The sequence below is a fragment of the Erpetoichthys calabaricus genome, chromosome 11, assembly GCF_900747795.2.
Source record: "Erpetoichthys calabaricus chromosome 11, fErpCal1.3, whole genome shotgun sequence".
NCBI classification, from domain to species: domain Eukaryota; kingdom Metazoa; phylum Chordata; class Cladistia; order Polypteriformes; family Polypteridae; genus Erpetoichthys; species Erpetoichthys calabaricus.
The window spans coordinates 41801621-41945799 of record NC_041404.2 but is presented as its reverse complement, the minus strand read 5'-3'; the positions used below and the strand labels follow the sequence as shown (position 1 = coordinate 41945799).

The 144179-nt window shown below is 39.2% G+C and overlaps 1 protein-coding gene across 1 annotated transcript; it reads right to left on the bottom strand.

The window, feature by feature from the left end:
* Window positions 1-55034: 55034 nt before the first annotated feature.
* LOC127529640 (protein diaphanous homolog 1) lies at window positions 55035-112723 on the bottom strand. Its single transcript, XM_051933857.1, has 10 exons — window positions 112565-112723; window positions 109992-110086; window positions 105485-105586; window positions 103000-103239; window positions 98946-99075; window positions 98625-98749; window positions 86033-86197; window positions 83860-83992; window positions 68965-69054; window positions 55035-55847 (listed from the first exon to the last, which is right to left on the bottom strand). The coding sequence occupies exons 1-10, from the start codon at window positions 112701-112703 to the stop codon at window positions 55678-55680; spliced, it is 1389 nt and encodes a 462-aa protein (XP_051789817.1). The 5' UTR covers window positions 112704-112723; the 3' UTR covers window positions 55035-55677.
* Between the last annotated feature and the right edge of the window lie 31456 nt (window positions 112724-144179).

The following is a 144179-nucleotide window of genomic DNA, read 5'->3' as shown; positions in this document are numbered from 1 at the left end:
AGAATCATCAGACCAGACCAGACCAGACATTTTTCCAGTCTTCAACTGCCCAGCTTTAGTGAGCCGCAGTAGTGGACCCCAGCGTGGTCTCCTGTTGTTGTAGCCCATTCATCTCAAGATGTTGTGCATTCTGAGCTGCTTTTCTACTCACCCCAGCTGTACAGAGTGGTTATCTGTCTGAGATACCGTAGCCTTTCTGTCAGTTCAAACCAGTCTGGCCACTCTCGTTGGACCTCTCAAGTCATTTTGGTCTGGAGGACTGACGCTCACTGGATGTTGTTTGCGCCATTCTGAGTGGGCTCTAGAGATGATTGTATGTGAAAATTTCAGGAGATCAGTGGTTACAGAAATCCTCAAACCAGCCCGTCTGGCATCAACAATCAGTCAGTTAGTCAGTCATTATCCAAACCGCAAATTGATGCGCACATTTTAATATTTCAAATATCTGATGCAACTAGTCTTGTTTATTATGTACTTCTACCTTATAAAGTAAATCACTACATTTCTTATGGACACCCTGAGTCAGAGCAGTATATGTTAATTCAGACTTTTTTCTTCCAAAATACTCCAGTTTCAGTCTCACATTCCCATACATGTGTGTTTTCGACTAATCATCCATTTTCCAACCTGCTGAATCCAAACACAGGGTCACGGGGGTCTGCTGGAGACAATCCCAGCCAACACAGGGCACAAGGCAGGAAACAAACCCTGGGCAGGGCGCCAGCCACCGCAGGACACACACACACACACACCCACACTAGGGACAATTTAGAATCGCCAATGCACCTAACCTGCATGTCTTTGGACTGTGGGAGGAAACCGGAGCGCCCGGAGGAAACCCACGCAGACAAAGGGAGAACATGCAATACTCCACGCAGGGAGGACCCAAGAAGCGAACTGGGGTCTCCTTAATGTGAGGCAGCAGTGCTACCACTGCGCCACTATGCCACCTGCACCAACAATCAGGCCACAGTGAAATCACTTTTTTCCATGTAAAGAATTATTATTATTATTATTATAAACATTAACTGAAGTTCCTGACCTCTTTCTGTGTGATTTTATGCACTGCACTCCTGACACGTGATTGGCTGATTAAGTAATTGTATGGATAAGCAGCTGTACAGATGTGCTTAATAATTTACTCAGTGAGTGTACAACCTCTGTGATCTGAAAATCTGAAACCATTGAAGTACGACGGTTTTCAAAATTCTTTTAAACAGATGTAATGACAGCAAGAACAGTGCACTAAACAACTATTCATTGTGCATACAATTCCTATGAAAAGGACATTTTTACATTTTATTATTCTACAATATTGAATCACAGTTGGATTTAATTTGGCTTTTTGACATTGAATAACAGAAAAAGATTTTGTAGTGTGAAAGTGTGTAGGACTAGGGTGTTACATTTTGCCTGAAGAAGGGGCCCAAGTTGCCTCAAAAGCTTGCATATTGTAATCTTTCTAGTTAGCCAATAAAAGATGTCATTTCGCTTGACTTCTCACTAATGTGAAAGTGAAAACAAATCTCTGCAAAGTGGTGTAAATTAATTAGAAATATAAAACATAAAATGATCCATCACATAAATACTCACTCCCTGTAAGTCAGTATTCAGTGGATGCACCTTTGGCAGCCATGACAGCACTGCGTTTCTGTGCACAGGTCTCTCTCTCTGTCAGCTTTGCACATTTCCGTGCTGTCTTGTTTCTCCATTTCTTCTTCTTTGCAAAACTACTCAAGCTCTGTCAGGCCATATGGAGGTGCCGAGTGAACAGCCTGCGTCAAGTCCAGCCACTCATTCTTAGCTGGATTGACATTTAAACTCTGACTCAGCCACTCCAGGACAATCACATTGTTGTTTTTTGGCCGTTCCTGTGTAATTTTGGCTTTATGTTTGGGTTTTTTGTCTTGCTGGAATAGAAATCTTCTCCCAAGGCGTAGGTTCAGTGCAGACTCCATCAGGATTTCAACGTATTTTTCTTCATTCATTTTACCATCACAAGCCTTCCAGAGCCTGCTGCAGAGAAGCATCCCCACAGCCTGATGCTGCCACCATCAAGCTTCATGGCGGGGATGGTGTGATTCTGATAATGTGCGGTGTTTAAACATGGCATGTAGTCTGATGGCCAAAAAAAACACAAATTAGGTCTCATCAGACCATCGAACCTTCCTTCAGATGACTTCAGAGTCTCTTATGTGTGTTCTTGAAAACTCCCGTCAAGATGTCATGTGTGTTTTTTCTCTTTGCAGATGTCTCATAAAGCTGATGAAGAATCCGATCAGCAATCATTATCTGCACAGTCTCTCCAATCTCAATCACTGTAGCTTGCAACTCCTTCCTAGTTCTCATCGGTGGCCTCCCTCACAAATCTTCTTCTTGCAAGATCACTCAGTGTTTGTGGACGGCCCTCTCTAACAGATTTACATCTATATAGAGAGTTGGATATTTCCTTGTCTCCATCCCCTGACTTGTGCTTTTCAATCCTCTTTTCTTGGAGTTGCTCGGAGTGTTCTTTTGGCTTCATTGAGTAGGTCAGGTCATCACAAGTTGGTCCTTCAACATGGAGTCAGGTGTATTTATGCTACAATCAATTGAAATCCCTGACAGGTGACCTCCATTGGACTAATTCTGAAACTTCTCAAGCCAATTGGCTGCTGCAGTGATGATTTAGGTGTGTTATATTAAAGGGTGTGAATACTTAAAAGATACCTTTTTTAAATAAAAAAACCCAACATCTGTCTGTCCATCTATAAGTCTATCTGCTTTTCATGAGAGAACTACTTAACAGATTTAGATCGTGTTTTTTCTATAATTTGCTTGAACATTCCGTTTGATTTGGCGACCTCTATCATTGCACTAAGTATCATAGTTTGTTTGCGGTACCGATTTATTTGTGCGAGTCTGAAAGAGACACAGTGGGCCGTGGGGGATGGGGGCAGGGCCCTCCTCACTTCGGGGCGTATCTTACCTCCGCTTAGCTATCGAACGAGAGAACTACTAAACGGATTTGGATCGAGTTACTTTGTATAATTTGCTTGAACATTCTGGTTGATTTTGTGACTTCTCTCATCAAGCTAAGAAACATAGTTTGCTTGCAGGAGTGATATATTTGCATTAATCCAAAACAGAAGCTGTGGGGAGGTGGAAGTGTGACGTCAGGAGTGGGGAGTTGGATGGGGTCCTCCTCACCCACACGCCAGCCTCCGTTCGAGTCGCTCTACCTCTGCGTTTTGGAGTGTATCTTGCCTCTGCTTAGCTAGCAGTATCTATTTGTTTATTAATTTTTAAAGTTTGTCTTGTTTCAGTATTACGTGGGCGGAGCTGCAGGATTCGGCTAGTATATATATCTTATATATATTCTTCTTCTGGTACATCCTGCTTCCACTTCAAAACCAGTGCCGCCCACACACAGCCGACACGGCATTTCTCAATTCTTATTCGTCGTCTTCCATGTCATGCACTATACTGGCCTGCTGAGCGTAAAACATCCAACAAGTACTCGAGGTGCTGCCACAACGGCAAAGTAGCTTTACCACTTTTGCGGGAGCCACCTGTGTCTTTACAACAGCTTCTTACACAGCAAACATCAGAAGCTAAAAATGATCGTGAACACATTCGAGAATACAACTCTTCTCTAGCGTTTGCTTCCATGGGTGCACAGATAACTCAACCTCCTGGCCACAGACCATACTGTTTTAAAATACACGGGCAAATTTATCACCAAATCTCTCCCCTATACGCTAACACTTCTACCTCTCCAGGATATGGACAGTTGTATGTTTTTGACAGAGTGCAAGCTACTAAAGTACACTTACAAAATAAAGCAAACTCTGCATGCAGCGAAAATGTACTTTTCCAGCTAGATTCCATGCTCAGAACCATCAACCCCTTCGCTAAATCATACAAACACATGCATGAAATCGCTCAGTCCAATCCAACAGCATCTGTACGAATGGTTTTCAAGGAAACCCCTGGGTAGGATTTACGACGATACAATGCCCCGACATGTCACACCGATGTTGCAATGATTTTCGTCAGAGAAGATGGCGAACCGCCTGATGAAAGGGACATTTGCATCTATCCCATAGGCAACTCCTGTAAACAGATTTCTACGCTCAATATGAATTGCGATCCTATGGTTTACCTACTTTTATTCCCTTACGGAGATATTGGCTGGCACAAAGATTTACTACATGTTTCCGATAAAAGAACCGCCAAGCGAATAAGGCGTACTCAACGCAATTTTACGTGTACAGATTAGCGATGAGGAATACATTTAGTATTCTGCACTCCAGCGGCAAACTATTCCAACAATACGTCGTAGATGCGTATGTTAAAACAGAGAGCGCGCGTCTCAACTATCTCAGATTACATCAACAAGATCTGTGCATGGAACTATCAGACGCACTGCAAGCAAACGCTGAAAATAACAACGTTCTTGTAGGCAAAATGATCAAATTACCGTCCACATTTCCAGTAAGTCCAAGATACATGCAAGAAAACTATCAGGATGCCATGGCCGTAGTACGTAAATTCGGAAAGCATTGATTTATTTATCACTTTCACATGTAATCCTGCTTGGCCGGAAATTCTACATGCACACTGCGTCTTTCAAGAAGTATTTATTTCTTTTTGATTTCTGAATTTCTTTCTCACCATTTTCTGTTCCTATTCTTACACCGGCTACGGCGGGCGTCGGCTATATTATATATTGTGGAACATGACATGGACACAGACAGGCAGACACATTTATTTACAGGTTGCATATTTACAGAAAGTGCTCCTCAGTCCCCAAGTCTCCAAAGTTCTGGCCAACACACACAATGTCTTCTCTTTTTCAGGCCACCTCTTTGCCTCCTCCCTGACCTCATTCTTCTTCCACCCGACTCCAGTCCTGAATGAAGGGAGGCAGCCCCTTTTATAATCACCCGGATGTGCTCCAGGTGCTTCCCTGCAATCTTCCACCAGCACTCCCCATTGTGGCAGAAGTGCCAGCTGCGCACCCGGAAGCACTCCGGGTGTCCCTGCTCCTCTTCCTCCCAGCACTTCCGGGTGTGGCGGAAGTGCTGAGGTCCAGGGCTCCCCCTGGCGGTGACCACGGGCCCCTACAGGGTTGAGCTTCAAAGCTCTGTACCCATGGTCCTCATAGGTACCAGGGCGGTCACCCCCACGTGGTCTGGGGAAGGCGTAAGCCATCTTTCGGTCCTCTGGGGTGTCCTGGCCGGGTCGCACCCCCCCCCCCCCCCAGCCACCTGTGACAATATATATATATATATATATATATATATATATATATATATACATATTACAAAAAAAACTTGCGACGAGACGAGACTTTTTCCCAGGGACGAGACGTGATCTTTTGAAGAGAGACAGAGAGACACTTTCACTTCCCGGAGACAGACAAGTCACGTCATACTTATAACCCTCAGATGCAAGTCCCGTGATACGCAGGCAGAGCAGGTTAGAGATAAAGCAAGTAGGAACATTCGAGAGTTTCAAAAAATGAGAGTAAAGATCACAATTAGTGCAAACAAACTGAAAATATTACTCGGGGGAAATAATGGAACAGCGAAAAGAGATCGAATATTCAGGTGCTGTACAGGCTTTTAAATGATCATGTGACACACAGCAGCAGCAAGCCAACAACTCCTCAAGCAAACAGAAGGTGAAAAAAACACTTGTTGTTAGTTGTTTCCCAGTGTATCACCGTTTAAGAGGGGTTTCAGAGGAGCAGGTGCGTCTCCTTGGGGTGCTTTCAGCCCCCGTCTTCACAACGGCGCCTACCGTTGGCGGAGGGGGGGGGGGGAGGGGTAGGCGAGCGAATTGCAGATCACGCGTAAGGGCAGGAGCAGCATGCCAGCAGATGCTGGAGCAAAGAGGAGTTTCGAAAAAAATGTATTGGTTTCCCATTGTATCGCCATGTACTGTAAGTGGGGTTTCGGAGAAGCGGCCGCTGGCAGGGGGCAAAGTCCCCTAGTATATATATATATATATATATATATATATGTAATTAGTTTGGACCACTTTGCAGAGATCTCTTTTCAGTTTGACATTAAAGGGTCTTTTTCAGTTGATCAATGTCAAAAGAGCCAATTTAATCCCACTGTGATTCAATGTTGTATAACAATAAAATGAGAAAACTTCCAAGGGGGATGAATATGCCTTACAGGCTTTGTACGTATAATTGTTTACATGCTAAATGTGACAAAGAGTGGAGCATCACAAGAAAACTAAACTGGAGATGACATACAGTTGTGATACAGAAATGAGAAGCAGAAAACTTTGATGAGAGAAGAAACCCCCTGGCACATCGGCTTCCCATCAGACAGTTGGATTTTGCCACGTTGCGTTTGGGCCGCTCATTCCTGTGCCTGGGACCGGATGGATCCTCAAGGTGTTTCCTTATGTGCAAACAGTGATGAGCGAAATGGACACGTTTGGTGAAACTGCCCGGGATTGGTTCCTGCCTTGTGCTCTGTGTTGGCTGGGATTGGCTCCACCAGACCCCCGTGACCCTGTGTTCGGATTCAGCGGGTTGGAAAATGGATGGATGGATGGATGGTGAAACTGACCCCCAAAGTCTCTTTTCTGGAGATGTCACAATTTCAAAGCATGAACGTCACTCAAGTGAGTTTGTCAGCGGTTATAAAGGTTCTCTGGGGTGGAAAACCAAACCATTCTGCTCCATAAAGCCCCTTTTCTCCCTGACGTGTTTATCTGCATTCTTTTCTGCAGCTGCATAATGCGTGTTACTTGTCAGCCGACAGTAGAATCAATTCTCTTTAGGCCTCTCTGTCACATCACCATGGAAGCGTGTGGTGAATTTTTTTTTTTTTTAAAGGGACACGCTCCATATTTTCCTAATGTGGGACACACCAAGTTGCCCCCATCATCATGCGTGTTATTGGGTTTTCTCCATAGGAAACTCTCACTACATGGGAAGCTGCTGTTCCTTTTAATTCTATTCAGAGTTTTGGGGGGGTTACATGCCAGGGGCACTGAGTACAAGTCAGTGATGAAGCTCTGGACTGCATAGGGCAGTGTGGCCAGGTCCGCGGGTCTCTTGCCCAGTTGGGCTACTTTTGATGGTCGTCTGCTGGAAAAAATGGGCTTCTCTGGTTGTGGTTTTTTGGGCTACTTTTTTTTTTTTTGAAAACAGCACAGTATTTTGGACTATTTTCACCCCCTCTACCCACCATTTTTTTTAAATGCTTTTCATCCATTTGGTACCCCTTTCTCTGCAATTCCCACTTGTATATGTTGTAAAATCTCTGTGGTGGACCCCGAACCTCCCATTGTATGATGGTCTATACTCATTCTATCTCTAAGGAGACTTGGGCTTTGATGGCACGTAACTACCCTCTTGGTTCTGTAACTGCCCCCTGCTTTCCGATGTGTCATGTTTTCTGCCTCGGGCATTGGGCATATCTATTTTTTTTTAGGCTGTACATTTTTTAGGGACCTGGCAATACTGGTATAGGGTTATCAGGCCATCCCAGGGCAAAAGGCCACTGGCAGCAGACCACTTTGGAGTAGTCAGTTGACCTAATCTTCATTGTCTTTGGGATGCAGGAAGAAAATCAGAGCATATGGCAAAAAGAAAGGATGCACAGACATCGAGAACAGGTGTAAAATCCCCACAAATGACAACCTGCACACAATCTGAGCCAGGACTCTGGACTTCTGAGGTCGCCGCATTATCCAACACACCAACACTTAAACATCCACTATCTCAATAGGCCTTGTGAGCACTAGAAAATCCTTGAAATGACTGTGAGTTTTACAACATCACTAATGACCACGTAAGTGACATATTAAGCATCAAATCAGCACAAAGGGCTCGTCATTCAGAATATCAATAGTTTTCAAGAACTACAAACATAAAGTGAATTGAGGAAGTATTCAGACCCCTTCATTTTCTACTATCACAAATGCCTGTTCCTCCCAGGTACAATTGTGGGCCAAAAGGGGGCGCTCTGGGGACCTGGGTTCGCTTCCCGGGTCCTCCCTGTGTGGAGTTTGCATGTTCTCCCCGTGTCTGCGTGGGTTTCCTCCCACAGTCCAAAGACATGCAGGTTAGGTGGATTGGCGATTCTAAATTGGCCCTAGTGTGTGCTTGGTGTGTGGGTTTGTTTGTGTGTGTCCTGCGATGGGTTGGCACCCTGCCCGGGATTGGTTCCTGCCTTGTGCCCTGTGTTGGCTGGGATTGGCTCCGGCAGACCCCCGTGACCCTGTGTTCGGATTCAGCGGGTTGGAAAATGGATGGATGGGTACAGTTACCATTTTTGCCCATCAACCTACATGCAATAACCCATCATGACAAAGTGAAAATATGTTTTCAGAAAAGATTGCAGATTTATTAGAAATTAAAAACTGAAACCTCACATTTCTATAAGGTAAAAAAGACAAATATATAAATTTTAATTTAAATAAATTTAAAATTACATCTACAACACAGGAGGTAAAGGGGTCGGAATACTTTCCATATTCACTGTATGGATTCAGCCTTGCTAACCCATCCTGGAAGCAGTGGGTGCAACGCGGGAAACCACGTCCTTGTTCAGAATTTTGGCTTTTCAGGTTGAAACAAAACTTCTGTGACATCGGTGATCTCAGGCCCCTTTAACCGAGCACGTGGTCAGGGTGAGAAATGCTGCTGTATTGAGAACACCAGGAACCAAACCCGGTGGGCTACCACGTCCAGATATTTCTTCATTACAGCACAAAGTAATGACTCGCAAGGAGGAGATACTTGAAGTTTGGCTCGGAAGGCGAGGCCAGAAACTGCAAAGCTGGGTGGGCCTGGGTAACAGCCTGGTGAGCAAACCGTAATTCTGAGACCAAGAAAATGAATCACCCATTGTCAAACTATCATTAGAGCACATAATCGGTGGGGTGTATCATTACTTGGCGCTTATTATGGAAACACACAACGAGCATTTGTGACTGAATAAACTTAAAGAAAACAGGACAACTGTGACCAAAATGGTTAGCTTTAAACATCTTCACTAACTACAGTCTGCTTCCAGCAAATCAACAGATGCACTTACTGAGCAGACCAGGGTCACACAAGCTGTCACTAGCAGACATGGAAGGGGTCACAATACAGTAAGGCCCATGACGGGAGGGGAATGTCTCACAAATGTCGTCTATTTCCAGAGCAGATAACTCCTAAAAGCAACCGAGACAGTCATACATTTTATTTTGCAGAGACTTTAGGGGTGTAGTAAAAGTGTACGATATGTCAGATGATTCACTATGCCTGGTGAAATTCTGGTATGGATTTTGAGAAGATAGTTACAGCATGTTCATAATGGCCAGGTCTTCCTCTGTGCATCTCTAATGCAGCCCTGTTTGGAAAAAAATGCAATCCACCTAACACTGAAATCGCTCAACTTGGAAAGAGTGAGGCTTCTGATCAAGCTGAAGGACTCCACCGACCCTTTCATACAGAAAGCCAAGCCCTTAGTTCATACAGGGTGCAGATGGAGGGCAGAACAAGCAGTCGACTAGGCTGTCAGTCAGCTGAAAGCACCATGAGATAGTTGGGTGGTCAGAAACAGGCAGGGCAGGGCAGGGCTCAGGTGTCGACCAGCTCCAAAGATGAGGTCTAAAGCCACAAAGAGGGAGAGGAAAGAATTGATGTTGGTTTAGAAGTAAACAAAATAGAGGATGAGAGGTACAAGATCAAAGCTGTAAGCCAATAGCACCAAGAGAGGTGGTCAAATAGAGAAGCCATCACCAACATAACAAGGGCCATGAGCTGATCTGTTTTTAAATAATTGATTGAACAGCCAGCTTGATCTCCATGGGTGTGTGATTGAGACGGAGCACGCCTGCATGTGAGGGTCTGTTCTGTCTTAATTGCCTTTCCGCAGTTTGTGACTGAGGCGCTGCACCCTTTAAAAGGGAGCCGACATGAAGAGAAGGGTGGAAAGAGAACAGAAAGTGAATGAAAGGAAGCGGAGGTTAAAGGACAGAAGAGAAACCAGGCTGGAAGACGGGAGGGAGAGCTGGTGCAGGTGTTGTGGCAGAAACACGCTGCTCAAAGAAGATACATGGAGTCTCAGGAAGGCAGTAGAACCAAGTTTTGTTGTGTTTTGCATACATGGACCCAAATCAGTTGAAATGAGCAATTAGCAAATTCAGCGAGTTTACGTTTATTACAATTCTTTTCTTTTTCTTCTTTCGGCTGCTTCCATTAGGGGTTGCCACAGCAGATCATCTTCTTCCATATCTTTCTGTCCTCGTCATCTTGCTCTGTCACACCCATCACTTGCATGTCCTCTCTTACCACACCCATAAACCTTCTCTTAGGCCTTCCTCTTTTCCTCTTCCTTGGCAGCTCTATCCTTAGCATCCTTCTCCCAATATACTCAGCATCTCTCCTCTGGACATGTCCAATCCATTGCAATCTCGCCTCACTGACTTTGTCTCCCAACTTGAGCTGACCCTCTAATGTCCTCATTTCTAATCCTGTCCTCCACCTTCGTCACACCCAATGCAGATCTTAGCATCTTTAACTCTACCACCTCCAGCTCTGTCTCTTGCTTTCTGGTCAGTGCCACCGTCTCCAACCCATATTTCATTACAATTCTTATCACTTATGCAAAATACTCTCCTCCTTTTGGCTCTTCCCATCATTAACTAATGTTCAAACCCACCATTACCTAATATCTATCACTTGACCGAAACTACCAACATTACTTCATACCCTGTACAGGTGTCCGAAACGTATTTATCAATCGATTCCCACCAGTAAGTCGGAATCAGGCAGACCCACACATACTGTAAGATATTGGACTAGAGGTTCGGATTCAGCCCATAAAACAATAAAACATAAAACAATAATCCTGTTTCTTCTAAACTACATTTTCCTTCGCTTGTCATCACCTGTCCAGGCAGGCAGACAGGGAGGCAGAGGCCCAGCTGCTGCAAGTTGAAGCAAATGGTCCATCTGGTCTTCTCTCATGGCCAAAGCCTTAATGACTTCATTTCTTAAAACAATAGCCTGTATAGCCCTCTCAAAGTACACAGTGTCCTTGACTAAAGTTTCTGAGCTTAGCAACAAGATATTCGTGGTTTGCAGCAGAACAGAGAAAATTAATAAAATATGCAGGCAAGGGCTTGTTATGGTTTAACCCTTATTATACTAGCGTGCATTAGGATATAATACTTATTTTCATATATGCTTATGATTCTCTTTGAAAATGCAAATCATCAACTTTAAGAATATTCTTTTTTTCCATCCATCCATTTTCCAACCCGCTGAATCCGAACACAGGGTCACAGGGGTCTGCTGGAGCCAATCCCAGCCAACACAGGGCACAAGGCAGGAAGCAATCCCAGGCAGGGTGCCAACCCACCGCAGGACACACACAAACACACCCACACACCAAGCACACACTAGGGCCAATTTAGAATCTCCAATCCACCTAACCAGCATGTCTTTGGACTGTGGGAGGAAACCGGAGCACCCGGAGGAAACCCACGCAGACACAGAGAGAACATGCAAACTCCACGCAGGGAGGACCCGGGAAGCGAACCCAGGTCCCCAGGTCTCCCAACTGCGAGGCAGCAGTGCTACCCACTGTGCCACCGTGCCACCCTCCATTCTCCAACCCGCTGAATCCGAACACAGGGCCATGCTGGAGCCAATCCCAGGGCACAAGGCAGGAAGCAATCCCGGGCAGGGTGCCAACCCACCACAGGACACACACAAACTAGGGCCAATTTAGAATCACCAATCCACCTAACCTGCATGTTTTTGGACTGTAGGAGGAAACCCACGCAGACACGGGGAGAACATGCAAACTCCACGCAGGGAGGACCCGGGAAGCGAACCCAAGTCCCCAGGTCTCCTAACTGCGAGGCAGCAGCACTACCACTGCGCCACCGTGTCGCCCTATTCTTTTTTTTTTTAAGTATATTTTAATTTTATTGAATTTTAAAAAATCAAATAACACTCCATACACATAACTCGAATTTTACAAAAAGAAAAAGGTTTCAAACAAATCAACCCCCACCCCTGGGAAAGAGAGCTAGGCCAGCAGTGTAAAACTATATGCTAGGAAAGATAAGTGAATAGATAAAATAATAAATGAATAAAGATAAATGGAGTAAAAGAGGGGAGAGAATCTACTTCCTCAGTGTTTTAAGAGCTTATTCTAAAATGTTATTGATTAGATCCTGCCAGGTTTTGAAAAAGTTCTGCACAGATCCTCTAAGCGTGAATTTGATTTTTTCCAGTTTCAAATAGTATATAACATCGGTTAGCCACTGACTTAGAAAAGGAGAGTTAGAATTCTTCCAGTTGAGCAAGATAAATCTACGTGCTAATAAATAAAGGCAATTCCAGATTGTTTGTCCTTCTCCACTTTAAACCCATCTTGGGGGTCCACCAAACACGGCTGTTACTGGATTAGGAGGGATTGTGACACCAAGGCTGTCTGAAAGGCATTTAAAGATTTTGGTCCAGGATGTTGTTAATTTGGCGCAGGCCCAAAACGTATGGCCCAAGAGGCTGGAACTTGATTGCAACGTTCGCAGGTTGGATCTTGCCCTGGAAACATTTTGGACAATTTTAAGCGATATATAATTTTGAGTTGAATAATTGTATGCTTTGCACATATGGAGCTCGAGTGAATTCTGTGCATTGCTACCTTCCACTCCTTTTCTGAGATGTTGAGTGAGAGATCCTTTTCCCATTGTCCTCTTGGATCTTTGAAAGGGAGGGACTGTAAAATAGCTTTATACATTAGAGAAATGTTGTCCGAGTCCTTAAGACTGAGCAATATTTTTTCCAGTATAAAGGTAGGTGGGAGGTGAGGAACATTGGGCAGGTTCTGTGTAACAACGTTTTGAATTTGAAGGTAGTGAAAGAAATGTGTTGCAGAATATTCTTTTCTATGCAGAAGCGAGTGAGAGAGAAGGCAGAGAGCCCTCTGAGGAGAGTGTGTAGCAGACACTCGGGGCTGCTGAAGTGGATCACTCTGGCTGAGTGTCTCAGGGAGCTGGAGTGATCAGGGGAGCGAGCGACTCTCCACGGAAGTCCAGAAAGACAGTGGGAGTCAGAGAGGCATGGATTGGAAGCCTTACTGTGAGCCATGGAAAGTAAGGACCTGAGCCTGGGTGCGGATGGGAGTCCTGCTGGTGAGCCATGGAGCAGCAGGGACCCGGCCGGGCCTGTTTAAGAAGGTTTTCTGTGCCTGTCGGTTTGGCATCTTCTCTTCCTGCAAGGTCCGGTCAGGATAAGATGCCAGGCTAAAGGAGTTGCACCGGGGTTTGGAGATTTTTTAAAAGGACAGTTTTCTGCGTGAGTGATTTTAACCTCAGTTTAATTCATTACTTGTTGGGATTTTTAATCTGAACTGGACAATGTTTTTATGGATTATTTATTTATTTATGGAAGACTCACTGCATTGTTCTGGGACACTTTGTTTGGATTCTTTTAATAAAAGCACTGTCACCTATGCACCTTCCCCTTTGCTATGTGTGTTTGTCCTCATTTGCTAGGCTCATCCCTCGAGTATATTATGGGCAGTTCAAGTTCTAACCCGCACCATCACTCACCTCAGCTCCTTGCAGTTGCACCCTTCCACCACCTTCCCTCTCATTGCCGCACATGTACTCTGTGTGACTCCTACTGAATCTCATTCAACTTCTACGCAGTGCGTACCTCCAACTCTCCAGGTTCACCACAACCTGCTGTCCACTCTCACTACAGATCACAATGTCATCCATGAACATCACAGTCCACGGAGACTCCCGTCTGACCTCATCTGATCAATGAGCTTGAACGTACCAGTACATCTACCGAAGAATGGTGGAAATGAAAGAAAATGAGGGTTCTGGAATGTTCAGGTTATAGCCCGGACCTGAATCTCATCGAGATGCTGTGGGGGGATTTTGAAACAAGCTTTGTATGCAAGATACCCCTCACATATCACACAGTTTTAGGAAAATACCTACTTGAGCGGGCCAATGCCAGCTCTTAGAGCCAAAGGGGGCACTTACCTGTTCACAGACTGAGATGCCATACTATCTCTGTTCATTTCTCATTGAATAAATTAGTGCAAAGTCAAATTTTCATCATTTTTGTTGTTATCAGTTGCATCACTGCTATCTAAAGATAATGTTTAAATGACGCTCAAATCTTGATATGTCCACATATATTAAAAAAAAAGAAAAACAATTCATGGGGTGTGTTTACTTTTTCACAAAAGGGAAAAATGGAGAATTAATTTAGGTTAATTTGTAAAATGATGTATGTGATATCTGTATTAATAATATTGTAATCTGCTTGTGTGTTTGTTTGCCAGTCACACACAAATGGCTGAAATGGTTTTCACAAAATTTTGAATGTGAATTGCTGTTGGTCCAACTTAAAATACTGGCTACATGGTATATCAGGGGGAGGGGCTAAAATGGAGAGGTCATCCCAAAAAAAAAGTGCAGATACGGGACTACAATTCCCATCAGGCAGCAGGCGCTTCTTCACTTAATGATTATAGGCCTGTGGAACCTACCTCTCACATCATAAACAACTTTGAGAGTTTGGTCCTTTTATGGTAGACCACCTGGACCCACTGCAGTTTGAGTACTGGACAATGACCGGAGTGGAGGATGCAATCATCTATCTGCTCCCCAAGGCTTATACTCATCTGGACAAAGCTGACAGCACGGTGATGATTATTGCCTCAATTCTAAGCATCATATCTGGTGGAAACAGGGCATCACTCATCACCAGCACAATGTCACTCCAACAGTGAAGCATGGTGGTGGCAACATCATGCTGTGGGGTTAGAGACTGGGAGACTAGGCAAAGTTGAGGGAAAGCTAAATGGAGCAAATTACAGAGATGTCCTTAAGGAACACTTGCTCAAGAATGCTCTGGACCTCAGACCGGGCTGAAGGGTCTCCTTCCAACAGGACAATGACACCAAGCACAAAGCTTAGACAGCACAGGAGGGGCTTAGGGGCATCTCTGGGAATGTCCTTGAGTGGCCCAGCCAGATCTCAGACTTGAACCCAAATAAACATCTCTGCAGAGACCTGAAAATAGCCGTCCAGCGATGGTCTCCACTCCACCTGAGAGAGGATCTGCAGAGAAGAATGGCAGAAAATCTCCAAATCCTAGCATCATAGCCAAGAAGCTGGAATCACTGCAGTATTTGCATCAAAGGGATATTTCATTTTTTTTTTATATAAATTTGCAAACATTTCTAAAATCCTGTTCTCACTTTGTCATTCTTGGCTATTGAATGTTTTTTTGATGAAGGAGGAAAAATAATTTTAGCATTTTGATCACAAGGCTGCAACATAAGAAAATGTGAATCTGAACGCACTGAAAGTACAAGACACAGTAATGCAGAGCCACTGCTCATCTTTCTTGGGTGATTCACTTGTTGTGCCCCAGCTTGGGTTGTCTCCTGTCTTGTGTTGAACTTTGAAGGTCCATTTCGTTCACAAAATGGGCCAATTGGTTGAAATTAAAGCACAACAATGTAACACAAGTTAGGGGTCTCCAGTCTCAGTTCTGTACAGCCTCAGAGGTTGCACGTGTTTGCTCCAAACCAGTCTTCACATTGGAGGTCATTTCCTGCTATTAGTGAAACATGTAATTTATTTCTGCACCTCCTTAAGGCTCCTGTTCTTCTGAGGATATCATTAAGATGTTCAGTGGACTGACGTTAAACTAGCACTTCTTGTCCAAGTACTTCAATGAATGAGTCGTGTCATGATAAACACGCAGGTGCAGATGGAACTAACCCGGCTGGTGCGCTGTTGGGTTCTTTACAGTTTGGCAGCAGATTAAGCAAATAGGAAGCAATAAAAACTGTGAATGCATCAGTTTTAGGAGTTAAAAAAGCAATAAAGGCTTATAAACTAATGAAAATTAAGCCCAAAACATCATAGCGTTAGCAGCAGTAATAGGCTTCTAATCAGCAAACTGAATGAAATGGAAAGCATTGGGAGCTTTGGCCATCCAGGAATGAATCTGAGGGGCCTTAATGAGATCCTCTGAAAATCACAGTCTGCAAATTAGAAAAGCTAAATAACACAAGATGAGAGCACTAAAAAGGCATACAGTGAATTCAGAAAGTACTCTGAGCTCTACTTTCTGCACGTTTAATTTTAAATGGAGAAATTTGTCATTTCTGTCCATCAATCTACATGCAATAAGCTATAATGATAAAGTGAAGGTTTGCAAATCTATTAAAAAGCAAAAACTGAAATCTCTCACTCATAGACATTTTTAAATTCTTAATTCAGTGCTTTGTAGAAGTCACTTTGGCAGCAATTACAGCTTTGAGTCTTCTTGGATAAATCTCTTCAAGCTTTCCACACCTGGATTTGGGGATTTTTATCCCATTCTTTCAGGCAGATAATCTCAGGCTCCATGACATTGATGGGAGGTGTCTGTTAAGTGCCATTTTCTCTGGTCTTTCCACAGATGTTCTATGGGGTTTAAGTCTGGGCTTTCACTGGATCACTCCAGGGACTCACAAAGACTTGTTCTGAAGCCCCTCCAGGGTTGACTTAGCTGTATGCTTCAGGTCATTGTCATGCTGAAAGGTGAACCTTCGCCCCAGTCTGAGGTCCTGTGCACTCTGAGCAGGTTTTCTTCAAGGACCTCTCTGTATTTGGCCTCATTCATCCTTCCCTCTGTTCTGACCAGTCCCTCCTGTTCCTGCTGCTGAGGAGCACCCCCATATCACAATGCTGCTGTCACCTCGCTTCACCATAGGGATGGCATTAGGCAGATGATAAGCAGTGCCTGGTCTTCACCAGATATGGTGCTTAAAGTTCTACCCAAAGAGTTCAATTATTTTCTCATCAGACCAGCTGAGAAGCTATAGGGGGGCCTGGGATTAGGGTTACAGCCCAGGAGCTGCACCCTCCCCCAAACACTTTTACCATATGTGATCCATAGAAGTCCAAGACAGACCCCCAGTGCTAAATTTATGAACAATCATCATTCAAGTAAGCTTCTAATTTTCAACGGGGACAGATGACCCGCCGACATTCTTTCATTAATAAATATAGCCACCCAAATTTCCAAGGGACCGGCCCCCCTATACACCCCATAACTCGTCATTGTTTCACGTAAAGTTTCTGATTATAAAAATGGCTTATGGCTTGCCTACACAATTGACATTTAGCCCCCCTCATCCCTCTTTGTAATATCTGCCTTCACCACTGCATCTGACCAGAGAATCTTTAAATGCCATTTGGCCAACCCCATCAGGGCTGCCAGAGTGTTTTCATTTGAGCCACTCTACTGTAAACCCCCGATCGCTGGAGTGCTGCTGAGATGGTCATTCTCCCAACAGGTCCCCAGCAGAAGACTGCTCAAGCTCTGTTAAGGTGACCATTTACCTTTTTTGACCAAGACCATTCTTGCCCAATTTTGGATGAACAGCCAACTTTACAAAGAGCCGTGGTGGTTCCAAATTACTTCTTTTTCACAATTACGGTGGGCACTGTGATCCTGGAAACAATCAGAAGTTAAGGCATGGCTCTGTACCTTTGCCCTGGTCTACATCTCACCATAATTTGGTTGTGGAGGTCCACAAGAAGTTCTTTGGACTTCACGGCTAGCTTTTTGTCCTGAGATGTAGCATGAATTGTTATACCTTCTATACACAGTTGCGTGGGTCTTTGTAAATGATGCTCAGTCAATCCAGTTTTCCACTTACAGGTGGACTTCAATCAACTCCTAGAAACATCTCAAGGAAAATGAAAGCAAAAAGGAAGCACCTGAGCTCAATTTGGTGTGCCACAGCAAAGGGTCTGAATTCCTTTATAAATGGGGGTTGGGTTCCCTTTCTGATTTGTTCAGAAATTTGTAAATCTTTCTGAAGATATGTTTTCACTTTGTCATAATAGGTTACTGAGGGTAGACTGGTAGACAAAAATGGCAAATTTATCCAATAAATATTAAATCTACAACCCAACAAAGTGGAAGAGAGTGAGGGGTCTGAATGCCTTCTGAACTCACTGTAGAATAAAAAGCTGGCTTTATTAAAGGAATACTCCACCCCAAAATAATTTGTTTGGGTTTGTTACTTACCCCATGTAGGGTGGAGTGATGGAGAAGAAACAATTTAATATTTTAATGTAGAATGGAGGTAAAAAAAAAGTCTATGATATAATATGGGTCTATGGTGACCAGTTTGGGTGTCCATTGTATCTGATGATGACGACCACATCTCTTCTTCAAAGGTGTTTTTTTCTGATGGTTTAAACAGTCCTATTCTGGAGTCACATATTTTATTATAGATGGCCTATGTACGGGTTGTAGTTCTGATGGTGGCCTCCACTGGTGTGGTCCTGCTGGATCTCTATTTCTATCTCCTGGCTGTCTTATTCTCGTCCAGTGTTCCAACCACAGTGAGCTGCCACCAGGTACTACAGTCTGCCGCAGCATCTTCCAGGTCATCAGGTCATATTCCACACTTTTTCCAGGAAACCTGTACCTGGTCTTTAAACCATTTCTTCTGCCCACCTGCGGAGCATTGACCCAGATGTGATTGATCGTGCAGGGCTGTTGGTTGTGGGGGATCTGTATTACATGGCCAAACCACCATAACTGATGTTGGATGATTTTGGCATCAGTACTTGTGAAGTTGGCTTTTGCAGCTACGCCAGTATAAAGCACCCAATCACGCCAGGTGAGATTCAAGATGTGCTGCGGGCACCTTATTTGGGAGCTCAAGTAAGTTGATGTGCTGGTTACAGATAACCCATCAGGCTTCACAGCTGCACAGGATGGTGGGAATGCAGACAGCTTGGAGTACAGCAACCTTGGCGTCTAGGTAGATGTTCTTATTTGAAAAGCACATCGCCAAAGTCTCCCGAAGGCAGTCTTCCGTTTCATCTGATTTTGCATTTCATGGACCGTGTTGCAGTCCTCTAAGAGTACGCCACCCGGTCCCTTAAATGACAAAATGATTGGAATTGGATTAAGGTTTATTGCAAAGACTGGGGCTACTGCAAAAACACAGACACGGGCATTCATCTCCATTTTCACCTTTCCTCCACTCTATCCTGCTGTTTGTAATCCCAGAAAATGAAGACTTTTGAAAATGCTCTCCAGAGCCGTAGACTTCTGAAAACGCTTACTAAGCATTGTAATGTGGACGGGTGAAAACGCAGACATGTGAAATCGCAGACTCTTATCATGCTCTGATTCGTCGATGATTATTATGTAGCCATTCCCTGATTGGGTCCTGCTCATTACAATGGCTCATTCCCGGACTAAACCCTCTTCAAAGAAAATAAAAACATTTTCCAACATAGTGGACACAGAGGAGTTTCTTTTCATGCTGCTTATCTATATTGTGTTTTGCACATTTTGAATGCTGTGCATGTGCAAAAAAGGCAAATAATATACCAGTCTCTACAGTAAGTCCTATGGCTGGTGGCATTTCCATCACTTCAAGGAGGTTTCCGCTTATCTACGCATGCCTGGTTTAGGTGAACGTCTACATCACATGTATTTATACTCTGAGAGAACTTTTTGGAACTACAGACTGGGATATCCTGCAGGGATCTCATAATGAGAACATTGAGGAAGTTGTTGACTGCACTACTGACTACATCAACTTCTGTATGGACATTGTAGTTCCAGTAAGAACAGTACGCTGCTATGCTAACAACAAGCCATGGATTACAAGTGACATCAAGGGCTTTTTGAATCAGAAGAAAAGGGCTTTTAAAGACGGTGATCAGCATGAGCTCAAGCGCGTGCAGAAGGAACTCCGAGTCCAACTCAGGGCGGCGAAGGAGCAGTACAGGAGAAAGCTGGAGCAGAAGTTGCAGAATAACAGCATGAAGGAAGTGTGGGATGGGATGAAGATCATCACTGGCTGCAGCTCGAAGCGGGGTACCACCATTGAGAGAGACGTGAAGAGAGCAAACCAAATGAACAACTTTTTTAACAGGTTTGACCACCCTAACCCACTCTCACTCTCACCTCGGAGTACTGCACCCTCCACACATCCTTCTGCTGATACCAGCATAGGAAAAACATCCCCACCCATAATAACAACAGCGCAAGTGAGCAGAGAGCTGAGGAGACTTCGTGCCAGCAAAGCAGCAGGTCCAGATGGAGTATCGCCACGACTGCTGAAGGTCTGTGCATCGGAGCTGGGGGGTCCTCTACAGCACATCTTCAACCTGAGCCTGGAACAGGGGAGAGTCCCGAGGCTTTGGAAAACATCTTGTATCACCCCAGTCCCAAAGGTATCACGTCCTAGTGAGCTGAATGACTTTCGGCCTGTTGCTCTGACATCACATGTGATGAAGACCATGGAGAGGCTGCTGCTTCACCACCTTAGGCCACAGGTTCAACACGCCCTTGACCCTCTGCAGTTTGCATATCAGGAGAAGGTGGGAGCGGAAGATGCCATCATCTATATGCTACACCGATCCCTCTCTCACTTGGACAGAGGCAGTGGTGTTGTAAGAATTATGTTTCTAGACTTCTCTAGCGCCTTCAACACAATCCAACCTCTGCTCCTTAGGGACAAGCTGACAGAGATGGGAGTAGATTCATACCTAGTGGCATGGATCGTGGACTATCTTAAAGACAGACCTCAGTATGTGCGTCTTGGGAACTGCACGTCTGACATTGTGGTCAGCAACACAGGAGCGCCACAAGGGACTGTACTTTCTCCGGTCCTGTTCAGCCTATATACATCGGACTTCCAATACAACTCGGAGTCCTGCCATGTGCAAAAGTTCGCTGATGACACTGCTATCGTGGGCTGTATCAGGAATGGGCTGGAGGAGGAGTATAGGGACCTAATCAATGACTTTGTTAAATGGTGCGACTCAAACCACCTACACCTGAACACCAGCAAAACCAAGGAGCTGGTGGTGGATTTTAGGAGGCCCAGACCCCTCATAGACCCAGTGATCATCAAAGGTGACTGTGTGCAGATGGTGCAGACCTATAAATATCTGGGAGTGCAGCTGGATGATAAATTAGACTGGACTGCCAATACTGATGCGCTGTGCAAGAAAGGACAAAGCCGGTTATACTTCCTTAGAAGGCTGGCTTCCTTCAACATCTGCATTAAGATGCTGCAGATGTTCTATCAAACAGTTGTGGCGAGCGCCCTCTTCTACGCAGTGGTGTGCTGGGGAGGCAGCATTAAGAGGAAAGACGCCTCACGCCTGGACAAACTGGTGAGGAAGGCAGGCTCTATTGTTGGCATGGAGCTGGACAGTTTAACATCTGTGGCAGAGCAAAGGGCACTCAGCAGGCTCCTATCAATTATGGAGAATCCACTGCATCCACTAAATAATGTCATCTCCAGACAGAAGAGCAGCTTCAGTGACAGACTGCTGTCACTGTCCTGCTCCACAGACAGATTGAGGAGATCGTTCCTCCCCCAAACTATGCGACTCTTTAATTCCACCAGGGGGGGTAAACGTTAATATTTAACATTATACATAGTTATTGTCTGTTTTTTTCACCTGTATTATTATCATTCTTTAATTTAATATTATTTATTGTATCAGTATGCTGCTGCTGAAGAATGTGAATTTCCCATTGGGATTAATAAAGTATCTATCTATCTATCTATCTATCTATCTATCTTTACGGTCGTGTTAGTGTGGATGGAAAATGATGTGAAAAGGCCAGGGTGGACAAAGATCATTTTGATTTCTGAGAAATTAATTCATGCATTTATTTCTAGTAGGATTGACTACTGCAATGCAGTTTTCACTGGATGTTCAAAGTGTTCTTTATTCAGCTTCCAGTTAATCCAAAATGCTGCTGCAAGAATTATTACAAGAACAAGAAAGTACGAACACATAACTCCAGTTTTTAAATCCTTACACTGGCTCCTGGTTAAGTTTACGGCAGATTTCAAAATCCTCCTTTTAACATAGAAAGCCTTAAATGGTCAAAGTCTGGCTTACTTGTCTGAACGTACATTAAGATCTCAAGATGCCAGTCTGCTTATAATTCCAAGGATTAATAAAATAACAATGGGAGGTCGAGCTTTCAGTTACAGGGCCCATAAACTGTGGAGTTGGATACTAACCCTCACCTGTTCTGTTTCTCTTCTGGTACTCAAATGTGGCACTTGGTGCCACTGCCCACCTGCCAAGTTATTTCGCCTGCCTAAGGTAAAGTCATCCTTGATGGAGGATCACTGGAATCATTGGATAGAGGGGTCCTTTCATCAGATTGGCTGGCCCAGCACTGAATGGTCAATAGGGGAAGGCAGCTTGATGGCTGAGGTCTCCAGGATTCTGAACAAATTCAAATCCTGTTATTTGATATCATCTCCTGTTGACTTCTGCTCTGTACTTGTATTATTTCTATTGCACTATTATATTGTATTGAGGATTGCTTTGTGTTCTGTTGCGTGTATTGTATTGTATTGATCCCCTTCTTTATGACACCCACTGCATGCCCAGCCTTCCTGGAAAGGGGTCTCTCTTTGAACTGCCATTCCCAAGGTTTCTTCCATTTTTTCCCTACAAAGGTTTTTTTGGGAGTTTTTCCTTGTCTTCTTAGAGAGTCAAGACTGGGGAGCTGTTAAAAGGCAGGGTCTGTTAAAGCCCATTGTGGCACTTCTTCTTCTTGTGGTGTGATTTTGGGCTAAACAAAAATAAATTGTATTGTATTGTATTAAAAAATGAAACAGTAGTAATGTGGACATACCTTGGTAGTGTTCGTGGTGTTCTAGAGCCCCACTGGAAGACCCCCTCTCTCTGTTTTGGTGGTGTTGACAGATGGTGCTGTCCTGCAGTAAGCTTTAACAGCAGCAGCGAGGATGGCCTGAAGGTCTTGGGAAGGGTGAGCCACAAGCGCAAAGTCATCAGCATATCGTAGTTTTAGGACCCGCTGTTCAGCCAACTCGATGACCACCCGTAGCCTCCTGATCTTCAACAGGTTTCCACCTCAATCTTCAATCAAGAGTCTTATCTTTAATTCAAAAACAACAACAACATTTATTTATATAGCATATTTTCAGGCCTTTAATGACATCTTGGGCACGGCCATCAGCAGTGTGTCTGTTTGCGGAGAGAATGTCAACCTTGTCGAGAGCTTTACTTACCTTGGCAGTGACATTCATGTCTCTGGTGACTCTTCCTATGAAGTCAGTAGACAGATTAGAGAGCATGGGGGGATCATGAGGTCGCTGGAAAGGAGTGTGTGGCGCTCCCGATATCTCTGTAAAAGGACGAAGGTCCAAGTCTTTAGAGTCCTGGTGCTCCCTGTCTTGCTATATGGTTGCGAGACATGGACGCTATCCAGTGACCTGAGACGAAGACTGGACTCCTTTGGTACAGTGTCTCTCCGGAAAATCCTTGGGTACCATTGGTTTGACTTTGTGTCAAATGAGTGGTTGCTCATGGAGTCCCGAATGAGGCACGTTACCTGCATTGTGAGGGAGTGTCAGTTATGGCACTACGGCCATGTGGCGCGTTTCCCCGAGGGTGATTCGACTTGTAAGATCCTCATTGTTGGGGACCCAAGTGGCTGGACCAGGCCAAGGGGTTGCCCACTTAACACCTGGCTGTGGCAGATACAGGGTCATTTCTGGAGGGTGGGACTGGACCATGTGGGACTGGCTACCAGTGCATGCTCCCCAACTTGACTTGACATTTTCATACAAATGATGAGGCTCAAAGTGCTTTACAGGATGAAGGAAGAGAAAAAAGACAAAATATATTAGGAATAAACTAATTAAGATAGAGTAAAGTAAGGCCCGACGGCCAGGGAGGACAAAAAAACCCAAAAAAACCACCAGGTGGATGGAGAAAAAAAAAATAAAATCTGCACTGGTTCCGAGTCCAAGAGACCGACCAGCCCCCCTAACATAAATGACCTCAATCAGCCCTCATGGTATTCAGGGTTCACATGGAAGAACTTGATGATGATGGTCATGTGGACTTCTGGCTTTTAATACATCAATGCAGGGACATCGTGGTGCTTTGATCCGGTGGTGGTGGTGCAGATCGCCACCACAGAAAAACAGATAAAGAGCAGCAGAGAAAGTAGGGGTTAGTAAAAAAAAAAAAAAAAAAAAAGGCAAACCCAAGGAGACCTGTAATTCCTAATGTAAAGTAAATAGGCGAAACAGCATAAAGGTTTGGGGCACTAAATGGTGAACCCCAAAAAAGTGTTTGAAAAACAGAAACATAGAAAACGTGGTTAAGAAGCGTTAACATTTGTGCAGACACAAGTCCAGTTGTGACTGCCCCAAGAGGGCAGATCTTCCAGCTGTGCAGGAGGAGTGGGTCTCCAGGTGGATGGGCATCGGAAGTGATGTCACTGGTAGTAAAGCCGTCAATCTCCCAGCCTGTCGAGGGAGGAGGAGAAAAGACATTAATAGATAGCGCCAACTCCTGGAGCAGCAGGGTTTTACCATTACTAGAGCCTTTAAGCTGTTCCCCTAGGTGCACACTTGACACTGTTTATGATGTACACTGATTTTTCTGCGAGAATCTATTTAAAAATATTTTAGCAAAAAATGCATCTGTTCTGAGTATCCGATTGGATAACTGACATGTGGAATATTCCACAGTGACACTAATGACGTGAGATTTCTTTTTTCTTTTTTCCATTCAGTGGATATTTTTCCCATCGTTTGCCATTTTACAGCATTGGTCACCACTGGCCATACAGGGGCGGGCAAAGTTGTTCCTGGAGGGTCACAGTGGCTGCAGGTTTTTGTTCCAACCCAACTGCTTCATAAGAAGCAATTATTGCTTAAGAAACACTTCTGCTTCATTTTATTAAACTCATTCGTTAAGATTTTGAACCCTTATTGTTTATTTTAGTCCTAAACAGCTGTATTCTCAGTTTTTAATGGCCCTTTATTAGCAATAAGATGCAAATGTCAAAAGAAACTGGCATTTCTCCATTTAGCTTGTTTCCACTTACACCTCTGTGTGTATTTATCACGCACTATTGGGTTTAATTAAATACTTGTAAGGAAAGTGAAGAGAAAAAAGTGAAGGACTGAGAATTTCTCATCCGTTTTTGACTTCAAATCATTTGGATGATGTTCTTAGAAAGGAAAAACAAATCTCAGATATGAGAATGACCTGACATGGCATAGTTCAAAGCACAAACAAGCCATGAAATTAAATTATTGGCAAGGATTGTTTTCTAATTAAGCAACTGGGTTGGAACAAAAACCTGCAGCCATTGTGGCCCTCCAGGACTGACTTTTGCCCACCCCGGGTTGCTATAAATTTTTTTAATCTCCATTCTGCGTAACATGTTTGTTCAGCCATCACTATAACATATAGTAAAAACCCCAAGGGTGCAAGAGATGGAGGAATGGATTCATCCACCTCACGGCAGAACGCTGCTGTGGCCCTAAAATGGACCTTTGGCTTTATTAGTGACACCTACACCACACCGCCATGACTTCTGTATCGCTATGCACTCCCAGCAGCCTCATCATCTGTGCCCACACACCCACACTGACCAGTTCCACTTCACTCTGCTCATTCACGGTCAGAGGCAAATGACTGCCACAATCCCTATGTTCCATGAGCTGACCCAAGGCCAGGATCCATGTCCAGGTCTCACCATAAGCCACACACTCAGGCCAATAGTCCTCAGCAATAAAGTGCTTCCTCACAGTGCCATGTCTGCACGCCCCCTCTCATGCTGTTCACAGAGCTGCTTATATTGCCTCTTCCCCTAGGATAGTCCACTGCTTCCCAAACAGCATGACCCTCTCAGGTCTGAACCCAGTGTTGCTACACTGCCGTTCTCACAGAACCCTTGCTGTTGAAGGTAACAGAAACTCCATTTACTGAGACACTCAAGGAATGCAAGGTGACCCTGTCTGCCCATTCTGAAGTGAGCCATTATAAGCTTGCACCAATGTTACTTCTTAACTTATCCTCCATCTCTGTGTCATTATTCAGCTCTATCCCACTTCTCACACCTCTGTAATGATGTGGGTGTTGTGAGAGATAGACGTATGAATTCAGTCACTTTAAGTCAGACTGCTGGTGTGGCCCTAAAAAGAGCCATTAGCATCTTCAGTGATGCCTCCACCACACCGCCCAGGTCTTTTGTGGTGCTACACACTCCAAGCTGCCATTGTCCCCTCGGCCTATACACCCACACTGGCCAGCTGTGCCTCACTCCGCTTACCTGTGTTTTAGAAGCAACTCGACTGACATACTACATACTAGTTCCTTAACTCTTTCAGGGCGGATGTCGACTTTTGTCGAAATTCAGGTGTAGAGGATGGCAATCAGCTGTAAACTGTGACAAAACTTGCTATTATGTTTTAGTTCGACTCTCTTTAAAGTTAGCTTCATTGATTTGACTGAGATTTCCTGCACGTGCATGAGTAGTGAAGAGCAAACAACAACCCCTTCAAATGGCATCGACATCTGCCGAAAGACCAAAGCGAATGCGCAAAGCAAAATACTCCGTGGATGGTGTTTTCCATATCATATCGCTGAGTCAGACTCTGACTTGTTGGATTTTGATGTAAGTGATCTGGAGATTGAAGACGAAAGTGAGGGGCCACTGTCTGCTGATCGTGGTGCTGAACATCTCCACGTAGCTAATGCACCTATGCCAACGTTCACCTGGGAGGACTGTCTCTTACGATGACATGAGGTACAAGCCAGATTGTGTCACACTGCGCCTGCCACTGCTGCCTGAAGACAGCTAGGCAGCCGGCCCATCACGTATTCCTGCCGGTCATTGAGCTGCCCCTATGCAGCCGCTGCTACCAGAGTCACCGAACGGGCAGCCATGGCATGCAGCAGAATATTTTGTATATTGATTTATGTGTGGAACCATTGCTTTGTGTGCTTTTCTGAAAACTGGAAAAAACATTCAGCCCTCAATGAGTTAAACTCACCCATGCCCAGAATCCAGGTCCAAGGCTTGCTCAAAGACCATGCACACTGTCCAATTGGCCTTGGCACCAGTAAGATGTGGAATAAAGTGCCCTGTCTGCACCTCCCTGACTTGCACTGTTCATATGGCCGTTTATGTAGTCATCTTCTCCAGGTTATCTCTGACTCCATTAATACTGTAGTTTGCAGATTCAGGTCTAGTCCCAGGGTCACTGCAATAGAAAGTCGTACCATTTTTGGGTGGAGAATTCCATTATTAGCAGGAACTGGCTTCTAATGTGGAGACCACTTGCCACCAAAGTGGCCCTACAGGACTGTTCTAGGTCACTCAGACCATATCCCCCATCCTCATCTCTAAAACTCGCTCCCGATTCTATGCTGTAAAAGCTCAGGGAATGGACTGGTGCAGGGTCTTGGCATACAAGGAGCAGGCTGGTCACTCTCATGTGTGCCTCTGGTGGCACGGCCTGAAGGTCAACCTCCACCTCCCACCTTGTGGTCAGTGACCCATTTTTGGGTTATCGTTGATTTTCTACAGCTCTGTCTGCGACCGTCTTCTACATTATAATGTAACATGCTAACATGAGAAAAGCAGTGGGCATGAGCTGATTTCACCCCCTGATTTCACCCCCCCCCCCCCCTTCATGCTCTAATGCAGAGGTGGCCACTGGGGTGGTCTGGTGACATCTTTCCTCCATTGAGCCTCACAATTTCAGAGCTCCTGCTAATAGGTTTAGCACAAGGCTTCTCAAGTCTGACCTGCGTATGTGCGCACTCCCTCAGGAGATGTCTGTTTCCAAGGCCACTGTTGCCATAGAAACGTGTGCTCTAACCTACTTTATTTTTTGCCTGAATTACCTCAGAATGCTGCAGAGTGAGGAGATCAGTCGGCTTTCAGTGACACTCGGATGATTGTCTGCAAGTAAATGGCTGTTTACACAGACGAGAACAAATATGATTTATGGTGTTAATGCAGTGATGAAAATAGCCAGCTGTCTGTGGCTGGGGGTCGGCGCATTCTGCTTCAGCACCATGGAGTGTACCCGATAATTGTGATTTTTATATGTCACTGTTTCCCATACCTTAATTCTCAGAGCTACTCATTCAGATTTCCCCTGATGCTCCACTCCACAACCGTAGACGATGCTATAATTAAAACGTAATTACGACTTCATTTCTTTTTAAAGCCTAGATACCCAAAATAGAGCACACACTCTTACAGCCCTGCCAGTGATTCTGCGTGCCTGTCTGCTGCTCGGAATCACCAAGCATTCACCATCTTCAAAGTCACATTTTTTATTTAGGTGGCGCTTGAAATCACTAACCACAAGAACACAACTAGCACAATTATTTGTGTGTATCTAAACTAGACATGACGTGGCTAACTCAGTGAACTGGTGGCATGGACTTTTAGAGGACAATCAGTTAGATGACATAGGTGGCCGTCGAGGGTGCCGCTATCAGAAGGGGTGTCCCCAAGGGTTATTGACTACCCGCTATGGACATCAAGGGGCAGAGTCCATCCCCACCACCTGATGATGCCACCACCACACTTCACGGTGGAGATCTTGCATTTGTGTACACATGCAATGTTCAAACTTGGTATTTAGTCCGATGGCCATAAAACTCAGTTTTGGTCTCTTCAGACCATTGAACCTTCCAGCTGACTTTGGTGTCTCTCATGGATCTTCTGGCAAACTCTGGACAACATATTACATCTGTTTTTTTTTTCTCTCTTTGCCATCTCCCAAGCTGTGACTGCTGAAGTACCTTCTCAATAGTTTCTGAATGTGTTAGTAGTGAACAATGTTGTTTGCCTTCCTCATTAGTCAAGAGAAGATATGCGACGGCGCCATATCCTTCTTCACTGACATCTGCAAAATGGTGCATTTATGGTATCCATCTTACTAACCGAAGGTTGTAAACCGGATATGGACGCAGGGCGCTGGGCACATCGAGGCGCACGCGCACTGCCGCCCGCCACAGAGCAAAAAAAGAAACGAGAGGATTCGAAGGTTGTATTACAGTACAGAAACCCCAGAGGTCCACACTGCGCACTAACACAGGTCCATGCTGTGACAACGCACACGCCTACAACGCGCTTGCGAAAGGAGTCACGGCTCAAACCAAACAAAACACAGAAACGAGACTACGACCTGTGAACTACACCTGGGGTAAAGCGTGCACGCTAGGTTGTACAGCCGCCCGGACACGACCGCCCACACCACCGCATATACCTTCCATGGTATGTCTTCACGCAGCGTCTTCCCACCGAGGTGCATATTGCGCTCGCCCCACAGTCAGACGCAGTGGCTTCCCAGAGTCAGTAGGTGGCCCCCAAACAACACAACCTGTTCAAGCAGTCGGTGTCAGCGAAGGCAACAGACTCACGTCTCCACAAAATGAAACCGCTTTAGTACAGATATGCTTATTGGATTAAATGACATTTCCCCAGACGCACCTGCCCTCCATGATATGTCATCACATCACATATCGGACGGAACAGAAACTGATTGCCATTCTAGGATTTCTGATTCGCTAGCGAATCGCGGGGTTACTTGTAACTTTACGGTTCTAAACCATGCAGGCTTGATGCATCTGCTTACATTGTAGTTTGCTAGCAACTGTAAGTCTTCCATTCATTTTTTATCCATTTCTGAATGTGTTTGAGTTCCATTTCGTCATCCCCTCCATATTTCCCCTTTGTACAAGTCTCTTAAGATAAGATTTACAGGCAGTATATCTGGTGCTAAGAATCCGAGGGGGTCATAAATTAAACTGACAATAGACAGAATACCACGCTGTAGTGTATAGTGAGCTTGTCTTGTATCTTTATCTGAAATTTGAAACTGTCTGTTTTAGTGAATCACTGGACGCCCAAGGCACCCTCTGTTGGGAGAAAACTATGGCTCAGGACTAAAATCCTTTTGTTCAAGAGCTCTGTCTTCTTCAGAAATAGACAATAAGAATGTTCTGCTGTTACTCACCCACTTGGTCAGGTCGAATTCCCCCCTGTAAGGCATACAGCTTGGAGATCTCTTACCAGTTTCATTGCTTGTTCCTCTGTTGCAACTTCCAGGAAGTCATCTGGACAGAAATTATGAAGCACAGGAACTGTTGCATCTTTGGCTCTTCTACGCAAAGCATATAAAGCACAACTGGGTGAAGAAGTAGATGTACTGTCATTTTTTTCAGGTCACCACAAAAAACGAAGATGATCAGTGTCTTTGACTGGAACTATAACTTGGTAGAACATTGATTTGAGGTCTGTCATTAATGCTACTGTGTAGCTTGCCACTCCTTTAGAGTTCACAGAGCTCTGTCACAGTTCAACCAGCATTTTCCTCCTGTCTGAAGTTCACAGTTGTGTTTTGTGTTTGTAATATCTAATTTAATGTCATTTATTTGTATTTATGTTTCTTCAGTTTATTATGTAAATTTTTTGGTGTCCATTTTTAAATAAATGTGGCCTTGGTTATACCCCTTGGGTGAAAGTGGGTGGCACCCCAAGGGGTGGGACCACCTGCCAATCGCCGCCAGGAACATCCTTCCATCCTATTTATGGGAGGGCCTCCCATAGTTCTTGGTGGTTCATTTTCAATGATTTAAGGATTGGAGAGTTTATTGTGAGTATCTGTGCGTTGTTTTGCCTTATAATTTTCTGGAGTTTTGACCACAACTCAGTATTTTGTATTGGATTGACTGTGTTGATTTTTTTTGATCCTCTACTCTGTTTTCAGCCATAATTTTGGATTCTGTATCATAATTTTGCTCACTGTGTATCACCTCACCTTTTCGGGCAATTAATTCCTCATACCCTATGGAGCTTGGTGTTTTGCAGAGCCTTTTGTGGAAATTATACAATAAAAAGGTTTAAGATTTGTTCTCGGCCCTTTGGATTTCTAGTCAGGGTTTTTGGTAGTGCTTTCCCCACACTAGTGGGCTACTTTCCAAAGTGTTTTATGAACTGGTGCTTTCGGGACTTCCTCGGTTTCACGACAGGTCTCTTGGTGGCCTCCCTCACTCATCTTTTTACTCTCGTATGATCACTCAGATTTACAGCTGTGCCACACTCTTTCCATTTCTTAATGATTGATTTAACTGGAAGTTCAGCGACTTGGATATTTTCTTGTCTTTACCCCCTACTTGTACTTTTCAATCACCTTTTCATGGAGTTGTTTGGAGTGTTCTTTTGTCTTTATCGTGCAGGTTAGGCCACCACAATGACTCACCGCATGTTGGACCTTCCATATTCAGGTGTATTTATATGACACTCAATTAAAATTCCAGACAGGTGACCTCCATTGAACTAATTCTGTGACTTCTAAAATCAGTTAGCTGCTTCAGTGGTCATTTAGGGGTGACATATTAAGGGGGGGTTTACACTTATGAGATCAGTTGTTTTGCGTTTGATATTTGTACTTAATTTAGTCCAATTTGCAGTGTTCTGTTTCCATTTTGACATTATCCGTGTCAAAAAGGCCATATTAAACCTACCGTTGTGTAACAGTGAATGGGAAATCTTCCAAGGGGGTGAATACTTTTTATCGATATTGTATTAGCCATTATTACTGTTAATAAATATTTGCAATGAACCCAGTAATGAGCTAATGGGGATGTGTCACCACTCTACCAAGTGCTATTCACAAAGGAGAAGCTAAGCGTCCAGATGAACATCAATGTAAGAATTCAAGATGTTTTTCTAATTAGGTGTCATATTGGCATGGAGCAGCTTCCCATTCCAGGTTGTTTTGCTGCAGGGTTCTTCTCCAGAACCCAAACATACTAAACTGAGTGGAAAATGTGGATGGATCAAGGTCCTCACACCACTCAGCTGTCTACACGTGCCTTGAGTCTGATGGAACTGATGAGATTGCATCTCAGTCCTTCCTCCTCAATAGACTTGATTCACAAGATGCCATTTACTGCATTAACAGTTAAAGTGAGGAGCCCATTTGTCCTAACAGGCTCTGAAGGCTCAACGACATCCTCCATTCAGAAACATGAAGAAGTGACTTGAATGGAAAAGCACTCTATCAGAAATAAACACAGGATGTAAATAAGAATTCAGAATCAGTGGGCCTGTGATCACTTTACTGAGTGTTAACTCAAGACAAATTAATAAAAAGCACAAAAAGAAATGCGAGTGTGAAGACATGTCAGCTTATTCATGTTTCAATTAGTTGCGTACTTTTTATTTTAATCTGCGTTCGTCATCCAGATCAAATCAATACTTGCGTAACAAATTTGGTGTAGGCGTTTCAGATCGCTGTTCTCATTTTAATTAAGAATACTAAATGAGGAAGATGAAGCTGTCAGTGAAGCTGCTTGCATCATAGTGGATGGAGGTTTTGAGACTGTGATGACAGTGCTTCTTATCAATGTGCACACATTTTTTGGCTCAAAAGGTATAATGCAAGACATGACTAATGCAATTTTATTTGAACATTCTAGCAAAGCCTAACATAAGATAATCCTCACAAAACTGCTTCATAAAGCTAAGGGTTACAGGGTGCAAGGCAGGGACCGGGTCTACTTTCACCATTGAAATTGCAAGGCCCCTCACCCATAGTCCTCCAGGTTTATCTGCGTTTTGTCTGTCATTCCACTTATCCTTATCCTTTACTGGAATGACAGACAAAACACTACTAAAACATGGAGGAAACTTCCAAACTCCATGCAGACAATGTCCAGGTGAGGGATCTGAAACTAGCATGCAAGACCTGTGAGGCAGAGATGCTAACCACCACACTACTGAGACAAAAGTCCCAAGTGAAAACTCATCCATCCATCAATTTCCTTTTGATTATCTGGACCTGGGTCTTGGGGTCAATGGTCTAAGCAAAAATGTCCAGACATCCCTTTTTCCCCACCACCTCCTCCAACTCCTCTGGTGGGATACCAAGTAGTTCCCAGTCCCAGCTGGAAGATAAAATCTCTGCAGTGTGTCTTCGGTCTGCCCCAGAGGACTCCAACCGTTTGGACATGTCTGAAACACCTCCGCAGTGTGGTGTCGAAGAAGCATCCAAATCAGATAGCTGAACCACCTCAACTGGCTCCTTTCAATGTAGTGGAGCAGCTGCTCTACTTTGAGCATCTATAGAATGTCTGTACTTCTCACGCTATCATTAAGGCTGAGCCCAGACACCCTGCAAAGGAAGGTAATTTCCACTGTTTTTATCCATGATTTAGTTCTTTTGGTCGCTACACACAGCTCGACCATAGATTAGGGCAGGAACATAGGTCTACAGGTAAATCGAGAGCTTTGCTCTTCGGCTCAGCTCTCTCTTCACATCAACTGACTGATGCAATATCCGCATAACTGCTGCTGCGAACTACCAGTAAATCTCCCAGACCCAACTTCCCTCACTCATGAACAAGACTCACCTCACCTCCACCTTCACCACAACCTGGAGAGAGCACTCCTTCCTTTTTTGGCTGAGAACAATTATCTCAGACTTGGAGTTGCTGATCCACATCACAACCACTTCATGCTCAGCTGAAAACCACCCCAGTTTGCCGCTGAGGTCACCACTTAGAAGAAGCCAAGAGGACACATCATCTGCAGAACACAAAGATGCGATCCTAAGGTCACCGAACTGGACCCCCCTCCACTCTTTGGCTGCACCTAGAAATTCTGTCCAGAAAAATTATAAAGAGTATCAGTGACAAAGAGTTCAACACCAACAGGGAACAAGTCTGACTTACTGCTAGCAATGCGAACCAAGCACTAGCTCTGGTTGTACAGGGACTGGATAGTCCATAAGAGCAGGCCCAATACCCCACAGTCCTGAAACATCCTCCACAGGTCCTGGCCTTTAATATTATCTGCCATTTACCCAGGACAACATCCACCCTTGATGTTGCCAATTTTCAGTAAGCTTTCTAAGACTTTATGCATCCAGATTTTGATATCTAGGTATATTTTATACTATACTTTCTTCTATTGGTATTATTATACTTCAATAAATACTGCGCTGTTTTTAAATTTCTGTTCTTTGTCTTTATACTTGTAGTGATTGATGTAACAAAGTAAACTTTACTGAACATGGTGTAGGAGAGATGGCCATTTGCTTTACTTACAGTGTTATCAGGCTGAGGGGAGACACCCCCAATAGAAAGAACAGTGCGGTAGAAGTAAGACATTGATTGGTTGGTAAGTGAAATATAACCAAATGGTGTGTGATCCTTCATGTGTCTCAAGGACACCCATACGTCGTTAGTGCCTAAGATGGTGAGTCCTTATGTTGAAACTGCAGTGTGACTAGCAGTGAAGGGATCACTCCTACATAGTTACGTGAATAGGATCTGCGTGTGTGAATTTGTGTGCAACAGTAGGCCAATCTAGTAATGAACCTGGTGAGTGTCACTCACCCCACAATAGTACAATTAATAAAGTTATACGCTGAGGCGCAACAGAAAATCACAGAATAACTCTCCAGTGTCGCATAATTTGTGACTGCCACAGACCTATGGTGAAGCAGAACACATAAGCCCTACCCGAGCCTGACTGTTCATTTTATGGAAAATTGGGAATTAAAAAGTGTGTGTTTACAAAGAAGCTACTTTCTGAGAAGATCACACCGGTGAGATTATTTCACAATGCTTTCAAAAGACACTTAAGGTTTGGAATTTAAAAGAAAACAGATGAGCGTGTATCAGCAATGTAAGCGAAACAGTGAGCTTGAATAAATGGATGAGGCTGTAGTTTGTCGGACACCCGTTTCACCTCGCAATTGGTGAGCAGGGTGTGTCACGTTTTACTTGATTACATTTTTAGTTTGAATTTTATTCCATTTTTAATATTGTACCCAACAGTGTATGTAACAATGTCTAAGGCTTCATTAACTGATTACGGTCGGCTTAATGCATGTGTGTGAGAGACAGAGAGGCCGTAAATTGACAGAGGTAAGGCAATACCAAAAAATACCTTTTAAAATGTGAGACTTCTTTGTGTTTGTGTGCAAGAACAATGTTTACAAATAACAAAATATCCATCCATCCATCCATTTTCCAACCCGCTGAATCCGAACACAGGGTCACGGGGGTCTGCTGGAGCCAATCCCAGCCAACACAGGGCACAAGGCAGGAAACAATCCTGGGCAGGGTGCCAACCCACCGCAGGACACACACAAACACACCCACACACCAAGCACACACTAGGGCCAATTTAGAATCGCCAATCCACCTAACCTGCATGTCTTTGGACTGTGGGAGGAAACCGGAGCGCCCGGAGGAAACCCACGCAGACACGGGGAGAACATGCAAACTCCACGCAGGGAGGACCCGGGAATCGAACCCAGGTCCCCAGATCTCCCAACTGCGAGGCAGCAGCGCTACCCACTGCGCCACCGTGCCGCCCTAACAAAATATTTATGTGCTATATAATTAATAAGTCCTTGCTGTGTTGTGTCTGTAGGTGTGTTCTGCTCACAGAAAGGCATGTTGATGTGACAATTAAAAGCACTGTTCATTCGGACACGCTCCTGTCTATAAATGAAACTTATACCATAGTATTTTAGAAAAAATAAAACATCGATACTATCCTGGAGTGGGAAATCTTCAATTTTTGAACTGTTTCTATTCAAATTATTGTTTTACTGAAACAAACCAGGATGAACTGAATTCATAGGACTTTAGTTACAGGCATTGCAAGAGTCATTTCTTGAACGTTTTTCCCGTGTTGTACTTGTCTTTGTTAATTGATGAAGAAAAAAGAAGGCAAGCACATGCCACAGAAGCAGTTTCAATTAAGTTTATAACCTAGGAATGGGTGAACACTGTAGGATTAGGAATTACAGAATTCACTTACAGCGTGAGCAAGGAAGAAGTTTGGAGGAACTTAAAAGATCAAACACTTTGATCAGAGTCAATCGTCATTGGGACAAGATAGCCAATCAAATGTGCAGAGTATCTCACATCTTGAAACCCCACGTGTGCATTTTAACGAAAACATAGCTTGTTCAAGAGATCAAAGAAGAAGACAAGGTCAGAAGGGCGACAACAGATCTGGATGTCGGAGTACGTAATCTAGAAATAACACAATTGCTAAATCAAAAGTGGCCCAGGACGACATCCACCCCTTGACATTTCTGATTTTCAGTAAGCTTTTCTAAGAAGGTGTATATACACACTTTGCTATCTATTTTATTTTCAATTATATTTTCTTCTCTTTGGTATTGTTATACATTGTTGATATTGTTTTAACACTACATTGTTAGATGCTGGTCCTCTTTGCCAACAGTCATACCACCTGTACTTCAGATGAGGTCACCCACCTGAAGCTAACTAAGCAGGTTCAGGCCCGGCCAGTACTGGGATGAAAGACCATCTATGATACGCTTGGATTGCTACTGGAAGAGGTGTTGGTGAGACCAGCAGGGGGAGCTTACTCTGTGGCCTGCGTGTGGATCTCAATGCCCCAGTGCAGTGATGGATACACCGTGCTGTAAAAATGGCGCCATCCTTCAGATAAGACGTGATACCAAGACTCTGACTCTGTGTGGTCATTAATGATCCCTGGGTATCCTTTGCAAAGAATAGGGTGTTTCTCGATGACCAGGCTAAATTGCTGACCTCAGCCTAGTCATTCTGGCCCCCTAATCATTCCCCGTCTCTAATTGGCTAACTAACTCACACCCCTTCACCACCTAACAGCTAATATGTGATGAACATACTGGTGCAAAAATGGCTGCTGTTGCATCATCCCAGTGGATGCTGCTCATTAGTGGCAGTTAAAGGGTCTCCCCACTTACTATGTAAAGCACTTTGAGTAGTGAGAGAAGCACTCTCTCTATATATATATAAAATTCAGTGTCTATCTATCTGTCCGCTTTTTAAGCGATAACTACTTAACGGATTTAGATTGGGTTTTTTTTGTATAGTTTGCTTGAACATTCAGGTTGATTTTGCGATTTCTCTCATCACGCTAAGTATCACAGTTCGCTTGCGGTACCGATTTATTTCCGCTAATCTGAGAGAGACACAGTGGGCTGAGGGGAGGGGGCGGGGCCCTCCTCACTGATGCGCCAGCCTCGGCACGTATCTTACATCCACTTAGCTAGCGAATGGCAGCCCTACTTAACGGATTTAAATCTGTTTTTTTTTCTAGAATTTGCTTGAATTTTCCGGTTGATTTTGTGACTTCTCTCAGTGAGCTAAGAATCATAGTTTGCTTGCAGGAACGATATATTCACGCTAATCTGAGACAGAGGCTTTGGGCCGAGGGGAGGGGGGAAGTGTGACATCAGGAGTGGGGAGTCGTGTACCTCTGAGTTTTGGAGTGCACCTTGCCTCCACTTAGCTAGCAATACCTTTTTGTTTATTGATTTTTAAAGTTTGTCCTGTCTCACTACTACGCGGACAGTGCCACGGGGTATGGCTAATATAAAATAAAGCAAAGAAGTAGGCTATTTCATCAATGTTACTGATTAGGCCTACTGTTGTGGTGTCGCCAGTGAACTTAAAGTAGATCCATCTGTGGGGACACTGCCTCAGCACACAGCCCTGTGGGATACCAGAGTTCAGGGTTAGGGAGAAGAAGGTGTGTTTGTCTAATCTATGAATGAATGAAACGGTGTGGTCTGTTGGTCAGGAAATCCAGAATCCACTTGCAGAGTGAGGTGCTACAGTCAAATTCGCTGAGCTTTGTAACCATCTCAGAAGGGATGAAAGTATGGTGAACTAGTCAATGAAAAGTATCCTTGCGTAGGTACCACTGCTGTCCAGGTTGGTCAGGGCTGTGTGAAGTGTCAAAGAAATAGCATATTCAGATGACCTGTCCGGACAATATGCAAACTGCTGGGGATCCAGGTTAAGGGACATAGGCATGGTTTGAAATGAATGAGGACATACTTCTCAAAGCATTTCATAATGATGATGGTAAGTGCAATTGAGCAAAAGTCACTAAAGCCCACTCCAGTGGATTGCTTAGACACTGGTTCAGTGGTTGTCATCTTGAGGCAAACTGAAACAACAGCCTGGGCCAGGGACAGACTGAACATGTCAGTGAAGACACCTTCCAGCTGCTCCGCACAAGCCACAAGCACTTGGACAAGGACACCATCATGGCCTGCAGCCCTACACACGTTTACACTGCTTAGTGCAGCACACGTCAGTGGTGGAGAGTAATAAATAAATTACATACATGTGCGGGTGACTGGATGGCGTGAGTGTAAGTCTCTGGAGAAACTCCATTATGGTTGCTATCTTATGAATGAATATGGGCAGCACAGCGGTGAATGTTTACTGATGTTGTCACACAGCTCTGTGGGCTCAGCCCTTGATCCGGTCACTGTCTGCATTCAGTTTACACGGTTTCTCCAATGTCCTGCTGTTAAAAGACGTTGATTAAAAAATACAAAATGAGATGTCAACTGGACTGAGGAGATAGACCTTGTGATGGAATGGCATCTCATCCATGTTTGGTCACTGCCCTGTTCTGCAGTACCATCAGGATGAGATTAATAAAATGGGAAGCAAACATGGAGCACATTCAAACTCAGAATAAAAACTACATTTGCACTGACTTGTCTCATCCAGGAGACATTGTGGAACCTTATACCACCCACTGACAGACTCGATCCCGGGGCCGACACGTCTTTTGTTCTGCACCATTGCTAGTGGAGCAGCAGGCCACACCTGTTCGCTTGTAGCGCCTCTGCTGACTCCACTGCGGCTGCTCGACTTGATGGCAGATCAGACCTGAAGGGTCGCCATAGCAACAGACAGAGCGGAGAGACCCTGCATCTGCAGCAAACTAATTAAAGCATCATGGGAGCTTATTTAGACCAAAAAAAAAAAAAAGGAGGCAGTGTGAGGGGGGATTCCATTTCACTGAAGTGTCCCAGTGGTGGCTGAATGGGAGGAAGGGGTTAGCAGTGCATAAAAAAAAAACACAAACATAGCTTTCCCTCCGTTTTAAGCGGCTTTGATTTTGCAGGATTTAGAGGATCTGAGCTCATCTCCCCTCCCTTTCACATCTCCATTAACCCTTACACCGCCATTTTATTTCCTCCATCGTACACACAAAGGGAGCCTGAATCTGGAGACTGTGCATGAGAGCACAAAGGACACCAGCCCCATATAGTGCCTTACCGTCTTCCCTCTTGAAATCACCCTGACACAAAGCCAATGTGATGATCAAATCTTCACATCGCTGCTTATTTTAGACCCACCTCAACATGGGTGCTATGACTCACTGCTTAATATGGCCCTTTGTGCAATCTATTTTTAGATTTATGAAAGGAGGGGCATGGTGGGCATGCGTGTGACTCACATTGATATTCTGCTCATGACAGGTGCCGTGTTATTGGCTCCATCTTGTGGGGACCTTAAGCTCCTTTTTAGTAGAGCCACACTTGAGGCGATGAAAACTTAATATAAGGAGTAATTTAGAAGAATGAATGAAATGGAAAAAGACCTCCACGTGACTAACATGCAGTTTTATATAGGAGACGTGGTATAAAAACAAGGTGATCATGGAGAACATGACTGAAGGAAAAGTGTATTGGTGTGGTCAGTCGCAATCTGGAAGAGGACAGAAACAGGGACAACCTGAATTGTGACCTGGGGTCAGAGACAGATCACAAAGAAGAAGCAGGAAGCAGGTCCAGAGGCAAAAAGCTGGGGGAGGGCGTGGGGCTAAACACAAATTACACTGGGACTTGACCACAGGCAACATGAAAGTGGGGGTGTGGCCAGAGATAACCTGAATTTTTAGGTGTGAGGAGGCGGGGCCAGAGACAGACACACATGCTGCTCTTAGACGCAAATTACAGTTGGGCAAGACCATAGTCCAAATGAAAGAAAGGGTGGGGCTAGTGGCAAACTAAAAGAGGGGTGTGGCCAGAGACAAACCACATCAAGAATCAATCTATTTTCAGGAGGTGGGGCCAGAATCATACTTCTCATGGGAGGTGCATGGAACAGGCAAAATGCTTTTGTGTAGCAAAAAACAATCAGCAAGGGGGTGTGGCCATAGGGAAACTAAAGGCATGGGGTATAACTAAAGACAACCATAATTGTAAAGATGTGACCAGGGACAAACTGCAAAGGAATAAACAGTCTGAATCCAGGAGGCAGAGCAAGAGGCAAAATGCTTTGTTCTAGACCACAGACAAAATGAAAAAAGGAGTGTGGCCCAAGACAACCTGTATTGTGAGGAATGGCCAGAAACAAACTGCATGTAAAAGCAGCATCCATCCAGTAGGCATAGGCAGAGCCAAACTGCACCTGGAGGAGGCGTGGAAAAGTCAAAATGCTTTTGTGTGGTGAGAGGCAATGGGACATGGCAATAGACAAACAAAATACAGACTGAATCCAGAAGGCGGAGCCAGAAGCAAAGTGCTTGTTATGGAAAAGGCAAAATGATTTTGTTTAATGAGAGACAATGAGGCAGAGCCACAAGCAAAGAGAAAGAATGGGTTGTAGCTGAAACTGAAATAATGAGGTGTGTGGCCAGAGACATCCTGAATTAGGAGGTGTGACAAACTGCAAAGAAAGAAACAGACTAATTCAGTAAGGCAGGGTTAGAGGCAAACTGCACAAGTGGGAGGCATGGTAAAGGAAAAATGCTTTTGTGTGGCGAGATTGAATCAGCAAGGGGGCATGGCTGGACACAAATTACACTAGGGTGTGGCCATAGGCAAACAGATAGAATGGAGTCTGACCAGAGACAAACCACACGAAGAAGCAGTTTGCATCAACGATTTGTGGCCGGAAGAAAACTGCATCAGGGCATAGTGATAGGCAAACTGAAACAACAGGGTATGGGCAGGAAGAAGGAGCTTTGCCAAAGGTGAATGACAATAGGGTATAACCATTGGGAAACTAAAAGAAGGGACAAGATCAGAGACATACTACACTGTGCCATGGCCAGGGGCAAATGTAAAGAAGAGAATGTGACAAAAGAGCATTGTGCATACCAAGAGGTTTTTGAAAGAAATTGATACTCTTTAAATCAAGGTACCGTTAAATTAATTTAAAAATTCAGCCAAGACATTACTAATGTTGAAAATTTCTATTACACTATCATTCACTACATTCATTAATCCCTATATGGGATGCCAGAGTATCAACAAGACAAACTCACACTTTATCAAAATGAGACAAAAGTGCATATCTTGTGTGAGGAAACATGTGAATGGGCAGACATTTGAACCCAGCTGGCAGATGGCAGTGCTTACCACTGTTCCACCTCAATCACTGGAATACCGAATACAACTACAGACTGGGACATCAGCTCTTATTGATGCACTTTAAGCGTTTACCATGAAGCCAACTGTTCACATCAGGCAGCTTTAAGTGCAAGCTAGGAACCAACTTAGATGAGGTGCCAGTCAATTACAGGGCACACTTGCATGCTTTTAATTATATATGGTCAATTTAGATTTGCCTTTTAATTTAACTGCATGTTTTTTGAGAATATAGGAAGTTAACCCAACCTGACAATGGGAGAACATGCCAGCTGCACACAGACAACCAGGTGATGAGGTTCAGCTCCTTGAAGACTGAAGTTGTGAGGTAGCAGTGCTAACCACTGAGCCTCCCTACTGTTCTTGCCTCCACCATGTGCTACTCTAATGTATTCACTATGTTCTACAAATTCATTCAACACATACACCTCGGTAATGAGATAGCGGAGTCCTCTCGTTCTCACATGTGTAGTTTTAGTGAGAGTGAAGCTGGCGTGTAAATGAGACGATGTGTGATCTGATGTTATAAGGATTCACTTTCATGGAATTTCCTCCCACACCTCACATATGTGTGTGCGCGCGTGTGCATGTCGGGTTAATTCATGACTGTAATTTGTTTTTGCTTAACCGTGTGTGCCTTGTGAACTGAAGCTGTTTCCAGTCCAGTGCCCAATGCTTCTAGGACAGGCTCTGGCCTCTATATCCCTGTATTGACAAAGTGGTTGAACAAGATGGAAGGATGGATGAATTTTCCTTCAAGTCCAACAGCACAATGCTTCATTCAAAAAGCCAAGAAATTAAGCAGATGAATGATGCCTGGTGTCTTCTCTCCTACCTGGTGAGGCCCATCAACGTCATCAAATGGCAATGACACATCGGGGTGAGGGATTCCAGACACCCAGCTGAATTGCACTTTTGTCATAAGGCCATAGCCAAACCAGCGTCAATTATTTCTTTGAACTCTTTAATGAACATTAAAAGTGCACAAGATGGTAAATGGGTACTTCCAACTTTAACAGAACCGAGACAAATTATCTCAGATCGTAAAGTTAAAATCTGACAGACAGTGGATTGTCTGCTGAGGTGGAGAATGCCCGCCATTGTATTTCCCTTGAAAACGGCCTCCATTATCATCACCATCCTCTTTGTTTGTCAGGCCCAAACAGACGTCAGGCGTCCATATTCATGAATGTCTACTTGGGGGCTGAATACTGGCATGGGGGCCCTTCTTGTCAGGTCTCTGTGACTGTTAAAACTAAACAGGGAAAATGGGCACGTTGAAATTAGAGATGTCAGTTGTGCCATTGCTGGACTTAACTGTAGCTGAACACCGTGGAAGAGGGGCTGCAACTGCAGCATAAATGATATGATGCAAGACAAGAGCGGAGGTGAATGAAACAGATTCACTTCGATTCACTTGCGGTTTCACAAAACAGACACTAAAATCTGTTTTGCAGTTGATTATGAAACTCATTAAAAAGAGTTTTAGGAGATTTTAAGTTTTTTTTTTTTTAGGGTGGAATTCAATGGATATTGCTTAGTAAAGCCTCATTTACACTTTTTTGCAGCTTTGTAATGCAGATAATCTGTTGCACTTGTTGCATTTTCTGAAAATGTCATGTGCTGCATATTTTACAAAGACACCGTAAAACACCCCATTGGGCACATTACTGCAAAATCTCAGTACAGGGCTAACATTGTTACCTAGCAACTGCCCTTCCCTATGACTATGACCAATGCATCTTTAGGATTGCAGTCACCAAGTTTGTCATTGTAATTAGAAAAGTGGGTATCATAACATCAGAACAGAAAATGTCTACACGGGACAGAAAATGAGTCCGGTGATTTTTATTTTTTTCCTACAGTATGCTGCTGCTGGTGTATGTGAATTTCCCCTTGGGGTTAAGGGAGTGAGTGAGTGAGTGAGTGAGTATCTATCTACTAGAGTTCTTTTTTCGTAAATACTAAATGACTGGTAGATGCATGCAGAATTAATGCAAAAAATATCTTCCAGACAGGAACAAACTGCTTTTCTTGTTTTGTTAAAGAAATGAATTTCTCTGAGAGCAAAATGCCACTTGTTTCACCATTTTTTTTTTTTGCAAAACGAAGCACTAAGTCTCCCTGCGAATTCAATTTTGGGAAAATTGTGGTTATCACTTGATAAGAGTTAGGATACTAGTGGACTCATTGGACCATCTGCAGGATGCAATATGCATCACTTTAGTAATTGGACACTGTGCTGAACTTAAGATGACATGTAAATCCAAAGTCCTGGCTCTCTGTGATCATAAAAGATCCCTGAGCACCTCTTGAGAAGAGTAGGGTGTTTCCCAGTGTTCTAACTAAACTGCCCCTCACAGCCTCGTCCATTCTGGCCCCCTAATTTCCTTTCTCACTCACTTCTTCACCACCTAATAGCTCATGTGTAGTGAGTGAACTGGCACAAACTGGCCGCTTTTGAATCATCCAGTTGGATGCTGCACTTTGGTGATGTTGAAGTTCCTCCTCATTATCTATGTAAGTGGTTTAAGTAGCTAGAAAAGTGCTATATAAATTAAATTTTATTATTATTATTTTTTTTACACCAAGGACTACTCAGTCAAGGTCGAAGATATGGTGAATATATATATGGCCAACAGCCACTCATTACGGTAGATTCTGCATTCCAATTATCACATTATTTTTTCTATAGGCACTCAAGGTCACGCGGTCCAGCGGCTGTGGGGCATCTGTCGGTGAAGAAAGATTCACTGATCTTGACTTTGCTGACGATACTGTGATCTTCACTGAGTCAATGGAGGCTCTGATTGGGGCACTCGAGAGACTGAGTGAGGAGTCTGAGTGTCTGGGCTTGCAAGTGTCCTGATAAAAACCAAAGAGCCAGGCCTTTAATGACCTCTTGGGCACAGCCATCAACAGTGTGTCTATCTGAGGAGAGAGTGTTGACCTTGTCGTGAGGTTTACTTACCTTGGCAGTGACATTCATGTCTCTGGTGACTCTTCCAATGAAGTCAGTAGACGGATTAGAGAGCATGGGGGGTCATGATGTTGCTGGAAAGGGGTGAGTGGGTCTCCCGATATCAATGCAAAAGGACAAAGGTCCATGTCTTTAGAGTCCTAGTGCTCCCTGTCTTGCTATGTGGTTTGCGAGACATGGACGCTATCCAGTGACCTGAGACGAAGACTGGAATCCTTTGGTACTGAAGTCAGTAGACGGATTGGAAGAACATGGGGGGTCATGAGGGGCTGTGTGGCGTTCCCGATGTCTATGCAAAAGGACGAAGGTCAAAGTCTTTAGTGTCCTGGTGCTTTCTGTCTTGCTATATGGTTGCAAGACATGGACGCTATCCAGTGACCCGAGATGAAGACTGGACTCCTTTAGTACTGTGTCTCTTTGGAGAATCTTTGGGTACCACTGGTTTGACTATATGTGGAATGAGTGGTTGCTCACGGAGTCCTGAATGAGGCACATTACCTGCATTGCGAGGGAGCGTCAGTTACAGCACAACAGTGGAGCGATTCCCCAAGGGTGATCCAGCTCACAGGATCCTCACTGTTGGGGATGCGAGTGGCTGGACCAGGCCAAGGGGATGCCCATGTAACACCTGGCTGCGGCAGATACAGGGTCATTTCCGGAGGGTGGGACTGGACCGCGTGTCTGCCTGAGGGGTTACAACCTGAGCTGTTTCATTGTGTGGTGGGTGCGGCAACGCACTGTACCAGTGCATGCTCCCCAACCTGACCTGACCAGACTCATAATAAAATAGTGTAAGACCTCAAGGTACAAAGAAGAAAAAATGACACAAAGAATCGGATTGTGAATATGTAGGCTTGACCAGACCTGACCATTGGTAGGCACTTCCTTAATTTGAGGTCCTGCACGGCTCCCACTGCTATGGTGATTTCTATGAACAGTCATTGCATACAAGGGGTATACGTCAAAGTCCTAAATATGACTGCTTTAATAGACCTGCGATTGCTGTGTCCAAACATTATGGTGCCCTGAAGTGAGGGGGCCATGGAGAAAAAGTTTTGTGTGACTGAAATGTATGCAAATACCCTGAAATGAAAGTCTACAGTGTTTTTTAATCATGTTTGAATTGTTTGATTTGTAATATTAAATTGCAGAGTGGAGGAGAAAATCAAGGAAAAATGTGTCTTTGTTCCAATATTATGGAGGGCACTGTAAGCAACAAAGCAATTGCCACGGAGAGCAACTCTGCTATGCCTGCTATGTTGGAATATTGAGTATATCAGCAAAGGCATTATAATGAGCAGGATCCAATCAAAAAAAAGGCTTCATATGCAGCATGAACAAATCAGAGTGTGGTTACAGTCTGTGTTTTCAAGAGTTAAAAATGCCAGGAGTGTGTGAACAACAGGCAAGAAGAGACTAATATCTACATTTTTAAACCAAAACGTAGTCATGTAGACGTAGCCCTAGGTTGGATGGTAAAGACAGACTGCACGATTGAAGAAATGTTGAAAGAGTGAAGGGACAAATCACTGCCACCATATGTGACCAATGCAGAAATAAATGATGTCATCTGCAAGAAGGTCAGAGATGGAGCTCTATGGTCGGTAACTTAGAGTCATTTCATGTGGCGTTATTAGCAAGAAAGAAGACAAGGGCAGCCCACGGACCACCTAGCACACATTCATGGACCACACTTTGAGAGCCACTGGTGCAGAGCAGGGGTTCTCATGTTTAGTCCTGTAGGTCCTCAATGGCAGCACATTTTTATTCCTGGCAGTTCCTCAATCAATTAGTCATTTTAACTGAAAATGATCTCATTGTTTAATAAAATGGCCGTTTTTTTTCTTCTTCTGTTATTCTGCATTTAGAAAAGAGCAGAAACGTGAGAATTAACATTCAAAAGGAATTTAAAATACTCATACATTTCCATAGATTTTGAATCTTTTGTTATTTTTCTTTTAATTCACCCATTCCTGTTGAGTTTGCTCTCTTAATTGCATACTAATAATAAGAAGTGGAGCAGACACGAGGGCAAATGCCTTTTGAGTGTCACACTATTAGGTATACATTATGGTAAAAAAAAAAAAAATATGAAAATCATAATGAGGATGATAATGAAAATCTTAAAAACCAAGATCATATGACGATAAATTACCTCAATGTAGCACACTTAAATGCTTGCCGCATTGCAATCAAATTTATTGAAATTTGCACCCAAGTCCACTCGGCTAATTATTAATTATCCAATTAGGATAATAGATAAGGGAACACACTTCGCAGAAAAAAGCAAACTAAAAGGAAAATGACAAAACAGAATTAAGTATTTGGAAAATGGGAAGATTTCTAAATATCTATCTATCATAAAGTGTCTTTCACATCTGTTTCATAGTGCCATTTACATCTATCTATCTATCTATCATATAGTTCCATTCACATCCATCTATCCATCCATCCATCCATCCATCCATATTTTGGGTTTAGTGTCAGCTCAAGCACTCCGCCCTTGCATTCAGTAATGTTTCTTAAATAAATGGAGCACCCACCTGAGGGTAACGGTCACACTGCATTTATTAATCAGTGTGTATGATGATGGATCAGCACCATTATTTACAGCTGCAGCACTGGCAGGTTCAGCAACTGAGTCAGAGTCAGGAATTGAACCCCCAGCCTTACGGTATGAGGTGCAGTGCTGTAGCCCCTACACAATGCTGAAAAGAGTCTGCATCTAGAAAAGAGGAGGCTGCTTCCCAGACACCACTGCTGCACTATGGTGCCAAAATGGAATAACAGAAACAATCAACATACGCAATAAAAATTGACATTCATTGTGTTCCTGGCAACTATCACATGTATAAACTCTGAGAGGCAAATGTTACAAAATGGAAAATACGGCCTGCAACATGCCGTCCGGTAATGACTGCCCTAATACAGGAAAGGAGTACTACAAACATAAAAATCATCTCCTCCACCAGTATCATAGAATGGCTGTTTTAATGTTCACACTTTTATTAAAATGTTTCCCATTGCAGAGAGTCACTTTTAAGACTTTAGGAACAAACTGAAAGTACAGCGTTAGGACAGGACCCTGAAGTAGATAAGCAGGTTTAAGAAGGTGGATGGAGGCTATGGGATCGTTGTTGGTGTTATTGTTCAGCTGACCATCTCTCGGGAACAGTGCAGTTCAGTTAACAATGCCTTTTGCCACAATTTAAAAATGGATCAATTAGAAACAACCACAGCACACTTTCATACAAAAGTCAACCCTTATTTTTTATAGTGCCATTCATAGACTAAAGTCCATAAATCCATTTTTTAACTCTTTTGTTCAGTTCAGGGGTAATAATAATAACAACAACATTACCTTTACATAGCAGTTTTCATAGACAAGGGGGAGTCACTTTCAACCACCTTCTGTATGCAGTGTCCATGTAAAGAATGTGACGATGGCCAATTATGCGCCAGTATGCTCACCATGCATCAGCTGTTAGTTGGTGAATTGGGTGAGACAGATAGTCAATTAGAGGCAGGGGATGACTAGGGGGCCAGAATGGACAAGATTTGTGGTGGGCAAATTAGTCACGACATCAGGGAACACCCAGCTGTTTTCATAGGATGACCAGGGATCTTTTATGACCACAGAAAGTCAGGACCTCAATTTTACATCTCATCCAAAGGACGGTGCCACATTTACAGCGCATTGCCTCCATCGTTGCACTTGTGATCCACACAAAGACCACAGGGTAAGTTCCCCCCGCTGGCCTCTTCCCGCAGCAGCCCAGGTTTTCCAAGATGGTATTTCCATCGAAGTACTGGCCGGGCCTGAACATGCTTAGCTTCAAATGGATGACCTGAAGCACAGGTGGTATGGCTGCTGGCGTATCAGGAGACTGGTGTCTGTCCTGCTAGTATTTAGGGGAAGGGGGAAACCACCTTGGATGGCTGGCTGGTTACATAAAGTTCTAGCCATAAAGCAGCTTCTCGAATGGCACATACAGTTAAAACTGCCAAGGGTGGGGCTCAGTGCCAGGCAGTTATGTAGACAGCATGAAGGTTTGTTTTTGATACATAAAAGTCTGAATGTTTGGACGGTGACTTGTGTAAAGTGAGGGACAGAGTGATGGCCGAGTCTAAACTTTAATAGTTAACAATGCAGCATAAGAACATAACACATGAATGCAAACAGTCCGTCTGTAATTAGGAATTCAGCCCACCCACACTTCCCTAAAGTAAACATTTATCTGATTACATAAATAATCCAGCAGAATACAATGTCTGTTCTCAAAATTATACCAGCTCGCACTTCAAGGCGAAGAGTGTTTGTAAAAACTGAGCCCTTGAAACACTTTGGAAATAACAAAATGAAACCAAGATCAGACCTGCAGAACTGTGTGAGGGGAACATGGTACCACAGGCTCAGCTGCCCAGCACCACGGGTTCAAACTCCATGCCTGGGCATTATCTCTGTAAAGTATCCACATTCTCACTACATCTGTTGGTTTTATAGCGCCTCACGTGTAGAGCCTTAATGCACAGGAACAGATGCCTCAAGCAACAAGACTTACTAGCTTGGCACAAGCAGATCAAACAGTCGTCTTCAATCCCGAGCTACACCTGTGCCAATGACCAGGCAAAGCATGTCTTCATGTCGTCATTATGGGTTTATGAGTGTAGATTGACAGGCAAAAATGGCAAATCTGTCCATTTAAAATAAAGTCTATAATGCCAATAAAGTGCAGAAAGTAAAGGGGTCAGAATACTTACTGAATCCAGCATAGGCAGATCTGTTAGGTGAGGCACACTTCCATGAGGTGAAAGTCTGAACTGAGACAGTATGGCAACTAATCCTACAAAGGAGAAGCAAAAAAACATTTACTGTTCATTGACATAATAGTAGTAATAAAAATAATAATAATAATGTGATATTGTTAAAAAATACATGCAGGCATGTTTAGAGAGTGTAAATTGAATATAATTACACATATTTGCTCAGTAAATATAATTCATGTTTTTAATAGCATTTTACAATATCATGTAGTGCAAAACTGAGCCTAAATAGGCCTGTAGCTGCTGAAAAAAAGTTTTAGAGACAAGGGCCAACTGACATATAATTTGCATGATATGTCGTTGTTAGTCCTACATCTTAAAACACTAATTTTCTCACATACAATAAATAACCAATGGACAGTTAAAATCTATGTTGAAGTCTAAAGTTAAAAGTATTAACTGCACTGGCCCTTGATGCCGATAAATCACAATGTCAGGGAAACATAGAATAATAGTAATCTGTGGACAATGCAGTTGTGAGATTGTTTTTGGTGTAATATTTATTCACTGTTTGTATAACATGCCACAGAGCCATTCCACCTCCATTCCTTTCTAGTCAAGTAAGTTTTTCACTTCACCGTGATTGCATTTTGTAACTTTTACTGTCACAAACTTCACTGAACTTCAAGCAGAAGAAGAAATGAACTGCTGATGTGACAGCGAGTTCTCACCTTGTGACTCTGCTGCCAATTTGGGAACTTGTACCGAGGATCTGTTTTGCTATCACAAGCAGCTATGAGATGAGAAAGTGAACAGCAAACAAAATACACAAACTGAAATAAGCTTGATCTGGAAATTCTGAAAGACTAAATGAATCAGTTGTTGAGGTCACACTGAATGACAGACATTCTGCTTTAAAACCGATGAAAAGAAGGCTTTTTAGATGACACTTTTTGAATTTTCAATGTCTTGGATTTATTTGAATTAAGATTGAAATTCTCCTGACAAATTTACATAAAGTGGACCAAATTACAACACACTTGCTCAAATGGAACTCAGGTTGCTTCAAGAAGTAACATAGAGGAGATGTTGGGGACAGTAAGAGATTCTTACATTTTTATCTAAGCAAAGTCAACAGAGTAGACTACTGATAATGAATCCATTAGAATCAAACGTCCACTAGTCCTTCATCCTGGATTTTAGGAAAGTAAACAAGTGACCAAAGAGTGCATCGTCAATGCTGGTGCATCATGTACAGTATAACGCAAGATCAATTCTGTGCTGGAGCTATTAGGAGAAACACCAGCAAAACCAATCATGTTTTATTTTTTAACATTATCCCTGTGAAGAATAATTTTTATAATGTTTACAAAGCTTTCCTTTGTTTCCTGTGTAGCTTAGTTAATATCCTCATTGTTAGCATAGTGTGTTCAACAAGATACTGTACCTTCAAATTGAGGAACAGTGGCTAGGTCTGGATTAGATGATGGGTGTGCCATTTCTTTGAATCCACAATTTCTCACAGCAGCGTTTGCAATCCATTGGACATTGTTGTGAATTAGAAGGGGTCAACAGCTTTCCACTGATCAGTTGCAAAGCAAATTGGTGTAATACTAACCTGTTATGTGGGCTTCTTGAGTGTGTGCAATTCTTCAAGTTTCCATTTATCCAATTGCTATGACTTAAGGGTCCATGCAATTCATACCAAGTTATGAAATGATTCATTCATTTCTCCCAGTACAATTCTTTAGCCCGAGATTCTCTACGGAACATTTAATGTGGCGATTCTTCATTTCAAGAGTCAACATTTTGGGCACCCAATGTATCCTGCTCATGTTTAAAAGGCCTCAACTGACCCACAACTTATACCAAAAATGTCTGTTACTCTTCAGTTCCCCATTATAATTAACTTCAGTGACAACAGCTTCTCCTTTAAACCACAGTGTCATCTTCAAGAGACATCCTGCCATGGCAGAATTCTGTAGTCTATCTCTTGACTGCAGAATATGAAGTAGGGTAGTCCTGGTTCACATTAGTCTTGCAGTGCCAGAAGTGATTCTTGATTCTGGGGACAACCCATTAAACACGTTTGTAGTGAATTGCAGCAAAATACTGTACTGCAAGGCTACACCCACAGGGATTCTTCCTGAAACAACTGCCCCTGATTTCTCCAGAGTTTCAGGGAGAGAACAACAGATACTGAACAAAAGACTTGAAGGTAAGAGAAAATACAAAGCTAAAGCTGCGGAAATCAATTCAGGAGCTCAGTAGCACAAGCAAACTGACACTTAGTAATTAATTTGTGTATTTTAATGAATGGTGCACATGCTTGAGAAGTACCTGTGTCTACTATGATAACTTTTGATCATTTTGACTACTGCATCACTGTATCTTCTAACAGCAAACAGTCAAGTTAAGAATTGTGGTCTATCAATACTGTACATGCTAAAACGCTGCAGCTATTTTGGCTAGGCATGTTTGAATAATTAAGACAGTAATATACACTTTAGTTATTCACTTGGAGGTGCAGTTAGAAAGTGTGCTGCCTTGACATTGTTCTGCTGTTATTGTTGGGCATATTAGTGGATTCGGATTTGTTGGGTACTGGAATCTGCATCTCCTGTGGCTCTCCATTATCAGTTCTCTTAACAACAGTCCTTTTGACAGGGTGTGACACACTGTTTACTTCAAATGCATATTTTGCAATTCATATTTTTACAATATCACATTGACTCCAACACTGTGGTCACAACGCTGAACAAAAGAGAGCACACACAGCACACTTGTGATAACACATTGTGCACATTTGATGTTTTTGAATGGTGTGTACAGAAAAGCTTTTCCCTTGCAAGTTTGTTTATCATGCAAAAGTACTTTCTGCACACGCAACACAAAAATGTTTGAGGGGTAACTTTAGGAGACTTTTTGGCTGTATAGAATCTTACTGTCTATTGGATCAGGTTAACAAGAGCACCACTGCTCTTTGCAGTTCAAAATCACCACCACTTCTTTGAGTGCTGCCTTCATGAGGTGTTGGATTGATTTAGAAATGTGGCACTGAGTGAGTTGTCTAATGGTTTCTACCCAGTTTTAAACACAATTCACATATAGTTGTCTCCAGACGTATATAGCATATTTTTGGCTCAGTGGGACTGGTTTCAGATTGACTCTGGAAAAATGAATCTCTGAAGGCGTATTATTTTCTACAATTTGAATTTCAATGATAGCATGTGAGTCAAATTTAGCTATTTCTGGCATTCATTTTGACTTGGTTCTGAAACAAATACTCTATAAAGCAAAAAATATTAGGCCATTCTCATATTTTAGTTTAGCCCCTTACAGAGTTTCAGGCTCAGAACATTTTGATTAAGTTCCACTGTGTGTTCCTTGAGAATGAAAAAATCCAGAGGTTTTACAGTATGGTCCCACACTTCACTAGTAATACTTTAGGATCATGGTGGCAGTGTATGCTCAAATGCAAGAAGGGATTTCACCGTACTCTAGATGTATCAACCTAAAAGAGAAAAAAAGAAGAAATACTGTGAACTGCATGTCAGCAGAGAGCCTCAGCTAAAAAGTGTGAGGTATTTGGGAGCTTATGTCAGTGGCTACACTGTGTTTTTGTACTTAGGGTGCACCAAAGTATTTCAGTGGCTAGTGGTGGTGTAGCTTACATATCTCAGAAACCTCTCATCTGAAGAGGACAGTTTTGAGCATCAATTCAGTGACAGGACTGGAAGAGGCACAGTTCAACCCTAGCATGCAAACACTTAAAAACACAACAAGCTAAGTGCTGCAGTATGACTTTAGGGAACTCACATGCTACCAGTGAGTGCAATGCCACAAAAACCATAGAGCAAAGTTCAGAAGTATGAGCGCCATACTGTCTGTGTTATTCAGTGAAGAGCAGAGTGTGAAATATTTAAAAGGAAATGGAAAATAATCTGCTTGACATAGTAGATACAAGGTTTGACAGCAAGAATGTCTAATGACAAAATGCAGAAATGCTAAAGGCACAAGCAGAAAAAGACACACAGTCCACCAAGAGCTCCTGCTATAAAACTCTTTTTATTAATAAATGGTTGCACAAAGCACACAGTCTATGGAGACAACTTGTTTGGTATTCTGCATATCAAGATCTTTTGTTGTGCTTTGCTCATGAGTGAGTGGAGTTTGCCAGTCCTTCCCATCTACAAGGGTTTTACGAAATATGCAGTTTTTCCTTGTATATCCAAAACTGTTCGACTGAATGTGTGACTCTACAAAACCCATTATTAATGAATGCTGCAATGGCACAGTGCCCTGTCCAGGGTTGGTTTTTGCCTTTCCTCTGCAGCCATGAAATTGGATTATGCGAGTCTGATACAGAACAGATGGATGGACTTTAGGTCCACTATTGCTTTAGTCTGCCTGGGTTGAAAGTGCTGAGATGAATGAGAATTTTTTGTGACTTTGTTGTCAAAATTAAAGAAAAGAGCAGAAAAATACAAACCAGACTGAGTAATAAATAAACCTTCAGCAATAAAACTGGCAATTTAAGTTCCTTAGAGAGATGAAAAAAACCGGACATTAGCCACACACATATAAACCCAGTAGCTCTTTATACTGTATGCACTGATAAATAGAAACATTTTTCCAAGCATTTATGCTTCTCACATATGAAAATTTGTATATTTTTATGTGTGGTGATCAGATAAAAGAGACTCAGTTTAATTAATAAGCACAGGTTGTACAGTACAATCCTGCAAAACAGGATAAACCTTACTATACAGTGGGGGATGTGATTTATTTTTGAATGGCAACAGAATGCGCACACTTGGAACAGACTGCATGTCTGCTCTCTTTAAGGGTAAACAAAATCATGCTTCTCCCTCCTACGTTTAAAAAAAAAAAAAAAACACTTCTCAGCTAGCGAGAAAGAAAAATGAGCACCCCACCTCACCCCTGGGCAGCTCATCATTTCACAGTCTTATGTCGCCCCCTAGCCATATATGCTATGAGTGTACTTGCTAAGCCTCTCTCTGCCATCTGATTCTTAAAGAAAAACAACCAGAAAAAGATTTTTTTTTCTCTTTTTATTAAATAATTCCAAAAAGACCTTCAAGTCAGCTTGGCTCCAGATGTGGGCTATGTGCCCAGACGGCTCCCAAATCAATCTATCGACAGTGAGGCTTACTGAAAGTAAGGCAGCCTGTTTTGGAGAAAAGCCCACTCTGCCAGTGTGCCAAAGTCCCAAAAGGTACCCCAGCTCTTATAAACCATACAACCCTACCTGTGGCCTCTGAAAATGATGCATGTTTTGGTGCCCGGTGAAAGCTGACACTGGGCTTAAATGTATGGCTTATAAATTCTGTAACTCTCTATAGAAAAAAAAACACTGGGAATATCTGCAAAGAGAGGAACTCTATAACAGGCAGCCAAGAGGTTCAACCGAAATTAAAAAGTACAAAAAGAAACAAAACTCTGAAGATAACCGTATCATTTAACTGTGTACAATTCTGCCTCAAGAAGACAGGTCAATGAAATCATGTGACATGAGGGCTTACCTTCCCAATTTCAAGAGAGCAGACTTAAAATAAAAAGACATCACAAACAGATGAAACCTTAAATGACAAGAACCCAATGTATACATCTTCAGGAAAACTGTAGAACTGAGGGATCTGTGAGCTACAAAATGAAGTGTAGAACAAGTCATGCCTAATACCATAAACACTTAATCAAATATCTTTTTGGCAAATACATAGAGAGAACTGTTTCTTGTTCATGACAGTTCTCTATAACGACATTGTAAAAATGGCTGAAATGGCTACAATGACTTTTTACATTTTATTTAAATTTATTGCAGATTTAGTAGTCAAAATGTGCAGTTCACTTAATGAGATGTAGTTTTTCAGACTTAGATATGGTGCTTAAAGAAATATAAGCTGTGGAGAGAATTGTGGAAAACAGGGAGCTGCAAAGCCAGGATATAGTGTAACTGCTAACTCTCTATATATTTACTGTGGACAGGGATAAGAATTAAATGTATTTAAAAAAAACACATATATATGTATACACACACACATATATATATTATATATATAATTATATATATATATATATATATATATATATATATATATATATATATATATATATATATATATATATATATATTATATATAATAATATATACATATATTTTATATATAATATATATATGACTATTTTAGCTGAGCACTGAGCCTTGCGCCAACAGTGAATTACAAGAAAACAAAATAATCTCTATTTTCCCAAAATTACACATCATGGACAACAGGTCTCTAGCAAAAATATTCTAAATTATTTTAAATAAAACACAAAAGTTTAACACATTTCTATGGGTAGCTTTGCCTGTGGAGCCTTGCTTTAATGTGTGCATGTGCTTGGATGCATTGGCACTTCGTGTGACAAACCAAATGCAAAAAACTCAACAAAAATACAGAGGCAGTCGGACAGTAAAATTCAGTAAAAGCCTGTCTTTGACTCAGTGCTAATGTATTTCTATGTTACCAGAAATGTATAATCCACTGAGTTCCACTGAGGATTACCTGTTAAATTCCAATCTCATTCTTACTAAACTCTGTTTTTGTCTTTAGCTGGTAAATTAAATGAAGAGTCGTGACATTAATTCATTGTGGATGCTGCCACTAGGGGGCAGACATCCTAAGTGCAGCTTCATTATTGATTATTCCAGTGACAACAAAACGTGTAAAAGCAGATTCCCAAGAAGCAATTAACCATCAAGAAAAAGTCTGCTGCTTTCCACTAGCCAAGTCCCTTGTGTTGGCGTGTTCATGGCAGAGATGTCAAAGTGACCTATTAGGGCAGCACATTTAACCGTTAGCTTGATCGGGCTGGTATATCTTCCAGGAGATCGTCCAGGGATTCTTGTGCTACGTCAACTCTTTTCTTCTCTTCCTTCTTTTCTTTTTTCGAAGGTACACTGGGCTGATCATCTTGCAACAACTCTTTTGCCAACACTGAAGTCACAGAATTGCCAGCTTTTCGAACTAGGAAGTTAAAAATAAATAGTGTATAATTAGCAGTAAGTACCTTTTAAAATTGACATATAAAAGGTACAATTTATTTATGAAATGAAGATGACAAATAATAACCTGGAAATAAAGTATACACTTCAGTTAACAGCTTTCAGTTAAGATTGCTACCTATTATTGTTGTCAAGAAGCAAAGAAGTCTGTGCACAATTTGAAAACAACCCTGAGCACACACTAACCAAAGCAACACTGTTGTTACACCCTTGTCTTAGCTGACAAAGGTGAGGATTTGCTATGAAGCACACATTTTATTCTGAATGTGATTATGTAAAGTGCTGATTTGTCTATGTCTATGTGCATAGGGCAGTGCTGTTGGGGAATTTTCTAGCATGGCATTAGTTTGACCATGCTACTCAAACATTCCAGAAAGACTGAGAATACCATACAACTAAAAATTACCACCTAGTGACTAGCTTAGTTGTAAGTATGGTGTGTACCATATGGAAATTTTACAATTTATATCACAGAAAACACACCTGATGCTGCATTCTACTTGGGATCGAGTGAAGCTCTGTGCAACAACCTAGCATAAGAACAGTACATAAAAAGTAGAACATCATTTGCAACCCCAGGAAGCTATGGAGGTCAAGAGGAGGAAAAGGGTGTAGACAATAGACAACAATGTGCAGCACCATGTAAATCCTAAGTTAGACATGGTCTGCCATATTTAGAAACATCATTCATGAAAAACTGTTCCACAGCTTTGACTTGTAGTGAATGAAAACACCACTCCCATACCCATAAAAAATAAGACCAAAGCAGGCTCCAACTGTAATACACAATTGAACTAAATAGACGAGGCGACATACAGACCAAATTTAGGCCTTTAAATGTGTCAAGTGTTAACAAAATGAATCCACAAGACTTCTTCAAGATAAATACTTATAACGTACATAAAGAAACCAAACAATATTAAGTAGAACTCTATTTAAAATGCTAAACAAGAAGCATTTCTTTGCATAAGCGGTTCTGGGAGCATGAAAGAACGCTCAAGTGAAAACACTCATGAATTTTAACAAAACAGCTGGATGAAAATATTGGGGCAAAAAAGTCATTAGATAATGAGCTTAATTCTCATTTCTACAATTTCCTCATGCACCTCTTTTCACAATGACATTTCTTTGTTAAGAATCACATAGACAGGAAAACCAATGTGATATTAAAATTTAGACATACACAATATATTAAGTCTCAATTTTATCTCTGTGGAAATGGCAAGCAGCCTATACAAAATAAAGGACATGTGCAGACCTGATTGCAAGTTCAGGTACTTCATTTCTCCATCAGCATCATATCAAATGTACACAAAATTAACAGACAAGTGGTGGCTGAAGCTTCACTGACAATCACATGCCATAAACTTTTCTGTATGTCAATAGTTTTCATGCTCTTAGGATGGCAGTATATGCATGATCATTTTTGATTTCTAAAACTGAGATTTGTACCAGAAATGCAGTTTGCTGCTCTTATAAATATAACACAGTATCTCCTAATGCAGAATTAATGGTGAAGAGTCAGGAAAAATTAGGCTGCCATTTTGCCTAGGTTAACAAATCTTTGTATTCTTGAAATACTAAGGTCTAAGGTCCCCCAGACATTTTAGTTTCTCCAGGTTCTGTGTTAATGGAGTTTTTGTTTTACTCTCCTCTGCTGCCATCCGAGTATACCAATTTTAAAATCTGTAACTAATTATTACTCTGTAATTAATTTTAGAACAAGAAATTTCACATTTTTAAAGTATACTGTGCATAGTTTATTTATTTACTTTACTTTTAATGCTATTATTTTTAATCCTTATTATTCCTATTTCAGTAATGAAACTGTATAGATATTTTACTTTTCCATTAAACACTTTAAGCTGCATGCAATGTGCTCTAGAAATGTATTATTTATTATTATTACTTTAATAATCTTCAGTATATGTGATTGCTTTTTTCAACTGGAATTCTACAGATGAATATGTGGGATTCATTCCTTAAAAAAAAGAAAAAAAGAAAAAAAAAGTGACCCCATGATGGCATGTGTCGGAACAACACATTCTTTGCTTTGCTAGAACACAGGAATCATTAATAAACCTCAGATTAGTGAAACTGTATAGGACAGAGATCTGAACTTTAGTGGGCACACTGATAAAATCTGACATGGTCATAAAGGAAGACGGATATACTGTATAAAGGACTGTATATTAAAGCTGTACAAGATGCACTTAAAAAGAGAGCCATATTCAACATGCTTTTACGGAATACTGCTCAGTGTCAATGACCACATACTGGCCAGGTTAAGGCTTTGCTTAATGTAGGATGAGAAAAGAGGACAATTCCCAGTCTTTCCCATTATTGAGGTCCTCCCTGGCAGCTGTGCTGCAGTCAGGATTGCAATTCTTACTGAGCCATGTGGTCTAAAAGTTACCCAACACAGAGAAGCAACCATGTTAAGGAAAGTCCCCATGTGAAGTGTGTTCTAGCCTGTGTTAGATAGGGTATTATATAAGTGTGCATAGACTGCATACTTCCGAAAAGCAAAGAAACTGAAATTTTCAAATTCAAAATACACAACTTCACATGAATCAAGGTTAGCAAATGGAGGAGGATGGCACATTCACAAACGTGAGCTTATGTCCTTTTAATGGATGGCATGCATTTTCATGTATACTTAATAGATTTTTAATTCACATACTCACAATACAGCCAAGCACTAGCAGAGTGATTTACTTTACAGTAAAACAGCATCAAAAAAGATGTCACACATTCATTCACTCATACAGCATGACCACAGTGAATACAAAAATACACACAGCTGCAGAGGAATAAGAAACACTTGAACAAAGAGTAAAATTCTGAGACACGACAAATACATCATCAGAAAAGCAAACCCATGCGGGAGACACTTGTGTCACAGGGAGCACAAGGGTTTAGTAGTAAAACAGAACACCAAGGTAATAAAATTGAAATAGAGTGGAATTAACAGACCTTATCTGGATAAATGCACACAGCACTCAAGTTCATGTAAGCCAAGTGTAACAGAAACACATACACACAGTGTCAGAACTCAGGCACATGCTAGGACATGACATCACAGCACCAAGAAAGTTACCAGGCTGATGGAACCAGAGATTTCATACAAGGTCAGCATGGAGTCTATGAGGGGAAGAAATGAGCAACATTGCATTTTTAAGATTTGAAATAAATATTCACGTATCATTAAGGATACAAGGGCACCAGGCACATTAATTCAAGGACAACTCAACATTTTACTCCTGTTCCCTTTGGTACAGTCACACTTTTTTGAACCCATGAATCATTATTTGTATAACACATTTCATAGTAAGCAATATCACAGACCTTTTAACAAAATAATAATACATTTTATTTAAATAGCGCCTTTCCCATTCTCAAGGCACTTCAACAGAGAGTAATTCCAATATGTCTAAGGATATCCCCAGTAAACAGAACCATAATAAATAAAATTAATTTTCTTCCTCTGTAAAACATAATGAATTACAAAATCTGTTCCTGGGTGATAATTTAAGTAAACACTAAGTATATCCAGTTTAAAACAGGCAAATCAATAATTTGGCAAAGGAACTGGGAAGTACTATTTCACTTGCTCCTCTCCCAAATACCATACAAATCCCTCTAGTTTAAAGTTTTCCACCAATCCAGTTGAGAAATGTCACAGTGTGTCATTTAGCATCCGTCTGGTTTGTGGACCAGAACACATTGTGGCAGAAATGAGTGCAAAGGACTACATTTTGAAAGGGAACTCTTCAATAGCAGTATACACTAATGCACATACCCCAGCCTGTTCACTGATGCTGATCAAACTAGTTGTATATCTGTGAATCAAGAAAGGTTAATAGTCTAAAAACAAATATGGTAACTCAACACGTAAGACTGTAATTTAAAACTGGGTGTAAGCAATGTCAGGTGGTAAAACAACACCCTCTGTCCCACTATGTTCCCCATTCCTTCACACTGCCAGACATATTTAAGTTTCATTTCAATATCTGGCCTTGATAACTAATTTGGCTTTATATGGCAGTTTTTATGACACAAACTACAAACTTGTTTTCACAAATTTACTATTATTACTTTCTATCCTCTTTTGTAAAAAAACTGTTTAAAACATGGGGTGAAAATATTTCTTTGTGTAAAAACACCTACTAAATAAGTTGCTTTAAACAAGTTTGCATAAAATGTAAAAGGATCTCTTTGTGAACTTTAAAACATAGAAAAAAGAAACGATTTTTAAAGGACCAACTCTACATTCACTCACACTGCAGATTGTGGCTATGCATAGAGTGAAATTGGAAGGAGTGTCAATAAATTAAACATCTCAATGTACTTTCTTGCCTTTCATCTTTTTGACATGGACAGTTTTTCTGTCTCTATGCTTCTAAATGCAAAGTCTCCATACAGAGCCACACAGACAAAATACAGTTTTCACAAAATGTACTCAACCCTCCCATATGTGACTTGCTAATGAAAGATTGCTTTTGACTGGCTTGATGGATACATATAATGATTTTCCCTCATCGTCGTCATACAAATATGCAGTAACCAGGTAATTTTACCAAGTTCCACAATGTACAGTACAGCCTGCCATGCTGAACACTGGATGCCAGCACTGACAACATTTGCCGAAATACAGTTTGGCAGCATGATCAAGTAAAGTCATAACAGAGTCTAATCTCTGACAATTCCATAAATGCACATTATACACCTGTAAGGATTGTGCTAACCATTGGATACACTAAAAGCAGAGACTGTACAATGCATTTGTTTCTCTTTAAATCATAACTAACTGTCAAAAGCAAAACATGCTTCATTATGCAACAAGTGACAAAAGTTAGGTGACTGATGGCTAAGGATCTAATCTATCAACTTGAATGCCTTCCTTATTTATCATAAAAAATATTGACCTACTTAAAGTCAGTTAATGTACTACTGTTACAGGAAATGCATACGACAACAACAGGCAGTGCTTAAAAAATCTATGGTTAGGGAAAGCTGTGCAGCAAAAGAAAGGTCAAGCAGAGACAGGGAATCCTGTGTGCATGCAGGAGAAATGCATTTGAAAACCGCATTTCTCCTGCTTGTGCTTCTTGTGGTGAAGGGACTGGAAAAATAGGAGAATATGCACCACTACACTTTTAAGCATTACAGTTTAAGGATAATCCATCAAAGTCAATGTAGGTTTTCAGGATGCTTCACACACTCTGTGTGCATTAAAACCTGATTTGTTTTTGGATTCACCAGTATTCAAGAGCTCAATGGAGAGAAACATTAGAAATATTCACTTTGTTCATGTCAAATAAACTATCCAAGAATATTCAATACCTCTTTCATACATTTGCCATGAAACCATTAAGCTTATACTTACTTATAAAAGCTTTTGTGGAAACACATGCTGTTGGATGCTGGGCCTCTAAAAGCCTGCTGTAAAGTTATTTACCCAAAGAACAAACCATTGTGATGAGACACAAAGCTGACGTAAAGGCATGTCATCTTAATCTGAGTATGAAACAATGAGCCTGAAGGGACAGCCGTCTTGCAAAAAGACAGGCAGGCGGCCGAGCATGATGTCACGCCTACACTCCAAAGAGTTATAAAGAAAAGCACAACTTGCTTCAGAATGAAGCCATCTGCCGTGGATGCAAATCAAAGTCAAAGTTCAACTTGGAGCAAGCTTCATTGTCACCCCTCTCTGCATTTAAAACAAGAGGTGTAAAATGGCAAGGTTTGCACTACTAAGTTTTGCTCAGGTATATAAATTAAACAAGGTGGAAGATGAGACTTATTAATAGCACAAATAACAACATGGTTTCAGTGGGTTACGGACAAAAACATAATTCTGGAAGATACGAAAATGTGCTCTAGTGCAGACTTAAAAAGCACAAAGTGACAAGAGGCGAAAGGATAAAAAGTAGTGATGCTACAGGATGAAGTAACTGCCACACTTCTCTATCTATTGGTCTATTGCATTGAACCCTGATGACTACATTCCTTTCATTTCACTGATAGGCTCTGTGTTCTGTTTTCCTAGAATGTTATATTGTGTACTGAAAAGCAGCACCTTAAAGTAGACCCATAACCCAGAATAGACTTGTGCTGGGAGATAGTTAACTGTGGGGACACAACCCTTATTTGTGTAAAATCTTACACTAGCATTTTTTTTTTTTTGGAAAGGCCAAATACGAATAATGAATCAGAGCTCCCTGAATTGGTACAATGTAACGAAGCAATATTTAAAATGTTAAGTTAAAAAATGAGCAGGGATATAAAGAATACATAAGAACTACAACACTAAACACTAATACTATTTGGATTAACTAAACAGGATACCAAAGTTATGCCCATGCTGCAGAAGCTTTACAAATCTATGAAAATTAATTTCATTGGATAACATTCCTTCAGGTGATAAATGGGCAACTTTCGCTCTAAGTTAAAGTATTTTTGGCACAACTGCTCTGGAAAAAAAGATGCTGCTCTGTTAGTAACCTCTGGCAAGAATAATAAAAAGGAGTAACATTAAAGATGGAAATTATTTTGAAGCCAAACATAACTTATTCACTATAGTAGTAGCTCAGTTTCAAACCAAATGACAAAAGAGATATATAAAATTTAAAAGAGGCTATTTGATGACACTTCTTCAAAAATGTTGACAAAATGCTCCTCTGTCTTTACAGTCAAAAACACTTGCTTAAATTCTTTCTTTGCAGCCACAAATGTTCTTCAGTTTTTTGGAGGCACTGTAGGCGATGCACTTTTGGTAGAGCACACATTGGCTGTTAACATTTACAGACACGAGAACCTATGCTTATGAACTGGTACTTGTTATGATAAAACTAAATTAGTTTAGAGAGTCAAAGAGTAGTATCACTGAGACACTGGGCAGCCAAACTACACAATTGATAATACAGGGAATGTGCTGTACCTGTCTACAACTCAGTGTAATTTTAAAAAATAATATATGTAAATGAAGGCTACAACTGAAAATTGTTAGAAAAGTCAGGTAGAATGACACTGGCATGTAAAATGAGCAACACTGGGTGTTCTTTGTTTCAAACAATTCCTTGAGAATTTCTTTACTGAAGATCATGTGCCTTTAAATACAAATTAAAGACCCACATTTCCCTGCTATTAATGAGATGACCACTTCTTACTTAAACACCTATAATTTGGCCAAATACATCAACTGTTAAAGCTCCAGTTGGGCTAAAAAATGTAAACTATGTACAATTACTGTTCTGAGATTTTAAACTACCTTAGGCTGTGCTACTGCTAGAGCAATACAATAAGTGTATGGTGTGTATTTTGTGGTTATTTATTAGCAGTTGAATTAGTCCTTGGAGAACACAGGACTCTCAGACATGATGTACAATGGGAATGACACACAAGAGCAGATGGAAACAATTTCTCAGTCACTGGCTGGCGTTAAGAAACTTTAGCCATTTGTGTGGGAGCACACTTCACATCTGCTAACATTTCTACAAGCCTCCAATTCCAAAAGCCCTCTTGGGGTTTACACTGGTTAAAAAAGAGGAAGTTAGGAGTACTTGGAATACAGCATATTGAACTACATTCAGATAAAGGCAGACAGAACAGTTAAATGCTCTAAGTGTTAACTGTTAACAGAAAAGGAAAATCCTGCATTAAAACAAAGTTAAGTTTCATGTAGCACACTTAGCACAGAGCATCTTATGTTGCATGGAATTAGGGGTGAGACCAGTACATACAAAAATAACTAAAAACTAAAATATTGGGGTTAATTTCCAAAAAATAATTAATCTTAAGAGATTAAAGAACAACTAATGTGCTGTGTTGTATTGTTCTTCAGCAACTGTCTAGAAGTTACCTACATGTGTCAACAGTTATACACAAAAGTGCATAAGCATGATCACCCAGTATCAGTCCAACATCGAACTTTCTACATTCATGCCTTCCGACATGCTAATAGATTGGTCCAGATGAAGGTACCATGGTTACTCCATGGTCACGTATCTATAAAAATTCATTACTATTGAAAAAAGCCCATGGTGATTGCAAATCACAAGAATTTTCAATGAAGGATACCTTTATGGCAAGTGTAACTAGGCTTCAAAAGGCTTGGGGTAACAATATCTATCAGTTACAAACCAAACAATGTGATGGTTGGAAAGAATGACAAATGATAAAAAAGACAAATTATTATGACATCACACACACAGCCATGCAATTCCTTTAACAAACTTTGGTAGTACCATCGGTCATACTAAATAGCTCAGTGACATAAATTTGGCATTGTACTAGGATACTACCTTTGACACAAGTCAGTTTGTGAAATTTCTGTTTTGCTAGATCTATCACGGTCACCTGTAAGTGCTATAATTGTGAAGTGTCGAGGAGGAACAACAGCTATGAAGTGGTAGACGATACAAACTCGCAGAGTGGAGCTGAAAAGTGCAGAAGCACAAAGCATATAAAAATGGCCTATTATCACTCACAACAGAGTAACAAACTGCTCCTGGAAGCAACATCAGTGCTAGAATTATATGTCGGTTGCTTCATAAAATAGACTTCCATGGCCAAGCAGCTACACACAAGTCTAAGATCACTACGAGTATTGTCATCTGTCAGGAGTGGTATAAAGCATGCTGCCATTAGACTCTGAATCTAAACACACTTCACTGTCTAATTTCCTTCCAGACTGCATATTATGGACTGTAAAGTTGGGTGGGTGAGGGATAATAATCTGGGGCTGCTTTTTAGGCTTTGGGCTAGGTCCTTTGGTTCCAATGGAGGGTACTGTTAATGCAGACGAGCAGGCAAACACATTTTAGACAATTGTGTGCTTCTAACTTTGGGGAAAGTTTTTTTCTTTTTCAGCATGAGGAGAAACATGAGTGACCTGCACATAACCTTGACTGCACCCCTACTGTGCACCTTTAAAATGAACCGTAATACGGATTGTGAGCCAGGTATTCTTGTCATACATTACTGCCTGACACTCACATGCTCTTTTAGCTGAATGGGCACAAATTCCAACAGAAACACTACAAAATCTTCTGGACAGACTTCCACAAAAGAGTGAAGACTGTTAAAGCTGTTAAGTGGGTGGGTGAACTTACTCCCTACATTTATGCCAATGGTTTTGGAATGGAATGTCAAGCTCATAAATGTGTGACGGTCAAATAGTTACAAACTCCTGGCCATACAGTGTATATCTCTCTCTAAATGTACCAATGTCCATTTCTTGTCCTGCCTTCCTTCCTGTTCATCTTTTTAGCTTTTAAAGAACCTTCAAAGAACACAAATAAGTTTATAAATTTGTAATCTATATATATATAAATATATATATATATTATATAAATATAAAAGTAAACATGTGTATGTATGATGATTCAGGACATAAGTGAAAGGACAGATATATGGATAGCAAATTATACCTGATTAAGACAAGATTATCTGTATTCTTCTATGACAATGATGCTAAATATAAAATTGCCAAAAACATACAGATTGGACATGAATTTCCTTAATGGCTGTAAGAATTTGAAAATGTTTCAAAGTACAGCATTGTAAAATACTTTCATGTTTTAATGTTCAGTATAAATACAATAAATACAAAAATGAGTGAGTGCCTCAATCTGTTCCACAGCTAAATGTGTTTAAGTTATTTGAGGTGCTTTTTAGGACACCAGTGCAACATCTGTCAGCGTTTAACTATTTGTTACTAGCCATTTCACCTCTCATTCTAACTTTGTTACATCAATGTAGTCATCTATAGCTCAACATCAACCTAAGTGTATCAATTTCCTGTACTTTTTCTGGCTGTGTCAAGGTCAAGGGAGAATGTATCTAATTTCTTCTTAAAACAATGCAACTAGGGTCATTTGAAAACAGTTCTACACTATTGTCAGTGTTTAAAACATGTACTGGCAATTATCCAACCAAGATAAACATATTAAAGAAGCTTAGAAAAACAATTTCATTTTGATCAGGAGCAGGGTGCAATTCTTTGTAAAGTCTGCTTCAGGGAGGATATGGTATGCTGCAAAATGCAGAACTTGCATTGGATTAATAATAACTGCACCTCTAAACTGGTATAGAATCAGTGAGTGTGAATGTGCGCAATAGTTTGCCTAGTTATAACAAAGGTGGTTCCTGTCTTGAAGGAAACACTGCTGGGAGAGGCTCAGGTCCCAATAAATCTCAAACGAACTAAACAGGTTCAGACAGTGGAAGAATGGATATAATACTGGAAAAATTATGCATACTGGTAAGGTTATCTACAATAAATCTGAGGATATTCAATATCTGCACACAGAGTACACTAAAATAATACATACCGGCTATGACACAGGTGTTTCCTTTATAGTCAATACATTTTTAAACACACATGTGAAAAATCTAAACACGAAAAGACTGCCTTGCATTAATACTGCCAAAAATGAGAAAGTGTAGTATTAACATCCTGATGAAATATGAATGTACTTTATTGTTTAGCAAGGATATATTCTAGGAAGTTCAATTTCCTCTCACATCCAAAACATATGCATGTAAGGCCTATTAAAACTATAAACTGACTCAGTAACAGTGCATGGAAATGGAGCATCTCCCTGTCCAGGGCTGATTCTGGCTTTGTACCTGATGCAGTTGGGATATATACTGACTTCATGAAACCTGTACTGGAAAAAGCAGGTTTAGGAAGTGGACAGATGAAACACTGCAATATCACCTTTTCTGCCAGCATTAGTCAAAACTGCTGATTGATAGAGACCCCTCAAATTCAGCCTGACAACATTTTCCATTTAAAATAATATGAAAACTAAAAACTGTTTAGAAATCTTCTTCTAAAAGGTAGGTGGTCATTTAAAGAGTGAGAAAGGTGAGCTACATTCAAAATAAATAAATACTCAATATGCAGCTAAAAAGCTGGACTTATTAGAATCAAATTGGAAAAAGTCTGAATTAGCGCAAGTCGCCCTAATTTGGGGCGTTTGTAAGAAATGTAATGATTTACTCAATGAGACAGTAGTACATTATAAACAAGAATAACAAGAACAGATATTTAAAATACTAAAATGTGCACTTCAAGCTAAATTTTTAAAGTCAAATATTATTGGATTTAACAGACATTTATCATTTTTCATCCTCTGGTAGAGGTCCATTGAGGGCCACATCCCTAGTAAATGCTCAAAAATAACAACATATTCTTAATCACTGACACTGAAAAAGTCTAAAACGATACCTATCATACTTATATTTGAATCTGTCATTTTTACACTTCTGGGAGTGGCTCTTAGGTTATAAGACAACAGATAAACAATCAACTATCATAAATACTATCATATTTGAGACAGCAACCTCAAAATACCACAAAAGACAATCCACATGCCTATATTATTGATCCCAATTGTTTTTTTAAATTTTGATCCCTTGTATCCCATTAGTGAGTGAGACCCTAGGGTTGGTTGATGTGGCATGCAGAGCTTCAAGTCCTTCTGATCATTTTTGCTGAAGACACCAAGTGGTTTACTCCTTATCATGAGAGTGTAATTTCCTGCACAAAATATCGTCCACAAATGGCCTAATATCAGGGTTTAACAGGTCTACAGGGTCAAAATTAAGGGATGACCCCAAAAGGCTTGATGTCTTACATAACTAGACAACAAAATAAGTTGAATGGTAAATCGTAAGTTATAGTTTTCTTGTACAGGTGACTCAGGAGGCACTGGACAAAAAACTGCCATGATTCTGAAGCATTCTTAAATAATTTTTACGAATAATGTACTGGTTGTAGAGTATCAGTTAACAGCATTGTTTTAGTTATTCAATCCTTTCATTTTTCAAAGGCCCAAGTTACTAGTTTCTGAAGCCTGAACAGTGTGAAAGATAAATTAATTCATTAAGAAAAATATGTAAAAGTAAACGTAGCACTGCTGATTCCACACCAACAATTTGCCAGAATGATTGATATTCTAAGAAACATATGTGTGTTCTCCTAAAATATATTAATCCTTTGGTGGAAATTAAGTACAGAGGCCATAATGAACTTGTGTGCACACATTCTCATCAAAAAGTAGAAAGAACTGTGAAATATGTTGAAACTGAAACTTTCATTTTTTCAAAAGTATCTGGATGAGATATTAGGATTATTTTGGATTTAGCTTACAGGTTGGATGGACATGAATGGCTTCATCTCATTTAATAAACACCACTTTAATATACAAAAAGCTTACACTAAAGTAAAAAAAAAACATACAGATGCATTAAATGTACTTTTTTTCTTTGGGGAGTTATTACACATCTGATAAAGTCAACCAGCATTCCATGTGCGAGTGTATATACAAGGTTATTGCAGATAAGTTTTGTACAATCTCTTTGTCAAAATCCACGCAGCACTACATGTAGTTTTAATGAAAACCCCAATTCTTCCATTTAGTCCATATGCATATTATATTCTGTCAAACAGTGTTCTGACTTTGATTTTTAGTTATCTGTTAGTGTCATATGAGAACAATTCTGGTAAAACACTAGGTTTCTCTTTCACTTTATCTTCAGTTAGTCTCACCTCTATTACAACTGCACAAAGATTACACATTTGTCTCTGCAGTGCGTCATCATGAATTAATCAAATACTTACTTGAACCGGCATCCCAGAAAGTAACAAAGAAGGGTGTACATTTCCGATGCCACCTAGAGGTAGCACTGTATCAGACACAGAAATAAAAGCATGCTTCATCAACAAGTAACAGGTGGAAAAGTGAAAAGCTGCAACATATGGCAAAGTACAAATACATGCAACTCAGATAACATCCCCCACTCTCCCCATACTCTAATGGGTTGCACAAATAATTTAATAACATCACTGATTACTCTGTAATAGACCTGCATGTCTACTTTGTATTCAATGTGTTTAAATATGCATAAACTGTTTGGTTAGACACTTTGTAAACATTTTAGCAGATATCTGAAGACTTCTAGAAAAAGCTGAAAACTACAATTGATTATAGAAATTTACAACAATCCAACTTTTACTGTTACTTCTGTACAATAATGCCAGCTCATTCACTAAAATAATGGCTTACCCATTTGTCTTGGGGGCCTCTTTCTCCTAAAAGCAGCACCTGACTGCAAGGCTTCCATGAGACCATCCATAATTCCAGTTTCATCACCTTCTGTAGAGACAAAAAAGAACAAATGTGTCAAATATCTTTTAATCAAAAAACGAAAACAAAAAAAGGTGGTTCTCTGCATTTTTTGGATTAAAAATAGACACTTGAAAGCTGAAAACATGTCAGAACTAATGTTTAATACACAAGAAAGTATGACAATTTCTTTAAAGGACTGCTATGGTACATATAATGACTGGAGGATGGATATTATATGAGATTCTTTGGAAAGTAGTGATATCTAGGGAAAGTGATTACAAACCTTTCTAGTGTCCACAACAGTTTCAGATTTAGAAAAGATGAGTATTTTATACAGTGTTGTAGTAACTTATGAAAGAAAAGTGAATTTTGGCAACTCTGACCATTAACAAATGTTATTGTGTTTTGGGACATTTATATTTACTCAAAATCAGCCACAATTAAGACTAAAGTAAAATAGACAATAAAATAAACATTTTTCAAGTATAGTCATATTAAACAAATTATAAAATATCATCAAAAACACAGATTTCAGTGTCTGAATAAGAAATGGCTACAGAATATCAACTATGATAATGACAATTCACTTAAATAAATGGAACACATAAAATAATACAGACTGATTGATGCATCACACAAATATTGTTTATGGTGTTGCTAAATAAACTGGCAAAACTCTGTCTGCAGAGGCTGACTTTTAAAAAAATTAGACTGAAGTTAGCATATGATTTTCTCCATATTTACAACAAGAGTGTAGTACATTGTATGAAGCAGCCAAAATAACATGCAAGATGAAATACCACTTAAGATTATTCTTCACAGTTCTGTTCTATTTATTTAAAAGCATTCCTATTAAAAATATTTCATATTCTTATGTAATTACAATTTTGAAATATTTGGACTTGCATTTTACGGCATAAATTAAACAGTTTATTAAGTGAATTGATTCACCTGTAACTATAAAAATATATATATATATATATTCTATGATTGTTTTGTATTAATTCCTTAACCTATAGTTTGCTTCTTTTAGCATAGTGAAAATTTTCAGGGGGATAAGAGTAGAAACCTTTCATTATCCCATTATGATGATCTTGGGGCTAGTTAAAACTCAAAGTAGTAAATTTTCTTTAAACTAAAAGAAGTAAATGCTGCAAAAGAGGCATCAGGTAGTTTGACAAAGGAATAAAATGTAATCAATATGTCTTTGGTAATCACAGTTTAGCTGTTGTGACTACTGCATTTGAAAATTTCAACTTTAAAAACTCAAACATCAAGCTTTGGAATGAGTTCAGAATTCATAATTTTCTTTTGTGGTTGTGCCAAATTATTTGAACGTCTGAGTAGTGGTTTGGCTGTTGTTGGCATAAGTTTATCAGCTGAATATTTGGAATTCAACCAAAACCTAATCAACTATTAAAATGGAGTACAAGTTGTCTATAAAATTATGTAAGAATCTCTCTATTTGTCCTTACGTTACAATGCCCAGAAAAGTTTTACCACCAACATACAAACACATCGGCACTCATCTTTCCAAAAATATTTAGGAATATCAAACCATATTTTTCTATGGAAAAGTAGAATTTTTTTTCATGAATAAATTTCAATTAAATATAGATACCAAATTACTATTTTTTCTTTAGTTTTAATCATCTGACATCATAATTCCACATTACCAGCACAGGGGACTGCAGATCTAACACTCAACTCATTTCCTTTACTGTAGTTCAAATATTCACTTAATAATTCATAAAAATGTCACACAACAGTTAAAGCACAGTCTAACTCCTAAATAGACATACAGACTAATGCAATCATTGGTACTGTTTCCTTGAACACTTTGCTTTAATCTTGAGGGTCATCCTCAGTGCTAGCTGCACTGTGCTGGACATCAGCTGTACTGGCTGTCATTGTAATGCAGTTTGACAGATTTTCCATTTCCATATGGCTTTAAGTGAAAAAAAGGCCTAAAATGCATTCAGATACTGTAACTGCTATGTGTTTTAAATGTTTTAATAATAATATGGATTTCAGATAATGCTAATAAAAAGACTGCATTGTATAAATTATTGAAAACAGTCAGCAATAAAAAAATGTGACTGTTTACACAGTAAGTGGTACTTTGCCTTGACAGGAAAATGGTGCAGGGCTGTGAAGCATTTGACATCTCATATTAACCTAGATGAGCGATGACCTAGTTTGAAGTAGGATCAGCATCTCTCTCAGCTATAGGCATTTGAAGAAGACAGACACTCAGAATCCCGATTAAACTCATAGCACCGGCTTAGGATTAGATCCACAATAACATGGCTCACCCTTGAGAATGATTTACGGTTAGTGGCTCCCAGGAGCAAGTGAAGTAGAAGGCAGACAGTCGATGAGACATCCAATGAAGAGTGCCTTTTTACACTACACGTGTAGGAGCCAAGTTTATAAGGACTTGCATAAAAGTGAGGTTTGAAAGCATAACAAATATAAAGACAAACAATACAGTAATAGGCTAAAAGCTACTGGAATAAATTTGGAAAATATCAAAGTATGTAATAATCATTGTCTAACACAAAACAACCACCCACCCCCAATAACTCTTTCCGGCCCTGGAGCTAAGCACCCAGGAGAGTAACAAGCTACAAATGGAAGCTCCTGTAATCTGCTTAGCAACAAAATGCATGGTCATTTTGCTAATAAGCACAAGGCAAAATAATCGAAAAAGCTCCCCCCAATCTCCCAAGTCCAGTAACACTAGACAAATATTGATTCACTGCAATTACATTTCAAAAAGCATATCCCTGCTTAAAAAAAAAAAAAAAAAAATTATATATATACACATCTCCATGTAGAATTATCTGACTCTTTTTAAATGAACAATTGGGCATCAATGCAAACAACTTGGGCACAATATAAAGCAATTTTCATAAAGTCACAGCTTTTTTTTTTTTTTATAATCTTCCAGCCTTTTAAAGAGATCAGCTGGCACACACTCAATTGTTCTCCCCATCCCCCTAAAATAAAGACACAATGTAGCAGCTGAGACACAGACACAAAACTGCTGGTGAAATGATAACATGGCTTAAAAGCGCCACACTTTGGCAAAAAAAGGAGACAGCAAGCAACATTTTTCCACTGAAGACTAATACACTGCTGATGTAACAAAAAGGCTTGATGTTGCTATATTATAAAAGCAGTATATATTTTCTGGTTATTTGTTTTGGTGATCAAATTGTTACTAATGGGGAAAAAAGTACAACATCAAAATGAGTGTAAAAACAAATTACTTAAAATATACAGTATATTTAACCAAACACAAAAGTGACAGAAATAACTAAATATTCACTACTGGAATTAAAAATAAGCAGCACCAAAATATAATCAGGGTGGTCTTGAGATAAAACAAAAAAAAATACAGAACAAACAGAACTATAACCAAACAAATGTTTCTCATTCTGTTCCAGTTAAAGAATTTTGTTTGTTTGGATTCTTAAAGGCTGACTACCTTTATAACAGTATATGAAAAATTAAAAAATGACTAGTTTTTTTGTTCAACAATATCAGAAAATCTGTTTTTTTTTTCTCAGCTTATTTATTTGTACTCATTTATCCTAGCAACAGATGAACAAAGACATATCTACTGAAGTCTAAGAGCATTATCATTCTCCCCAGCACAGGAGGAGTTAACCTTATTTTCCACCAAAGCTGTTCACATTCCTGATGCCACAGCAACAAGCCTGAGTGCAAGCAAAATCCATTTAAGTACATTAGAGCATCTGGTGTTGCTTGCTTTGAGTCATTTTATGACAACACTGACATCTTCTGGCTGCAAAGTGAAATTAAATGTGACCCACATTTAAATCTCATTTTTAAATATTGATAAAAGTAAACCTACTTTTTCCACTTAGTTATTTTAATAGCACACCTAAATCTCATTGAAATATTCAGAGCAAACATTTCAGGAAAGAACATTTCTCACTAAATGAAACATGAAACAGTACACGCAGTTTCAGGTTTACTTGTGCTAAAGTCGGCCAGCAAAGTTGGTATGCTTATAAAGAACCATGGGACTGACCACCAAGTAGATATGAGCTTTATGTCCAGGAATGTCTCACTCTTTTCTTCTCACACTGTAAACAGCTAGATTTATTTATTTCCTTAAGGCAATCAGACACAAATGCCTTCTATCCTTTTTACAGCCATTTCTGAATTTATGATTCACAAAGTCAAAGTGGAAATTAATATTTTTACTTAGTAGAATCTCAACAAGTATTTTATAATTCAATTAAAATGATGGTACAGTTCTCTCACATACTACTAATAAATTACATTTTGAACTGCACGTAGTCTGGCCTTCATGCTATGGAATTTGTGCAACAAGCCAGTAAAGTCATTGTTTTGGTTTCACTGTGTGACCCATTAAGTTACTAAACATGCCTCGTTCCAAATGTAACAAAACATACAAAAACAATTTAACTGCAGTTTAGGCACTTCTAAAATGCCTTGTAAAAGTGTTCTTGTTCAAGTATCTTCATGTGATGCATGAGATCTGGCTCTGTGACTATAAATTTGACTGAGATCACAGAAATGCACTCTGCTACTCTTTGTTTGTCCCTATGACCCAATGGTTCATTAAGGAAGTCACAGCTGATTCCCACTACATGTTGCAGCACCCTGTAAGATATTCCAGCAGCAACTAGACAACTTAACCCTTGAATGAATTATCTCTTCGACTTATTATCATTTATATCAACTTTGAAAGCAAATGAAAACCAAAGCACAAAAACAAGATGCTTGCATTTCGAAACCCAAAAGGCATATGACGGATGATGTCTGCATGGAAATACATTTGTGCCACACTTCAGAATGACCTGTACAAAGTGAATATATAGTATAAATATCTTGGAATCAATGTCCTCATGTCAAAAAATAAGATACATTAGAGAAATTTATCTCCAAGAGATTTCAAAAGACCAGTGGGACACAAAATCTTGTTTTATGCCAAGTGATGTACAAAAAGCCTCTTTGGTAACAATATGAAGAACATGCCACGTCCTTGAGGCTGACTTCTGAAGTAGATGAGGAAAGACAAATGCAGAGGAAAATAATTTTGAAAGAGTAACAGCCAAGAGATTTGCTTTACTGTGTACCTTTGACATGTCTCAGAAAGTCTCAACTCCACCTTTAGACACAATTCTTAGGGCAGAATAAAGAGACAGTAAGACTTACTGAGGCTTTTTCAATCAAGGTAAAGGACATTACTAAACAACAGAAACAGCAAGCACAATGTGACAAACGCAGCCTACTGTACAGAAATTTGTGTTTACATAGACAACCATACTGTTTTCAGATGTGGATTCAGCTGATCGACAGACAAGGATAATTTCTGAGTGACTGGCTATGACCGAAGCTACAGCTTAATAATAAATCTCTTCTATTAAAGAGTAGTGACAATAGAACTGCAAAACAGAATAGAAGACAAACTGCTTGAAAAATGAAAGAGGAAAAAAAGAAAACACTGTCTTGCTGAGGCAAATACTACAGGTATCAACAAAGGCTCAGGTTCTGCAGGAAAACAGCCTCCAGGACAATTGCTTTGCACCTCGCCTTGCTGCTCTGTTAAGTTAAAACAAGTACAGTTACAAAAAATAGGCACAACACGAATTACTTGTTAAAAGTGCTGCAGTTATAAACAACTCCACACCCAACAATCAGGAACACCGGATGATACAAGGCTGTGCAAAAGAATACTTGTTATTCTGCTTGGTCTGACTTAACTTTATTTTCCAAAAGCATTTTGATGAAAATCAGCTAGTGTGCTGAAAAGATGTTGTGGTAGAAAGGCTAATAAAAACAAGTTACTAGAAAGTAGACTTCCTGATGTGCAGAAGGAGCCTTACATTTTAACCTCTAAAACAAAACGAGATTGGCATGACTAATTCTATGATAAGGATTTGAGATGTACTTTATTGTCATGTAACACTTACATTTCCTTGGAAGTATGTAGAGGTAATTATACACCGAACAACATGTTGGAGTGTATGAGAAAAACTAAAAACTAAAGAAAGGGTTCTGTTGATGCACTGGTAGGCCTCTATTTGGAAGAGTTTGCATGTTTGGTCCCAAAACAAAAAAGACAAAACATCAGTAGAAGCCTTGGGCATAGAAAGTCAGCCAGCTGCATCACTACACAAAAAGGCACGATCTACTCTATCTTTTCAAGCTTCTGAAAAAAATACCTTAATATAAACTTAATCAATGCCTTTAAAGTCAATGGTAAAATTAATCCATCAGAATTATTCTTTATGAATTCAGGAACACCAATCAAGAGGAAATGTTTCTGTGAAGGAAGCACTTTTTCTACTATTGTGGAAATGTGAAACATTTTACAAAATGATACAACTGAAGTGTTATATCTAGTGTCTTTTAGAAACTGAATAAGATATTAAAACAACTTAGCATTTACCTAAATTAAACTGCAGTGATGGATCGATAATATTATCTTGTTTGCAATTTTATAATGGATTATAATAAAATGTGACATTTACATGATGATGCAACAAGTCTGTGAGATACCCAAAGAATTTACTGTTGAAAGTCATTGTTACTTTAATTCATATTCATAGCAGGAGAACAGAATTTATAAGCACTACAGAAGAGGAGTTGATTATATCGTAAAAGGGAAAACTACAAAGACAGGTGCATCACAGTTTAGAATGACTACTTTTAAACCCAGAAAACTGGACAAATTAGTTATGAATTCTAGAGTTAAATGGAGTAGACAGCACGACCCTTTAACTGAATGAACAACTTGTGTGATTCTGGAAAACGTATTCTTATAAGACACACATTGTATCCTTGTCTCCTGTTCGCTTACTTTATGATATTTAATGGATGAAGAAATGAACTAACTTAAGTTCCTGTCTTAACTTGCCACGACAAAATCAAACTAGCTTGATTATGGATTAAAGTCATAAGGGTGAGTCCTTGCATGTGCGACAGTTAACATCCAACGTGCACTCAAGTAGAAGAACAATGTGTGTAATATGGCCACAAACAAAAATGTAAAATAGGTGTTTTAGACTACACAGACAGAAGAGTTTAGTTGGTCTGATGTCTAGTGTTTGTTGTATGACAACCTAACATGAAAAGACTGGATGAGACTGTGGCTGAATTCGAAATACTACGGAATAATGCGAAAATTGTGTAGTGTGACAATAGCTTAATCTGCCTTTTCCATGAGTACTAGTAGTGCAATCTGACACACTCAATTCAACGAGATCCTCACAATGTTGTGTAGTGTGCTACCAGTCTTAGAACATACTATAGCACTTTTATTATATAAACTACTTATTTGTGGATTTATAGTATGTACTAAATATTGCAATTTATGTACCTTCAAAAGCATTTCTCTACACTCCTAATGCAGTTCCTGTTACTATCACTGAAAGATTGTTGCAGATGTTCAGTTTGAAAATCCTCAAAATAAACAAAGTTTATATGTTAAACAGTGAAATTAAGCATGATGACTAAGCGCGCTTATTACACTTTAGTCAACAAACCATTCAAAAATAGAATAATAAAAGAAACCAAATAAAGAGTAAAAACTGATTAATCCCATTTCAAAATGAGCTTGCACAGTTCACTTTGAAAATCTCTGCAAAGCATTATGGCCCCAGTTGATGAGACAGGAAGCAGGCTGTCAATTTGCTCAGACTCAGGTGGCTTCTATTAGCTTACTGAAAGGTCAGAGGAAATTTGAATAGCAAGTTATAGGATCAGAAGAAATTTATTTCAAGCACCCAATTACTCTATATGTGATATAAAACAAGTGAAACCCCCATGCCCTGATAGCTATGCTTAATGTATGTGATTCTAACTTCCAAAAACAGTCATACTGTATAATCCTAAAGGTTATCAAACTTTTCAGAACAGTTTCTGAAAATAAGGATTTATAAAACAAAATAAGGATTGGCACAGTTTGAACTCTCTCCTCAAAAGATGCAAAACATTTTTTCTGTTTATCATATTTTACGTAAACAGCAAGCACTGACTAAATTTTTGCTTAAAATAAACAATGACAACATGTCGACATATAATCACACTAAGAAAATGCGACACTATGGAACCACAGTTAACCCTTTTCTATCTGTTTTCCAAAAACATCATACAGTTCACTATAATCTAGTGCTCCAGAAATATATACACTACCTCAGAACATCCAAATTAAATGTAATTATTTCAGCTTTAATTTAAGACCAACAGCAACAGAGTCCAACCTTAAAAACAAAGGGAAACAGAAGGCAAAGATATAGAAAAATAGAAAGCTTTATGCCTAATCCATATTTAACATTGGGAGAAAATTCAGTAATACAAATACTGAACAAAACAAATATTCCAGTAAACACAAGTCATACATAGCCATTTTATGCAAAATGTTCTGTACAATATATAAACAATCTAAACATAGCACATCTTTGCTATGTATCAAATTAGCCTTGGCATAAAAAACTAAACCTTGAAACAAATATGCTTTTTATTTTTCAACTAAAAAAAAACTATTTTGTTTTTCCTGTTTTGAGCACTATAAATTCTAATAATGCTGTTATTTAATGGAGATTCAGTTTTTTATCCTATTGTAATTCCTTTCAAAACGGCTAACTTTTGCAGTTTTGCTTTGTACTTCAATAAAAAATTTGATCAACAAAGGAAAACAACTGACAGATTTACAGGTATAAATACAGGTAGTAGATAATTATAAGAAAATAATTACAAGGAAAAAACACAACACATGGTTGTACTATTTTTCTTGTTTGTACTAAGTTTGAGTATAAAAAAATATAAGTTGTTTAAAATTTTTACAAGAACTACATTGGTACTGCATTGCACACCACTTCATTTACAAGAAATACAAGAAGTTTATTGTCATATACACAGTAAAAACACATGTTAAAACCATGTAATGAAATTCTTACTTTGCTTGCTCACCTTCATATACAAAGACAGAAAGACAAAAGTATAAAAACAAATAGCAATTACAATTATAAGATTACAAAATAGGTGCACAGTGTCTGATGACATACTGGAACAGTCAGTACCATTTATGAGGCTATGAGTTGTGGTTTGGATTGACTTTAACTTTTAGCATGGTTGAGGAGTTTGATTGCTTGCAGAAAAAAAACTACGCTTCAGTCTTGTGGTGCATGATTTCACACTCCTGTAGCGCCTCCCTGAGGGAAGCAGTGTGAAAAGCTTGTGTTGAGGATGAGTATTGTCTTTAATTATGTTGTGCGCCCTCCTGATGACCCTACTAGTGTAGATGTCCAGTAGGGAGGAGAAGGTGCTACAGAGATGTGCTGTGCAGTGTTAATTACAAGCTGGAGTGCCTTCTTTTCCTGCAAGGAGCAGTTAGTTACCGTGCCATACAATAACAGAGCAGGTGATAACACTCTCTATTGTACCCCTGTAGAAATTGGTGAGAAATTTGGTTAGCATGCCAGATTTCTTCAACTTCCTCAGAAAGAACAGTCTTTTGTGTGCTCGGTTAATGAGTTGTTGTGTATTGTAAGACCAAGTCAGGGCCTCGCAGATGTGGGTTTCAAGGAATTTGAAGATTTCTACTCTCTCCACCTCAGCCTCACCAATGTAAATGGGAGTGTGCTGCAGCTTCCTCTTCCTTGGGTTGATAATCATCTCCTTGGTTTTATCTGTATTCAGGGAGAGGTTGTTTTCCTGACACCAGGCCATGAGTCCTGCCACCTCTGTCCTATATTCTGCCTCCACCCCCCCAGTAATCAACCCCTATGACTGTAGTGTCATCAGCAAATTTAATTATGCTGGTGTTGTTCTGATAGGCCACACAGTCATAGGTAAACAGGGTGTAGAGCAGCAGACTCAGTACACAGCCTTGGGGGCAGCCGGTGCTGATTGTTCTTATACCTGAGGTTTGGTTTTCCACTCTGACTGACTGGGGTCTATCTGTAAGGAAATTCAGCACCCGCTGCAGAGGGATGATGTCAGTCCAAGGAAGACAAGTTTATTGTACAGTTTCCATGGGACAACTGTATTGAATGCTGAGCTATCTATATTACTAAACGAAGGCTGTATATATGCACGGATGCCAGACGCACCGAAGCGCACTGCGCCTCAGCGCCCCAGAGTCAAACCCAGCGGCTTCCCAGAGTCAGTAATTGGCGCCCAAACAACACAACACAACCTGTAAACTAAACATGAGGTAAAACGTGCACGCCAACAAGTTGCCATGGTGACATATTTAAACATAGACATAGAATAACGACGCCTCATGACCAGCAGAATCGTACGTCAACGTCGCCGCCATATTGTGAGTGGCACTGCTGTGGAGTGAAGTAATGAATAATGTGCTGCTTGGGATTGTACAAAACGCTGTACGCTCCAAACCAGATCCCAGGGATTTAATTTCATAGGTAAGGCTGAACAATTGTTTTGGTTATATTTGGCCATTAGAGAATCCCGTTTTATAATCTTTACTTTAGCTAAGCCAGGCTAAGCTAACAAAGCTATGCATTTATGTGCTCAAGTGAGCCTCCAAACAACGTTTTGGCTAAACGTATTTAGTCACTAACTATGTAGATTGTTGTTAGCCGTTAACATTTCTCAAACGTGATGTTTTTTCTCAAGGAGCACATTGAGGAAACACAGTTTGAAATTGACAACCATCATTTTATGCTCATGTCTTTAGTTGTGTCTGTCTTCCACAAACTAAGACTGCACCATATTGCCAGACTGAATACTCTCAAATTACAGGATCTGAGTGAGCGAGACATAGTTTAAGTCTGTAGGAGATCAGTGAGGTTGTGGAGAGCTTTAAATGATAAGAGCGGTATTTAGTATTGTATTCTGTAGTTAACAGGGAGCCAGTGAAGTTGAGAGAGAATAGGTGTAATATGTTCAGTGGATTTAGAACAGCAGGTTATTATCCTGGCAGCAGAATTTTGAAGAAGTTGTAAGCGATGGATGAGTTTTTGTGGCATGCCAGATAGAATAGCATTACAGTAATCTATACGTGACGTGACTCAGGCATTAACCAATACTTCAGTACTGTGTTGCATAAGAACAGGACAAAGTCTGGAAATGTTTCGAAGATAGAAGAAGGCAGTCCCCGAAATGTTACTTATACGGGAGGAATTATTTAATAATTATAATTATAATTGTTATTTAATAATTGCCATTATTAGTGTATAAATGGATATAAATAATTGCATTTAAACGATTCGCCAAAAAACAGTATGCAAACAATACTGTTTTAAACGTTATTGTTTTTTCATCAGAAAACCCGGTTTCCACGTCTACCTGTATTAGTTTAAATGGCACTTTTGGCACTCGCAATAAGGCTGACGCGCTGACGTATCGTGTTGACTGGGAAACACAGTGAATTCGCCGTCTATCTATATATGTCTATGTATTTAAACTTGAGGTAGTGGTGACTACTGACAGTGCCAGCTGTCAGTTACTCCACAGTGCCAGCGGTCAGTGTTCTCCACTCCACAGTACCAGCAGCTACTCCACTACACAGTGCCACCAGTCAGTGTGCTCGAATCCACTGTGCCAGCACTCAGTGGGTCGCTGTCAGTGTGGCTTATTTGAATCACATTAAGGTAATTCAGTGCTAAAAGTAAGTTCAATTATGATTCCTAACAGCAAACGACTTCTAGCTAACAACATACCCATAGAAAAACAAAAACGAGACTGCATAGATAAAAACAATGAACGAAGGCGCCTACAACGCGCTTCTGAAACACCAGAACCAAAGGAGTCACGGCTCCAAAAAGAAACAGCTTTAGTACAAATATATTTATTAAATTAAATGAAAACTTTCCCAGGATGCTCCCACCCTCCATGATTTTTCATCCCTACAAAGAAAGTAATTGCCATTCTTGGATTTGCGATTCTTTAGAGAATCGGGGGTTTACTGGTAGTCAATAAACACCATTCTTACATACAGTACGTGTCCCTATTCTCCAGGTATGTGAGGATTGTGTGGATGGCAGCATTGACTGCATCATCAGTGAACCGATTTCGGCGGTAAGCATACTGTAGGGGGTCGAGGGTTGCTGGAATTGACTTCTGAATGTGTGCCATGACAAGTCTCTCAAAGCATTTCATCACAATAGGGATGGGACAATGGGACAATAGTTATTTAGACAGCTCACCTGGGATTTCTTTGGAAGGGGCATGATGGTAGTGGTCTTGAAGCAGGAGGGCATGGATGCCTGTACCAGGGTCAGATTGAATATGTCCGTGAGGACCCAACTCCGATGAACAGTCCCTGAGTATATGCCCCGGGATGGAGTCAGGACCTGCTGCCTTACTGGGTTGATTTAAAACAGCAAACTGATTGTCTTTTAACATTTAAGCAAATGAGAGGGGCAAATTTGGGCCAATAAAGTCAAGCTGCAAACTTCCAGAGCTCTGCTCCGTTGAGGACGTTGTCCCTTTGCATTCCACATCAGTGATGTCACATGATATACATGGTTACACTATGGTTAAGACTAGGGTTATGGAAGGGTTATCTTACTCAAGGAAACTAAACCAAGTGACAAAAATTTACAATCCAAATGGCCTGTCCAGAGGAGTTACTGAATTGTGGAGCTGTGAAATTCTGCAGCTGGACCCTCTCTCAGTTTGGGTTTTATGAGCACGTAGTTAGGATGCTCCAATAGCCTCTCTTATTAGAGATGTACCAAGCACAACCCACTAATTGCCCAAATGGCAGACCAAGGACATGCTAGAGCAGTTATATCACTTCATCAACCTCATGTTTTGTCAGACTCTGGGAGAGATGAGAGATTTTTTTAGGCAGGAGCAGAAGTCACAATGTAAAACAAAAAATGGGTAGCAAAAATTACAAACTGGGAATTCAATAGTACTCTACCATCAAACCAAAAATCAAAAATGTATTCAAAACATCAAAAATAGAGAAAAATGTGTCAAAAACACAAACTTAAAAAAAAAAAAGATGTACAAATATTTTAGTTCACTTAAAAAACCTCCAAAGACAAAGATCATTCACAAACTTGTAATCTTCACAGTAGCTGAAGAAAGTTGTTTGGGACAGGATGGAGAGAGGCCTAGTCATCCTGCTCAGCATGCTGCGACCGCAACACTCAAAAGAAAAAGCAGAATTAAGAAAGTCATAGGGATGATGAATAATAATCAACCCCAATTAAAAGTATATTAAGGCACTTTTATCTGAATGTTGCAGCACATTCACATATAAAGAATGCCATTTAAAATGCTTGTGTTTTTCCACATGATTAATATTAAAATGATATTATGTGCCAACACTAAAATCCTAAAGAAGTTTCTCTGTTCAGCATATCAGTTTATAGATGTGGTAGCTGTTTAAGATAGAAAAGTGCCTATTATACTGACAGACCACTATTAGTATGTACAGTAAAAAGACTAGACTGCTGTGAGGTGTCATGCTTGAGTCTTTCACTAAAGGAGAGACAGAACTGACTGATGGATAAGTGAGGAGCCTGAGTCATACTGCAACATTTTTTTCTCTCAATTCTAATTTGAGCCTCCTTTCAGCATCACATGCTGAACACAGCATGACATTAACAAGATGACATATATTTTGGGGCTGTGTTAATTATGTGTGACATTTTCCATTGTCAGTTGTAGGTTTTAAAAATAAAAAGGAGAATATTATTAATTTCATTGTTAAATTTAGCAGGCACTGTGCCCCTCCTAGTGGCTAAGAAGTAGAAATATAAGGAACGAGGTTCAGTCCCCTATATGACTTTCTTACTACTCACCTAAGAGTGTTCTTATTAAATAAATTAGAAAGTATGATATCTGTCTGCAGAGTGCCTTGGGATGGTATTTTCTAAATAAAAGCAAACATAAAACATTCTTCTATTTTTAGGCAAGTATGGAGGGTATTTTCTTCATATTGTATTCATCTTCTTCTTTTTTCGGCTGCTCCCGTTAGGGGTTGCCACAGCGGATCATCTTTTTCCATATGTTCCTGTCTTCTGCATCTTCTTTCTGTTAAACCCATCACCTGCATGTCCCCTCTCACCATATCTATAAACCTTCTGTTAGGCCTTCCTCTTTTCCTTTTGCCTGGCAGCTCTATCTTTAACATCCTTTTCCTAATATACCCAACATCTCTCCTCTGTACATTTCCAAACCAACGCAATCTCGCCTCTCTGACATTGTCTCCAAACTGTCCAACCTGAGCTGACCCTCTAATGAACTAATTTCTAATCTTGTCTATCCTTGTCACACACAATGCAAATCTCCGCATCTTTAACTCTGCCACCTCTAGCTCTGACTCCAGCTTTCTGGTCAGTGCCACGGTCTCCAACCCATATAACTTAGCTGGTCTCACTACTGTCCTGTAGACCTTCCCTTTAACTCTTGTTGATACCCATCTGTCAGAAATTGTACTCATAATATTTTGAAAATGCTGCTTCATAATAGTCTGCAGACAACAAAAGTGTAAGTTCATTGTCCATTACCAACTCTGTTTGTCCCTGAACTACTCATTTCACATGCCAGTGGTCACCATTGTAAGTAACTGATCTGCCTTGTAATGTGCCATGGGATACTGATCACAAGGCAAAATATATAATTTCTTACTCAGTTTAATTTCTTTGCTGTTTTAAGAAAACACTCTTAGTTTAGAATCAGGACAAGCTAAGGTCCATTGTTTTTTTGGCTCATTTAAAATAAAATATTACACTATTATTACATCGTCAACCATACCATAGATGAACCATATATCTAGTGTACCAGCTTTAACTACGCACCTCTGCCATGTCACTCTAGGTAATAAACTGGAAAGAACTTTACCTGCACCAATGCCAATCATCTGACTGTTCTTCTTTTTCTCTTCTTTCTCTTTCTCTGCTTTCTCCTTAGCCAGTTTTGCCCGCCGTAACTTCTCTTCAGCCTCCTTCCTCTTCTGATTTTCTTTAACTGCTTGCTAAATAATGATAAAACATCTTATTACTTCATTGTGTAGATAACGTAGCTGTAAAATGACATGTAGTTCATCACACTGTACACATGTAATTCAAAGATCACTCTCATTTTCACACAAACTGCTCAACATTACAGTCTTGGAGAGTGAATTCTAGAGTAATGCAATACATTTTATGCAGCAAACAGAAAGCCTCTCTTTCTTTGAGTACCTTCATCTCTTTGGTCATCTTAAGACATCCCTTTCAGCCTTTTCAAAAAAACATTTTCACCAATATGATCATGGCAATTGTGAAATATTGCATGGCAAAGAAAGGTGTGAATGAAAAACAAAACATTTTATAAGCCCTTGAAGCGCAGACAAGAATGTGCCAACAAAATGAAAAGTTATCAACTCTAAAAACTACCCTCTTTTGCCTAGCAAGGCTTTATTCATCTAGAATTAGCATGTAGCTGCTTTATATTGTCAAAGCACTGCACCCTATCCAAATCTATCCATGTCTTGAACAGGATTAATCTAATAATAATAATAATACATTTTATTTATTCGTATGTGCCTATCTAAACACTCAAGGACCCTGAACAACAGATAAAACACACATTATAAACAAACCTAAAAATGCAAAAATTTAAATCAGACAGAGCAATTGTAATCAAAGAGAAAAAACTGTCTTAAACAGATGGATTTTAAGTTTAGATTTGAAAAGTGACAATGAATCAATATTTCTAAGCTCGGATGGTAATGAGTTCCAGAGCTGGGGAGCAGAGCAACTGAATCAGCTGTCCGGGTAGAGATACAATGCAGTTACCTGGGGCTGAGACAGGTGGAAGCACAGTCAGAGGAGCTCGGCAGCCGAGGAGGGACCAAAAAACACAAACCAAATAAGTATTCTACCAGTCCACACTGTAGGTGAGAACTCAGACATCTGGAGAACAGAACCAGGTAAGTCTCAAAACAGGTTTAGGCTAAAACTAGTCCATACACAGCTACATTGAAGTGTCAACAAAATCACCACTCGAGCTAGAAATCATCAGTCTAGCTATAAATAACAGAAAAATAATACTTGAAGAATAAGTCTGCCAAGTGAAAACAGTTGCTCAGTCCATTAGATTGTAAGCTAATCATAAAAAAAAAAAGTTTAAAAATTTCCAGCAAGCAGCGGCGACCATTCCCGCCAGAATTCGCTCAACTGGAAGCACCGGAAGGCTCTAATGCAGGAATTTTCAAGTTTAGAACCCCCATTCATTCTATCCAATTTCACAATAGGGGAGACATACTTAAAATTTAAAATATATCCATTTAATGAAGAGATTGCAGTGCTGAACAATGGCAACAAGTGTTCTGAACTGAAAAGTCAAAAATTGAATTTTCTGTCTCAGAGTAGTAGTTTCATCCAGAGAAGAGCTCAAGAGCACTGCAATAATGAATGTCTGCAGCCAACAGTGAAGCATGGGACTGCATTTCTGTAAATGAAATTAATGATCTGGTCAGAATAAATGGAATCATCAATGATATAAAATGAAAGCAGATTCTCAATCATCATGTATTACAATCAGGGAGACATATGATCATTCCCAACTGCATTATGCATAAGGACAATTTAAACTCATGGCCAAGGATATAAAGAATCAAATTCAACAAAAAGAATAATAAGGGGTTCTGCAGCAGATTACGCAGCCTCCAAATAGCCCCGATCTCAATATCACTAAAGTAAGTTCTCCAAGATGCTTGGAACAAACTATCAGATGATTTCTTATAAAACTACAAGACAGAGTACCTAAGAAAACTGATGCAGTTTTAAAATAAGGATAATCATAACCAGTATTGACTTGATTTATTTTTTAACTGCTTACTGTTTTTTAAAATATTTAGTTAGTTTTGAAAGCATATTTGCCTAACAGAATTTTTTTTGTTTACACGAACCAAAGACTTGCACAGTAGCATATAGTACATATATCAATTTACTGCTAAGGGTTAGTGCAGCCTGATGATGCTACATGTGAGTAACATTACCTTTAGCCTAGTGTTATAGTATTCACTTACCTGAAACATGGTTCTGAAATTGTTCAGATCACCAAAAAATTCTTCTATAGATATCTTTTTAGGATCAAAGACAAAGTATGTTCCCAAATCTTCATACTGCTTCTCCATGTTCGTGTGCATAAGAGCCAGCTTATCATACTGTTCTCTTGCCATCTTGGCAAAGCTGTAAGAATGCAACGTCAAGGCAACCAACAGGGTTTTCTGTAACAGGCAACACACATGCCAGCACCGAATGGCATCACCATGAACACTAGTCCAACCAAGCTCTAATGAAAAAGAAATTCTGGTCTGAGACTGCTACTGAATGTAAAACAAGCTCATGACATTTAACACTATGCTTAGAAATCTCATTATTATACATATTTCACACAATCTCTGGTGTTCCACTATCAGGAAATTGATCCATCCTTAGTTTGAAAGTCACATTTTATAATCTGAATACAAATATATGCATCTACTGGATTAAAAGGACCACAGATAAATAAATGTAAACTGAAATGTGATGATCAAAGATGCTCAGCAGTTTTTATTTTCCAAAAGGAGAGCTTCAAAACCAAGCCTACATCTTACATCACACACAAGTCCACTTTCTTCAGCATCACAACACAAATTTCACTTTTTATTTTTTGGATTTCACCTTCAACAGCATCCATCAAGCCCCCCTGTCTCCTCTGCACAATTGTTCCATGACTTCAGCTCCCACCTTCTATAGATTTGCTTGGTAAGATTCTTATGAAGACCAGCATTTTATTGAACTCTGATAAACCCCTGATATTTAATGTTTTATAATACAGAACCACAACCCTGTTACTATACTATTAGTTGTCACACACATGCGCTTGGGAGTCAACCAAAGGGACCAGAAAACGCCAATTTCACCTCAGGGTTGGAGGCGGCTAAGCCTTTCTCTTTTCTCTGCAGACCAAATACGAGAAATCCTGCCTGTCCTGGCCCCAAGAATGTCACTTCCTGCGATCGGACTATAAAAACCCCTCCTACTCCATAGTTGAGCAGTTCTACTTTGGACTCGAATTGTATACACCGTACTAAAACTTAAACCCTTTTGTAGCCAGGGAAACTATATGGGTGGCTGCCCCAAACCTTTGTTGTGAGTCCAATCATTTATTTCACATGGTATTAAGGCAATAACACAAAATGGGATCAGGAAGCAGTAGCTGTGTTTCTTTTTTAGAAATGGTGTTGAAACAAAGTAAGAATATTGAGAGGAAGATCACTATTATCATATTTGAAACATTTTAATACAGTATACTGTACATTTTGTAGATTTTTGACAAAAATGCTGTATAGCATAACATTAACTGATGAGAGTGTGAATTACGTCCTTCTTAAAACATGTTCATTAGTTGCTTCTTTTGGGCACTAACCCTGAATGAGATGCCAGTTATTACCTATTTATCAAACTACAAAAAAAAAGGTTACCTCTGATGATAGATAATATGTAAAAGACAGACTTAAGACCCTAATGCATTTCAAATAAGAAACTACAGTATTTTAAATTATTACATTCAGTAAGTTGATATTTCACCCTTAGAGTTGCTTGGTCCTAGTCAATCCTGTAAACTGGGAAGATTGCTTGCTTTCTGAATGGCTACAGCTGAAGAGTGCTCAGCTGATTCTAAGAGTATATTCAATATATTATACAAAACAATCATTATTTTTATGATTTTTGTAAATTCCCTAACAGTAAATAAGACACTAATCATGTATTGGTACAATCAATAATACTTTGTGCACAATTATATTTTATATCAATTTCAAAACCCATCCAATTTGGAGAGCTATTTGATCAGCAAAGCTAATATGTAATTACTCATAGATACTGATAAATCAAAAAGACCCAACTCCTTCATTTTTGAATTGTATTACATTTTTTCCTGTATTCGGAAGGACTTTTGACTGTTCCTCTTAAAGAGATTTTTTCCTAACTTCAAGTAAAATAAAACATTCTCTTCTAACTGAAGATGAAATGATGAGCAAGCATGTACTGTAAGTTATTACAATGTTTTCTTTTGACAGAATATTGTGCCATACGGATTTGCACCAAACTGAAATATGCTGGTGGAGGATACAGAGTAACTACAATAAGAAAACTGTTGGACAAATTTTCAAACCCATCTTAACTATGATTTTTTTTTTTTAAGCTTTGTATGCTCAACAAAGCTGAGAGAGTTTCTGTGCATCAAAGATGGGATTAAGAGAACATGATTACATAATAAATATTGTCGTACATGGCTGGTTGTCAGACCTGGCCGGGACGCCTGGAAGGACTGAGAGGTGGCACATTTGTCCTCTGGGCCACGAGGGGGCAACCGCCCTGGAGCAGAAGAGGCCCACGGAAGGGAAGCAGGGAGGCTCAAGCCCATTGGGGCCCATATCCTCCGCCAGGGGGCGCCCCGAGCCTCATGGAGCCCGGGACATATTTACTTCCGCCACACTCCTGGAGGACGATCCTTCCAGGGACACCCGGAGTGCTTCCGGGTGCTCTCCTGACGCTTCCGCCACATCAGGAAGTGACGTCAGACAGAGCACCTGGAGCTCATCTGGGTTAAGGATAAAAGGGGCCGCCTCACTCCAATCAGGGAGCTGGAGTCGGGAGTGGGAGCAGGATGAAGCTCCTGTGGAGAGAGGAAAGGCGGCCCAGGGACGTTGAGAGAAAGGCCCGAGGAAAGAGTGATTTGGCAGAGGAGCACAGTGTGTTGTGCGGGACAGTGTTGTGTTGTGTTGGAGAGAAGAAAATAAAGGTGAATTTTGTATAAAGATGTGGTCTTCGACTGGTGTTGTCTGGGCAAGTCTCACAATATGTACTGTGAAAAACAAGGCCACTGCACCATTAAATACTGAATATGTTTAGCTAGTATAAAATATAAAGAGATTTAAAGTGGAGTGTTGCATTAATACAACAGAGTTGTGGACAGTGGAGAGCCACACTCTCACCATTTTCGTGCATAGGTCAGCCATTCTTCAGTTAATCTATGTTGTAAAGAGACTGAACTCAAATCTTATATATGATGCAGTTGTGTTTTTAGTATTTTATCTTGCTGATACTGATTTGGATAGGGGTCTGCAACTCAAAATAAACTTTATTTTTTCTGATATTCACTGCATCAGGGTATTTGGTTTGTCTTAATGGAAGAAGTAAATTCCTGAATATCCAAGAGCTATACGGAAAAAAATATAGATGTGGTAAAGTTGAATCCATATTCAATCCCCATATTCTCTGAATGTACTTTGATTACCCCTTTCCTCCTCAAATGTCACCAGTTTCTTATAATTGTCTGGTTCTAGTGGGTAGTGCCAAATTCTGAGAATAGCATGTAACAATTTAAAGTTAGCTTTATAAGGCATTGATTGAAAGTGAGCAGTGTCATTTAATTTGTGCTTTAAGATACCTGAAAATGTATTACATCAGGAAATTCTGCACCAGCACTCATTACCTGATTTACTACATATATTTAACTGCATTTAATGTATTTCACTGTATTTTCCAATATTAAAATGTCAAGTGGCTGGTACTATATTTAAAAAAGGTATTTGTAATTTAATTATTAAATAGTGTTTTGAAACATGTTATGATAGGCTCAGGTACTTGATAGCAACCATTCGATTAAAGGGTTTTAAAAATGGATGAACTTAGAAGGATGATTAAGCTGTAGAAAAAATGAGTACCTTATCTAATATACATCTGTAGAAACCTGTATATATACTGGTACTGAGATCACAAATGAAAAATTATTGTTTTTGTTGTATACAGAAGCAAAATAAATCAAGATTAAAATTAAAAGTGACAAAAGTACAACAAATTGTTGGACTTTTAGATATTCCAAAGCATATATGGTTTGTACATGGTAAAACTGAGCCCAATTTTGGTATTCTAACACTCAAAAAGTAAAGAATCAATTGAATAAAATGGGGTGTCATAACAGTCAGACATTTCCTGATTCATTGTTTATGTAAACATAAAAGAGGTGTGAATGTTTGAGGTTGGGATTTTGAAAGAAAAGAAAAAAATGAGCCAGAAACAACAGCACAAAAATAACTTAAGACCTACTGCTGGTAGTTCAATCTCAAGCAAGACCGAAAACGCTCTGATCAAGTTGACTAAGGTAAAATATACAGAAAGCTTTTTATTGGCCAAGACACTGCCATGATTTAAATTCAACAACATGTACATTTCACTTACTAAAAGGGGACTGAAGTCAGATGCCCCAAAACAAGTAGCATTTAAACATTACTTCAGCAGAGTTTTTTCAGAATATTTCAAAAGAACAAACCCAAAGATGATTGATGTCAATGGGTCACCAGTTTGATGCGGCTGCAGTGAGCAAATGATTTTCATCTAAACACTTTTTTAATGCTACACTGACTTACCTTAATTTAATAAGTTCTAATACATGAACTCCGCTAAAGCTAAAGCCATTGAAAACTGTGGTATTCTAACACAGAATCCATACTAATGCATGGATTATGTCTATGTAAGAGCTTTTACAGGGATTATGAAGAACAAAAATGTAATTTTTGCATATATAGTATGTGTCTAACTTAAAAATGTGCATGATGCTTGGCTGCTTTGCTAGATCCACTGGAATACTCAATTTGTGGCAGCAACATTTTTGTTAGCAGTGCTATTTAAGGCAGGTACTAACATCTTTGTATGTGTATCCAATTCATGGAGAAAATGGGCAAGATAAAAGATAAGAGCAGTTTTGAAAATGGCATTGCAGTGGGAACCAGAGATGACTGTATACCTAAATGGAGCATTCACACATGATTCTCCAGAGGCCTGAACACGACAGTTTAATGATCAAAGCAGTCAAAAACTGACTTTTGTGAAAATTACAAGATTGGTCATCCAAATAAAAGAAAGAAACACAACACTGTGGAAAGATGTATACTAGAGGGGAGAAATTGTTATACATGGTGGCAGCCAACACTGTCAAAGTGTATCCTTTTAGCAAAAATGAAAGATCTTATTTTCTTGGACTATTAAAATACCGGAATGTGAAGACTTGGATAAATTTTGTTATGCCTTATTCATGCTGTTGAGGAGAGGAGGATACAATAGAAAACCCATTAGAAGATGAATCTACTATTCTGGGTGTTAAGGATACAGGCTAATGGTGATGGCACTGTAATGGTATGTGGTAATAAGAGCAGAAGAACATTTGAATGCTCACACATACTGTAATATTATTGATGACTATGTGTATCCCTTTTGGGCATAAGTGTATCCAGTTGCGAACAGGCCTTTTCAGCAGGTGCAAGATTAGGAATGTCTTTAGGAATATTAATTTGTTTTATTGCAGCAGCTTGAAATTTTTACCAAACATCAATCTGGCATCAAAGAAAACAGATGAAACTAGCTATTTTGAGCACAGATTAACCAAATCCTAATTTGCAACAACCATGAAACACATTACTGTCAAAATGGATCAATATCCCTGTACCAAACTTTGAAAACCTTGCTGGGTTCATGTTCCAATGACTTCAGACTATTGTTAATACAAATGGGTGAACAAACTGAAATTACGTAGCTGGAACTATAAAAGTGGCCACTCAAATTTACATATGTTACTAACTGTGGCATGCTGACAAATATAAATATATATATTATATATAAAATATTTATATATACTGTAAATATATATATATACCAGTAACGGCAGACTGCACGATAACGTGCAGTGAATACACTTGACTTCTAGTTTTCACACTCTTTCTTTCTATGTACATTTAGCATTCGTTTGCTCAGAGGTTGATGTGCTTGCTGCTTCCTGAGAAGCTCTTCTTTTCTCCACCCTATCGGCCGCTTCTTCTGTTTTTCCGTCGCCAGCTTTTCACATTAAAACTGATGAAGTCAGTTTTTGTGTTGCAATTACTTAGTACGTTTTTTGTTTAATTTTTCACTTAAACTGGCACTTAAGTCTTCAATCTGCCTCAAGAATGATTTAAGATATGAAGAGGTAGGGGAAGTGACAGCAAAGGTGGTAGGGAATGAGAATGGCGCTGGTACGCATGCACCTTACTGGCTGCTGCTGAGAGTTGATTCTACAATAAAATAAAATAAAAATAAAAAGAGGAATAACCTTGAAGGTCAATCATCACCCCACAAGTGGATAGTAGATGTCACGTAGTATATGTGAACCAAATATCAAGTCAATAGGTCAAATGGTTTGGGAGCTACAGGTGATTTACAATCCCAGACAGACAAATGAACAGCCACGGTAGCGTATTATATATATATATATATATATATACACACTCTAGGGGGGCTTTGTCCCCTGATCGCTTCGCTCGCCAAACCCCGTGTTTGGTTTTCCGGATAGATACTTTTAAGATTTTTTTTTCCTTGGAATTGTTGCTATTTTATTAGTTTCACTTTTATTTCAGAACATAGGTAAAAACAATATTTGGAATCTTTCGAGTCCTAACATGCTGAATCTTTTAAATGAAGTCCGTGAGACATGTGTTTAATGACTTTGTACCATAATTCAGGATAGGTTTCTCTGTTTGGAATTTCAGCACACGAAAGGATCTACATCATCAGCTGTTAATAATTTTTTTCACAAAGTAACCAATAAATGCATGTGAGGTAAACCCCGTTTTTGAAATTCAATCATGCAAATGTATGCTCGGATATGACCGAACACCATTTCGAGTTCTTCCAATAAAATTAAGACTTTCTGATAAAACAATCTACTTACGAAAGTCGGAATATCCTGAGCCAATGTAGCAGGTGGCACTGTTTTCAAGAATCTCCAGATTTCTGACCACTGTGGATTGCATGTCATTGTAATAAATTAATCTGGCCGACCGACAGTTCTAGATATTGCCATTGCATCATGATATAATTGTTGCAATGCTCTTGGACTACCTTGATATGATGATGGTAATATTACTGCTTTACCTATTTTGAATTTGTCTGAACTATTGATATTTGAATTTTGAACGTGATCAATGAGACCTTGCATATGTTCCTTCTAAGTTTTGCCTGATTCGATTTAATAAAGAAAAGATGATTAGCTTCGACTTTTAGATACGCATTAATAATGTAATGTTGCGTTAGACGTTGACGTGACAGAAGTGGGTTAAATACATTGAAACGTATCGCTAATTTAGCTCCAAAATATTATGATGGTGTTATTTGTTTTTCTGAATTTGTGTGTTTCATACTGCATGACCATCCTGTTTCTCCATCTGGGAAATGCAAAGGAAAGAGTAATGGATCGTAATGTGGTGAATTATTAGACAGAAATGTCGATGCATGTTTTACTTTTGGATAAACATGAATAACTTCTAATACGTCTGATCATTTAACTCTTTCAATTCTATGTTGCATCGCTTCTCCATGATCATAAATATACACCTGACCGAACTGTGGTTTTTTCGAAATTAAACTGTCGTTGCTTTAATTGTTGCTGGACCACAGATTCTCATAGCGTATGGTCCATTCTTGTGTAAATTTACGTTTTGAGCATCGAATGATGCGAAAGCAAAAAGATTATTGTAGACTCGGATATTTGTAGTGTTTGTGGATTTCACTTTCCCCAGACATCAAATCTTAATTCTCTTGGATACGCTTCCTCATAGTCTATAAACAATACTTTTTCCTGATGGCAACACAAATTAGACAATCTACAAGTCTCTGACTTAATATTTTAAGGTTTTGAAGTTTTACATACAACAACAGCATTTATTTATATAGCACATTTTCATACAAAAAAGTAGCTCAAAGAGCTTACTTCTGACATATCACCTATGTCCATATATTCGATCTCTATTTGCCTTTTCTTTATTTCTCTGAGTAATCAATTCTCTTTGTTTTCGCTAATGCAATCTTTAATTTCTTTTTTATGACACTGTTTTTCTGCTTTTATAAACTGCATCTTGCTCTGCATGTGTATCGCGCCTATGTCTTTTTTAAGTCTTTTGAATTCCACTGTTTTCATTATCTCTATATATGTTTGGCCCCCTTGTTTTTTAACTTCTTTATGATGTTTTACTTTGTTTTCTACACTTTGTCTTTTATTTCTGACCTAGCTTTGTCCTGCTTTTTTTTCAATTACACCTGGTCTGTGGTGATTATTTTCCTCTATTATTTTCCTCTTTTTCAAGTAATAATTTCCGTTTGTTTGCGCTACTGCGATCTTTTTGATACTTTCTAATTTTCCTGCTTTCATATTCTTTAACTTTCTCTACATTTGTATCACACCAACGTTTTTTTTGAGCCTTTCGAATTCCACTGCTTTCATAATCTCTAACCTACTCTGCATGTGTATCATGCTAAGGTTTTTGAACGTCTTTATGAAGTTCTACTTTGTCTTTTATTTCTGACCCCGAATGTACCTGCATTTTTTCAATTCCACTTGTTCCGGGCTGATTATTACTTTTCTTATTTTCTGAATTTGCACCTAGATTATTCTTTTTCTTTTTTGCACTTTTTTCTCTCCAACGGTTTTGGGTTTCTTTTCTCCGCACTGCTCTTTCTTCTTCACTTAGTCGTCAACGTTTCATCTATAACGTATTGAGAGAGAGAGAGTTTTGCTTCTTCCACCAGTTTATTTTCTGAACCAATATTTTCAACTGATTTCTTCTTTCTCTAACAAAGCATAACATGGCAATGTAATTCTAGAGTTTTCAACCAATAGCTGTCATCTACATATTTAACAATACACTTTATGTTACACTGACTATTAATGCAACAAGATAACACAAGAATATGTTGTTTACATGTTTGTTATACTGAAGGACAGTCTGGTTAAGTCAGGGGTAGGCAACGTCGGTCCTGGTGAGCCGCAGTATGTGCAGGTTTTTGTTCCAACCCAGTTCCTTAACGAGAACTCAATTACTGCTGATGAAGCACATATTGCTTAAGTGACATTTTGATGCTTCATTTTAGTGGTCTCGCTTGTTAAGGTTCTCCAACCTTAATTGCTTATTTCAATCTTAAACTGCTGCATTCAGTGTTTTAATTGCTCCTTATTAGCAATAAGATGTAAAAGACAAAGCAGCCAGCAGTTCTCCAGCTAGCTTTTTTCCAATTACATCTGTGTGTGTTCATCATGCACTGTTTGATTTAATAAAACACTTAATAGAAAAATGTGACAGACTGAAAATGATCTGTTTTAGGCTTCATATCATTTGGATGATATCCTTGGAAAGGAAAAAAATCTACGATATAAGAGCCTTACATTACACAGACTAACAAGCCATAAAATTAAATAAGGTCTGAGATTGGCAATGATTGGTTTCTAATTAAGCAATTGGGTTGGAATGAAAACCTGTAGCCACTGCGGCTCACCAGGACCGATGTTGCCTACCCCTGGGTTAAGTGAATCACTTAGGGTCATTCCTAAGGGTAACACTTTATATCAGAGATAGTGATATTATCCGTGTATAGACCTCCTAAATTCAACGCGTCTTTCTTTGAGGAATTCTCTGACTTGATGTCAATCTTAATTACGAACTATGACGCACTCTTAATAGTCGGCGACTTTAATTTTCATGTAGATAATCAATGTGACCAAAAAGTAAAAGAATTTATGAACCTCCTGGACTCTTTTGATTTGAGACAGCTCGTTAATCAGCCTACACATAAAGCAGGTCATACGTTAGACTTAGTAATTACTAAAGGACTAAAAGTTGATATAAAGCAGGTCATTGATACGGGTCTTTCAGACCATTTTCTTCTACTTTTTAATATAGAAATAATGATAGAAAACACTCATGAGAAGCATATTGTTAAAAAACGCTTCTTTGACTCATCAGCAACTTTAAAACTTACAAACATTCTAACCAATCAGTCCGTTTATAGTGCCAACTATAATAGCGAGGAGAATGTAAATAGTAAGGTGGAAAGATTTAATACTAAAGTGAGGGCTGCTGTTGACATAGTTGCACCTGAAAAGACAGTTAAAAAATCTTCTAGCATTGTTATACCTTGGAAGACCCAAAGAGTGTCTGATTTAAAGAGAACATGCCGTAGAGCTGAGCGTAAATGGAGGAAGACTAAACTAACTATTGACTATGAGATATTAAAAGTTAAAATAACAGAATACAATAACACAGTCCGTCTTGAGAGGCGCTGCTATTTCTCTAAGATTATAAATAACAATGCTAGTAATCCCAGAGTCTTATTTTCGACAATTGATCATCTGTTAAACCCAGGTAACTCAAAGGAATGCCTCCTAAGTACTTCCAGTAAAACCTGTGAGGCTATCGCTGTATTTTTCAATCAAAAAATTAATGATATTAGAAATAACATAGTATATCTCCCCAACACTAAGGATCCCCCGAAACCCCAGTACTCCATAATAAATAAATTAGAGTCTTTCACTAGGATAGATTTACCTGATTTACATAAAATAATTTCTCAAATGAAACCATCCACCTGTGCCCTTGACCCAATACCAACAAATTTTTTCAAAGAATTATCGGGTGTGCTTATTGATAATGTTCTTGACATAGTAAATTCGTCATTAGATACGGGGGTCTTCCCAGACTGTCTTAAGACTGCGGTAATTAAACCCCTACTTAAGAAAAATAATCTCGACCCCTCTGCTCTTGAAAATTATAGACCCATCTCTAACCTGCCTTTCTTAAGTAAAATTCTAGAGAAGGCAGTCATTATGCAGTTAAATGAGCACCTCAATAAACATGCTATTCTTGATAAATTTCAGTCAGGTTTTAGAACAAATCACAGCACAGAAACTGCACTCGTTAAAGTAGTAAATGACTTGCGGGTAAATGCAGACAGAGGCCATTTATCTGTTCTCATCCTCTTAGATTTGAGTGCCGCATTTGACACTATTGATCATAATATTCTTAAGAATCGCCTTAGTCAATGGGTGGGCCTCTCTGGCAGTGTCTTAAACTGGTTTGAATCCTACCTGGCAGGGAGAAAATTCTTTGTTAGTTGTGGTAATTATAACTCAAAGACACATGATATTCTATATGGTGTTCCACAAGGCTCTATCCTGGGTCCGCTGCTCTTCTCAATCTACATGCTTCCATTAGGTCAGATTATCTCGGGACATAACGTGAGCTACCACAGCTATGCTGATGACACACAGCTGTATTTATCAATAGCACCTGATGACCCCAAATCTCTTGATTCGCTAACACAATGTCTAACCTGTATCTCAGAATGGATGAATAGTAACTTTCTCAAATTAAATAAAGAAAAAACCGAAATCTTAGTGATTGGCAATAATGGATACAATGAGGCTATTAGAAATAAACTGGATGCATTAGGATTAAAAGTCAAATCGGAGGTAAAAAGCTTAGGGGTAACCGTTGATTGTAATCTGAATTTTAAATCGCATATTAATAAAATCACTAGGACAGCATTTTTTCACCTAAGGAACATAGCAAAAGTTAGACCTCTTATATCATCGAAAGATGCAGAGAAATTAGTTCATGCGTTTGTCTTTAGTCGGCTAGATTACTGTAATGCACTCCTCTCAGGACTACCCAAAAAAGACATCAATCGTTTGCAGTTAGTGCAGAATGCAGCTGCTAGAATCCTTACCAGGAAAAGAAAATCCGAACACATTTCTCCAGTTTTGATGTCACTACACTGGTTACCTGTGTCATTCAGAATTGACTTTAAAATTCTGCTTATGGTTTATAAAGCTTTAAATAATCTCGCCCCGTCTTATATATCGGAATGTCTGACACCTTATATTCCAAATCGCAACCTCAGATCCTCAACTGAGTGTCTCCTTAGAATTCCAAGAGCAAAACTTAAAAGAAGTGGTGAGGCGGCCTTCTGCTGTTATGCACCTAAAATCTGGAATAGCCTGCCAGTAGGAATTCGCCAGGCTAATACAGTGGAGCACTTTAAAAAACTACTGAAAACACATTACTTTAACATGGCCTTCTCATAACTTCACTGTAATTTAATCCTGACACTCTGTATATCCAATTCATTATAATAACTATTCATTCAAAATTTGTACTAACCCCTACTCTCTCTTCTGTTTCCTTTTCCGGTGTCCTATTGGTGGTGGCTTGTGCCACCACCATCTACCCAAAGCACCATGATGTTCCAACAATGATGGATGGATTAAAAGCCAGAAGTCTGTATAACCATCAGCATCAAGTGACTCCGTGAGAACCCTAACTACAAAGAGGACTATTTCATTTATGTTAGGTAGAATGCCCAAAGGGGACTGGGCGGTCTCGTGGCCTGGAACCCCTACAGATTTTATTTTTTTCTCCAGCCTTCTGGAGTTTTTTTTTGTTTTTTCTGTCCACCCTGGCCATCGGACCTTACTCCTTTTTATGTTAACTAAGGTTGTCTTATTTTAATTTCTTATTTGTCTTTTATTCTTCTTTTCTTCATTATGTAAAGCACTTTGAGCTACTTTTTGTATGAAAATGTGCTATATAAATAAATGTTGTTGTTGTTGTTGTGATGGAACTGGTTACCTTTTCAGTTAAAGCCCAGTGTCTTAGTCACAAGCTGCACACTGCCTCTCCCTGTCATTTCAAATTCATATTAAAGCCAGAACAAACTGGTTAGTTTGTATCCATGGAGTCAAGTCTGAATATAAAAACACTAAAAGGATATTGTCATTTTCTCCACAAATTTGTCTTTGTCGTCAGATGGAGGGGGGAATGCTTCAAGTTCCTTCTCTAGCCCTGTGATTTGTTTAGACATCTGCTCCAGGTTCTTCTGCAGTGTTTCAGCAGAAACTTATAAAGGACAAAAGAAAAAAAAGGAAAAAAAAAATTAACAGCAGCTTAGGAAAACATTTGAGTTTCACATACTTTAGCTCTTCTGTACATACAATGCTGACACCAAGCTACCTTTACACATTAATATAAGTACAACCAAAAAACAAATTAAAAACAGGGACACTTTGAAATACATTTAAAAAGTTAATCATACCTCGGCTGGCTTTTTCTACATGGATCAGTTCATCAATGAAGCGCATCACTTCCGGGTACTGCTCCATACAAATCTCAGCCAAAAAGTGCAGAAGAGTCATCTTCTGGTCAGAGGACTTTGTATCTCTTAGCTGGAAAAAGATGGGAATACAATATTAACTCTGATACAATCAAAATATTTCATAATACATACATAAGGTATTCAAATTACACATTAAGTATAAAAAGACCCTGATTATTTCATTGTTGCTATTCTGGTTCATATGTTCTCTGGGACTTTGGAACATGTGAAATCAAGATACTTAATTGTTCTTTAACATCCTCTGTTTGATACCATTGAGGATAAATAAGTAAAACATTTCACACTGGCCAAGAAAGGCCTTCACTGCCTGTGGTGTTTGCTTATGGCTCATTGTGTTTTTCTTGCTAAACTGATGACACAGCTTCCAATCATCTTTGTTAAATTTATCCACAAAGCTGAACAAAAGGCTTTCTATTAATACTTACCATGACTTACAACCCAGAGCACACATTAAGATCTCAAGATGCTGGTCTGCTTATGGTTCCAAGGATTAATAAAATAACAATGGGAGGTCGAGCTTTTAGTTACAGGGCCCCTAAACTGTGGAATGGTCTGCCTGCTACTATAATATTTTTATTTTATTAATTTTCATTGTAATCATTCCATACAAACAGATCAATTTATAACCCAACAAATTTGAAGACAAATCAAACCCCACCCCTGAGAAGGAGAGCTTAGCTAAAGGAAAATTGCTTTAAGCTTTTTAATAAGGCAACATTAGACAAAAGAAGGGGAGAAGTAAATATCTATATAAATAAGAGATGGAGAAGGGAGTTAAATGCAATAATAGTTAATTCTCTTATTCTAAAATAATATTGATTAAATCCTGCCATGTTTTGAAAAAATTTTGTACAGATCCTCTAACTGAAAATTTGATTTTTTCCAATTTCAAATAATATAAAACATCGGTTTCCCACTGACTTATAAGAGGAGAATTAGGATTCTTCCAATTTAACAAAATAAGTCTGCGTGCCAAGAGTGTAGTGAATGCAATCACCGTTTGCTTGTCCTTCTCCAATTCCAGTCCATCTGGAAGGACACCAAACACAGCTGTTAGTGGGTTAGGAGGGATTGTGATACTAAGGCTGTCTGAGAGGCACTTAAAAATTTTTGTCCAAAATGATGTTAGTTTGGTGCAGGCCCAGAACATGTGACCCAGTGAGGCAGGAGCTTGGTTGCAGCGCTCGCAGGTTGGATCCTGGCCTGGAAACATTTTGGACAGTTTTAAGCAAGACAGATGAGCTCGAAATATAATTTTTAGTTGAATAATTCTATGCTTTGCGCATATAGAACTCGAGTGAATTCTCTGCTTTGCTACCTTCCACTCCTTTTCTGATATATTGATTAAGAGATCTTCTTCCCAATGTCCTCTTGGATCTTTGAAAGGTAGGGACTCTAATAAGATTTTATATATTAAGGAAATAGTGTTTGTTTCCTCGGAATTGAGCAGTATTTTTTCCAGCATTGTGGAGGGTGCAAGGTGGGGGAAATCGGGCAATTTCTGTTTAACAAAATTTCTAATTTGAAGACAGTAAAAGAAATGTGTAGCTGGGAGGTTAAATTTTGAACGAGGAGGTCGAGCTTTCAGTTACAGGGCCCAAAAACTGTGGAGTGGTCTGTCTGCTACTATAAGAGATGACCCTTCGGTCTCAGCTTTTAAATCCCGGCTGAAGACTCACTACTTCAGTTTAGCATATCCTGACTAGAGCTGCTGATTAACTGTACATACTGCATCTCTGTTGTTAGTCATTAGCACTAAAACATAAGTAACATGATAGTTAGAATTGGATACTAACCCTCACCTATTCTGTTTCTCTTCTCTGTACTCAAATGTAGCACTTGGTGCGACGGCCCACCTGCCAAGTTGTTTTGCCTGCCTAAGGTAAAGTCATCCCTGATGGAGGATCACAGGAATCGTGAGAAAGAGGGGTCCTTTCATCGGACTGGCTGGCCCAACACTGTTTCAGCCGTGGAATGGCCAAATGGGGGAGGCAACTTGATGGATGAGGTCTCCAGGAGTCTAAAATTATCCAAATCTTATTAGGTGATATCATCTACTGTTAAATTCTGCTCCGTACTTCTAAAAAAATTTTTTTTTTTTTATTGAGGATTTGTTCTGTTCTGTGTATTGTATTGTATTGCTCCCCTTCTTTTGACACCCACTGCACGCCCAACCTACCTGGAAAGGGGTCTCTCTTTGAACTGCCTTTCCCAAGGTTTCTTCCATTTTTCCCTACTAGGTTTTTTTGGGAGTTTTTCCTTGTCTTCTTAGAGAGTCAAGGCTGGGGGGGCCGTCAAGAGGCAGGGCCCATTGCGGCACTTCCTGTGTGATTTTGGGCTATACAAAAATAAACTGTATTGTATTGTATTAATGTCAGTATTCTGACATTTTATCCTACATTATTATGTCGTTGTACTGTTAGCAAATGTTAGATAATACTCCAGATTTGATAATGATAAAAAAAATGAAAGATGTAATTCTGTTGTGACAAGATGAAGTTTTATGCCATGAAATTGTGTTAACTGTGCATTTAGTTACTAGTTTTGTTTTATGCCATGAAATTGTGTTAACTGTGCATTTAGTTACTAGTTTTGCACATGTACAGAAATTGAGAGAACACATGCACAGAAGTTGAAAGCAGATCGTTTCGATTAATGGAATGTAATGTTAGAATGTTGGCTAAAAAGTCTTACGCCAACTACATCACTTCTGAGGCTTCCCCCCTTCCCCCCAAAAGACATGGCACATCATGGCAATAGACAGATAGTGCTCAATAAAAAACAAAATGCTGTTCCAGAAAATAAAAAAAAAAAAGATAAAATAAGTCCCAAAACTAAATTAAAGTAAAAAAAAAAACAAAAAAAAAAACAAGTGAAATAATTTTCACATTGTTCACAACCCAAATAATGAAATAAAAGGTCCAAAAGAAAAAATCATCAAGCTCAGAAAAAATAAGCTAGCATTCATAGCATATTGTCTTTTCAAAGAATCTCGGTGCAGCTTAGAGTTTCTGCCATTCTGCTCTCCTCCTGGATGTCTCCTACTTTACTAACAAAACCAATCTACAACAATTTTTATTTTGTAGAATTATAGTTATCATCATGGCTTGAAGCTAACTACAGTATAATTTATGTTTTCTAGCATCCATCCATCCACCCATTTTCCAACCTGCTGAATCCGAACACAGGGTCACGGAGGTCTGCTGGAGCCAATCCCAGCCAACACAGGGCACAAGGCAGGAACCAATCCCGGGCAGGGTGCCAACCCACCGCAGGACACACACAAACACACCCACACACTAGGGCCAATTTAGCATCGCCAATCCACCTAACCTGCATGTCTTTGGACTGTGGGAGGAAACCGGAGCACCCGGAGGAAACCCACGCAGACACGGGGAGAACATATTAGCATATTACGATAAAGACTGCCTTTAATCACACGTATGTACCATGTGCATAATGGAACCACAAACAATTACATATGCTAATATGGATTTATTTTTCCTGTGTCAAGAATACTTTCTTGAAAAATAAATGTGACATTTTATATAAGCATAATTAAAGTAATTAATGTAAATCATAAAATGAGAATAAAAATGATCTACAACTTGGTGTCTCTTCCTGTATTTACTGTCTGTGCTATTAAGGAAAATGTCTCTTTTTAACAATTAAAAGTTACTGGAGGTTTTTCCTTAAGGTTTCAGGTAATGGGAGCACAGAAGCATGAATAAGGAGTACAGTAAATAAGTGGATTTGTGTTTTCTACTAATTAAAATGAAGCTATGTATACTAAATTCTTGTTTATTGTGGTTCTGGAGAGTGGCAATATGTTGTATGCATGCTGGATAGGCAACTTAGTGTTTCACTTTACTTTGTACACACAACACTACTAAAATTACTACTACAAAATAAATAGTATATATGAACTAATGAATGTAATGAGGACGACGCCCCCACTGAAGAGATAGCTCACTTTGCAGAGGTAGCTGATACTGAAGCCAAAGGCAGCACCATTTCTCGATCCAGAGTTCATGTAGTTTCCAACCAGCAGGATTAGTTCTAATAATTTGGAGAAGTTGCTGCTGTTGTGGAGTTCTTCACATGCAGCTGTCACAGAAACAATGTCTGGCTTCACATTATTTACTTGCTCTTCAAACTGCAACTTGAAGAGGATGGAGTTCAGACGTGGACGCAGTTTAGAAACAGTGCTAATCTGTAAACAAGAATTAAACAGAATACACAAAAATATGAGAATGAAAAGTTGCAGAATGAATCCTAGATTTGCTTATAATAAAAAGATTATATAGTTGTATTTACTCAATCAGCATGTTTAAAGAACTAAATAACACCCTCAGAAACAGAAAAACAAATTATAGCCTAGAGGAAAACACAAACCATGGCAACACTGTAGCTTTTCTATAAAGGTCTTCCATTTTGTGTTTGTTGCAGAAATTTTTGGATAAAGTATTAAAAGAGACTTCTGCCATTTATGAACAATTTACTATTTAAACTAGGACAAAAAGCCAATGAAACTATGCCTTGTATTTATTAATGTATAAGTGAGTGTCATTTCTCACATACAAGAAGCCCAGAGACTGTCTGCACAGAACAAGGAGCTTGACAAGGAAGCAAAACCCTGCTTCTTTAAGAAAAAATGTAATTTAGCTGCCAAGTGTCTTATTTGTATAAAAGCAACATAAATATTAAATGCATTAAAAGCCAAATGCCTATCTATTATTTACAAATGTGAAATTATTTCTATACAGGGTACCTTAAGTGTCCTTTGACAGACACCGGATTGCACTGAATAGACTTGTATGCACAACACAGTCTGGATTACTCAGCGTGTTTCATGAATTGTGAGTTTTCAGTGGTGTGCTACAGTATTCTTAGCTTCCTGGCAAACTGTTTTAGCTGTGCACATTCCAATAGACTCCTTAACCAACAAAAATGCTTTAAAATTTAAAGTAAATTTTATCATATGTAGTGTTCTCAAAAGTGTTGGGCTATAGTCAAAAATAATGCAGTATGCATGACTGAGGCAAAAATACAGGATGTCCTATTAAATTCTAGTACATATAGGCATTAACATTTCAGTACAATGATACTTTAATGTTTCATCACCCATTTCCAGAAAAAAAAATAGTAAGAGAAATCAGCTTGAATAATATTAAAGTACCATCAAACTCGATTACATAATTTGCTCTTTTGAAATACTTTAATTTTTAGTTAAGGTTGTGACTTTAGTCTGTTTTTCCACCATGCATGCTCAGCTGGATATAGACTGACTTGGAAAAGACTTTATGCCTCGACCTATCACTTCTGATGAATGTACTTCCTGGCAATCTGTTTTAGCTCATTCTCTTGCTGCATGAAGAATCAAAAGTATGGTTGCAATTTCTTGTACACAGAGAGACAAACTGTTATGGTACAGATCTGAAGTAAATCTGTAGCAACATTCATTAGTTGCATTATAAAGACGAGTTTGCCACTTCCCGAGATAACCAAGCACAAGTAAGTCTTAACATAACCACCTAATGTTTCAAATTAGGTTATATTCTTTAGATCATTTGGACAATTCATAACCTTGATCACTGAAATGCTGTGCTTGATATATTAACTATTGTGTTTAATATAAATGACGGAATGCTGGAAATAACAATATCAGTTTAATTAACATTACATTAGGTTAATTACAGTATCAGTGCTATTTCATGCTTTACAAAAATATTTGAAAACTGTGGAGAACTTGGATGTTCATTCTTATTTCTCTTGAGATGTGTACTTCTATAGACAAGTTTTTAGCTAGCTATTACCAACTAACTCTATAATTAAAATCCACAACTAAAATTAATTACTAACATAATGACAATATAATTTCTCATGTCTAAATTATGCTGTTCCTACTTGTCCCTAGAAAATGGTAAATCTGAAAATGAGATGGTTTCCAGTTAACTGACCTAATATTCCAAGGGTCATTAAAAAACTACCTAATATTCAATGTTAAAATTGCTTTAAAATATAAACATATACAGTGTTTCTAATTTTTGTAAAATGTAAATCACTCTAAAAATCTGCAAAATAAATTTTATTTTATAACTTTCTCAGTAATAGCTAACAAGCCTGTCCAGCTTAGAGTAAAAATAACAATTTACAATAATTTTTTTTTTTTTTTTAGCTTTTTTTTCTAAAATCATTGTTTAATAACTTTAAATTGTAACAATATGGATGAGATGTTTGTGTACAAGCATGCAATTACACAGATTTGTATTTGTACACCATGCAGTGCTGGTTCCTTCCTTGCACCCGTACCTGCCAGGACAGACAGCCAACCCCAGATAAATGAATTAAGTTGCGTTTCAAAATGGTTGTACAGTTTGATTAAGAAGGTATTAACTAGATGTGTGTCCTAATGTGAAGAACACTTAAATTATTCTTGTAATAGAGGCTGAACTTACCACAACTCCAAACTGCTCAGGTTCGGCCAAATCATCATATTCATCTTTTAGTTCACCCAAAACACTCAATTGAGAATCTTCAGGAAGCTGCTTTACCAAATTCTACATAGAGACAAACAAATAAAAATAAAAAAGTCTTAGCATTGAAAACAAATCCCCTTGTCGCAGTGGTCTCACAAATAACTTTATAATTCCTTTGAACATTAATTCACTCATGAATGTCTACATTTTTGCACTCTAATCTGCACAAAAGACCAAAATTCAGTATGTGCACTAAAAAGTGCATTAAATAACTTAAAGTAGCACCACTCCAGAATTAAGACTCCACAAATACATACATAAAATGAGGTGCACTGCTTGCAGTGTGTTTATAGCAATGTAAAATCCATGATAATATTAAGTATCTGACTTTTGCCCTTTATAAATATAAAATTTTACATTTCTGTTTATTACTTTACACTTCACATACTATAATGGTGGTGTAATCACCAAATATAATAATGCAATTGGCCATACAGCCATTTTTAAGAATATGGGAGGGAAGAAAACAAGAAGAAAAAAAAAGGCACTAATTAGTCAAAGAGTCAGATGATCATTGCCATTAAGAGGGTATCTTTTTGAATTTACTAGACTCAAATGTGGTAAACTTTAAGGTTCAAAAGAAATGCCTCAATTAAATAATTTAATTCAATTAAACTACTGGCACAAGCAAGCCAGACGTTACCTCTATAAACAGGATGCTCCCACAGCGCATATTAAACTAAAGACAAGTGTAATGACGTACAGAGTGAAAATGTAGTACAGTTGTTATTACTGCTGCATCATACATTGACTGTCAAAATCATGGCTTGGGTACCTTTCTACGTGCGGTTTACACATTCTCTTTGTATCTGCATGATTTTGTTTTTTTTTCCTATAGGATCTCTATTTTTAACTTCACATACCAAAGATGTACATATGGCCATGCAGAGTATATCTGCTCATTACAGCTATCAAAAGTGCAAATATAACATTACAAGGGGGCTCCGCCCCCTGCTCGCTTCGCTAGCCTACCCCCGGGGTTGGGTAACCTGAAATACATTGATGAATGTATGAGATATATTGGAGTGTAAAGGTGTAGATGACGAACAAAGGAAGTAAAGAACCCATAGCATGGCACATTAGAAGGATCTGAATACTTCTTTATACACAACATTTGTAGTAAAATCGTTGATAGATTGCGTCATCTGGATCTAACACGTAGATCTGTGCATATTTGCGTTCGTGATTTGGCTCAGGTTGCACTGTTCCAATCTGATGTAATATTTGTCCACATACGCGAAAGCAGTATGGGCCATTGCCAGCTGGTAGCCTGATATTTACCCCGGTAGATGTAAAAGCAAATGAACTATTGTAGGATCTAATGCAGTCCATAATGTTTTTACTTTCGGGTACATTGTTAGTTAGAAACATCCATAGATATTCAGGATATTCATCTAAAGGAGGCAGTCTAACCTGACCCCGTTGACAACAATGTGTAAACTCATTAGTTGTATTGCCAGTTGTTTCTTCAGGGAAGTTAAGAGAATGACAATGACAGCAAATGATATTCATTAATCCTAATGAATGTTCATTAATAGTGGATGCACTTAAAACCAAAAAGCCCTCAACCTGGGTGGGACGCTACAATACTTTCGAATTTTACTGCTTTCATATTCTGTACCTTTGTCTGCATGTGTATCGCGCCATCGTTTGTTTGAGCCTTTCGAATTCCACTGCTTTCATAATCTCTTATCTGCCTTTTTTTCTCTCCAATGCCTTTGGATCTCTATTCTCCGTATTATCCTTATACGCTTTCTATGCGCTGAGAGCACATGATTTGTGTGTACTATGTGCTTTTACACGATTGATTTTTTTTCTGATCGGTGTGCTCTTATATATTCCGTACTATCTTTGTGGACCTTTGCGGACCCCATAGTGTCTTAACCCGTCCCTGCTTTGCTTCCGCAGTTTCTGACGCGCGTTGTAGGCGCCTGCGTTCATTGATCTTATCCAGGTGGGCTCGTGTGTGAATCGTTGAGCTGTATTGTGTTTGAATTTGGTGTAAAGCGTTCAGCGGTTTGTACAATCCCAAGCAGCACATTATTCCTAACTTCACTCCGCAGTAGTGCCACTCACAATATGGCGGTTGTTTTATTTGCTATTTCCGCTAGTTGAGCTGTACGCGCCTGCGCAGTACGTCTCATGGTCCCATCGCCGTGTACCTGTGTCCATGCCATCCGGTTTACCATTCTCGGTTAGTAATATGGATACTACTGTTTAAAATATATATAGACAGATGATAAACCAATGCACAGAACAGTATCAACTATCACATTTTCTCACAGGGACGACATACAATTGACATGAGGCTATAATAGTTACCCCTAAAGACTATTAGTTCATTAGTTCAAATGATAAATGGCAGAATAAAAAACTGAAAAGTAAAAACACTGCGGCACCAAAAATGCATACCCTGTATTACAGATTAAATCCCAAACTAAGTCATTTAGAGTCTCTTCATGATAATTATGTAATATTCTAAAATATACCATAACAAATGAAGGAGTACTCGGAGTACTACACCTTCCACCCATCCTTCTGCTGATACCAGCATAGGAAAGACATCCCCACCTACAATTACAGCAGCACAGGTGAGCAAAGAGCTGAGGAGACTTCGTACCAGCAAAGCAGCGGGTCCAGATGGAGTATCGCCACGACTGCTGAAGGCCTGTGCGTTGGAGCTGGGGAGAACTCTACAGCGCATCTTTAACCTGAGCCTGGAACAGGGGAGAGTCCCGAGGCTTTGGAAAACATCTTGTATCAGCCCAGTCCCAAAGGTATCACGTCCTCTACCTATCTATCTAGTGAGCTGAACGACTTCCGGTCTGTTGCTCTGACATCACATGTGATGAAGACCATGGAGTGGCTACTGCTTCACCACCTGAGGCCACAGGTACGCCACACCCTCGACCCTCTGCAGTTCGCATACCAGGAGAAGGTGGGAGCGGAGGATGCCATCATCTATATGCTACACCGATCATTCTCCCACTTGGACAGAGGCAGTGGTGTTGTAAGAATTATGTTTCTAGACTTCTCTAGCGCCTTCAACACCATCCAACCTCTGCTCCTTAGGGACAAGCTGACAGAGATGGGAGTAGATTCATACCTAGTGGCATGGATCGTGGACTATCTTACAAACAGACCTCAGTAAGTGTGTCTCAGGAACTGCAGGTCTGACATTGTAGTCAGCAACACAGGAGCGCCGCAGGGGACTGTACTTTCTCCAGTCCTGTTCAGCCTATATACATCGGACTTCCAATATAACTCTGAGCCCTGCCACATGCAAAAGTTCGCTGACGACACTGCTATCATGGGCTGCATCAGGAGTGGGCAGGAGGAGGAGTATAGGAACCTCATCAAGGACTTTGTTAAATGGTGCGACTCAAACCACTTACACCTGAACAGCAGCAAAACTAAAGAGCTGGTGGTGGATTTTAGGAGGCCCAGGCCCCTCCTGGACCCCATGATCATCAGAGGTACTGTGTGCAGAGGGTACAGACCTATAAATACCTGGGAGTGCAGCTGGATGATAAATTGGACTGGACTGCCAATACTGATTCTCTGTGCAAGACAGGAAAGAGCCGGCTATACTTCCTTAGAAGACTGGCGTCCTTCAACATCTGCAATACGACGGTTGTGGCGAATGCCCTCTTCTACGTAGTGGTGTGCCGGGGAGGCAGCATAAAGAAGAAGGACGCCTCACGCCTGCATAAACTGGTGAGGAAGACAGGCTCTATTGTAGGCATTGAGCTGGACAGTTTGACATCCGTGGCAGAGCGACGGGCGCTCAGCAGGTTCCTATCAATTATGGAGAATCCACTGCATCCACTAAACAGTGTCATCTCCAGACAAAGGAGCAGCTTCAGCGACAGACTGCTGTCACTTTCCTGCTCCACTGACAGACTGATGAGATTGTTCCTCCCCCAAACTATGCGACTCTTCAATTCCACCTGCGGGGGGGTGGGGTGTAAACGTTAACATTATTCAAATTTATTGTCTGTTTTTACCTACATTTTTATTACTCTTTAATTTAATATTGTTTTTTTGTATCAGTATGCTGCTGCTGGAGTATGTGAATTTCCCATTGGGATTAATAAAGTATGTATGTATGTATGTATGTATGTATGTATGAATGAATGAATGAATGAATGAATGAATGAATGAATGAATCTATCTATCTATCTATCTATCTATCTATCTATCTATCTATCTATCTATCTATCTATCTATCTATCTATCTATCTATCTATCTATCTATCTATCTATCTATCAAATCTTAAGTAAAGCCAAAAAAAATAACATAAGCTAGAATGTACAATTCTAAATGATTTACTACCATCTATCTGAAACCTGAGAAAGGTAATGTTATATACTATAAGGATTGACACGACAGTCGTTCATTTAAAAATATAAATAGAAAAAATACCTGTAGCATTGACTCTGTGAGAACACTTTCATTTACTTCAAGGATAACGTTCTTTATTTCTTTGTAAGGTAATCGGAAAGACCCCAGGAAAATAGCTAAATAAGAAGCAAAAAGACAAGGACAAATTTACAATGATTACATTCCATTATGCTTTGCCATTATATGCAAAATGTTATAAAAATTATACAATGAAAATTTGGGTACACTGTAAAAGACAATCACACCCCATACAAAACCCTGCTATCAAAAAAAATTGTTCCAGTTAATATTTATATTAGAGATGTGCTATGTTACTTCACAAACAGAAAAGAACAGAGGAGATTAATATATAACATTTTTTCTAAAAAGTTGAAAATTTAGTGTAAATATAGTTAGGTTCCTCAACAGAAAATACTACTTGTCTGAGGTTTATTCATGGTCTATTTAGAATTAATTGTTGTTGGAACAGTCAGGAGGGCTAAATAATTAAATGACAATGATAGTTACTGAATTTTTGATGGAATCAAAATGATTTTGTGATCGAACAAAACAAGATTTTAATTTAAAGAATAATAATAATAATATCCATGCAGCTTTCTTAGTGTAAAAGTAACACAATGGCAACATTATTACATACAGTGAATGAATAATGGGTGATATTTATGTTGAGACTAGTCAGGCTTTGCACCTGAAAGTGGAAGGAATGGTGATGGAAAACTTAAGTGTTGCTTTGTTAGTTAGTTTGAAAGTGCAAAATGCTGTACCTAAAAATTGCTATAAAAATAAAACTCTTCATGTTATTAAATTAAACACATTTCTCTGGATACACTCTGGTATTGCAATGAATTCACCTGTACCATTTGCTATCTTAGGACTACTTGATATGGTGTACATGTTTAATTTCACTAACAGGAAATTAACAACTAATAAAGCACTTTTACTTTTAACTTTCATTATTAAATATTTTTTTTATTAAATGAGGACATATGCTTTTAGAAACAAGTTTTGTGGTATTCAGAAAGCAATGTATAGTACAGTAAAATTGTTTAATATATAATTTTTGTATTTCATTCATTTTTCTTTGTAAAAAGGGTCATTAAATACTATGTAAAAATGTGTATATAGAGTGAGCATTGGAAAATGAGCTCCATATACATGTGGGTATGCAAGAAGGCCCTGTGATGGACTGCAAAGCTTGATTCCCTCCTTGCAACCAATGCTGCCATCTCTGAAACCCTAACAAATGGAGCTTGATTAAGCAGGTATAGGTATTAAATGCCGTATTTAAAAAAACGCTGTCATATTGTACTCAATAAAAACGAGAAACTAAAATTCAATGTCACATTACATGATTTCTAGTTGTGAGGCATGGCAGATTTGCCAACCGCAGTTGTTGATCTTGTTATTTTAAAATACTTAAAATATCTGTCCATGTCTACTTTGCTGACATTCTAGCATAGACGCGCTTGACCCTTTCTGTCACTTCCAAAAACTTGCTGCCTGATGGAACCTGTAGAAGGATTAACAGGTACAGTGAGTTCAGCTGCTGACTCCCCCGCCCCCCCCATTCTGTTTAATATGTAAAAAACGAGACATCAAAAAGACAGCATTTCTTCTGTTAGTGAGGTTCAAAACATCTGTTCCTTTTTCATAATAATTATATTCAATTCATTGTACTTCTGGATGAGCATCCATTGGTGTCATGCACACAGAGCCCATCCCTATGACTAAAGATCAGAGTGAGTCACAAACTAGATGGAGTTGCAGGGTATACCACATTAGGCGATCAGCTTCATGGCAGTGTGCCACCGACTGCCCCGAGTCATTAAGATTATGTAAATAAAGGCTGCAGCTGAAAATCGCTGGAGATGTTTTGTTTTTTTTTTTAAATATTGTGAAAACCTTACCATGTCATCAAAAAGGAGCCACTCCATTGTGTTTCTCTTTTTCCCCTAAATCTCACTGGTTTACTCTTAGTAACAGTCAGCTAAATGTCTACTCTTCAGTTGGAAAAGAATACGAATCTTATTCAAAACGCTCTACAACAATGTGGAATTAAATAACATGTTGCAGAAAAGAAGTGGAAAAACACATACAGTAACATACCACCAATTACCCACTAAGCTAATCATACTCACAATATCATAGTCCCTTTTAAACATATACAATCTCTAAATGCATATTCTTGTCAAGCTCACTGAATTAAAAAAAAAAAAGATGATTAAGTCAAACTTTTTCCCAGTTGGTCAGAAACAGGTGTGCATTTTAGACCGGTAGTATCTTTCTGGATAGTAACAGATTTTGGAGTCTGATCAGTCTTTTGTTTATATGATTGTTAAATAAATGCTGGCTTCTCATTTCATTGCAAACTAAAGTTCATACTGAAAGTACTGATTATAATTGCTCTTATCATGTGCAGTACACATTCACTTACACACACTTCGAGAAACTCTGTTCCAAATTATTTTTAAACAAAACACACACCTAGTCATATAATAAAAAGTTAACACTGATGCATAGATACAGGCACTCACTCACTCATTTATATACTTACTGTGTATAAGCACAGTATCAAAACAATGACTCAGACTTACAGAGGTTCTGTGCACTCTTTGAATCAAGCACTTTCAGCTCTTTCACTTTTTTCTTTGTCGTTGCTTTCTTGTCATCAGGAGCTTCCTGGTCCTTCTTGGCTGTAAATATAAGTATTTTTATGAGTATAAATACTTGCATGATTTCTGGGTATCAAGAAATGAAACAGAATATTTATTTTTACCCTGTAAGACAACTTGATTTCAAGAATAAAGTAACCCAGTCTATACTTTAATAAAACAAGTCACTAAGATTAATGGCAGATAATTACAAATGAAATGAACAAAGTATAAATTTCTGGTTAGTTAAAACTGTTATCAAGCCATATAGAAAAACAACCAACAAGACAACAGCCTGAGGCTCTCCAAGTATGTGAGGAAGACTTTTTCCTCGACTCAGCATCTGCAAAGCACCCGGCCCAGACGGAGTCTCAGGTTGCGTTTTTAAAACATGTTGCGACCAGCTAGCTGCTGTCTTTATGGATATTTTTAACACATCTCTGAGAGTTTCATCTGTCCCCACCTGCTTCAAGCACACAGCCATCATCCCTGTTCCAAAGAAAGATAAAGTAGACTGCCCTAATGATTACCACCCAGTAGCACTTTCTCCCATAGCCATGAAGTGCTTTGAGAGGCTGGTGCTAGAACACATCAAAGACATCACCACTGACAGTCTGGACCCCCTCCAGTTTGCCTACCGGTGCAATAGGTCCACTGAGGATGCCATCTCCATAACACTTCACACCACCCTGTCTCATCTGGAGAACAAGAACTGTTATGCCAGGCTGCTGTTTGTGGACTACAGCTCTGCATTTAACACCGTTATTCCATCCCAGCTCATCACTAAAGTCCTGGATCTGGGGCTTAGCTCTTCACTGTGCCACTGGGTACTGGACTTCCTCACCGGCAGACCTCAGCAAGTGCGATTTGGTGGAAAAACCTCCTCCATCATCACCATCAACGCTGGCACCCCACAGGAAAGCATGCTGAGCCCCCTGCTTTACTCTCTCTACACCCATGACTGTGTAGCTAAGTACAGCTTTAACACCATCCTCAAGTTTGCTGATGATACCACTGTAATAGGTCTGACCAGCAAGGATAATGAGACGGCCTACAGGGAGGACATGTCAAAATGGTGTCAGGACAACAACCTCACCCTCAACGTTAGCAAAACTAAGGAGATGATTGTGGATTTCCGCAAAAAGGCAACAGAGCACAACCCCATCTACTTCGGAGGTGAGGCTGTGGAGCAGGCCCGCAGTTTTAGGTTCCTCTGAGTCACTCTCACTGAAGAACTTATTGGTCAAGTCACACTGCGGCAGTAGTCAAGAAAGCCCAACAATGCCTCTACTTCCTCAGGAGACTTGAGTAAAGCCCGGATGTCCCCCACAACCCTGTGCAGATTCTACAGGTGTACTGTGGAATCCATCCTGACAGGATGCATCACATCCTGGTAGAGCAACTGCTCAGTTCAGGACTACAGAGCTCTACAGCGTGTGGTGAACACAGCACAGCAGATCACTGGCACACAGCTCCCTGCGATCCATGACATCCACACTCCACGCTGTCTCAGGAAAGTGAACCGTATCAGGCAGGACCCCAGCCACCCTGCACTGTCACTTTTCACCCTTCTCCCATCTGGGAAGCAACTAAAGTCCATTCAGAAGCGCACCTCCAAGTTCAGGAACAGTTTCTACCCAACTGCAATCAGACTCATGAACAATCAGTAACCTTGTGTCACCTTCACTGCTACCTGCACGTATACTTCTGCCACTGTCTCTGTTTATCGCTAGGATTCTGGTTTTATTTAGATACTTATTTATATTCATTTATTTATTGTGTGTTTTTTTTGTCTATGGTCACTGTCTGCAGGGGCACATGCAAGCAAGCATTTCATTGTACATGGTACTTGTACACATGATAATAAAGAATTGAAATAGAAATCAAGTGAGCTGTGCAGTAATCATTAGATGAATAAAAGTAACAAGTATTTGGAATGAAGGCCGACCTTACATAAAAGAATACCAACTGTAGAGCTATTATTCGCCAAATGCAGTTCAGCAAAATACACATCCCACCTGTTGTAAGGGGAAGGTAATGTGTCTTTAGGCCTAAACACCTCACGGCAAAGTAGCACACATCTGCCAAATGGCAATGAGAGCTAGGTTCCCTTTGTGGAACAATTTAGTACGTTATAAATACTACACAACATGTTCTCAGCATGCTAACGGCAATTTGAACTGGGTGTGACCTACAGAATTTGAACCAGGAGTGTGGTATTGGTGGGTACCTCGTAGCCTCTATGAGCATCATATCAGTTCCATCTTCAGCCTATTGCTATATATTGTTTCTCCTTATAGACAGTTTTGCCCATTTTACCATATATAGTCTTGACAGTTATTTGTATCCTCACACAGTGCTGTAAAAGTGGATACAAGACTCACTTTTTTCAGTCTTACATGACTAGTGTCTTTATTGCTGAAACCGTACTTCGAAAGACAGAAGGTGCAACCACATTAAAAAGAAAGTTCCAATAGTGTGTGTATAGAGATTTTTACCATAAAGAAATCAATACACGATAGAGCAAAGCTCATATCAGACAGCTGGTGTTTGCGTGTGCTATGATTGAGGATATATGTACAGTAATAATCCATAATTAATTATCCAAAATCATATTTGGAAACTTCCTGTTTTCATGTGTTTCTATCATTGACATTGAATGTTTTTAAGACTTCAACCAAATTTTAATACTAGATAAAGAGTATCTGGGTGAACATATAACATGTGTTATAGTTCATTTGTCATCTGATGTCAACAAACACTTAGTGAAAAAGTAAGTGCCCCCTACTTAAATCAAACTAAATAAGGGTTAACAGTCAGATGATTGAACATAACCAAATTTGACTACTGCCAGGCTTGCTCTACATAATCTTCACTTACTTTGACACTGCCATCACAAAGAGCTGGTAAATATATAATGTCACAATCAAAGGAAAACCCTGAAGAAATTAGAAGAAAAGTTGTTGATATCTATCAGTCTATAATGGGCTACACAACCATTTGTAAGACTTTGGGAACTCCACTGTACCATAGTGACAGCAATAATGATATTTTTAACAGTGGTGAATATCCCCTTGAGTTCTGGCCTGCTAAAATGACTTAAGAGTGCAGGGAAAAATCACCCCATACCCCCCCCCCCCCCCCAAAAAAACAAAATCCAAAGAACTTTGGTCTTCTTTTGCCTCTGTATATGTCAATGTTCATAAAAAATAACTTCAAAATCAGAAAGACAATTGGCAAGAACTGCTTTTATGAAAAGTAGCATGATTTTCGAGCCTTTTGGAAGAATGTTCTATGGACAAAGGAGACAAAAATGCAACCTTTGAAGCAAACACAGCATTCAAAAAAAAGAACTTCACACCTAAACTTAAACAGGGTGGCTGTAGTGTAATAATTAAAAAAAATTATAAATATGCCCTAGTTTTAGAAAATTCCTAAAGAAGATGTAATCTCTCAGTGACCTGAAGGTTCAGCATAACGGAATCATGCAGCAAGATAATGATCATAAACATAAAAGGAAATCTACAGACCATGATAGGGCCACCACCATGCTTCACTGAGGGCTACAGACAGACATCAGTGTCCCTCTTGCCAACTCTTCTGACAAACCAGTCTTTTTGAACCTAAAATCTCCAATTTAAACTATTTGCACTGTACAACCATATGTACAAGAGTAAAAGTACAAATTAATACAAGTGCAAAACCCAGAACTACATACACACACAATACAGTACTACAGTATAATAATCATTATAAAAAGAAACATTTTCCTTAGGACAATGTGTCTATGATAACTTGCTAGAGTGAAAACAGGCATGATGAAGGCAGCATTACATAAGGTAAAGTGGAGACCCAGTAATGCCTCTTAGCACACAATGGTGGAGTTAGCATGTACTCAGTGGTACTCAAGGACGGCAAGTAATGCAGATAATGAAAAGCACTAGTTAGAATGGACACTTACTTTGCTATTAGTTTTATTATCTGCCACTGTCTCTAGTGAACCCAGGGTAAGTTCTGTAATACAAGTTGGCCTTCTTAATCGGATAACTCAAGTATCTAACATCCCCTGACCTGGTGTTACTCCACAAGAAAACCACAGCATTAGCTGTGCAGTAAGTAGACAGTGAACTGGCAAATAAAATATAATATGTAACAAAACAGCGAATACAAGTGGCTGAAATGAGTTTCCTCCGCAGGGTGTCTGGGCTCTCCCTTAAAGATAGGGTGAGAAGCTCAGTCATCCGGGAGGGGCTCAGAGTAGAGCTGCTGCTCCTCCGCATCGAGAGGAGTCAGATGAGGTGGCTCGGGCATCTGATCAGGATGCCGCCAGGACGCCTCCCTGGAGAGGTGTTCTGGGCATGTCTAACCGGGAGGAGGCCCTGGGGAAGACCCAAGACACGCTGGAGGGACTATGTCTCTCAGCTGGCCTGGGAATGCCTTGGGATTCTACCGGAAGAGCTAGTAGAAGTGGCTGGGGAGAGGGAAGTCTGGGCATCTCTGCTCAAGCTGCTGCCCCCGCGACCCAACCTCGGATAAGCGGAAGAGAATGGATGGATGGATGGACAAAACAGGGGTAAATTTGTCTAAAATAACTAGCCGGAAGAGAAGGCATATTTCACAGTAAGACAAGGTGTGAAATGCTAATTCCAAGTCATGGCAATAAACTTACTAAAAATAAAGAAATTATGAAAAATTTAAATATATCAACACAGCCTTTCTTAAACTAAAAATAATCTTTAGAAAAGCCACTTCCAGTAAATAGACTAATGACTGGCTGTGCTTCTGCTGCTGTCCAGAAGAAATACCAGTTGGGCGTGTGCATTAATCAGTCAGCAGCTTCTGACTGTAAATCAATATGAGAAAGATGAGTAGCAGTTTAATGTTAGTGAAAGTCAGGATGAAAGGACATGGCTTAAGTGAGGAACAAGAGCTTTTCTAAGGGGTAAAAATGGCCACCTGGGCAGCTGTGTTGCTGGGGGTGTAAACCCACAGAGCTGGCAGCACATGCCAGTACTGCTTAGCATACAGATGCAGAGCTTGGGTTCAGTTCACTGTCTTTTGTTCTGTGACTGAATATGAACATGAGCTCCAGATGGCTGTCAGCCGGGTCAAATGAGCAGCTGGTGAGGGGCAACACGTCTCCCTGGTGGATTCAAAGCCTATTTGTTTCAGTGTCATAAAGTAAAGGAGAGGGGCTGCTGGCAAAAAATGGGAGAAAAATAAAAAGTGCAGCTTGCACTAATGACTTAAGTGGCAACAACAATGAGCACTGCAGACATATGGCGATCACGTGGTCGCCCACCTCGTGCGCACCAGCCCAGTGAATCGCGTGTCGGGGAGACAAACATTCGGCTACACGCTCGATTATGCTTTGCTTCAGTGGTAATGGCTACATCTCAGTGGTTAAGGTTACGTTTAATATGGACTTTGGGGCTTGAGGTTAACCCGCCCCGTGCACACGGCTGGCACGGCGTCCTCTTATGTATTGTAGCGTGAGCGCGCGCCAGACTCGTGCACGAGCGCTATTCCTTTCAGCATTTTCCCTTCGCTAGGGTTGCGATGTATCAACGCACAGAACCCGACCGGTATGGGCGATACGTGTGTTCAGGGACGCCGTAACCTTGCAAACATCTTCTCAATGATAACGACAAAATGGGGGACATAAACAGAACAGGCCCGTTCATAATGACAGAAAACTGAGCCGGCGTGTACGGTTCAAGGGCGTATCCGGAACACCGTCATGAATCAGGACACATTCCTCCAGTGTTTGATATCCGACGTAACTCCTGGACGACTTTTAAACACCACTAACGACGGAACACTTGAAAATGTTAAAATACAAGGGTGCTTTATTCATCTTACTTGTGTTATGCGTCCCTAACATCTCTGCCCCATAGTGACGCGAGGTTTTTTTCGTATTCCAGTGGTAAACCCTGCAATCGGGACATCTGGTCACCATAGGTGGAGTTTATCTCCAATAAGAAATGTTTGTTATTTTACCCCTTCAAAGTTTTTAAGGCCACGACTAATGTAAATATATTAATAATCAACGAATACGATAATTTAATTTATAATCCCTATAATGTACAACAGGCATTACGGATTAGTTTACCGCGTAAAATTTAACTTGCGGGAAGTCATGTCTACTTATGTGTTTTGTATTCAGTATTTTCCAATTTTACTTATCATATAGCCGCACCTTTCGGCAAAACAGATCCTCAGCTATTTAAATAACCGCGAAGCGCGTGCGTGTCTCTGTGCCCGCGATCGTGTGGCGTTTTGCGCAAACCTCAACCATTCGTCACACATATTCACTGTCAAAATCTCTTTAATTAAATAAAATACTCAAAACTTTCCATCGAGCCATCCATTTTCTAAACCCACTTATCTGGGGCAGGAATGCGGAGTTGCTGGAACACTTATCAAGTATCAGAGGTAAGGCAGGAACAATCCCTGGACTGGACGCCAGCACATCGTGGAGTGAACGAACACACAGTCGGTGCAAATTGTGCATCAGCAATTTACCCAATATGCATGTCATTCAAAACCATTAACTAAATCCTAGAAAACCTGAATATTACATCATACAACGACTTTCTAACGTGTATGAAAAAAGAAAATGTTTACCATAAGTATAATAAGCCGACAAACGACAACAAAGGGGGAAAAAGTTTTTTTTAAACAAAGGGGAAAAAAGTTTTTTTTAAATCATATTATGAAAAGTTCCGTTAACGATAAAGTTTCAATATATGATGAATGAAATATATGTGGATATAATGTAAATATGTGGGAGTACGGTGGTGACACACAAAAAAACTACAATAATATTTTACCGTTTTCCATCTGTCCCCACCCTAAAACATGAATTTTAGGAACCATTGGAAATTCGTATGCCCGACACAAATATGGTTGTCGGCGGATGTTGGAGTCATAAACTTTACTAGATGGGCAGCTTGTTTAAACCCGGCGCATTGACATTTTTTAGTTATTTATCGGAACGCAAAACCTGAAATTGGAACTGTCCCGGTAAAATCGGGACATCTGGTCACGCTAGCGTGATGCACATTCCGACCATGGGTTGTTAAATACTCATGCTTCCATCTAGCGCCTTTTAACAATCCTGTACACAACCGACCATTCAATTAGTATGCATGAGCTAAACTCGAGCAATAAACAACAAGGTTTATACAGCACGACCGTCCCAAGGCGCTTTATATGCACAAAGACAAGAAGAAGCGCTTGCCACCTTCGCTAGTGTTTTAATTCCCCACACGCTGCCCATCTGTTCGTGGTCGTCAGCTCACACATGCTGCCAATTAAGTAGGGGGTGAACAAGAGCAGTTAATATATTGTGCCTGTTGTTTTCTGACTGGATTTTTTTTCTCTCCAGGGGTTTCTCCGGTGCTGACTAATGGTAGCAACCCCGACCCCCACATCTCTTTCACTGCGGCTCCATCCTTCATGTCACAAGGAGCTGACACACGTCCTGTTTTTTTTTTTCTCTCTCTCTCTCTTACACACACACTCAGGGAGGGAGGAGGGGGTTAGCTGGCAGCTATTTTTAAAATATAGGCTAAGAGGATGACTGGGCGCATTGTCTGTACATATGGCCTAATTCCAGCAAGTCCATTTCCGGTTCAACTGCGCGGCCTGGTGGCCCTTTAAAATCACTACAACTGCGCAGCGACACTTTTTCAGTTATAGCTGTTTTATACATTGCCTTTAGCCAAAATAATAAAATAAAAAAAAAAAATACGCAAGCCCTTTCCCAGGTTTACATCACATGTATCCAAGCTATAGACTGCGGATTAATAAAAAATGCAGAAAAGCATGAATTAATTTTTCTTATGTAAATCCAGTCCAGCGCACACACTTCCTATACTTTACAGGAACTTTACAGATTTTTTTTTTTTTTTTTTTTTACAGACTGTGTTAATTCAGTGTTTTTTTTTCTTTCTTTAACTTTCGTTTCTATCTCATATCTTTTGTAAAACACGTTTATATTTGCGAGATAAATGCGAAGGAAGCAGCTGCATAGCTTCCATGACGCAGAATTCACTGCCTTTGTTTTTCCTCCATTGTGCGGAGAAAATGGAAGCCAAAGAAGCAGCTGTGAGTCAGAAAATGTCCGTCCGGTGCGGCGGCGGAGCCAGATGGCGGCATGGGGAGGGGTAATGGGGGATTTCATATCGGGGAGTGCCAGGAAAGAAAAGATTAGGAAAGAAAACAGGAAAGGTGGGCAGAGCCGGGGGAGTGGCCTCCGAGCTGCTCAACTGCGCACACCTGGTGTCTGTTTGTGGTTACTACAACTCAAATAAAATAAATTATTAAAAAGCAAGCTTTTAGATAAAAAAATAACAAAAAAAAATAGAAAAATCGCAATGAAAACACTATATAAAATTTGTAGAATTTCTGACAAATCACACTGAACTAATTTAATACCCTGAAGCATTCATGAGGAGGAAGGGACCTACAGGACATGTGGAGTGGAATATTTTTCTCCTTTACTCATGCATATACTGTATACTGTATTACGTTGTCAGACTCTTGAATATATGGTATTGTGCAAATAGACTATGAAGTTTATGTTACTTGTTTGCTTTTCATTTGATACAATATTAGTAAGTATGCTCCTCTGAGTATTTTCACATTCAGAATCCTGTGTGTTTCTACATGAAAATGACATAAATTTATTTAATTTACTTAAAGACATACAGCATCATGCACACTGTTGGCATATAAAAGTATAGAAAACAGAAAAGAAAAATAAAAGGAAAGCTATACAGTGCACAAATGATCTGTAAATCACTTTGGATAACAGTCAGCTGTAATGGCAAATGTGAAATAATAACCCCAATTTACATTAGCCATAAATTTAAAAAATAATACCAATCTGGTAAGACTTGTAAGTCAGTAAATGTATATATGGGAATTCAGAACATTTTGGCCTCCAGAAAACCGGTTGAAAATGAAGACAGCAACAGATGGCTTTTATTACTTAAAGCGAGAAATGTGATCCTTTTGTTTTAAACATTCAGATTTCAGCATCTGGAATTCCCGGGATATTATCCAGATTGCTGAAACGTAATACTTAAAGGTCAATGTTTGAAAAACAAATGAAAGCAAATGTTTCCAAATGTTTTCGCCTAAAAAGGAAACAGAGTTCAGGTTCTGCCAAAGCTGCACATTCTGTCTTATGCATTAAAATGATCTATTCACAAACTGAACACCCAAAACACAAAGAAATACAATGTCAAATTCAGATATAGATTGAAACTCTGTATTAACAAAATACAGTATATTAATCAAAAGTAACGCAATTTTACACAAAAACAAAGCAAAAAACACAAAGACAAAAAGATAAAATTAAATCTAAAGCTTGCAATTAAATACACTTCAGCTTTTTCCAAAAGATCAAATTTTGTTTTCTGTACTAAAAAAATATATTCAATAAAACTGCATTAAGTGTACTCAAAAAAAGGAGAGAAAAAAAGAAAAGAAAGCAAGAAGTTGAAATACACAAATAAATCTAAAGCCAGCACATTAATACTAAACACAACTGTCAGGAAAGAAAAAAAGAATCACAGCATTCTCCTACACAAAAAGAAATGATTTTGTGAGTAAAAACAGCCTTCTTATTATTTTTATAATTTTTTGTTAACTAAAGACAATGGCTCCTAGCTTGTTTTGCTAACATTGTTATGCCAATAAAGCTCTAGATTGAATTGCAAGGTGAACCACATAAAACCAAAACATGGACTAATGGCGCCCTCTTTTGGTATAACAGCCAAATAGCCAAGCCTATAACTTAGAAAGCTTTAAATCTAACTTACAGAACCATTAACAACAACGCTTGTGCAAAAAACAAACAAAACAAATACACAAATAAATAAATAAGGAAGAAAAGCATACGGGTGGCTGAATAAAAAAATAATAATAATGCAAGTACGCTACTGTGTATCTATTTTATGCTATTCATATTTATGAAGCAGGCCTCAGATAGTGACATGACTGAACAGTCAGATCATTAAACACACAGGAGAGTAGAGATTACCAGCAACTGAGTATAATGCAACAAAACTCACATAAAATAATAAAAGTTACATCCTTAAAATGGTTAAGGTCATCTAGAAATAGTTTGAGGCAACACGTGGACACTAAAATGGAACATTTGGATTGACTGACAGTATAAGTAAGACCATCCAGCCTTTCCTTAAGAAAGTATATAGTACTTTAAACTATATCAAAAAAAAGAAACAACATTAAAATGATGCATTGTACACGTTAAAATAAGCAGTTAATAACATCACTGATTTATTGCAGAATTGGCCCTGCTCTTCTGCAATTTTTGGACTTGAACCACATATGCTTGAGAAGCAAAACACAGAATTACTAGTGTCCATTAGTTACTGTACTCCGAAAATTATTATTTCTTTTCCTTACAGATACACTTGCATTTTAAAGTATTCATTTGCTTGGCAGTTTACACATTTTAATATGCTGTTTTATATATGTGTATGTACTGTTTATAGGTACAAGGATAGAAGAAAACCCAAACTTTATTAAGAATGTTATATTTCACCCAGTGCCTATGTTATTAATTTACTTCATATGTGGTTTTATTACTTTATGGGTAAACTGTAAATTATTTAACATGCACTACTTAAAATAAAGTGCTGGGGATGCATTTTTTTTTCTGACCAAGAAAAAGGTTTTCCTTAAATGGTCAGTATGAATTTGTACTTTCTTGATGTTGCTATTGTAAAACTGAAGTGGAAGCTACAATATTAATGTGTATGTGACGAGACACCTCCTACTAATTCCCACTTTGGCTGGCACTCCTTGGCTAAAACATGAGGAGGACCTAAACCAACTGAAGACCTGGAGAGTTCAATCTTACCTAAATGATGCACAACTAACCTTTTAAATAACTAAAAAGACCAAATTGGAATGTACATTCAGATACTATGAAATGAGGGGTTTAGATATCAGATACCATGAAAGAATTTTATCAGAATACAAGTATAGAGGTAGGGAGTCTATAGGGAAAAGACAGGACAATTGTGATACTGAAAAGGATAGTATTAAATCATTTTGCCCTTCATGGCAAAACAAAAAGGGACTTTACGCTACCTGGTTGATTTCAGCATCACCTAAACATTGGTGAACATGGACAACTGCACTCAGATGTGACTTGGACAATGAGTCAGAAACAGCAACTTTTTATGGACATGCCTACAGGAAATGGTAGTTTCAGAGGGAGTGATAAGTGTGTGCAGATTATCTGGGGTTTAATTCATGACTTGTAACATTTCAAAATGTCTTCTAACAAGAGAAGACAGGTGACAGGGAGTCGCAACACATCTTTCACAAGACATGGCTGAAACCTGCATGGGATAACAGTCCACAAGTGAGCATACTCATACATATCAAGTATAACATTTAAAAAATGTAATCAGAAAGCACTTCTTTGTGATGTGAATAGTCGCAGGTGGTTTCGACCATAGTATTTGTCTGAAGGTATCCCATGCTGTAAGATTATGTCTGGCCTGGAAGGATCTCTGAATTCCTCAGTAAATGATGCAGACATTTACTCAGGACTTGCCTGATCTGTCCAGCTCAACACTTGTAACAGCAGCCTTTACCACGGAAATGTAAAGCAATTAAGCAAAATTAATTCTATGCCTGCCTCAAATTACAATGCAACTATTCAATCACTGGACACATGTCAGCATTTCAGGTAGTATGCTGCTTTGTATATTGTGGCAAGTAAAAATGCCAACAATTGTAAAGTTTCAAGTTCCTTGCCCTTGCACTATACATGGGAATCAAAATTATTTAAGGATATTTACAGAAACTGAACTGTTAGAATATGTATAAGTTTATAGTCAAATAATGTTTTATGTACCAGTGAATCTTGGCCCTTACTATTAAACACTCAAGTCACTAAAGGACACCACTGTGGTTCAATGCCTTCTGATTAGGCTACTGCTTTCCTATTGCAAATATCGTAAATATGACAGTAGGCAGCCCAATATAATTATATTTTTAAAACACAAAACTAAATAATAAAAAACAAACATACAAAAAAATCAATTTTTATTAGGTTTTAATAAAAATCTTTTCTTGACATGATGTAAGTGTATAATAATGTGTACTTTGAAAACCTTTCTTTTGAAAGGCTAATTTACTATACACATTATAAAATATGATACAAGTTCTCAAATGTGCTCTTATTCCTTATACATTTAACACCTAAAACATTGTCATATGAAATATTATATTGTTAATATTGTACTGCTTCTGCCTCTGTTAGTCATGTATTTCTTAACAATCAAGGGCAGTGTCTCCTGAAAACACAGCTCAACTGCACACCTCTACTGGTAGAAAACTGCACTGCAACATATTCAAACAAAAATTATAAAGCCAAGATATTTATTTATACATATTTATTCATGAGAAACATATCTCCAAAGTGACTTGTAACTCACAAGTGTGGAAAAAAAACAATTTCCATGTTTTTAAAATGTAGCATGGGCAGATTAAATAACTTACAAAGTTCACAGTTGCAGAAACGTGACATTGTGGTTTACTGTCCAACATCTTTACCACAAGGCAACGGCACCACTTATATGAAATTTTTTTTATGACAGTACTGTAATGATTGCCAAAGACTAGGTTCAAATCTTGGCCCAGTCACTGTCTGTGTGGTTTGCAAGTTATCTTCAAGTTCGTATTTTACCACATTATAATGACGTATACGTTAAGCTAATTAGTGACTTATTTTTTCCCTGTAGTGCATGATCCTGCCACTCTCACTCTTTATTGTGAATCCCTGGATATATTGCAAGTGGTAGAGGGCTTGAGAAGGATAAGGAGATTAACCCGTATCCAGTGTTGGGGGTAACATGTCAAAAGTAATTAATGTGCACTATGTAGTTAGATAAGCTTTCAAAGTAATGAGTAACCTAATACAATATCAAGTTAATTAAAGCAAAAATATTTGTGTTACTTGAAAAAAAAAAACAAACAAAAAAAACCAAACAAACACACGTGTAACTCCTTTAATACGTAGTACTAGGGTGTTGTACCATGTTAGCTATTATGGATTAGTGAGAAGTTAAGCAAAATGACACCTTTCATTGGCTAACTAGAAAGATTACAATATGTAAGCTTTTGAGGCAACTCAGGCCTACATCTTACCTGAAGAAGGGGCCTGAGTTGACTCGAAAGCTTGTATATTGTAATCTTTCTAGTTAGCCAATAAAAGGTGTCATTTTGCTTAACTTCTTACCACTCGTTTAATATGGAAACTTATTCCAGACCACCGCATTGCTTCACAGAAACATTGTTTTTTTTTCATAAAGAAGTTGTCTTCTGGGGTTCATTCCCCTGGTAGCAGCTAGTGAAGAAGAAGTTAAGCACATGCATATTGTGCAATTTAGTGATAGGAACTAATCAAAAGTTATGGGTATGTATATTAATTCTGCATGTGATGAGGGGTAAACTTAGGTAGGCAATGTGGTGTAGTGTTCAAGGCTTTGGACTTCAAATCCTTAAGTTGTGGGTTCAAATCCCACTACTGGCACTGTATGATCACAAGCAAGTCACTTCACCTGCCTGTGCTCCAATTGAAAGAAAGAAAGAAAAAAAAAAAAACCAATAAGAAATATAATCAATTGTATCATAAATGTTGTAAGGCGTCAATGTAATCCTTTCAGTTTAGGGTCACAGGTAGCAGCAATGGGTGTAAGGCAAGAAGCAAACATGGTGGATGGTATGCTGGTTGTTTAAATGGGCTCACAGTAGCAGAAAAAAGTGTGCTGCATGCAGTCCAGTAACAAAGTGTCGGTTTAGTTTCCATTCAGCTATTTACTATAGATATGCTGAAACAGTGTGATCTGGTGGCACAGCAGCCAGTGGTTATACTTCAAATCATTGGGGGCGCAGGCTGGGGATGAGAAAAGGGGATGGATGTTATTTGCTTCACAGCACACAGGGACTGAACACATTTTTGAAACACAAGAAAATGATCAAATTCTGTTGGGTTTCTAGTCATTTACATGAAGGTTCATATATGGACAATGGATTTAATAATAAATGCTGGTCTGAAAATTGTCTAGTTTTTAATACAAAAGAAAAAAAAGCACAAAATTAGCATACTGTAACATATTTTAAAATTAGTAACTACAGTGTCCTTCATCATGTTTGGAACAAAGATTAATTTTTCCTTGATCTACTCATCTGCTTCACAGTTTAAAATTACAAATCAAACCGGACTTGATTAAATTGCACATTGTAGATTTTAATTTAGGACTATTTGCATAATTAATACTTGGGACAACTGGCATCACAGGAAAGAAAAATGTGTCTTTGTCCCAAACACTATGGGGAGCACTGTATATAACATATTTAGTTGTTTTTGTATGTAACTTAGTTACTTTTTTGAATAAAGTTCCTCAGCACTACCTATATCAAAAAAAACTTTTATAATATACTTTCCAAGTACAACCCCAATTTCAAAAAAGGTGCGACAATATGGAAAATGGTAATAAAACCAAAAAGGAGTTATATATAAGTATACTATGAGTGGTATTCAAATAAAAACAGTACAAAGATAAGGTAATTCATGTTTTACCTTATCATCTGCATTGTTTTTTGAAAATGTTATGTTTATTCTAAAACTGACACCTGTAACAAGCTCTACAAAAGTTGGGATAGTGTAGTTTAGGACTATCAATGATGGGAGAAGCTGAACAGGTGAGGCAATCATGTTTTAGTATAAAAGGATCCCTAAAAAAAGGCCAAGTCCTTCAAGAGGAAAGGTGGGTAGGGGCCCGCCAATTGGTCAACAGAGGGGTCGGAGAATAATACAGCACTTTGTAAAGCAACGTTCCTCAAAGTCAAATCAGTACAATTTTGGGCATTTCACCCTGTACAGTACACAATATAACTAAAAGGGATCTCTGTTCCCTCAGACAACACTGTCTTAAAAACCATCATGCTTTTAAAATGGATATCATGATATGGGCTCAGGAATACTTCGGCAAACCTTTGTCAACCAATGACATTCACTGCTACATCCACAGATGCAAGTTGAGGCTTTGCTATGCAAAGCCGAAGCCATACATCAACACAGTCGAGAAGCCCTGATGACTTCTCTAGGCTCTGTCTGTTCTGTGATGGAAAGCAGAACAGTGGAATTGTGTTTTGTGGTCTGACAGGTCAACATTTCAACAGTTTTTGGAAATAGCAGCCATTGTAGTCTCTGGGTTGCAAAGGAAAAGGACAATCAAAGCTATTATCAGCATCAGGTTAAAAAGCTAAGGTCTGCCATGGTATAGTATGTAACTTGCACATTTGAGAGGGCACCATTAACGCAGAAAGATACGTACAAACTTTGCAGCAAAGTACAGTATGCTGCCATTCAGATGACATCTTTTCCAGGGATGTCCCTGCATTTTCCAGCAGGATAATGGCAAACCACATTCTGCACAGTTACAAGTGCGCGGCTGAATAAGCAGAGAGCGTGGGCACTAGGATTGACCTGTATTCAACTGTGTGGCGCATTATGAAGCCCAAAATACAGAAACAAAGGCTCTGTACAATTCAGTAGTGGTGTAAAAAAATATCAATACACTAGAGTATTGCAAAATGTTTTTTGATAGTGCATCAATTCTCAAAAACATAGTATGATTTTAATTACTAGTTTACATTCAAAGATTTAAGGCACACAGTTTATTTTGCATTGTGTTTAAACCTTTGATCGCAAGATAGCAGCTGAAATAACAACATAAATTGAGGCAAGAAATAGTGTAACAGTTGATGTATATAGGCTTTCAGTACTGAGGTGCGTGGATCTGGCAGACAACGTGGATAATCCAGTGACAAATTGAGCTGACTAGTAACACGACAATCGATGGCTGAATCCAGAGGAGTTAGTGCGGCTCCCACGGTGTACAGAGAGGAAGTGTGGGCTCATTTTGGCTTTCACAATGAAGAAGGCACTAAGGAGATGGACAAGAGCCATGCTGTCTGCAAATTGTGCCATGTCAAAATCAAATATTCGGGGAACACAACAAATCTGAGAACACACTTAGCAAGACACCATTCTGATGTACAAATAAAGGAATAGCAAATGGCAAGCGTTAAAAAAGTGGGTCCCTCTCAACTCATTATGGAACAAGTTCACATACCAAAGTTAGCACAGACCTCAACTCGTGCAAACAAAATAACTCGGTAAATACTCTGGTTCATTTGCAAAGATATGCGCCCTCTGAATGTTGTAGAGAATGAAGCCTTCCTAAATATGGTGAATACAATGGAGCCTCGTTACACTATACCCTCTCGACAACACATCACTGACATCGCTGTGCCCAAGTTGTACGAGAAGGTAAAAATGAAGGTACTGGAATCTCTCAGCTCCACCACAGGAGGCACTGTTACCGCAGAGAAGTGCTCTGAAAGCTGGGCATGTTGACCAGCTCATCTTCCCCCACAAAAAACCTTGACATTAAAAAATAAGCACTGACAAACACACAAACTGTGATCTGAAAATGTTCATTATCAATATATATGTATTTTCTTTAAGAATCCTCCAAAAACTTTTAATTTTCAGTGATATAGGCAGGTGTAGTTCCTTTTTTTATATTGCAGAAAATACAGTGTTATGATGTTGGATGTTACAGGGAAAATGCATTTTCTTTTAACCGCTTGAGTTTGAAAAATTAAAAAATGGCCTACATACAATAGAATGTAAACCTTTAAAGCAGAATTTAACATATATACTGTGTGAATGTATATGTAACACTGCTTGATTTTTTTAATTTTCTCAATTGGTTTACCAAAGAGTCCTACAATCACTTTTATGTTTTACCAATATACTGTAAACAAATGTTAATTCCTTTGTTCAGATTATAGTGTTATGATGTTCTGCATTTTTTTTATAAACTACTTGAAACATAGTGTGGCATATTGTGAACCTTTAAAGCAGGATCAAAAAGTACAGTGATTTTTTTTAGTGATATAGGGACATGTTAATTTCTTTCGTCAGATTTCACAAAAGGTATTGCTATGATGTCTGAAGTTATAAGGACTGTGATAAATGCAGTTGCAGTTCCCACTGTTCTGATTGCATAAAAAAGTAAACTTTTTTTTAACTCAGATTTTATGCAAAGAGTGCTGTGTTCTTTAAACTATGATAGTTTTCCTAAAATCAGATTTAAAAAAATTGTAATATATCACCGTGCTTACAGAATCACAATATATTGAATTGTAACCCCTGTATTATGATACGTATCAAATCTCAAAATTCTTGCCAATACACAGCCCTATACAATTGTGCAGCTGAATGCCTGCATAATGGTTGAATGGGAAAAATTCTGCTTGCTAAACATAATCACCTGGTGCCCAAATGCTTAACATGCATAATTAAAAGAAATGGTGATGTCATACAGTAACAAACACTAAACTGACCAAACCTTTTCAAAGCGTCTGGTAGTTATCAAATTTGACTTGAGTGTATATTTTTTAAAAACAAATTCACCAGGTAAAACATCAAATAATGTGTTACTCTAGTGTTTGCAATATAGTACAAGGTAAGTATAGTTCACAAATCACTCATTTTGTATTTATTACCATTTTTTTCATACTGTTCCAACTTTTCTGGAATTGGGGTTGTATGTCAAAAGTGCAGTAGTATTTTAGTCAGTATATCTACCTATAGGGTGGTCCAGATCTAATTATGCAACTTTTAATGCAATGCAGGAAAACAATGCAAGACAAAAGAATTGTTCGAAATATCTTGTAATAAACGAATGCAGAGCAGGTGCTGCCATCTATCGGCAACAAAAATAATTTTTTGCGAATTCTCTATGCAATAAACTTAAGTTATAGCATAATGAAAATTGCATAATTAGACTGGAGCACCCTGTATATTTTATGTTGACAGTGGAAATGTTTTCGAATTCATCCAGGGTTAGTTCCTGCCTTGATCCCAGAGCTGTCAGGATAAACAATAATTTACAACAATCCCATCCTGGAGAAACGGGTTTAGAATTAAAGATGGGACATAATACTGAACCCTATTTAAGAATAACAGACACTTTACCCAACACCTTAGTTTTAAAGTCAGAGATCAATAGGTTTAATTATCAGCAGAAGGGCACTAATGCAGTGCACCTATAAAGGAGAGAGTAATGAAGTAGTCAAGGCTATACTGTAAGTAAAGCACCTAACAAGATGCATACTCCGGTGCTTAATTGACTTAACCTTTATTCCCCTCCAGAGACTAAGTGGTGACTAATGGACCTTACTTGACCTTCATACGTTATTAACTGCTGATGGGGAGACCTGCATGCTGTTTTTCTGATTTGATTATTGAGGTGTGGAAGACTGGCCTCATCTAGGAAAACACACTGGGGAGAGATGACATAGTGAGGGTGAAGACCTTTCTGTTCTGGATTTTAACTTCGGAATTTATTAGGATGAAGCAAGTCTATGTTGCTATTATCCCAACCTTACAGTCTAGGTACTGTATGGTTATTCTGCTATCTGTATGGGCTGGTTAGTACAAATCATACATAGTTTCCTAGACTTCTGTCACTTCTCTTGAATTAAATTACTTTTATGGACTAGTCAATAACAGCATTACAATGTTCACCCTGCATTATAATTTTATCTGATATGTAATTATGACTAGGATGGGGTGTAGTAGTGATAATGGCACTGAGAGACAATCTCATTCAATTGTGACAGATACAGGACACTGACAGACAGTAATATTCAATTATTGTGCATAATTGAACAGTTTAGCTTAAATTTAATTTTATATACTGTCTTTTCGCAGTGAACACCAATCCAGAAGCTTAGAAGTATAAATACAATAACTGTTCGTATATTTCTAAAAATTTCAAGAGAAGTCAGCAAAGGGTGCAGACAGAGTACATTTTATTTTTGAAGTCAAACATACTTTTTGTCACAATTTTGGCACATATCTACTTGCCACAAAAACATGCACTTTTAAATCAACCTGAATTTATAAATTCAAAAACGCATCTCTTCCAGTGTCATACAACTGTGGTCAAAAAAACACAGTAAGAAATGTAAAACAGAATACTTAAAACTTATTGAATATGTTCACGCTGAAGCCACAAACAATCTAATTTTACAACATGTGCTTTTTGTGTTTCTGAATTATGTTTATGAAAACAAAAACAAAATAATTAACCACAGATTCTTCACATGAGGGAAGAATACATATTTCTCTTCTCTACTCACATTAAGCAGCACGGATAGAGTTTTCATATAAACAGATACTACTGAGCAACTGGAAGTATAACAGGGTGCGAATGTCACAAATACTTTGGAAGTAAAATACATTGTGTGTAGTCAGCCCTCAATCAGTAATCCTGATGCTCTGAAGTTGTGGTTTGGAAAATGTAGGGTACATGTAATTACCTCAACTTCAACTGAAGTTTCTTCTGAAAGTTTGCACCACCCATTTTCATGAGGATGAATTCTTACAGCCTAAGAATAAAAGATGCTCTTTTTGCTCCTATCTGAACTGAAGTGTAGTTTCCAACCGGATGAGAAATACAGCTGTACAGTTAGTTAAATGTCCATGTCATTTTCTAGTAAACTAAATACGGGAGAGTGGCTGGTATGACTACAGTGAATAGGTACAAAATATTTAGGAGCTGGTGTAGTAGGAAACAGTAGGAAATGCAATAGCTGCCATTAGTAGCAGTAACAGCTTTTTATAGTGAAAAAGCTCTGCATAATTTATTAGATTTCCTTCCTAATCAACCTCATGTCTTTGGGGGTTGGAAGGAAGACTGAAAGAATATGACATATCAGCACTAAGTAACATGCTACTGTGGCTAATATGGTCTAAAACAAAACTTTTCATTATAGTAAGTTTGATTATTGATCTGCAGGCTTCAATCGTTTCTTCCAGCTCAATTCTGCAATTATGCCTCAAGATCTCTGTGATTGACATTGGCTAAACAATTTCTCCACCAGTTAAACAAATGACGGTCTTGCTTGACAAAGCAGACTTATCACTAGAAATGTCTTAAGTTTTCTTATACTGTAGTGGTATCCATCTCATTCTCTCAATCAAAAGTATTCATCCTCTACAGGCAATATCTCCCAATTTCCACATGCCCAATCATCTAAAAGATGCCATAGATCTAGGGTGTAAATATATCTTTCTCTATTTTGCCTATTATGTTTCCCTCTTTTTACTCTTACTGTGTTGCAGCTTCTTACCAATGTGTTCTGGCTTTTACAGGCAAGATTAAGCAATAAAGCTAAAAGCTCAATCACTTTTAAGGACAGACATATAAAAGGTATATTTCTTAGGAAAAGAAGATAGCAGCTTTGAGATTAAGGTAGTTATACTCTCTCACCATGGTAGCAGAGAGTGGCAATGCTTTGGCATGTTGATTACCACATCAAAATAAAAATTTCACTGTAGTTTGTATGCACAATGATGATACTATAAACCTACAGAATGAAAGCTTGTTTGTACAAATGCACAGAAAAATTAAAATGTCACCTGCAAAAATGTATAGCCTGAGATTGTGAATTGCGATCAAAGTACAGTTTCAACTGCAGCTTCATGCAGCTACCTACCAGCAACCGCACCCCTATAGGTGTAAGGTTTTGTTTTTTTTAAGTAGAGAAGGAATTAAATAAAAACAGAAACCCGACTACTTTAAAAAATTATTCAGTATCCAAAAAAGAAAATGTGTTTTTGTGAACAACATGGAATGTAAATTATTAGGAAGAATATCAGATTGAAATTGAACATATTCAGCAAGTTTCAAGACTTTTGTTTGACATTTCTTCTAGTGTCACATTGACCATTATTTCATTACTGTAATTCACTTTTGAGGTTCTTTTTTATTTATAAATACAGATGTATTTAATAATGCTAGTTACCAGGTAAAATTAATGTACAAATGCTACGAATGTGAAAAGATTAACTTCAACTACAAAAATAACAAGCATACCCATTAAGAGCACATAAATTTCCTAAAACACTGAATTACTCGAATGAATCATTTTAAAATGGTCTGCTGTGGTACAGGAGAGCAGGCAGAGTCCTCTTACAGAAAACCGAAAACAATGCAGGTCAATAACCCTCTCTACGTAAGACTCTACCACCGCCTCCTTAAGTACACTAAAAATAACCTATGATAATCTAAGGAAATGTTCATGGCCTTTTTTATTCTAAGAGCATTTGCAAATGATGATTTTCAAAAAACAAAGCAAATAAAAAAGTGCTTCAAGGTAAAAGAGTTTAGTCTGCAATGATTTTATGGACATAATGCAGTGTACCAGTTCAAAGGCACTTGACTAGAATTTTGTGGCAAATGCTTCACAGCATATTTACCGGATGTTTCACTTTTTCAGACTATTTGCCTTTTTTTTTTGCTTCTATCCTTTTCCATCAACAGAGGAAAGAACAAACCCATGTACTATGATAAATACTGCTTTGCAGGAAACTTCATTAGAATGGCCTTGAATAAGAAACGTACAAGTCATTAAAAGGAGGAAACATGTAACTCACTCAGAGAGCACAGCATATGACTCCCTAAACCTCCATAAATATCACTATTAGATAAAAGCAGTTAGTACTTTCATTTGCCACCATATATTTTAAAACAAGCACCATCACAAGGAGCTGAACAAAGCAGTGAAAAAGTAAGAAACACAAGGCACAGGTACAAGATAAAGCATGCAAATCCCTTTCATCAATATTAGGAGGAAATACAATGATCAGAAAGTCTGTCGAGTGTTACTGAGGCTTGATAGACACAACAGAATCAACATTAATATGGGAGACTTTATAAAAAAAAAAAAAAAGAGAGAGAGAGAGAGAAAGTAATGCTAGTCATTTCATGTTAGAAAAAAAGGAGCAAAGACATGAAATGTAGCTGCACAGCTTAGTGATCAGAGTTGAATAAGTATCACCCCTTAAGCATGTAAACAGCGTTGGCACAGCAAGACAGTCAGAGTTACAGAATCTCAAGTCTCTCAAAGCTCAGGTTTCTTATACAAGGTAAACCATGTCAGTAATTAGTATAGGGATGAAAAACATGAGTGTGAGACATGGTATGGTAGTATGGTATAACTGGCTGTGGCAACCTTCAGTTCTTGCCTATATGTCACTGAGTGACCCTCAGAAAGCCCATTAACTCTCTGTGCTCCAACTATAAAAATATCTATAATTAGTTTTAAAATATACTAATATTATAAGTTTATTTGGGAAAGGTATCAGCAAAATATACACAAATAATGATAAACTGTAAGGGTTTGGAAGGGATTAGCACTTCTTTAACAGAGGTAAGCAGCATGGAATAGTAGTTAAGGTTTAAATTTTAAACACTGAGGTCGTGAGTTCAAAATCAACTAGACACTGTGTAACCATGAGCAGGCAACTTTATCTTGTATCTCAAATGTTGTAAATCACCTTGGATAAAAATGTAAGCCAAAGAAGTAAAAAATAATGTAGCAGATTAAATATTTGACATAAAGGTAGTTTATTAAAAGCCAGACAAAGGGTTAAGTGAACAATGCTTTAGTATCACCAAATCGAACTTATCGTAATTAGGGAGGGCTTCATGCAGGAAGACTAATGCATAAAGGATTGGATAAATCAACTCAGACATAACAAAAATGAGATAAAGGTGATGTCATTCTCTTGAAACACTTAAAAAGCCACTAAAAAGGCCTTGGGAAAATGAAGCATGTTAGAAGGTGTAAAACAGAAATAAGGTAAAACAACGTAACTGTTACACAATAATAAAAAAAATAAAATGGTTTAAATCAGCATTGGTTCATGTTTGTTGGCCTCCTCAATGCAAAGCTGGAATACTTAGTTGCTTTTCTAACTTGTAGTGGTGCTGTCTTCCGCATGTGTAAGTTACTGTTCAGCACAAAAAAATCAAAACAAAATGTTTTACAGCTGAAAACGCTAACTAATAAAAGTTCTATCTGCTCAAAATGTTACTTATATTAAAGATGTGAGTTTAGGATCTTGTTGCAGGTCAGCCATTTGATGCCTGCTCACGCTTATAGGCTGAAAGCTGAAACAGCTTCTGATTTCACTCTGTTGGCTCAGCATTAAGTTGTTCGAAATAGGTTTTACTGTCAGGATGCTGGAGACAAAGAAGGGAATCACAAGGAAATAAATGGAAGACTTCACTGAAAAAGTGAACATAGATTATTCAGGATTCAGCATCTAACTCCATGCTTTGTACAGTGCAACACCAGCTAATGTAGGTCTGGTATCTGCACAATCCCATGGCAACAGGTAATAGTGGTGTGACCCTTCAGACAATCAAAAGGCATAGAAATATTCTCCATTAAGCTTCCAGAATGAGGGGGGTGAATGGGTTGGCCCAGTAATTGACAGAACAGCCATAGAACACTATGCATTATCAAAAATGTTGTATTGTATTATATCACCCACTATAACTATATATTGATAGAAGGCTGAAAAGACAAAAAAAAAATTAATGAAGGAAAAAGCTGGCTGAGAAAGGGATAAGAGAAAATATATGTCAAGACAAACCATGCAAATACACTAGAATATGTAATTGTTTTGTTATCTGGCTGGTTTGACTTGTGTGCTTTATAAACTAATTGGTAACGGTGCCCGTTATTATAGAACTACAGTATATATAATAAGGGTTGACTGAACTGATAAATGAACAAAAAGATGTAATATAAATTTATTTCTATCTCGGGAATCATTTATTAAAAGAACAAAAGAAAATCTCACCATCAACTTGAAATGCAGAAGTAGAAAAAAAAGAAAATATTTTATGAAAAACGCTAGAAGCAAAAACCATCAGTGCTTCAATAAATTCTCATAAGTGACAAAGCAACAGTGCATGGCATGAGGTTTAACACATCAGACAGGTGCTGCAAGGACACAACTAGTGAGTGTGAGGGGCTTCAGGGCAGCTTTCGAAGAACTGACAGTACGTAGGTGAGGAATACCAGAAGGCAGTTCTGTATGCTTACTGTAAGCGGGAGGATGAGGATGAAATTTGCCAGGTCACAATTTAAATTTTGAAAGTAAACTTCACCCACGCTTGTACCCACTGCGTCCCTGAGGCTCTTTTTCTGCTTGTCTTGAATCATTGGGTCCTGAACATGTCTAGATAAAAACACGTACTAATGGGCACGACAGCAAGAATGCACAAGTCCTAATTTCCCGTCACCTCCCATCCACACCAAAAGGAAGCAAATGAAATAGACGGTAACTGAACATTATTACCAGAAGGCAAAAAATTAAAGAGGGCTGCAAAAAGCTGGCAGGCGCTATTAGCTCAAGCACATCGACACCGGCCTGCTTCACACCAAACGTCACATTGAAGCATTGCTAATGTGCTTCTTTAAAGACTTCTCAGCGTGTTTACATGCTGAACAACATGCTAATATGATAAACCCATGGGAAACATGTCATTATTCATTTCAACATCTAAAATGTATATGGCACTATTTAAAAAATAAAACTTTTATGGCAAAATTAAATATTTATATCTACAATCTGTGATTTCTCATGTGTAACATTAAAAGCCCCAAACGACATGAGGCCTAGCAGAGAGCACTCTGCAGCACAGCAATTGCCTTGAGGAAGCCTGCAAAATACTGGTCTTGATGTGACATAAATTAGGCCTTCTGTGAAAAAGTACTTAAAACTACCTCTTCCACAAATGTTGGTGTGTGTTAGATAACTGATTATAATGGACACCAATTGGGTCCAACACAATACAGTACAATCCTGTAGCAAGGAACTAAACAAAAATGCATTCTATGACTAAAGGGGTTTTTAATTAAATCATCACGAGATTATATGTGCATGATCACAACACTTTCATGTTGTCATATTTTAACATGCCAATGGATAAAGTATTTGAGATTTTCTTTCATCTGACTGACTATAAAATAAATAACCAAGGAAATTCTAAGCTCAAAAAAGTCTCTATGTAAAAGGTGGAAGCCATTTGATTAATCAACACTGACACTATAAAACATCTACTGGTACAAAAGAAGGAAAGGCAACAGAACATACACCAACTAAGTAAAAGCTTATGGGAAATGTTTCTGGACAGGAAGAGTAAAAAGCAGAGAGAAGTACACAGATATCGAAATAAACTGATATCATCTGCATAACGTAACCACAAATTCCTTTATTATTTATTTACATAAGTTTCAAATAATTTTGAGCACGTATATTCCTACGAACTGCTGAATGTTACTGCATCCTGTAAACATACTGAGATCTGATATTAATTTCAAAACCAATACCAAGCTATGGTGTTTACCAAATAACACCAAAAGACTACACATTATTAATCAATAGTTAAAAGAAAACAATGTACTTTCTAATTTAGGAAATGTTAGTATAACAGTAGCTTAACATCCCTCTAAACTGATATACTGCACAGATGTGTGTCCAGCATGGAGCAAAAAGGTTAGATACCAGCATTCAAAGCCCAGCGTTATACAATGAGGAGAACCTTGGTCTTAACCATGGCAGAAAGTGACAACATATCAGCCTACGATTATACAAACCTGAGGGAAATCATAAGAAAGGCTGTTGATGATCATGTGTGTAAAGTAATGCACAGTAAATTTAAAGGAATTTAAATGACAAACACTGTACAGTATAACAGATTATTTACAAATGAAGAAGTACCTAAATTAATGGAAAGCTTACAGAAGCAGGTCATCCCACCAAATTCAGCTCAAATGCTGACCAAAACAAAGTTCAAGCACATTTCTAAACAGAAGTTTACCACCTGTCCATTATGAGTCACAACCAATGCCAAGATATATGAAAAAACTATCAGAAAGATACTGTATACACTTAACCAACATGGGGGCTGTTGTGGTGTGAAATTTTGTATACAAGTTGATACATATCTTGTATGTCTTTATTTGTAACGTAGACAAAGCAATGTAATATTAGTGTTAAATCAATGATAGGAACAGTGGTTTTAGGACTGAATCTTGTAATTTTATGAGAGGGTCAGGGGATGTGCCTAAAACCAGTTTGACAAGTTATTCTCTGCAGGACTCTCTCAATCAACTCCCTCAGGAAAGTCAAATTACCTAGCTGGCAAGTATCATTTCAACAAATGGTTTTTGGGGCAGGTGTGAGAGGTATTGTGTGGCCCCACTAGTCTGTAGTATGGCTGTTTGGGATTGGTTTGAATCAGAGGTAATTAAATGCCCTATTGGTGTAAGAATTTGGACAAAGAATATATAAATTTGGGACAGACAGACAGACAGACAGACAGACAGACAGACAGACAGACAGACAGACAGACAGACAGACAGACAGACAGACAGACAGACAGATAGATAGATAGATAGATAGATAGATAGATAGATAGATAGATAGATAGATAGATAGATAGATAGGATACTTTATTAATCCCAAGGGGAAATTCACATACTCCAGCAGCAGCATACTGATACAAAAAACAATATTAAATTAGAGATTGATAATAATGCAGGTAAAAACAGACAATAACTATGTATAATGTTAATTGAAGAATTGTAGAGTCGCATAGTTTGGGGGAGGAATGATCTTCTCAGTCTGTCGCTGAAGCTGCTCTTCTGTCTGGAGATGACACTGTTTAGTGGATGCAGTGGATTCTCCATAATTGATAGGAGCCTGCTTAGCGCCCGTCGCTCTGCCACAGATGTCAAACTGTCCAGCTCCATGCCAACAATAGAGCCTGCCTTCCTCACCAGTTTGTCCAGGTGTGAGGCGTCTTTCTTCTTAATGCTGCCTCCCCAGCACACCACCGCGTAGAAGAGGGCGCTCGCCACAACCATCTGATAGAACATCTGCAGCATCTTATTGCAGATGTTGAAGGACGCCAGCCTTCTAAGGAAGTGCAGTCCAGTCTAATTTATCATCCAGCTGCACTCCCAGGTATTTATAGGTCTGCACCATCTGCACACAGTCACCTCTGATGATCACGGGGTCCATGAGGGGTCTGGGCCTCCTAAAATCCACCACCATCTCCTTGGTTCTGCTGGTGTTCAGGTGTAGGTGGTTTGAGTCGCACCATTTAACAAAGTCATTGATTAGGTCCCTATACTCCTCCTCCTGCCCACTCCTGATGCAGCCCATGATAGCAGTGTCATCAGCGAACTTTTCCACGTGGCAGGACTCCGAGTTGTATTGGAAGTCCGATGTATACAGGCTCAACAGGACCGGAGAAAGTACAGTCCCCTGTGGCGCTCCTGTGTTGCTGACCACAATGTCAGACGTGCAGTTCCCAAGACGCACATACTGAGGTCTGTCTTTAAGATAGTTAACGATCCATGCCACCAGGTATGAATCTACTCCCATCTCTGTCAGCTTGTCCCTAAGGAGCAGAGGTTGGATTGTGTTGAAGGCGGTAGAGAAGTCTAGAAACATAATTCTTACAGCACCCACTGCTTCTGTACAAGTGGGAGAGGGATCGGTGTAGCATATAGATGATGGCATCCTCCGCTCCCACCTTCTCGTGATATGCAAACTGCAGAGGGTCGAGGGCGTGTTGAACCTGTGGCCTCAGGTAGTGAAGCAGCAGCCTCTCCATGGTCTTCATCACATGTGATGTCAGAGCAACAGGCTGGAAGTCATTCAGCTCACTAGGACATGATACTGGGGTGATGCAAGATGTTTTCCAAACCCTCGGGACGCTCCCCTGTTCCAGGCTCAGGTTGAAGATGCGCTGTAGAGGACCCCCAGCTCCAATGCACAGACCTTCAGCAGTCATGGCGATACTCATCTGGACCTGCTGCTTTGCTGGCACGAAGTCTCCTCAGCTCTCTGCTCACCTGCGCTGTTGTAATTATGGGTGGGGATGTCTCTCCTATGCTGGTATCAGCAGAAGGATGTCTGGAGGGTGCAGTACTCCGAGGTGAGAGTGGGTTAGGGTGGTCAAACCTGTTAAAGAAGTTGTTCATTTGGTTTGCTTTCTTCACGTCTCTCTCGATGGTGGTACCCCGCTTCAAGCTGCAGCCAGTGATGATCTTCATCCCATCCCACACTTCCTTCATGCTGTTATTCTGCAACTTCTGCTCCAGCTTTCTCCTGTACTGCTCTTTCGTCGCCCTGAGCTGGAATCGGAGTTCCTTCTGCACGCGCTTGAGCTCATGCTGATCACCGCCTTTAAAAGCCCTTTTCTTCTTGTTCAAAAGGCCCTTGCTGCCACTTGTTATCCATGGTTTGTTGTTAGCATAGCAGCGTACAGTTCTTACTGGAACTATAATGTCCATACAGAAGTTGATGTAGTCAGTAGTACTTTACTCCTCCATCTCTCTCACTCTCACCATCATGATGAAGGAGCATCTCACACACCATGAACTGAAAAGACCACCACACTGAGAAGCACAACTCAGCAGCCATACTGAGACAGGCATGTGTCCTGTCCTCAAGAAAGCCATAAAATGATGACTTAACTAGAGACATTTAAAGTAACTGCAAGTCTACATGCTGCCTGAAACTACATAGCAACATTTATCAGGGTGTATGATTGCCAATATTCAAATGTACTTTGCTTATTGTTGTTATTTTATTAATATTATTATTATCAAGAAAACATTATTTAAGTTGCAACTTAACTCCTGCTTGTCCTTTTACTGTATGTAGTTACCTGAGTTTATAGATGTAGAAGGGAAGGTGGAGAGAAGTTATAAAGTACAATACCTCATAAACAGTGCTAAGTCATTGAGATTTGAGGCATTCTGAAAAAGGCTACATATTAATAATACAGAAGTGGAAAGTAGAGTAAGATAGAACTGTACCAAGACAAAACAGGGGCTCATAAAAGAACAAGTATCTGCTATTAGTAGAGAACATAAATTCATAACTAAGGTTTTGTTAGACATTATCTGGGCGTAGATTTTTGGATCAATATGTTGCAGGCAGACACATGTATGATGAGAATTATTTTACAGTAGACACACTGTATTGCTTAGTACAAATTAAAAATTGCCTCTGAACAGATCTTCATAAGAAAATATAAAGCAAAATAGTGCAAGCATTATGGCTTAAGGATTCCTGATTTCTTCATTGCTGGGGTAGCAAGCTGTCATCGAGTCAAACATGAATTTCACAATGACTACTTCAGCAACATGTAAGCCATATATTAAAAGAAAAGTGGAAACTTAACTGACAATGGATGTTGCAAATAAACAATCAAACCCATGGCATAATGGCTAAAGAAAAAACTGTCTTATTGTCATGTCAAAGCCCAGATCAAAGTCTTATTGAAATATAATAGCATCTGAAGTGGGCTATAACAAACAAGAAAGCTATCAATCATCACTTATTTTAAGCAGCTTTCTGCACAGCAGTGTGCAAACATTTGTCACAGCCAGTGGAGGCAACTTATTGATGATTACAAGGAAAATTTAAACAATAAGTAATTTCCAAAAACATTTATAACACTAAGCACTGTGGCTAGTAGTAAACATACTTTTCAACTCTTTGACAATGTACGCATGTTCACTAATATTAAAAAATGCTGCTATTTATGGTAATGCTTTTCACAGAAGACACCATCATAAAACGGTATTTCTAAAGTCAGAGCTCTAGCAGCATAAGTGACCTTTTTAAGTTCACACACTGAGCCAGTAGAATTGACTGAACAGGTAACCTTGTGGCCTACACTCTAGTAACCCAAAAATTTCATAACTGATAGCACTCTCATCATCTAGAATAATTATAATTGTTAAGTTTTGTTTTCATTGTACAAAGTTACACTGTAATGCATGCTCTGAAACAGTTTCTAAATATTTGTTGTTAATCAAATGTCAGCCAGCATTGCAAAACACACAGCTAAATGAGTACAAAATACTCAAGTAAGTCAACTGGGAAATGTATACATAGGAATAAAAATATATTTCACAAATGAGGAGTCTGTGTATATTTTACTTGATTAACTAATGTTTAACTTCTCCAAATGTATGGTTCAGAAAGTTCTTAAAATTCATTGAGATACATGTAGCTGCTATACGGCACAGAAGTTAGTAATGCAAGGTTAGTTCTTGCATTCTCTACAGAGTATTTTCCCATGCTAGACATACAGGTTACAAAAATGAAAACTAAATGTACACTTTATTCTTTAAAACACAGAAAAACATTACAAAAAAGTAATCACTTTAGTCAAATCTGATAACGCAGACAGCACTGCTAATCACATGCTTCTTAAATTGACCTGTTACTGTAGACAAAAGTACTTGAAACGCACTGACCAGAAAGATCAAGATGATGTTTAACGACTCGTGCTTGTATTATATAAGGGCAATAACCAAGCTCTTCCCACTTTGAACCCACTGTTGCTGAAACAGACTCTGGACAGCCATTATTTTTAAAATCATATCATGTTAGTTTCACCAAGTTCATTCATGGTCCTCACAGGACAGTTAAGCAGTGTGAAGTCAGATGTAAAAACAAATTTATATTTGGGTTACTTCACATCATACAGTCAAAGCCAAATGTTACTGTTTAAAAAATGTTCTTTTTGCCCAGAATGCTACTCTGCCATTTGCACTAAAGTACAATCTATAACAATGAGAAGCTCTATTATCTAAATTAGCTCAACTCTGCGTATTTATTCTACTTACAAATGAGTCTATTGCCTAAGCCATAATGGGCATGAAATTGATTTTACACATCTTCAAGGGACCTCCAGTTGTGCATATTTTCTCTTAAAAGCTTGCTCTCCCTACATCTAACTGAAAGTAACCTCTGACATAACAATGAAAATGCTGCAAGACAGAAAGCATATCAATAATTCTGCAGAAGTACAGAGTTGTTGGCTTTAAATGGAAAGTGTGATTATGATGCTTGAAGGCAGATGATCACTGTTAAATTCCAACAAGTTATTAATGTCATTTTAATACTGACTTGCATTCTCCTTGATTTCTCCTTTTGTGCAGTGCTGCTCTGACCGCAGCCATTCATTAGTGGGATGCTTGCAGGCTTTCAAATAAAAGACACTTCATTAGCTCGTGGAGAACTAATTTACTCAGGGGACGTGTATCTGGTGTCAGAAAAACCAGGACATATTATATGAATCTGACAGCAATTTCAAATATATTCAAGTACAATAGAAGATGGTACAATTTCAGATTAAAAAAAAAAAAATCTATAGATGTATGTTACTTGCCTACCTGCTGACAAGATGAATCAAACACAACAATGGTGTCCTACCTCCTAACATGGACACTCTAGTTATGATCGCATATATTCACACAATAACCCATTTATGCTGTACATACTGCATAACTGCATATTTCCACAGTGCATTCATTACGTTTTGATCATACAGACATATCATTCCAAGACAACTGCTTCAAATATACATTAAAAATGGTGTAGGCTGTAGAAGTCTTGGATTTAAGAAAACATTACAGGAAAAAAAAACACCTCTAGGCTAGAAGATATGGAAATAAGTTATCATCAAATTCACATCTTGAATTTCATAGTAATCTACTTTAAACTATCTCAAAATGCATCAGGAGT

What these genes read in the sequence shown, in the direction of transcription:
- LOC127529640 (XM_051933857.1), bottom strand. Translation starts at nt 112,703, where the DNA reads ATGCAAGTATTTATACTCATAAAAATACTTATATTTACAGCCAAGAAG. An exon ending in TCACAGAGTCAATGCTACAG is followed by an intron (nt 105,587 to 109,991) that starts GTATTTTTTCTA and finishes GTCTCTATGTAG; the next exon opens with AATTTGGTAAAGCAGCTTCC. An exon ending in ATTTCAGAACCATGTTTCAG is followed by an intron (nt 83,993 to 86,032) that starts GTAAGTGAATAC and finishes ATCATTATTTAG; the next exon opens with CAAGCAGTTAAAGAAAATCA.